Consider the following 144,179-nt stretch of genomic DNA (forward strand, 5'->3'; position numbering starts at 1 on the left):
ATCAGGGCCGTCTCGCCCATTCCTGATCGGGGCCGATCGGGGCTGGTGGACCAGGGGGAGGGACTGCGGAGGTTGGCTGTGGGAGTGCACTGACCACCAGGGGGCAGCTCCTGCATTGAGCATCTGCCCACTGGTGGTCCGTGCACGTTATAGCAACTGGTCGTTTGGTCGACTGGGTCGACTGGTGGTAATGGTCACCTAGGCTTTTATATATATAGATATGATAGGATTACTTAATATACATAAGGTCTGGCTGCTGCTACAATGAAAAACCAGAGTCTTCACATTTTTTATTTGGAGGATTTTTATTTTATCTCTCCTCCCTTCTCCCTCACAACAGACAGCTCATGCTAAAATCCAGACCTTGGAATCCAACCTGGAAAATCTTTTGACCAGAGAGACCAAAATGAAGTCTTTAGTCCGGACGCTGGAGCAAGAGAAGATGGCTTATCAGAAGACAGTGGAGCAGATCCGGAAGCTGCTGCCTGCCGACGCCCTGGCTGACTGCGAGGCGCTGCTCAGAGACCTGACCTGCAACCCCAACCACAAAGCCAAGGCCGGGGGCAAGGCGTAGCCGGGGCTTGGAGGACGCTGCGGACAGTCTGTGAGCTGCGGGCTGTGCTGGGCAAGACACTGAGGGTGGACCGAGTCCTGGCTGAGCCCCAGCCCCAGCCCCAGCCCCAGCCCCTGCCAGTGGGCCTCACTCTCACCAGAGTTTGCCAACCCTAAGCCATTGGGCATAGGTGGACTAATTTCTGTTGTTGTAGACTATGTACATATAGAAAATGGACATCAAGAATTCACACTTCGGGACAAAAGGAGTCCATGTATATTTAGAGCAATTTTTAAAATCAAAACTTCATGAAATCCACACCAAAGGGAAGTTACGGTCAAGTTCCCCTTAGACACATGCGAAATCATCTCATCTTTGTAGTGAAACAAAGCTAGCGAATCTTTGTCTATTGAGATATACTTGAAAAAAATGAATGTATTTTTTTCTCCAAAGAACAGCATGTTTCACTCAGTGGTGTGTGTGTGTGGGGAAACATTTGTGACTTGATATGTGTCTATACCAGGAAGATGACTGATTGTCAGTCACGCTCCTGTGGTTTTTCCCAGGAAAATTTTCGGGGACCTTTCTCCCCAGCCTGCTTTGTGCCAACCGGCATGTTAGTCTACATGCATTTTGAGGCTGCTCGGGCAGCACCTTTGATGTGCCTGAAAAGGCAAGGCTGCGTCTACCCGCCCGGTTCATGGTGGAAGAGAACATTGCTAATTTTCTAGCAAATTAGACCAGCATTGTAACTCAAACTAAAAATATCAGGCCTCCGAGTTTTAACTTAGGACCTGAACAGTTTCCCCCCCTTTTTATTTAAATCACTCCCACATTTGTCTCCCTTTTACTTGGTGCCACAGTGGTGACAGGATTTGCCATTTCTCCACCAAAATGTGGGAGCTGTTACTTCTCTCTACCCTAAATGAAGGACAAGGAAACGCTATCATGGCTGGTTTGCTAAATGACAGGCTATGTTCAGACACTTTATTTGGACAATTGATAGAATGTAATCAGCTCACAATCATCTCTCCGTTCCATGTGAACATGTGTGGGAACCGTAAAACGTATAAAACAAGCTGATGAAGTGTGTTGGAAGGAAAGGGGAAAGCGCAGAAAGCCCATCTGAAACCCATACCCCTGTGTTGGGGTGCCCAGCTTTCTCGGCCACGGACGGTGTATTGGAAGACGTTCTGGTATGGTAGGTGCTTGGAAGGGAAGCGATGTTTAAAGCACACAGGCAGTTCTCCGTTTCAGAGAAGATTCTGTGACGGTGCCTCTGGAAGTAGGTGCGTTTTTGCCTTTCCAAACAGCATTGATCATTACTGCTTTCTGCAGTACTAACATATCACGGATGGTCTGGGATAATTCTCTTCAAAGGGAGTTTGGTATATACACAGGCTACACTGTATCATAGAGTAGAAGAGTCAAGCTCTAAAGGTTTTGGACAACCTTGATGAGCAGATGAAAAGCCCCCTCCACACTGTTCCCCAGTATAATTGTACTGACTCCTGTTACCAATCAGCATAGCATGCTCTCTAATCCAGGCAGTTCCTTACAAGAAAATGAAATCTTATTAGTCAAGGTAATGTAATTTCTAGGTTCTAGGAAATGCTGATTCTATATACCCCATTCAATTGGGGCCACCAACTGATTTGCTGCTCAATTTTCCCCAAAATGTCTCTACTTGTAGGAGATATTTTTTTTTCCTATGAGGAATATGAAAAATATCCTTCTGTTACTCGCTGGTGATGAAAACTGCCTGATGTGTGTGAGAGCCAAGGAATCTTCAAGTTGGGAAGAGAAACTTTTGTTCAGTTTAAAGGAAATTTTATTCTGGATGTTCAGAGGCAGTGACATGAGTTGTATTATGGTGGTCAGAGACTGAGGTGTCTTGGATACACTATTTCTTTTGAAAATGGATTTCCTTTTCTTTTGTGATTTTGTAAACGTTGCATCAATTACGCTTCATGCATTGTTACATCTTCATCGCATCTGCATCGGGTGTATGTAACGTCTAGTTCATTTCCAATAAATACATCGCTTCCGTTTCCTTGGCTTACTTGTTTTACTTTTGTTTGTAATAGGAGAGAATTCTTTTTAATAGAATCAGAGACAACAAAGATAATTTTTAGAAACATTGTGGAAGTACATTGCTGGTTACCAATTTTCAACTTCTTGTCCAATGGAGCCTTTGGCTGATGAAGATAGAAAGAAAAAGTCAACCCACCCTGGCTGATTTGCTTTCTACTCTTTTGTTGTCTATGCTCCTCATAAATAGCAAGGGAGAGAGAGAGAAAGTGCATTTTTTAAAATATTATTTTTATTGATTTTAGAGAAGGTAGAGGGAGAGGGAGAGAGCGTTAGAAACATCAGTGATGAGAGAGAATCATTGATCAGCTGCTTCCTGCATATCCCCTACTGGGATCAAGCCTGCAACCCAGGCATGTGCCCTTGACTGGAATCGAACCTGGGACCCTTCAGTCCGCAGGCCGACGCTCAATCCACTGAGCCAAACCAGCTAGGGCAGTGGGTCGGCAAACTGTGGCTCGGCAAACTGTGGCTCGAGAGCCACATGCGGCTCTTTGGCCCCTTCAGTGTGGCTCTTCCACAAAATACCAGCTCTTCCACAAAATACCGACTTCTGCGCATGGGCCACGAAATTTCAATTGCACTGTACATGTGTGCCCACACGTGGTATTTTGTGGAAGAGCCACACTGAAGGGCCAAAGAGCCGCATGTGGCTCACGAGCCGAGGTTTGCCAACCACGGAGCAAGGGCAAGAAAGTACATTTTTTGATTGCGTTAACTTCCAAATAAGAATTAAGGCACTTATTGATGGATATGATATGAATGTGTTTACATAAAATAAATGGGAGACATCTATAATAGTATCAACAATACAAATTATACATTAAACACAAATATCTTCAGAGTATCCTCAAGTATGTTTGCAATCTAATAAAAGGATACTGTATCTTCTTGCTAATATCAGGACTAAAACTTTTAAATATTTTGCACTACATGTAGTAGTTAAACATTTTAAGTGTCAGCAAGAGAATCAACAGAGAGACAAGTGTGTGTGTGAGAGACTCGAGGGGGAAGGGAGGAGGGAGGAAGTGTGAAAGGCAAGAGAACAGGAACTGTTAGCCAGACTTGGGCATTCTTTGATGAACTATTCTTCAAAACACTCTACCTCGGTGGTGACTGATTCAGTCTATGGCAGCTTGTGAACCTGAGTTTTTCTAACAACAAAACTGGAGTTTTGTATGTACAACGAGGAAGACCACCTAAAACAAGGGGGTGTTTCCCAAAGGACCTTGTCTGAGAGCGATCACCCAGCAGGGACTGGCAGGAGGGCAGCCCCAAAGGCCCTCTCACTCATTTTGGCTTTCTGATGACTACTCATCAGCAGTCACCCCTAATCTCGGCAACAGAGATTTGTACTTGACTTCAAGTCGGGGGCAGCCACAGCATTGAGAGTGTGGCTGTTAAGAAATTAATTAAATCGTTCCAATTCTGTTGGGTTTAGTCTTTAAACTCTATGGAAGTAGTTATAATCGGCCAGTTCCCTCTGGAGGGTTTACTCATGCGTTGGCCCCATGATTTGGGGCTTGTTTTTCCTTACGTGTATGTGCTGAATGATGAATGGGGAAATCTAATCTTGAAAAGGTTTGTGTCTATATTTTAAAAAGATTAATCAGTTTTAATATATAAAGTATATAGGGATTTATTGAATCATAGTTTAGTATATTGCTGAATTTGCCACTAGGTGGCACTATTGTTTCGATTTATCTTTACTTTCTTTGGAATTGGCTTCAAGGGTCAGCAAAGTTACCTGAACAAATGTAGTTCACCATTCTGCTTTCAGGTAAAGTATCTCCAATATAGGAAAACCTGGCTCATTTAGAAATGCCTTTGGGTAAAGTATTTAAATCTCTCTTAGTAACATACTTAAAACTTAATTCTCTTTATTGTCAAGAAACTATTTTTTTAATCAAACCTATATTTTTAATACTGCTGGTTAAACACATTTCTTCTTCCTCTGTTATCAACGGAGATGTAGAAAAACAGACCACCTTCTTATATATAAAAGTCTCTCATATATAGAAAACCCATATAAAATTACATCTTTTTTTCTTTAAGGCAAAAATAATATAGTTTCCTTTAAGTTTTCATCACATTTCTTCACCATTCATTCTGCCTAGTTTTTATTTATTTATTTTTTTATGAGTTCTGGAATCCAAAATACTCCAAGGACTTTGGGTTTTTGTTCATGGCTGATTTGCTTGTTAGAGTTCCAACATTTCATCAATACAATCTAACAATAGCTTCTTGGGTTCTTAGGCAAACACAGAGAATAAAGCTAATATTGGTTGAAGTCACCATGCTTCATCCTGATATTGATCATAGAGCGTAGAGTGGACAGGTGTTCATCAACTCTGACTTGTCCTGGCCAAACTGCCTTTGAAGGCACCATGCCCCTTCCCACCCCCAGACCTTGTTATTTCCTCTAGCAGGGGTGATGGCCACGTGTGCACCCCAAACTCCTTCCTCTTGCCTCGTGTCCACACATCTTCACGTGCAGGTTGAAGGTCATTTCCTCAGGAGTCATTCCATGAGCCTACTGCCCGGCCGCTGCTGCCTGCAGACCATGTCATGTATCCCAGCATAGTCTTCCTCAACACCTTGCACTTCTCTTTTGTAAAACTTTGCACACATGTAGCAATTTAATTATTTGTGAACACTTGCTTAATGTCTGTTCTCCCCCGCCCCCATTAGACTATTATGTTAGTGATAAGGTCCGTTTGTTCCCCCCTCACCCCTCCAAAGAGCCCCAGCACTTGACTGGTTTAAATCAGGCACATGGTGGGAACTCAGTTGGCCTATTTTGACCAATGGACTAATTTCTAACTTATTTTGCATCCTTTCCTTTTCCAGAGATATAATGGTTCTCAGTAGGGCAATTACCAGGAATCAGGAGACAGACAGGAGCATAGCTTATTAAAACATCTGAGAGAAAAGTCAGGGATGTGAATGGGGAGGAAGAGAGTGATACCCACCAGTTTGTTAAGGAAGGAAAAGCCAGATTTTAAAGTTGGTGCCATGGGCAATTCAAACTATTGATGGATCTTTAAAGAGGGAAATGGCATGATCAGATGGTTGCAATTCACCAGGAATGTTGTTTGGTTCAGGAGGACAAAGACCATTTGTGCTGATAATCTTGACTTTAAGCCTGCTCTTCTTGGCTGGCTGTAATTTCATTTCCAGCTGTTAGTTTGAAGGATATTTTACTGTGGTTTAGAAACCTTTCACACAAATGTAGATGACAACAGTGATGTCGATAATAACAACGCACATAAGAATTGCTGAGCACTTACTGTGCACCAGGCACTGGGCTAGATCAGTGATCAAACGTTAGCAAACCTAACAAGCACAGGTGGGTGGGGGGTGAGTGGGTGGCCTCTTGTTAACTGCACTGCTCGTCTGATTGCTCTTCCCTGTACTGTGCTCCACACATGTTGTGTTTTTACAAATTGAAGGCAAGACCCTTCTCTATAAAACAGATTACAACTCACGTTATCCCTACACTGGTGTTGTTGGGGTGGTCGGGAGCTGGGTCCACAGCATCTCCGAGGTGTGCCTGTCCTGGTAGGCTCTGCTCTCAGAGTTTCTGATTCAATAGGTGTGGGGGAGGCTGAGAATTTTTGTGTATCTGACATATCCTCAGTGATACTGACGCTACTGGTTCAGGTGCCACACTTGGACAACCACCGTGCCTCACATCACTTAATCAACAACTGTAAAAGGCAAGCACCACTGTTGGGGGCCAGCCCCAGCAGGTCCAGGGGTTCCCAAAGGTGTGGACGGAGTCGGCGAAGAAGAATGACATGGAGACAGCATTCAGTTGATCATCATAGCCAGGTTCCCTAGTCAGGTTCTCCAGCCAGGTTCTGTCTTTTATTGTCTTGTTACATCTGTATTTATACCAGTTGATTTTAATCCTATCAATTTCTATTCCAAAGGTTAGGGGCATTTCTTATCTCCATTCCAGGGAGTAAGGATTATGTAGCTTAAGCGTGATTGGTCGTAGTTAAAGTAATTAACTACCCGCCTGGCACTTAGTTAAGGGGTTTTATTCCCTCCCTTGCTTCAGGGAAAAATCCCTACCTGGGGAAACAACCTTTCTCGGAGAGGTGACCTTGGTTAAAACACATAGCGCCAAGAAGGGGAGCAAACATATTAAGAACAGTATGCCATATACCAGCCGTGGGCAAACTACAGCCCGCGGGCCGGATCCGGCCCATTTGAAATGAATAAAACTAAAAAAAAAAAAAAAGACCGTACCCTTTTATGTAATGATGTTTACTTTGAATTTATATTAGTTCACACAAACACTCCAACCATGCTTTTGTTCCGGCCCTCCGGTCCAGTTTAAGAACCCATTGTGGCCCTCGAGTCAAAAAGTTTGCCCACCCCTGCCATATACGCCAGGTCCCTTGAAACATATGCTGCGCAGATGTTTCTTCCCTGCAGCGACTGTGTCAAGCAAGGATAGACTGGCTTCTGGAAAATTCCCCCTTTTTTATTTTTTAAATGATCGCATGTAAATCAGTGGCCACCTCTCAGATTGAGTTGTTTAAGACTCGGAAGAAGACTGACAAGCAATGATAGCGAGCATAGCTATAATCGTAGTGGTTGGAGTGCACAAGGAGTCTTGTTCCTGTAGAAGGTTGCTGGCCTCTTCAGTCAAGGGATTTCAGCTGTCCTCAAGTCAGTGGTTTGGTTGTCCTTGTTGATCTGGCTAGCGGGCAGCGTCATTGGTGACGGGCTTCCCGAAGTGTCAGCGAGTTGAAGGGCTGCATCAAAGGGTCCATCAGGGCCGTGCTTGATGGTGGTGTCGGTGTCCGGGGAGGAGTTAGCTGTGCCCTCTGGGTTGGCTGATATGGAAGATACCGGGGAGGAGGAGGATGAGGCAGAGATGGAGGGTAGTAGAGAGAAAAAGAAGAGAAAGCAAAAGAACTACAAGGCATTGGAGTGTTTAGAAAAAAGAGGGAGAAGAAAGGGAAGAAGGCAGCATCCTGACATAGCCCTTTCCTTCAGCTGCCCCTTTCCCTGTGGTCCAAGGTAGAAATGGGAAACAAGCCCTGTTGCAGTGAGAGGGCAACTGCTGTCAGCCAGTCTCTGTCTTTACCTGGGTCCCGATCTGAGCTGGGCGTGGGAAGCAAAGCAGCCAGGAGTGCAGGAGACCTCCCTCAGAAGGGGTGAGGGTTCAGGCCTCTGCAAAGTTGGGGGGGTGAGGGTCTGTCCCACCTCTGTTGTCCCCCAAGTTGTCTCCTGATGGTCCCTCTGCAACTGTGCCTGTCTTAGGTTGTTCCTTCCCTGAGGAATCTTACATGTCTCTGGCTAACCAACCATCCTCCAGGGCCAAGCAGGGTGATGTGAGGTGTGCGAATGAGGGAGGGGCAGCACCCCCCTTCAAGAGATTCAGTTCTGTCCTCTTGGTAGCCTATGCCCCTGTGGCCTTCATGCCCAGCACCTGCTTTGGGCTCCCCTCGCCTGCTGGTGGGGCCCCGGCTCCGGTCACATCTCTTGGGGAACCCAGGTTTCTTCTCCAGGGAGGGCCCAGCTCACACCATTGGGTGAGAGACAGATCCATGGCACCGGCCACCACGAGGCCTCAACCTCAGCGTGAACAGAAAGCCCAGACAACAGCTGTGGGCAAATGGACTGTGAGAAGAGGGTCCCTCTTGACACAGGGCAAGAGGGGCCAATACAGGACAAGGGAGGAACGGCCTGTCAGCATGTAGTCCCGGGACAGGGTTTTCTCAGCCCAGGATGTCAGGCTCTTGGCACAAGACAACTCCATGTATGGGGCATATACCAGACACCCCCAGTCACGGCAGAAAAGGGAGGTACCCTTCCTGGAACAGTAGGGTAGGGAGATTCTAGAAAAGGCTGTGTTCAGGAGAGAAGGAGAAAGGCCAAAGAACCAGCAAACAAGTAGATTAAAAAAAGAAAGAAAGAAAGAAAAAGGAAAGGAGATGTGGGGCAAAGCTGGGACATATGGACAGACAAAAAGGAGGCACATGTGATCCTCCCAATGACAGGTTGTTCCAGCTCAGGGCTGCACATCTGCTGCAGACGGGCACTGGTCAGGTGTGCTAACTCGGCCTCCCAGGGGTGACAGTTCCCAGGAGGGAGGCAGAGGCTGCTCCTTCTGGAAAGATACAAAACACAACCTCTTCCCCACATCATTACTAGATCTGGTAAAACTCTTGTCTGGTTTGTGTATCCTTCTACCAGACTGAGTGAGCAGAGGCTATTGTACAGGAGGCCCTATGCCTTTTCAGATGTTAAGGGCCATTGCTCAATCCATATTGGTTGTGATGATTTCCAGACTATGGGATCAGCAGTCCTAAGGGCAATGGCCCCAATTATAAATCCTGTCGGGGAGTGTGAGGTATTACTTTCTTTTCCTAATCCCTTTTCTGGATTAAATCCCATGTCTAGCATTTGTGATGTTACTCTATCACTGGGGCTATATAATAGAACTCCCATTTGAGACAAGGTATCTCGTCCCCATAATGTAAAGGGAATAGTCGTAATTACATAGGGACAGAATGTTCCTGAATGTTGATCTTCATCAGCCCAAGTTAAAATCTGAGAACTCTTTTTTACATTAGATGCCTTGCCTAGTCCTACTAGGGAAGTGGAGTGGTGTGTGTGGGCCATGAAGAGGGCCAATCCTTCCCTGCTATGCAGGAAACATCTGCTCTTGTATCCAATAGACCTTCAATTGGTTTTCCCTGAATTTGTAAAATTTTTGTAGGTCTAGCAGCATGGATTTCTTGTATCCAAAATGCTGCATCACTAGATCCAAAGCCCTCCAGCCCCTCTGGCTTCCTGGGTAACAGCTGTCCCTATTTTATGTCTTGGTAACAGGAGTAATTGGGCAATTCTCTGGTTGGGCTGAATCTGTATAGTTGTGGTGGGTGGGGAAAGTAAAATCTGTATTTCTCCTGTGTAGTCTGCATCAACAACTCCTGGGATGACTAAGATCCCCTGTAACGAGGTGGAGCTCCGCCCTAATATTAATCCTACAGTTCCCTCAGGCAGCGGCCCAGACACTCCTGTAGGAATGGCTGCTACTGGCGAGTCTGGGGTTAGTATTGCGTGGGTGGTTGAATGGAGGCCCAATCCTGCACTGCCTGGGGTTGCTCTGAAGAGGTCACTGACTGACTGAAATTTGCAGAGGGGTTGAGGGTTGATGCCCCTATTATTGCAGGGGCCTGGGGCTGGCCCCCTCTCAAGTTTCCCAATTGAGATGATGGGATAGAACCTCCTTGGGAGTGGTTTGTAGAATTTAAAAGCCAACCATTTTTATGGTATTTTGATCTACATTCCTTTGCCCAATGGAATCCTTTCTGACATCGGGGACAAACAGTTTTTGGAGGATTAATATTATTCCCTGATGTATTTCCAGGCTGTTGAGGAGCTTGCCATCTGGCCTGAGTATTATTATTTTTATTTGGGCATTCTCTGCTAAAGTGCCCAGGTAAGCTACAAGAGTAGCAGTTCATATTTCTTTTATGAGGCATGTACTGCACGTGCTTTTCCTCTTTTTATTAAAATATATTTTATTGATTTTTCACAGAAAGGAAGGAAGAGGGATAGAGAGTTAGAAACATCAATAAGAGAGAAACATTGATCAGCTGCCTCCTGCACACTCCCTACTGGGTATGTGCCCGCAACCAAGGTACATGCCCTTGACCGGAATCGAACCTGGGACCCTTGAGTCCCCAGGCCGATGCTCTATCCACTGAGCCAAACTGGTTAGGGTCGGGCTTTTCCTTTTTTGAGGACACCTCCCTCTCTGCACACTTGTTTTGAACTTCTTTGTCATCTTTGCTTCTTTTGTCTTTGTTCTCAGGGTATCTTTGGTTTAGGGTATCTTCCTGATCTCACCATCACCTCATTTTTCACCTCAAAAGACAGTCCTTCGTGAAGTGTCCAATTTTCCCACAAATTCGGCAACATCCATCATTTGGGGCCAACTCTCCTTCAGTTAGCACATCTGGATCAAAAAAGTACTCCATATTTGAGGGGTAGTCCTTTGGAAATCCTTTGACTGGAATACCAAATACTCTTCTACCATTAATAAATGCTTTCAATATAAAATTGGTCATTTTCCTTGATAATCCAGCTCCAAGATTACGATTCAAATCAAAGGGATCTTCAATAACAATGTATTTTGAGGTCCACTGTTTCTTAAAAGTCGTAAGCAGACTTTTTCTTCTGATGCTAATAACATGTTCTTTAAAATCAAAGTCCTCTGTGTAGAAACGAAGAAGTCCCAACCAGAGCTGCCCAACAGATTCTGTATTATTTCCATATTCTGGCCAATAGGTGGGCAGTTCATCTATTTGATCAAAAAAATAAATATTCCATCCATCAACAAATATTTCAGGTTTCTTTTCACCTTTGTATATCTCTTGAAGGACAGGAATGACTGGTGGTTTCCTCTGCTGGAGAAAATATAGCACCATAAGTGTGTATGCATATGATGATAAGCTGCCTCTGGATGCATCACCAATATCACATATCTTTGCAAAAACTTTCATGGTATAGCATAAATATTTCACTCTGGGATCAATGGCTGAATAAGCAAATAGAAGCCTTGTGTTATGAAGGGCCAAAGTGTTATACAAACAGATGTCCACTTCCAGACCACTTCTCCAATGATAGGACTTTACAATTGGCACCTTTGCTGTTGTAATAGGCAAGATGTTTCTCAGATCTGAATGTTTTTTGAGGACTCTGGCCAATTCTTCAATAGTTCTTATACAGTCCAACCCCTCAGCAGTTTCAAGTCCATTAATTGTCATACACATGTCAAGATCACTCTGTTTGAACCCAAATCCATTTTTGGAGGAGCCAAACAAGCTCAATTTAGTTCCTGGAAACTCCTGTCTTATGAAACTTTCTAGGTTTTGCCGAATATGTTCACGAGCTCGATCTTCTAAAATAGTTGGAGAAAAATCCTTATAACACTGGATACAAACTTGATCTAGGATACTTGTAAATTTGGGTGTCAATGGTGGCAAAGGTTCCAGCTGGATTCTTTTGAAGTCTTCAGGGCAGTCCTTCTTTAGATGACCCTCTCGTTTGCACAAACTGCACACTACTGTAGGAGACTTGCCTTTGGTGCAGGTGAGCTTACTAAATTCATAGAAGTGAGACGGATCCATGGTTGAATTTTCTTCACATACATTTTCCTCCTTAAGACTGATTTTATTAAGTTCTGTTAGTAGAGCTCCATCCACATCTTTTCCACATTCTTTTGAGTCTTCGTACTTAGACTCGCCTACCTCCTCATCCTCTTCAGATAGGGCACCCTCATCCCCGGATCCGGTGTAGGCATTGTCTGCTGCTTCTTTAGAATGTTCTGAACATGTAACAGTACTCAGAGGCTTCGGAAGGCTAGATTTTGTAATTTTGTGTGGGAGAGCAAAATATTTATATGTTGTTCTTAAACAATGAAGTATGTATTCAAACACAGGTTGACTGTTCAGGGTTCTTGCCACATTCCTTTCAACAGAGTAGGGATCTTCGATGGCAATGTGCTTTTTGGGCCAATCCTTTGATTCACGAGATATCATTTCCTTAACTCGGATACTTATCACTAAATCAGCCAAATTAAATTCTAAAGCATAGAATCGAAGCAATTCCACCCAGAGCTGCCCAACTGGCACTGAAGGCTGGTGTTTTAAATCAAATATTAATGATTCCTGTCCTGTTTTAACAGGTATTTTTTTTAGTGCCTCTTCTTTTGCTGTGTCAGCATCCCCTGTGGCGTTATCAGTGTATTCCCAGACCACGACGTCTTTCTGAATATCTTTTAGGTTGAAGTTGCCCAGTTTATTCAATGAGAATCCTTCAATCCATGATCCTAGATAAACAGGCAGAAGGGGTTCTTTCCTCTGCTGAAGAAAGAAAACTGTCATCAGGGCAAACACATACGGTGGCAAACCTCCTTCTTCAGGGCGATCTATACTGCAAAGCTTTGCCCAGTACCTAAATGCAATCACCAAAGGAACCAGCGTTGGTTCTAGTTTTCCAAGGGCAGTTAAGTGATTTGTTGTCAGACAAGCCTGTTCATTTCCTGCACTCACTTTACAAAAAAGACCACTTTTCTTTTCTTTGCACACCACCATTGGCACCCGAGCATGAAAATCTGCATCAACATCAATAAAAGAATCACTGTTCTTTAAACATTCCTGAACAAGTAGGAACACATCTGGCTGAGACATAATGGCTGGAAATTGAATGTCAATGTTTACATCCGAATTTTTGAAACCCAATTGGCTACAGGATGACCCATATAATCTCAGAGAACAATCTGGTAACTTGTGTTGGAACACATTTTCCATGATACGTTTAATTTCTAGTCTCTGTTCCAAGTTCTCATTGAGTAACCCAAACTCCTGTACAACTTTGTCAATGGCAGTACCAATTGCATTTATCTGGGAGGGCGTAGGCGGGGGTAATGTAGTGAGCAACTCTTCCTCCTGCTTCTTCTTAATGTTTTTCTTGTGCCTCTCCTCTTTCATATGCTCATGGGCAGATGCAATAGATTCAATGAAAACATTACAAAGTTTGCAGGTGTACTTTGCTGTAGGGGAGTTTCTCGGTGGCCTTTCCAGCCTGTCAGTGCCGTCCCTTTTCAATGGCTCCTCAGCCTGCTGTGAACCCAGGACCTCCTTTGCTGAAAGCACAGACTCGTCGATCACAGGGCCTTCCGAGTCCCCGTCCAGTTCACTTTCCCCATTTCTAGTCCTCCGTGGCTTCCTAGGTCTGGACTTCTGCATCTTGTCTTCATGGCTTCCTGTTTCCACTTCTGACATGGTTTCCAGGCTTGTCGGGTCTTTGTGAAATAGTCGCCTTACAGCTCTACAGCCTCTTCCATCTTGCCACTGATATCTGTCTTTTCTTGGTCGGTTCATAACAGGAATGAGTATTCTCATAGTTCCCTGGTGCTATTTTTTTCTTGGGAAGGCCTTTTCCCATGTTATTGCCATGGCCTTTAGTAATCTTGTTGATGGTGACCCCTTGTTGGGGTCCAGCCCCAGCAGGTCTAGGGGTTTCCAAAGGTGTGGACGGAGTCGGCGAAGAAGGAATGACACGGAGACAGCATTCAGTTGATCAGCAGCCTAGCCAGGTTCTGTCCAGGATCTCCAGCCAAGTTCTGTCTTTTATGGTCTTATTACATCTGTATTTATACCAGTTGATTTTAATCCTATCAATTTCTATTCCAAAGGTTAGGGCGTTTCTTATCTCCATTCCAGGGAGTAAAGATTATGTAGCTTAAGTGTGATTGGTCGTAGTTAAAGTGATTAACTACCCGCCTGGCACTTAGTTAAGGGGTTTTATTCCCTCCCTTGCTTCAGGGAAAAATCCCCACCTGGGGAAACAACCTTTCTTGGAGAGGTGACCTTGGTTAAAACACATAGCGCCAAGAAGGGGAGCAAACATATTAAGAACAGTATGCCATATACGCCAGGTCCCTTGAAACATATGCTGTGCAGATGTTTCTTCCCTGCAGCGACTGTGTCAAGCAAGGATGGACCGGCTTCCAGCATACCACTATCATTTCCCTTTCATAGATGAGGAAACTGGACTTGACTGCACATCATTTTGAAACACTTAAAAATGAATTCATTACATAAAAGAGAGGACGAAGGGAGAAAGACACCACAGCAGGTTTTCATTGGGAGGAGCTATGAACGTAGGAGCTCTGGGCTTAGGTTCTATTGTTTACTAACTCTGTTGTAACCTTGTCTGAATCACCAACATTTTCCTAAGTCTCAATTGCCTCATTTGAGAATAGGAATAATGATGTGTGCTCTACCAAGGCATAGCATTCTTGTGACGATGAAGTGAAATGATGTCTTTTAAAGGCTTTATGAACTCTTGGATACTAAGAAAGTGTGAGCTTACTTTTGCCCTCATTCAAAGAGAGACTTCACACCAAAGACACATCCCAGCTGGCAATAAGTGAGACTCGTTTATTTATTTATTTTTCTCTCTACAGCTGCCATAATGCTCAGCTCCTATTCAGGTAGCTATGTATAAACGATTTCCTTAGATTTTTTTTTTCCTGGCAGGCATAAACAGAGACAAAATCTTTTTATATCATCTGTATGCTTTCCTGAAAGCACCAAATTATGGGCAGGACTAATGGGTTGAGAATGCTGAACGCCAGTTTATTGTGGCTTGCTTGTGACATATCACCGTCTGAAAAACCATCACAGAGGGAGGAAAAAAAAATCTCATAGTTTAAATAATAGTTGCATCTCTGCAATGATGACAGACTGTGACAGTTTATAGGTTTTAGATGACGACTCCTTCACGCTGTGAAAACAGATCAGCCGCCAGTGGGCCTACAATTATTGCCACACACATCTGTGGATTTTAAAAGGGAAATTGAGTGGGCAGCTGCCATTACAAGCAGGTGAATTTAGTAGAATGAGCATATCCATCAAGCAGAGGTTAGGTTACTCTCTCTGCTCTGAATGGAGAGGGGAGGTGACAGACGTCTAAAGTTGTACCAGTAATGACTACCATTTGTATAATACTCCCAAAGATTAGCACAGTTTCTTTATTGAATTCTACCAAATGGCACCTTCACTCTGCGTCCCTCACTCACTGAAATGCAAGGATTGCAGTATTTAAATAAAATGTTTTTTGAATGATATGCCAGTGACCTTCTAAGTACAAATCCAAGGCTGTCCTCAGCCTTCATCCAACTTGACCGTTTGACATGCTGAGCCTCCTGCTTCACCTTCTGTCCTTCCGAGGCTTCCCTGCCAGTCGAAGTAGAAAAGAAGGGAGATTGGATACTGGGCAGAGAAAGAGGAAATAAAACCACTTCTATATAATGTTAACCTGGCTTTTATTTCTCAATGATAGCACCTACCAGGCTGTGTGGCAATTTATTGTCCTGGTCTATTAAACTATGAAATCTTAGGGGGCTAGGCAGTGCATTCCTCAATGTAGTACACACAGTGCCTTATACATAGTAAGTGCTTGATAAATGCTTAGTGAATGAATGAATATTTTTTTTAAATTTGTTTTTATTTAAGTATAGTTGGTATACAATGTTATATTGGTTATATTAGTTTCATGTGTGCAACATTGTGATTCAACATTTTTATATCTCAAGATGTGATCATCCACGAATTCTTGTAATCAATTTTCACTGTGCAAACTTACCACAATATTGTTAACTATATTCACCTTCCCCTTTTTACCCATCCCTCCACCCCCTCTCTTCTGATAACAATTTCTTTGGTCTCCGTTTATATGATTCTTCTTTTGTTTTGTTTTTATATTCCACAAATAAGTGAAACCATTTGTCTTTGACTTATTTCACTGAGCATAATACTGTCTAGATCCATCCATGTTGTCACAAAGGGCAAGATTTCATTCTTTTTTATTGCTGTGTGTGTGTGTGTACACACACATCACCATCTGAAAAGCCATCACAGAGAAAAAAAATTATTCAGTTAATTTAAATAATGGTCACATCTTTACAATGATGATAGACTGTGACAGTTTATAGATTATAGATGGTGACTCCTTCACTCTGTAAAAACAGATCAGCTGCTAGTGGATACATCCACACCCCCGACAGCACTATTTCTTTATCTATTCATCTATCAATGGATGCCTAGGTTGCTACCATATCTTGGCTATTGTAAATAAATAATGCTGCAATGAACATGGAGGAACATATATTTTTCAAATTAGTGTTAATTTAAATAATGGTCAACAAAGTAGAAGTACTGGGTTACAATGATGATAGACTGTGACAGTTTATAGATTTTAGATGGTGACTCCTTCACTCTGTAAAAACAGATCAGCTGCCAGTGGATACATCCACACCCCCACACCCCCCACAGCACTATTTCTTTATCTATTCATCTATCAATGGATGCCTAGGTTGCTACCATATCTTGGCTATTGTAAATAATACTTAACCAAGGAGGTGAAAGACCTCTACTCTGTAAATTATGACATTGAAAAAGAAATTGTAAAGAACACAAATAAAAGAAATGCAATGAACATGGGGGAACATATGTTTTTCAAATTAGTGTTTTCATTTTCTTTGGATAAATACACAAAATGGAAGTACTGGGTTGTATGGTATATCCATTTTTAGTTTTTGAAGAATCTCCATACTGTTTTCCATAGGGGCTGCTGCAGTTTGCAATCCCAGCAACAGTGCGTAAGGGTTCCCTTTTCTCCACCTCCTCGCCAAGAAATTATTTGTTGAGGTTCTGATAATAGCCATTCTGACTGGTGTGAGGCGATACCTCATTGTGGTTTTTATTTGCATTTCTTTGATGATTAGTGATGGTGAACATTTTTTCATATACCTATTGGCCATCTTTATGTTTTCTTTGGATAAATAAATGTCTTTTCATGTCCTCTGCCCATTGTTTTGATCAGATTGTTTATTTTTTGTTATTGAGTTGTATGAATTTCTTATATATTTTGGATATCAACTCCTTTTTTGAAATATCATTTGAGAATACGTTCTCCCATTCAGTAGATTGCCTTTGTTTTGTTGGAGTTTTCCTTTGTTGTGCAGAAGCTTTTTAGTTTGATGTAGTCCCATATGTTTATTCTTTTGTTTCCCTTGCTTGAGGGGACGTATTCAAAAAGATATTACTCAAGTGATGTTGGATAGTTTATTTCCTATGTTTTCTTCTAGGAGTTTTATTGTTTCAGGCTTTACATTTAAGTCTTTAAACCATTTTGAGTTTGTTTTTGAATATGATATGAGAGGGTCCAGAGTATTTTTTTGCACATACCTGTCCAGTTTTCCCAACTCCATTTGTTGAAGAAACTATTGCTATGCCAGTATATATTTTTACCTTCTTTGTCATGGGTTAATTGACCGTTTAAGTGAGAGTTTATTTTTGGTATCTCTATTCCATTCCATTGATCTATGTCTGTTTTTGTGCCAGTACCATATAGTTTTGATTATTATAGCTTTGTAATATAGTTTGAGATTAGGGATCATGATACCTTCAACTTTGTTCTTCTTAAGATTGCTTTGGCTGTACTCAAGATGTTTTGTGATTCCATATAAATTTATGAATTATTTGTTTTGGTCTGAGAAGAATGATGTTGATATTTTGATAGTAATTATATTGAATCTTTAAATTGTTTTGGGTAGTATGATCAACTTAACAATATTAATTAATCCTTCCTATACATGAGCATGGTATACCCTTTCTTTTATTTGTGTTCTTTACAATTTCTTTTTCAATGTCATAATTTACAGAGTAGAGGTCTTTCACCTCCTTGGTTAAGTTTATTCCTAGGTATTTTATTCTTTTTGATACAACTTTGAATAAATATTTGTATCCACATATAATAGCCTAAGAGATGTCCAGCAATTTAGAAGAATTTTTATGTTGTATAATGCTCTGTTTTAAAATACACATATATTCATACATGTTACTGCTATAGTCACTTCACCAGCTTGGTTACAAATGAAGTCACATCTCTCTCACCTCTAAAATATTTTGGGATACCAGAGTTTTATTTTAGTTGAAAAATCCACACCTTTCTTGAAAACTATTCCACCTTGATTTGTTAAAAAACCTCAGGGGTTTACTTACTCTAAATGGGTCTGTGAGTATCTGATTGGTTCAATAGTGGGCCGTGGCTTTAGGAGTCACTGCTTCTGTTTGATTGGTCCATATGTGTTCTTGCCTGCCTTCCAACCGTGATCCTTTATTGAGTTTCTTCTCTGCGTCACATATTGTTCTAGGGTTACTATTTCATGTGTCTCTGTTCTCTGCTGTAGTTATAGGCATCAATCTATTGGCTGTTTCAGATACCTACATAGACTACATGCGACTCCATCCTCAGAATTTCAAGGTTACCTCTTTTGCATTTTATTGGACTCACATAACGGGTTGGGTCTCAAGGCTCTTCTAGGCTCAGCCACACACTTGTGCTGGGACTAACCTTTTCCCCAGACCTTAGGCTCTCACTTTAAGAGAATGAAATTAACCCAGAATTTTCCTACCATTCTGGAGCCCTTGTGGTCCTTTCCTATCTCCAGGCCATTTTCGGGAACATCCCAAATATTCTAATAACATTGAACTTCAAAAAGTGAAAATATGATGCTCACCTTCCTTTCCTCCTAGGAGACTCAGAGACACTTATGCAAAATTGTCTAACCTCTCCACAAATGCTGACTCTGCATTTTAAGGGAGATAGGGAGGGTGAGATGTCTGGTTCCAGAAGCTTCTGTTATATCTTTCCCCCAGGCAAAAGGAACCTGCTACCCTTATTTTTGTGTAACTAAGTGATGTCAGTCAAGTGACTCTTCTCTGAAAAAGGAAAATTTACTTCAAGGTGTCCTATGTTCATCTGTAGATGCAAGAGTTTTGAAATAAATGCTATTTTACAATTTCTTCTCAACACGTGCGCACACCCACATGCACAGACTCTTAACACTCCGGTGTGGGGTGAATTTCCCGCCAAAATATAAGATGGCTCTGTCTTTTGGTTTTGTTCCATCCACCAAAAGGGTGGATTACAAACAAATATTTGGTAATACGCAGTTACAATCGGCCCGAGTTTACACGTTTCCCGCACTCCACCGCAAATCTATATGAACCGAGTTAAAGACGGCTCCCGCGGAGTACGCGCAATTCACGCGAGCCGACTTAACTCGTTTCCCCCACTCCAAGTGTTAATTTCCACAGAGAGTGTTAACAGTAACCATCTCAGGGGTCAGGGGCAGACCTGTGCTTTCCCTCCATTGTGTGTGATTGGTTGGCACACGGCACATGTTGGCGGATAGCTTGGTGTCTGCCATCTTTCAGTTGTGTTTACGGCCTCCTCTGTGCTGCCATAGATTTCTAAAGCCAGGGCTGCCTCCAGCTCCCATGCTCCAATTGGAGAAGAGAATAGTAAGGAGGTTTGGATTCCATGGCTCCTACAAATTCAATTACTTGCAAATCCACCAGTGGTAAATCATGGAGGATGCAAATGACTACAAAAGCCGCTTGCAAGACTGCGCCCTCTACTGGACGGGTGAAGAAACCTCATCTTTACAGGCCCGATACTAGTACTCTATAGGTTATCAGAAGTCCACTGACCTGATTTGAAAACTTCCCTTCCAGTGTCCGGTGTGATAAATTGCTCAGGACATCAAAATAGATCTGGGCTCCTAGAATACAGCTATTGGTACTTTGCAGGAGGCACATGAGGCCTATCCGGCTGTCTTTTTGAAGACACCAACCTGTGTGCTATCTATGCCAAACGTGTAACAATTATGCCAAAAGACACCAGCCAGCATGCCATATACTTGGATAAAGTGCTTAAGAATCCACTATGGTGGGAAACATTTCATTCTTTTAAAAAATATTCTCTTCTTCCTGCTATTGGTAGTTCTGAGCATTAGATATTTTTTCCCACGGCGTCAAAAAGTACCTAGTGTATGATTGCAAGTGGAAAATGGGGATAGAAATCAGGTATTGGCAGTCTTTCCATTTTCGTTTGTGTGTGAATTTTTAATATAAATGCAGAAACATAAAGCATTAATGCAAGTCAAATGTTTCAGTGAGCAAGTTTCAGCAGTTCAATTTTATAACAATTTAAGTAAACCTTTAAAATTTTTCTGGACAAGACCAGCATTTGGACTCTTTAAAAATAAATTTCTTATTGATGGCAACTAAAACCAAACCAAAATAAAAAGAAGCCAATAACCATCTCTGGATCATAAGATTGCAAAAATATGACTTTATTTTTTTCTTATTTAACTCGGTAAATACATGTTATTTGAACAATAAAATGTTAAAAGTTAGTAAAATAAAGAGATATAAAGCAAATAAACCCATAACTGTAGAGTAAAAGATATCAACCACATAGGCCAGAACTGGAATGTCTTTGAAAATAAAACATGGCAATGTTAGCTTCCTTTTCACGTCAAACTCAGTTTCAGGTGAGTTTATAATATCAAAGCACCTGTACTACTTGCCTACTTTCTGAAATGCAGGTGATGGTGACACACCATATACATATAGTTCAGTGACATTTGCTGAGCTATTTTTCATAGAACTCTGAATATAAATTTTAACTATACTCTCCATTTTGGAATTTATTATTTTTCTGATAAAGCATATAGATGGACAAGTGATTTCAAAACTTTTATTGCAGAAAGAGAACAAGTTGTTGCCTCCACTTCTGTTTACATACCATTTGATTGCCAATCTAAACTTTTCTAAGGTAGATAGCTCATCCACTGCCATCTTTTCAGGAAGGCTAGCAAAATCTTTCAGGCAATCTCTTTCACATATAATTATTCAGAAATGCAATTTTTTAGCTGTTGATTTAATCTCAAAACCTATCCTCCAAACAAAATAATCCTACAGCGGCACTTTACTCTTCGAATGCGAAGTAGAAGAGACTGATGCCCACACATTTGAGACAGACAACATATGCAGAACGTGCTCTGGATGATCAGAATTGGAAACCCCCTACACCAGTTCAGGTGAGAGAGCAACTCCCTCCTCTGCCACCAGCTGTGGCAGTGGGGCCTGCAGAAACTCGCACTCCCTGCACAGCTGGGAGGGGTTGAGAAAGATGATTTCATTAGGAAGCAGATTCTGAATTGGAAGAGAGTTGCTTTTACAAATTTCATAATAAAAACGGATTATTGTTTTTTCACATGCTTATTCTGCAAATGTTCAGCGTTGTTTCTGTCAGCTAGGTTTAATTTCCTAATTTGGCTCCAGTTTGCATGTGAAACGGATTTGAATAAGTTAAAGGGAGGGTGTTAAGGGTTTTTCTTGGGAGAGGAGCAGTGGGACTGCTCAATCACACGAACTTCATGATCTTCAATGGGCTACTTGCAGTCAGATGTCACGGAACTCAGTGGGCGAGAGATGCTCTGCGTTATTGAATCATGAAATAATCTAACATGTGATTGAGTCATAGAATCAGGGATTGTTTTAGTTGGCTGAAGACCATGGTGGAGGGTGGGGTGCACAAATTGAACAGTGTCTGGGGGCAGCTTGGGAGTTTTTCTCATAAGCCACACACAAACCCCCTCTTCCTGACCACTCCCAACTTCCCTCAGTCATGGCAAGGAACAATTCCTTAGAGATGGAAATGTTTACTCAGAAAAAAATTCTTAGAAGATTCTAATAGGATCCTCTGGCTGAGAATCATAAATTTTATATTCACATGAAAAAAACACACAAAAGAAATTCCAGGGAGGTAAAATAACATCCATCCACTAGAACCTACTTTTTAGACCATTTCTCTTTAAAATCCATTTACAGGTAAATATGCAATCATGCACACTTAACAATAGGAGTATGTTCTGAGCAATGTGTTGTTAGGTGCGTTTGTTGTTGTGCCAGCATCATAGAGAGCACTTACACAAACCTAGATGGGCTAGCCTACCACTGTAATGTAGGTGCTAGACTTTTATCCAACTGGCAACACCTAGGTTTGTTTACACCAGCATCAGCACAAACCAGTGACTAATGTGTTGTGGTACAACAGGTGATAGGAATTTTTCAAGTTCCATTAGATTCTTATGGGATCACTGTCATATATGCAGTCTGTTGTTCACCAAAACATTGTGATGGTGTATGACTCTGTCTTGGTTTGCAACCTCAGGAGTTTGCCAGGTGAAATCTGAAACTGGCCCTATACATGGAGGGCAATGAGACACTGAAGCCAGAGGTAGCCTACTCCTGATTAGCAGGTGACACTTTTACTAAACAAGGGAACTTACTAGGCTTGTGTGGGGTCATCGCTGAGACAGAGATCTGCCTGCCGCCAGAATTTTAAGAGTTTATACAGAAGACTTAATGTGGTACAGACAGTCTCAAAAACACATTGGGCTCTCAAGGCTGCGTTTCTGAAATGGCTCCTAGTGCAAGAACAGTGCACAGACCATACAGTCCAAGGACCGGAGAAGGGTGAGAGCCCCCAGTTGTCCCACCCAGCTCGTGGCTCAACCTGCATCATGTTCTCTTCATGACCTCCTTTAACGTCTATGTTGTAGGTAATCGTTCATGTATTTTTGTGCAGAATTGGTAAATATAGTCCAAGTGTTGATGTCACGATTCTTTCCTGATTTGGGAGGTTGTAGGGCAAGCTGTGTCTCATCCAGATGGAAAGAGGTCTCACGCTGAATTATTTAGAAGGGACTGTTCATTTGTGTTTTCCTGTTACAGCACCAGCCTTTAGTCTTGATAGCGAGAGTCCACTCAGTCCCTGCATCTTTCTATAAATATCCCCTAGATGGGTTGTTTAAATTAGATTTTTGTGAAGATAGTAAAAATGTATGAACTCAGATTATTGAGTGAGATGTCTCTTCCTCTGTTTTTATTTTCTTTTATTGATGATAAATGCACAAAATATGCACCTACTATGAATAGTTTATAGTAAGCTTTAATATTAACTTCCAATTCTTTTTTTTACTAAGTCAATACTGGCAGTACAGCATGGGAAAACGTAGGTATAGAGTTGTTTGTATGGAAAATAATACAGTAAGTCATACATAATAATGCAAGAGTAAACTGTTTTGTGTACTCACAACTGTAAACCTACTTTTGCCTCACCCTCTTCTCAGCCAGTGCACCTAACAGAATCTCTGGTCTGGCCAGTCTCTTTTCCTTTCTGGCTCTGTGATGGATGTCCTTCTGTAGCTTCATCACTGTCTATGCTGGATTAGTTGCTTCAGGACTCATAAAACTTGATCTTTGCTCATGCACTTGTTTAAGGCATAATATTTATATACTAAGTCTAGTTCAAGCATATTGACTTCTGTATGAAATGCTTTGTAAAGGTGGTTTGTACACTTCACTATAAAGCATTGGGGATATGCCGTATATCTTTTTAATTGAGTGCTCAGTATCTGTTCTTTGTCATCTGCAAATTCTCTGCCAAATCTGTGTGTTTAAAATCCATCAGAAAAGTTTGATCTCTTTGGGTGAAAGAACCAATTCCTGCTTAAAGTCTCAACAGAAAATGAATGACTTATTAGATAAAAAAAAGTGACACTTCAGCTATAACACCAGTAAAATATACCCAAGCTTGGAGACGTTCCTAGTTAGACATTTCACATCCAGTACATATTGGTTACATGGCAACGTCTCTCTGAGCCGCGTGCCCCAATGCATGTATATTCATGGCTGCCCAGACCCCACACCAGTACTGTCCATAAAAATATGATGCAAGCCATATGTGTTATTTAAAATTTTCTAGTGGCCACATTAAATAAAAGAGACAGGTAAATTAATTTTAATAATATATTTTATTTAATCCAGAATAGCCAAGATATCATTTCAACATGTAATCAGTATAAATATATTAATGAAATACTTTACATTTGCTTTTTCTTACCAGCTCTTTGACATCTGGTATGGATTTTTACACTTACAGCACATTTCAATTTGGATGCTAAATGCAGAATTTTCATTGGCAATACTTGATCAGCATTCATATTTAATAAAATTTATAGTTGAAATATAGATATATACCCATGTTTTGCCAAACATATAAAGTTTGTGAATAACTAAATTGAGTACTAAAAATTAATTGTCCTCTTAAATTCACATTCACATTGATACAATGAATTCATCTTTGTAGGAATATTAATTTGACTTTGAAGCCAAATATTTTTCAAAACTACATCTGTCCAAGTTAAATAAATTCACTAACTCTTGTGTCAATACAGTATTGTTAACATTGAATTTAAAAGAAGATTGCATAAATTGAAAAGCAACTCTGAATTTATCATTATAAACAGTGTTTTTCAAATTTTTCTTGTAGTTTTCAAAGCCAATTTGTATAACACTGTCAATTATAACGAAAATATTGTGCATATTGATTCATGTGAGGAAAAACTTATAAATTCTTTATTATATGTATCATGAAATTTCAATTTTAATATAAATTTTAGTACTTATCTAGTTTAGTCATAAATAAGCTTTTCCTTAGTGCTTCAGATTCAGCTCATTCATATGCAGAGTGATATCTGTGAGAAATCATAAATCACCCTTTTGTCTTCAATTATTGAGTATTTGGCAAATGTTCAGTTTGTTTCAAGAAGATCTTCAGTAGAAGTTAACAGTACAATACATTTTTTGTAAAGTGTTTCCATGACACAAACAGCATTGACTAAGAATGCAAGATCTTTTAATCTATTTCCTATGATTTGTTTTAACAGTTCTATTAACTAACAATGATTAATCATTTGCACATAATTACTGAATGATTTTAACAACTGTAACTGGGATATTTTTTGTACAGTCTGTTTCAGAAAGCTGAGCACAAATTTATTCAGTATGTATCATACAATAAAACAAAGTGATAAGAAGGAAAATGTCAGTCTCTTGTTTTAAAATTTTAATAAATGCAGAGTTTTGACCTAACCTAGCTGGAGCACCATCTATCATGATAGAAATGAATTTTTTCATATCTAGCTGAGATTCTCCTTTGACAAATATAAAAGATTGAAAAAATATCTATTCTTAGAGTTTAAATTTTAAACTGCAAATTGACAACATTTCTTTATACATTGGAAGTCCTTCAAGACAAAAGGACTCTTGGGGAACTCATAAAGGAACATGGCTTTAAATACCATCCATATGCTGATGACTTCAACAAATATAATATGTTCAGCCCTAACCTCTTTCCTGAATTCTAGTCTTGAATATCCAATGTCTCCTAACATTTCCAAATTCTTGTGTCTCCTGCCAAACTGCCTTTCCCCTAGTCTTCAATAAATGACAACTCAAGACCAAAAAATTGGGAGTTATTTTTGACTTCTCTTTCTCCATCATACCCCATATTCAAATCCACCAGCAAAACCTGTTGACTCTACTTTCCGAATGTATCCTAAAAATAACCATTTCTCACCAACTCCATTGTTACCTCTCTACTCCCATATGATCTCTTGCAAAACCTCCTTGGTAGTCTGCTTGTTTCCATTTGTAACTTTTGTAATCTATTTTAATACATCGGTAAGTCAGATAATTATATGTTTCTCTTCAACAACAACTCTAATGGATTTACATCTCATTAGAATAAAGTCCAAAAGTCTTTCACATGAATATAACTTTGCTCCCATCCACCTCTCCGTCCTTAACTCCTACCATACTCCCATTTGCTCCTTCCCTAGTGGCTTCCTTGCTGTTCTTCAAATGGGCCAAGCCGACTCACACTTCTGGGTTTTTGAACTTACTATTTCCTCTGTCTGGGACACTCTTTCCCCGACAGCCAGTAACTTGTTCCCTCACTTTATTCATGACTTTGCTCCAAAGTCTTCCCTGAATACTCACCTAACATGTTACACTGTGTCCTTTTACCTTGCTCTATATTTCTTTATAGTACCTTTCACATTATATAGTTATTTGCTTATTGGGTTTTCTGTCTCTCCCCTTAGAATATGAACATCAGGAAAGCAGAGTATTAATTCACTTGTTATTACTTTGTCTCCAATGCTTAAACCAGCATCTAGCACAAAAGATGCTCAATGAATGGTTGTTGAACTTATAAATGATTGACACCTCTGATTGAAACTCCGTCAGTAGATTGAAATCTTGGAATAATTGTTTTCTAGATGTCTCTATTTTCTGAAAATAACTCATTTGTTTGTGGGATGGTGGCTAAAATGCATGAGGAAGAAATTATGCTGTGAAAATAACCAGCTATTTTTTAGATTTTACGCTGCCGGCATTTTGTGGTACTTTACAACTATGCAGTGAACATGGGCCAATGTCTCTTACAGTTTTCGGGGATGGCTCAGTTCCTAGAAAGCCAGATTTTTTTTTTACTGTTTTTGTTTATTCTCTTCAGTTCACCACAAGCTTTATGTTTATCTGTAGGAAAACCTCAAATTTCTAGACAGTCTAGGGATGAGCCTTCTTATCCCTGCACTGGTAGACATTTTATAGTCACTACCTTGCGTGTGCAAATATATAACTTTATTGTCTATAACATTTTATTCTGGGGCCCTGATCTCCTGCTCTGAAGGTAGCATAAAACTCAACCCAGTAACCTCCAGGGAATTTTGGTCACATTCATTGATTTCTCAGCCACTTCAGACTTAACCCAGTTACAGTCAGGATATTTCATGTTTTGTTCTCCCTTCCCCATGGGCTCACTGCTACACTCGACAGTGGGAATACAGAGCATAGTGGCAAAGAGGGAAGAGTTGCCTCTTCTCTGTGCTGACTATGTCCTATGCCAGTTCATACCTGTTCCTTTGGGCCTTCAGCACAGACAATATGAGGTGCTTCCTGGAATGCAGGTCCCACCTGGGCTCCCCTTAGTGCTATGGAACCACCAGACATCAGACATACAACGTATTCTAGCTGGTCCTCAGTAGGACTGTCCATGCTGCACCTTTCTGATGGAGCCGCCTCTTGTTTCAGCTACAACCTAGGCCTTCTGGTTCAATCTCCTCTCAATAATGAGGTCCCAATTATGGGCTGAACTTCTAAGTCGTATAAAACTGAAGGGGTTTCTCCCATGCCTACAGAAGTCCTTTGATATTTCTCCTCTCCACTACACAGGTAGGGAACTTTTCTCTGAGGTGCCCTATTTCTCTGAACTGGAGAAATACCTGGGAGCCACAGCTCAGCTTCTCTCTCCTCCTGAATCTTTTTATTTAAAGGAATCCCATTGTCCTTTCCCCCACTCCAGACCTAGTACTTAACTCAAGAGAGCAGAGGTTCAGATATTTCTGACTTTCTCTAAGAACGCTCTCCCCTTCTACAAATTCAGAGTGTTTTTCTAGCCCTTAGAGAGTTGGTGCAAATAATATGGGGAGAAAATTGGTTTTGACTTGTCAGGGAACATTGTCTAAGACTTGTAAGTGGGCAAAGGGACTACTAGATATTCTTTCAATGAAGAGTGGTTCCCATTTGGCAATGTCTAGAGACATTTCCCTCCAGTTTTTATTAAGATGCTAGGAGGCCTGGTGCATGAATTTGTGCATGGGTGGGGTCCGGCCGGCCCACACCCTATGGGGTAGGAGGGCCAATTGGGGGCGGGGCTGGCCAGGGGGAGGGGCTGCAGGTGGTTGAACCCCTGGTTGAACTCCCGGGTTGAGGGGACAATTTGCATATTAGCCTTTTATTATATAAAGGTAATTGACATACATTGCTGTGTAAAGTGTACAACACAATGACTTGACTTTTATACATTGTTGAACAATTATCACAGTAAGTGTAGTTAACATTCATCGTCTCATATACATACAAAAAGAAAATTTATTTATTCCTTGTGATGAGACCTTCTAAAATCTACCTAGAGATAATTTTAATTGTCATAACTGGGCAAGGTGTATGTTACTGGCATCTAGTGGGTAGAGGCCAGGGATTCTACTAAATATCTTACAATTAATGAGACAGGCCCTTACAACAAAGAATTATGTAGCCCAAAATATCAGTGGTGCCAAGGTTGAGAAATCATGGTCTAATGGACTCTATGGGGATTATATGATTTATAGGGGTTGTGTTTCTTTGATTGATTTTACTGTTGACTAGACTGTTTTATATCACTGTAAGGTAGAAAGTTGACTTGTTAAAAACTATTAGTAATGCATGTGATTCTTGTCCTTAGCAAGGCAAATGAATTTTGCCTACTAGAGAGACTTTTTATTTTTACTTATAGAAAATATGACCCCAAACATTATATTTTATTGCCCTGTAAGATAATAACCAGTTTTGCATCTATTAGCAACTTTATTTCAGCATTTTTGATTGCCTTTCACAGAAATGATCAATGAGTTCCACATTATCAAAGGAAGCATGCAAGGAAAAATAAAATCTAACGTTGCTCTTTTCAAAGTCTTTGCTATTTCTTTTGAGAGAATTATCAAGAGCCTTCAGACCCCTCACCTTTATTGTGTGATGGGAAAGGGAGAAATCAGGCATGCATCCATTATATTATTTTTCTTGTCATTTTAAATTACTAGGTGGCAGTTTTGAAATACTGTACATGGCTGAATATGGCTTGAAGTAAATAACATGTCTGATGCTGGCAGACGTAGGTTTCCACAAACCTGAGACACAATTTTTAAAGCTCTCTTTTTCTCCTCTTCTTTCTTGAGGTTGAGGGTATTTTATACATAAAAATAATAAGCTTTAAGAATATGAGCATATCAAGTATATTTAAAAATCCCATCTACATTTAGGGTTTTAGTTTTAGTCATTTATTTTTTTAAATATAATTTCAATCACTATCTTAGCTCATTTGTCTTCTTTAAAATAAAACTCAGTGTTTGAAAAGGAATACTCCATTCTCCAGCATTGCTTTCTCTGGATATCAGGACTTCTAATTTCCTATTTTACATGGGGATTTAGAATGAAATGATGTGCAAGACTAAGATGACTCAATTTTGGTTTATTGCCAGTCTTTTTCACAGACTAGGTACAACTCTTGGGCACAGTAGTCCGATGTTTTTTTCTTATATATTTTACTATTGCTTTTTTTTATTAATTGAATCTATTGGGGTGACATTGGTTCACAGAAACATACTGGTTTCAAGTGTACAACTAAAGAACATCATCTGCACACTGCGTGATGCATCCATCGCCTCAAACAAAGTTTCTTTTCATCCCCACTTCCCCCACCCTTTGCTCACCTTCACTTACCTCCACCCCCCTTTCCCTCTGGCTACCACCACACTGTTGTCTATATATATATCTCCCACTTTCAAAGGCTGTTAAATCGAGTTGTTTACCCATATCTTCAGAAAAAAAATCACTTCTATTGTTGTGGTAAACAACCTGCTTCCCTATTTATAATGGTCTGGTCCTCTAGCAACTTCAGTGTGAAATTATAGCTAATTTGCCTACAAATGTCAGGTGGTCATAATAATCTGGCCACTCAGTGTGTGTATATATATATATATTTTTTTTTTTTTGGTTAATCCCTTCACCTTCTTTCATCCAGTCCTCCACCTACCTCTCCTCTGACAGCTGTCAGTCTGTTCCATGTATCCATGTCCCTTTCTATTTTGTTCATAAGTTTATTTATTCATTAGATTCCACATATAAGTGAGATCATATGGTGTTTGTCTTTCTCTGGCTTAGCATTATAATCGCCAGGTTCATCCATGCTGTTGCAAAAAGTTAAGGTTTCCTTTTTTCTTTTGACATGGCCGAGACGTCTTTTTTTGTGTAAATGCACTACAGTTGTTTTATCCACTTTTTTACTGATGGGCACTTGGCTGTTTCCAGATCTTGGCTATTGTAAATAACACTACAATGAACACAGGGGTGCATATATTCTTTAGAATTAGTGTTTCAGATTTCTTAGGATATATTTCCAGAAGGGGGAATGCTGGGTCCAAAGGCAGTTCCATTTTTTTTTTTTTTGAGAAAACTCGTACTGTTTTCCATAGTGGCTACACCAGTCTGCATTCCCACCAACAGTGAATAAGGAATACTTTTCTCCAAATCCTGAGCAACATCTTGTTGTTTGTTGATGTATTGATGATAGCCATTCTGGCAGGCCTGAGGTGATATCTCATTGTGGTTTTAATTTTAATCTGATGATTAGTGACTGAGCATCTTTTTATATGTCTATTGGCCATCTGTTTGTCCTCTTTGCAGAAGTTATTGGGGTCCAGCCTCAACAGGTCCAGGGGTCCTCAAAGGTGTGGACGGATTCGGCGAAGAAGGAATGACACGGAGACAGCATTCAGTTGATCAGCAGCCTAGCCAGGTTCTCTAGCCAGGTTCTCTAGCCAGGTGCTAGCCAGGTTCTCTATTTATTCTCCTGTTACATCTGTATTTATACCATTTTATTTTAATCCTATCCATTCTATTCCAAAGGTTAGGGCGTTTGTTATCTCCATTCCAAGGTCACTACTCTACTATTCTGTTAAGCTACAAGGAAGTAACTGAAGGAGATTATCCTAAGTAAAGATTATGTAGCTTAAGCATGATTGTTCGTAGTTAAGGTGATTAACTACCCGCCTGACACTTAGTTAAGAGGTTTTACTGATTTATTCCCTTTCTTAGTCCTATTAATCCCTAACTCCAGGGAAAAATCCCCACCTGGGGAAACAACCTTTCTCAGGGAGGTGGTCCTGGTTAAAACACATAGCGCTAAGAAGGGGAGCAAACATATGCCATATATGCCAGGTCCCTTGAAAAATAAGCTGTGCAGATGTTTCTTCCCTACAGCGACTGTGTCAAGCAGCAAGGGTGGACCGGCTTCCGGCAAGAAGTGTCTATTCAGATCCTTTGCACATTTTTTAACTGGATTGTATTTTTTTTTGGTGTTGAGTTTTATAAGTTCTTGACAAATATTGGATATTAACTCCTTATCAGATGTATCATTGACGAATATGTTTTTCCATTCTGTGGGCTGTCTTTTCATTTTGTTGATGGTTTCCTTTGTTGTGCAAACACTTTTCAGTTTGATGTAGTCCCATTTGTTTATTGTTTCCCTTGCCTGAGGAGATATATTGGCAAAAATATTGCTACGAAAGATGTCAGAGATTTTATTGTCTATGTTTTCTTCTAGGATTCTTATGGTTTTAAAACTTTTATCCATTTTGAGTTTATTCTTGTATATGGTGTAAGTTTGTGGTCCAGTTTCATTTTTCCCCATAAACCTGTCTAATTTCCCCAGCACCATTTATTGGAGAGACTAAGACTATCTTTATTCCACTGTATGCTCTTGCCTCATTTGTCAAATATTAACTGACCATAAAGCTGTGGGTTTGTTTCTGGACTCTCTGTTTTATTCCATTGACCTATATGCCTATTCTCATGCCATTTCCAGGCTGTTTTGATTACAATGGCCTTGTGGTATACTAATCTTTCCTATTAAAGGCCTTTTCACGTATTCACTCCCATTAATTGAGACCTTTCCATGGGTCAAGCTTTGGAAACACAGAGTAGAATAAGAGATTCCCAGATAACATGGAAATAAAATTTCCACATCTGCAATTAAATCCGTTACCTTTATCCTTTTGATGTCCTATTTCTCTCAGCATGAAATTGCCCCTTTAACCAAAAACCAGCTGATAAACCTTATCTCCTTTCTTTCCCTTGGTGTCTTTCTAAATTTAGTCAGTAAACAATTTCTGCTAACTTCACAACAATTTTTACCAATTTTCTTTTCCATTCTCACTACAGCCCCCATAGCCTGGATATATATCCCTTTATTTTGATTTCTGCCAAACCTCTATCGATCTTTCTCTCTTCCTTCTCTTCACCAAAACCTGCTTAACTTCAAATTAATTTTCCACTTGTATTAGTTGAGTATGTCACTTTACACTTTCAAACATTTTCAGTTACTAAGGCTTAACTTACAGCTGCATCCCCCGAAGCTTGTTCTCACAGAATGGTTAACTGCCTTTAACCAAAGTGAAGGTTTTGTAGAGTTGAAAGCACTTGGGTGAGCAAAATAAAATAAATTAGTTAAGGGTGGAGGTTTTCACTGTGGACTACTGTGAGCCTCAAATATGCTCCAGACGATATTTGTTATGGTGGTTCCCATTTCCCACAGGCATTTGGCTATCAAATACTTCCATTGTCCCCACTCGTGTGTGTGTGTGTGTGTGTGTGTGTGTTGTGTGTGGTGTGTGTGTGTGTGTGTGTGTGTGGTGTGTGTGGTGTGTGTGTGTGTGTGTGTGTTTGTGTGTGTCCAATGGGTCTTGTGGGATTAGTTCCATGGGGCATCAGTTTGGCAACTGCTGGACTGTGGGGCAAATTCTAAACTCCTTGGACTGGCCTTTAAGTACCTGGACAATCTGACCACCCTCCTTTTTCAGCCTCTCCTCTCCACGTTCCCTCAGCAGTCATCTTCAGTCTGCAGCACAAGGTACGCCCCTTCTCTCTTCACATCTTTGTTCATGCTGCTGCTTTCTCCGACACCATCCACTCTGCCTCTATCTCCTGAGAGCTTCCTCATCATGACAGGGAACTACACAAACCTAAAAGAAACCAACAACAACCAGAGTTGAACTTGTGCTTTGAATCCTATGGGGAATGTGGCTGACTAAAAGGGGAATGAGGAAGGAAGACTTCCGGAGTAGGGAGAAGCTGTTATCGCGAATATCTTAGAAGCTGCCATCCTGGTCCAGGAGGAGGGAGAGGAGGAGGCTCCAAGATGCTTCCTAGCCTGGGAAAGGGTAAGAGAAAAACCCCATGCCCAAGTTTACACCAAGACCCAGGGCGCGTTGCTCTTTGGGAGCTCCCTCTGCCAAGGACCCAAGAGAAGGAAAGGAGCTTAAAAGTTCTTCCTTGGGCTGTGGGAGGAAGATAGGTGAGCTGTCCCATAGGAGCCCTGTCCTGCAGAGATGGTGGGACAATGCTGAAGAGGCTGGGCAGGGGTTATAAAGGTGCTGGTAAATAAAAGTGAGACAGCATGGGGACTTGGGCCTGGAAATGGAGAAATACTGGGTGGCCAGGAAGCCAAGTTGAGACCAGGTGGCCAGAAGAAATGCCAGATAAGCTGACCGCAAGAATGTCACCACGCTTCCACCCTCTACTCAAAAACGCAGAGGTAGTGATTTTATCTCCCTGCTAACTGCCTGCTTCCCTGCAGATGCTGAAACTACTGATCCACATGGGCAGTTGATCAAGGTTTGACCACTCTATGACCTTTCTAGCATGGCAGTAATGCCATCTTGCCCCCACAGCACAGGCACAAATATAGTTACCAGGCAAAGCAGCTGGAAAAAGAAATCACCTGCCCCTGAAATGGAAAACTTCAGCTCATAGAAGCAGCCAAACAGAGCCAGCCCTGAGTCAGTGCAGAGCACTTTCCTTTCCTCTGTGCTGTCTCCCTTGTGCTCGAGCATAAGCTTAATAAAATCTGTCAGAAATTTCTCTGATTTCCATCTTGGGGAATCCAAGGACCTCAAATACTAGTAACAAAAGTACAGCAGTGGTGGCAGCAGCCCTGGAGACTGTCATGAAGGAAGAGGTGCTTATAGTAGCCCACTCTGCTCTTGGAGCTTTTAGCAGCTGATGCATGCATCTGGGATGTTTGTGCACCCTGCTTGGTGATTTTGTTATAGGTGGGGTGCACTCTGTGTACCCACCTGTCACTGGTGGAAGTAGGCTTCTTGGGATGCCACGGGAACAAGAATGTCCTGAGGCCCCCATGGGAGGATAAGGTATCATGGAAAGCTTTATTAAAGATGTAACAGTAAGGTAGCTCCCCTTCAAGATCCTCCCTCCCTCCATTGCACAACAGAAAAAGTCCCATTTTGTCTTCAGTAGGGCTAGAATGAAAGCCATTGCCCGGAGTCTCCCCTCCATATTAGAGCACAGTCCAGTCCAGCATCTGGCTAGCTTAGGTTGTGTTCCCAGCTGTGTTCCCAGCTGCAGTTCATTGCATGTGGAATCCACATGGCCACGGGCCACAGGGCGTCTAGGGCCACATAGCTCACAGAGCAAGCTGGTGCAAGGAAGCTGGAATAAAGCAAGAGGAACAAGAGAGCGAGAACTCTTGTCTTGGGGTTATAACTAGGAGCATAACCAATTAAGCCTTCAGGATTTGTGTGCTTGCACTGGGGTCCACCCTCCTAGCCAAAGATCTTTGTTCTTTAGGTTAGACCAGTGGTCGGCAAACTGCGGCTCACAAGCCACATGCGGCTCTTTGGCCCCTTGAGTGTGGCTCTTCCTAAGCCTTAGGAGTACCCTAATTAAGTTAATAACAATGTACCTACCTATATACTTTAAGTTTAAAAAATTTGGCTCTCAAAAGAAATTTCAGTCGTTGTACTGTTAATATTTGGCTCTGTTGACTAATGAGTTTGCCGACCACTGGGTTAGACTGATAGGCAAACACTTTCCCTATGGCACCCCGACTTCCCTGCACATGCTCCCTTCTTCCTTTTTTGTTGGACCCCTTCCCCAGTGATCTGCAGGGAATGGACTGGTGATTCCCTGGGGAGTGTAAAGTTGCAGCTTCCTGTTGAAGCTACCCAGGTGATCATGCTTATAATGTTTGGCCTCCTTTTGCTTCTTTCCAGTTATTAATAACTAGAAGCCCGATGCATGAATTTTGTGCATTGGGTTCAGTCCTCACGGACCCGGCTGCCTTGGGCCTCATGGCCCTGGCTGCTCTGCGGCCCCACAGCCCCGCCCACTGGTCATTCTGGAAGGTTGTGTTCCACCGCCCTGTCTAATTAGCATATTAGCTCTTTATTATATAAGACTAAGGGCCCGGTGCACAAAAATTTGTGCACTCAGGGGGGTGGGGGGGGGTCCCTCAGCCCGGCCTGTGCCCTCTCGCAGTCTGGGACCCCTCGGGAGATAACGACCTGCTGGCTTAGGCCTGCTCCCGGGTGGCAGAGGGCAGGCCCAATCCCTAGGTGCAGCTCCTGGTCGGGCTCAGAGCAGGGCTGATTGGGGAGTTGGGGCGCCACCCCCTGTCATGCACAGAGCAGGGAGGATCGGGAGGTTGCGATGCCACCCCTAGTCACGCTCAGGATACAGCCGATTGGGGGGTTGGGGCGCTGCCCCCTGTCACTCACAGAGCAGGGCCCATCAGGGGGGTTGGGGCTCCGTACCCTGTCACGCACAGAGCAGGGCCCATCAGGGTGTTGGGGAGCTCCCCTCTGTCACACACAGAGCAGGGTGGATCATGGGGTTGGGGCGCCGCACATTGTCACACTGAGGGCAGGGCCGATGGGGAGGTTATGGCTCTAACCCGTCACACACAGAGCAGGGCCCGTGGGGGGCTGTTGGGGCACCGCCATCTATTACCCACAGAGCAGGGCCGATCAGGGGGTTAGGGCGCCGCCACTGTCACACTCAGGGCAGGGCCGATGGGGAGGTTATGGCTCTACCACGTCACACACAGAGCAGGGCCCATGGGGGGGGGGGTTGGGGCGCTGCACCCTGTCACACACAGAGCAGGACCAATCAGGGGGTTGGGGCGCTGCACCCTGTCACACACAGAGACGCAGGGCGATCAGTGGGTTGGGGAGCTCCCCCCCTATCAGGCACAGAGCAGGGCTGATCAGGGGCTTGGGGTGCCTTCTCTTGTCACGAACAGAGCAGGGCGGATAGGGAGGTTGTGGCCCCGCCCCCTGTCACACACAGAGCCACAGGACGATCAGGGGGTTTGGGCGCTGCCCCCTGTCATGCTGATCCCGGTGCCGGGAGGCATATTACCCTTTTACTATATAGGATAGAGGCCTGGTGCACGGGTGGGGGCCGGCTGATTTGCCCTGAAGGGTGTCCTGGATCAGGGTGGGGGTCCCCACTGGGGTGCCTGGCCAGCCTGGGTGAGGGGATGATGGCTGTTTGCAGCTGGTCACACACCCTTCAGGGTGGGTGTCCCCACTGGGGTGCCTGGCCAGTCTGGGTGTGGGGCTGAGGGCTGTTTTCAGGCTGGCGGGTGACTGAAGCTCCCAACCGCTCCTTTTTTTCTTTTTTCTTTTTATTCTGGGCCTGCTTTAGCTCTGAGGCTTGGCTCCAACTCTTAGGCCTCGGCTGCTGAAAGCAGGTATCTGGTTTGTTTGGGTTCTATAATCGAAACACTGTTTCAACTCCAGCTCTGAGATCCTGGCTGGCTGAAAGCAGGTTTCTGGGGTTTTGTTTAGCTTCTATATTTGTAACAATGTTTCAAACTGCAAGCTCAGAGGCCAGCAGCGGTAGGCGGGGAACGTTGGAGTCCTTGTCACTGAAGCAAGCAAGCCTCATGTTCGCTTCAAGCTGCCTGGCTGGCGGCCGCCATCTTGGCTGGCAGTTAATTTGCATATCGCCCTGATTAGCCAATGGGAAGGGTAGTGGTGTGACACCAATTTGCATGTTTCTCTTTTATTAGTGTAGATAATAACTAGCAAGTTAGGGCAGTAACAGTTTGAGGAAAGTGTTGGTATGAGGGGTGGTAAAGAGAAGGGGAGTTTGGTTCCTTAGCTTTTGAAATACACTGCAGCTGTTTTGCTACAATTAACTTCTTTAAAAAAATATTTTTATTGTTTCAGAGAGGAAGAGGATGAGAGAGATAGAAACATCAATAATGAGACAGAATCACTGATAGGCTGCCTCCTGCACACCCCCTCATGGTGTTCGAGCCTGCAATCCGGGCATGTGCCCTGACCAGGAATTGAACCATGACCTCCTGGTTCATAGGTCGATGCTCGACCACTAAGCAGTATTTACCAGTAAATTGGCAAGGCCCAATTTACTTCTTAATGCACCCCAGGCTGGTATTACCACATAAAACATTTGAGTAGTACTTTACAGTTTGCAAAGTGCAATTCATTTACATAATCTCCTTTCTTGCAGGATTCCTGTAGGTTGACTCTGAGATTTACAAGCAGGCAAGTTAATGGTGGGAGGGAAGGAAGGAAGGAAGGAAGGAAGGAAGGAAGGAAGGAAGGAAGCAAGCCTGAGAAGAGAGAGGAGCTGGGCTGAAATGCAGTTAGGACAAAAACTGATCCCCCCAATCCTCCACAAGCTCTGTAGCTGGGCTGGCTGTGGGGAGTTGGGGCAGGGCCTTGGACTTTAATGCAGTCTCTCCCAATTGGATGCAAATAGCTCACTCCCTCCACCCTGGAGGTTTGTCTTTGGGCCAGGGCAGCTTTCTTCAACCTACCAGCGGTTCTCAACCTGTGGGTCGCGACCCCTGAAAATACATCCTGCATGTCAGATATTTACATTACGACTCATAACAGTAGCAAATTACAGTTATGAAGTAGCAACAAAAATAATTTTATGGTTGGGGGTCATCACAACATGAGGAACTGCATTAAAGGGTCGCGGCATTAGGAAGGTTGAGAACCACTGGGACACTCTCTGGAGTGGGAACTTCAAGTGAGCTGGGAGTCCCCAGCTCTCAGCAGATGAGAGAATGAAGGAGTGCTTCAGTCTTCCTGGGAAGGGGTAGATCTGAGGGCTGCATCACAGCACCCGCTAATCCTGTTATCATCAGAATAATCTTTAGAGGATCCCCATTTTAAAGAGGAGGCAATGGAGGCCCAGGACTATGAGGAGAAATTTGCAATTTTATGTAGCCAATAAATACTCAGTAAGCCAGTACTACTCAGAATTTAAATTCAGGATCACAGAATCCAAATCTAATGCTCATCGCACTGTACCCTGTGGTACATGGTCCATCTCTCCTGTAATACAAGGTACCTTCTCCCTCATGGACTCAGCCTCTGCAGGTGGAAGGGGTTTGCATTCTGGGAACATTCTTATTTGGTACCATGAACTAATATAGTATTTATACTTACGTTTTATACGTTGGGGAGGCTGAAACAGAGGAAGCATCTTTTGGAAATGGGGAAATAAGAGTTTTCCATTTAAGGAGGTGTCAGTTTAACTCTGGAAAAATGTTCTCTTTTTATGTCTTTAAACATTAGGCATTTGATGTCTTGGCTGGGGAGGCTCAGTTGATTGGGCCTCATCCTGAGCACTGAAAGGTGGCTGGTTTGATTCCTGGTCATGGCAGATAACCAAGTTACCTGCTCAATCCTTGGTGGGGGTGTGCAGGAGGCAGCTGATCTAAGTTTCTCTCTCACATTGATGTTTCTCTCTTCCTTCCTCTATTTCTAAAAATCAATAAAATATCTTAAAAAAAGAAAAAGATATACTTTCTTTACCCTCATTGATATGTAGATGCTAGAAACTCTCAGATTTCCCTTTACAAATTGGCTCTTACCTGGTTGATTCTGTACCTAAAGAAGGGCCTATGTCAGTGATGGCGAACCGTTTGAGCTCGGCGTGTCAGCATTTTGAAAAACCCTAACTTAACTCTGGTGCCATGTCACATATAGAAATTTTTTGATATATGCAACCATAGTAAAACAAAGACTTATATTTTTAATGTTTATTTTATATATTTAAATGCCATTTAACAAAGAAAAATCAACCAAAAAAATGAGTTCGAGTGTCACCTCTGACACACGTGTCATAGGTTCGCCATCACTGGCCTATGTCTTGCCCTTGCAGCTGACATGTTCAGTGTTTTGGGCACATATGAAGCATCATAAGATTCCAAAAACTTGCAGAGAAAAGATAAACAAGGAGAAAAGGCTGCAGAAGACGTCACTTCTGAATTTTCAGTGAAGTTTTTAATTTTTATTTTTTAAATAATAACTGCATGATCTCCTGATTCTTTTTAAAAAAATATATTTTATTGATTTTTACAGAGAAGAAGGGAGAAGGATAGAGAGTTAGAAACATTGATGAGAGAGAAACATTGATCAGCTGCCTCCTGCACACTCCCCACTGAGGATGTGCCCGCAACCAAGGTACATGAACTTGACCAGAATCAAACCTGGGACCCTTGAGTCCGCAGGCTGACGCTCTATCCGCTGAGCCAAACCGGTTAGGGCTCAGTGAAGTTTTTTAATCCTCCTATTCTGATAATAGCCTTTCTCCCCAACAATTACAGTGATGCAGAGAGGCCAGATACTGGGAAGCAAGTATGAATTATTGTCTTGGGGATAGAGTTCCTTGTGACACAGTAAGTTTTTGACAATAATGAGTAAGGCCTTCTTCTGTAAGGATAATTAAACTGTCTAAGCTCCCAGCTTGATCTTTGCTTAAATGGCCCCAGGTGACTCCAGAGGCCAAGACTAATGTAATCACAGGGCATCCCAGTACTGGGGGCACATTACCCAGCATTGCTTTACAACCTCCCTGAGGGCAGGACTGTGTCTTTTGCATTTTATATTCTCTCTATATAAATTGCCCTCTTACAGCAGTGTGCATAAAAATTGCTTGAAAATACATTAAAAATGTAGATTCTGGTCTTTTTCTATATCTCTGTTCTTGAGAACATTTTCAAAAAGTACCCAGTCTATTCTTATGTAAGAGCCCCTTGTCATTTCATAGGTATATAGAGTGAGTATGGTTCTTCCTGCTTTTTTCGCCGCTATTTTAAAAGTAGCTAATTTATTGAGATATAATTAACATACCACAAATTCACCCTTGAATGGTGTACACTGTAGTGGTTTATAGTATTTCAAAAAGTTGTGGAGTCATCACCACTATCTAATTCCAGAACATTTTCATAAGCCCCCAAAGAAACTTCGTACTCATTAGCAGTCATTCCCCATTTCTGCTTGTTTTATAGTTTTCAATGTACAGGTCTTGTATTTTTTGTTGTTGAATGTATTCCTAAGTATTTTATCCTTTTTTTGGATGCTATCGTGAATGAAATATTTTTCTCAATTTCATTTTTGGATCGTTCCTTGCTAGTGTTTTTAAGATTGATTTTTTTAATGTTGATCTTATATCCTGTTACCTTGCTGAAATGGTTCATAAGCTGTGAAATAGTATTTTGTGGATTTTCTACCTGTAAGATCATGTTGTATGTGAGTAGAGAGTCTTACTTTTTCCTTGATAATCTTCCTTTACAGAGATAGTTTTATTTCTTTCTTTACAATCTTCCTTTACAATCTAAAGCTTTTACTAGTCATAGATTTGTCATTTTACATTTATTCTTGAGTCAGTTTTGGTTGTTTCTGTTTTTCTAGCAGTAGGCTCATTTCATCTAGGTCATTTGTTGGTGTACAGTTTTCATACTGTTTCCTTAAAGGTCCTTACAAAGGAAAGGAGAGAGGCAGGAAAGTCATAATCAGAAGTCGTGACCATGGACCCAGAGGCCAGGTTGATATGGGGTCCTGAGCAAGGAATGTGGGCAGCCACTCGAAGATGGGAAAGGAAAGGAAGTAGATTCTCCCTAGAACCTCCAGAAAGAACAGAGCTCTGCCAACACTTTGTTTTAGCCCAGGGACACCCATTGCCAACTTCTGATTTCCAGAAATATAAGAAAATAAATTTATTTTGTGAAGCCACTCAGTAATGTGTGACATCAGCAATAGGAAGCAGATTACAGGTGAACCTTCATTGCTCAGCAGTTTACAATCCTGCCGTAGCCCCTACATCCTGCTTATGCAGAGGGGAAGGTCAGCCAGAAGGAGAGATGAGGCCCTTTCAGGTCTTTCTGGTGAACACACAGGCCTATGTGTGGGGCTTCCCGGACCTCCAGGAATCCACCTGAATGATGTAAAGCCCTCTGTGCATACGTCATTCCCCTCATGTTCCTTTTAAATCGTTTAGACTGTCCATTGTTTGTGCCAACTGGTATTGCGGCCTTGGGCAGCTGCAGTTTTAAACAATGGCCCTGTTTTGTTTTTACAAACACCTGGGGAGGAGTGAGCGGTGAGTCAGATGAAATAAAGGCCAGCCCTAGGGACAGCACTTTCCCGGGGACTTCCAGGCAGGTCAGATGTGACAGTTCTTTGGGAATGGGGCTTCTGGGAAGCTCTGAATCCATTTCCACCCACGAAGGCTGCTAGGCTGCTGGTGGTTTTCAAAGCTACCGCAGATCTGGGAGAGTGGGATGCAAATGGAGCAAGTTAAAATGCCACGAAGCCTGCTGTTTGCAATGAGAGTTGGCTGGGTTTTTGGTTTTGTCTTTGAATAATGCTTCTTGGATTGTCGGAAGCCTTTGGTTGATTTCCAAAGTCCTGGAAAGTTACGGTTGACCAGTTTTGCTAGTGTTCTTGTTGCTTTTATGAAGGAGTACATTTTTGGAGTCCTCCTTCTGACATTTCGGAAATGCATTCTCTGTCTCTATTGTGAACTTGTTTTCAAAACAACTCTCTTCTGTCAGCTCAGTTCCCCAAGCGGCTCCTCCCCAAGGCTTTATTTGCGGATCCTCTGGGTAGGAAGAAAGTCAGCTGGACTCAGGTGATATTCCCCTCACCTGAGCAGAGTTGGCCTGGTCAGTCTCCTGTGAACTAGAAAGAACAAGCAGCCTTTGAGGAAGGAGCCACGTTTAGGGCAGCAAGAATGAAGACACCCCAGCTTGCTGTCGGACAGCACTCACTGAGCGAGCCCTGGCTAGTGCCTCCCAGAGACCAGGTGGGGACCATGTCTCTCCCAGTCCCGGGGGCTGCAGAATGGCAGCCCCAGCCCAGCCCCAGCGAATGCCAGCGTGGGCAGGTTCAAAAGCAGCGAGGTGGGTGGGGAAGGTTCTGGAAGATACAGGGGGGCATTTGAAGTGCCCTGGCCCCTGGGTGGGTGGGGGTTGGGGGGGGTGTCTCATTAGCATTTCACCATAAGGCAGTGGTTCTCAACCTTCTGGCCCTTTAAATACAGTTCCTCATGTTGTGACCCAACCATAAAATTATTTTCGTTGCTACTTCATAACTGTAATGCTGCTACTGTTATGAATCGTAATGTAAATATCTGATATGCAGGATGGTCTTAGGCGACCCCTGTGAAAGGGTCGTTCGGCCGCCAAAGGGGTCGCGACCCACAGGTTGAGAACCGCTGCCATAAGGCGTTCTGTTAAAGGGAGAAGTCTGGGTTTAAGTTATGCTCCAGGAACACACAGAAATAGTTCTGCAGGGAGCAGACAGACACCTTTTGTGGAGATTATAGTTCCTTTAATAAAGGATGGGGGCAGAATAAGGAAAAGGTGATTTGTACTGTCATTGTGATCATTTTAAATTCCGGTAGACTGGGGTGTGTGGAGAAGGTCTTCGGCCCCAGCAGGGAAGAGGAGCTGGTGGCCTCCTTTCCTGGCCCCTGGCAGCTTGTGCAGAGACTTTCAATGCCCAGCGAGGGAAGGAGGCTTGAGTTCTCACCTCCTCAAAGTATCTAACGTTATTTACCTTGCATGTCACTCAAATCGTTTGGAATCTTTGCCTAACCTGTTTCTTAAAGTTAGGGGGAAGACTTGTGAATGGCTCACTTAAAGTATCATCAATTTAAAGAAGTGCTTAGTTTCCCTAGAATCTCAGTGGAGTGGAATTTCTTGCTGACAGAGGCTTCTATTAGCCCACGAGTTTCCTCTTTGTGGGTGTGTGTGTGTGCTTTCAGTCCACCTCACCTATACTTTTCAGAGCTCATTATTCGTTCTCAGGTTTAGATTTGAGATCTTTTTACTTTTTTCCCCAGCTAGCTTAAATTGTACAAAGGGTATGTGCTGTGGATTGAATCACGTTTACTTCTAAATTCATATATTGAAGCCCTAACCCAAGTATTGGGGCCCCTAAGGAAGTAATTACAGTTAAATAAGATGCTAAGAATGGTTTTTTTTCCATCCAGTAGAATTGGTGTTCTTGTAATAAGAGACACCGGAGAGCTTGCTCTCTTACACACACACACACACACAAGACCATGTGAGCACACAGCAAAAGGTCAGCCACCTGCAACCCACGAGGAGAGCCCTCATCATACATCAGCCCAGCTGGCTTCTTGGTCTTGAACTTCCAGCCTCCAAACGGTGAGAAAGTAGATTCCTGTTGTTTCAACCACCCAGTGTAGGGAATTTTGTTGTGGCAGCCTACGCAGACTAAAAGTGTGTGAGAACATAAACATTTGGGATTAGCTCCTGAGACTAGGAGAGCAAAAAGTTAAACATTAAAAGGAAAGAAACACTCTCATAGAAGGAAGTATTAACCCAGAGAACTACACACTGAGGGCTGAGGGCCAAATGACTCCGCTGCCAGCAGATTTCTTGTGAATTAGGGGAAGTGCCAGTAACCAGGGCACTCAGAGCCCCCTACGCTCTGGGTGTTTCTTGCCTCTAAACATCTGTCCTATTTAGAACTTACTATCAATTTGATGGCATTTCTTCTTGAACTAATTGCAGAGGCTCCCAGGGCAGCAGACACCATTTCCTGGCTTTGTGGCTCCAGGGTGTCCCGGCCTGCTCATCCCCTGCGTATTTCTCAGTTCCCAGGCCCTCTCTGCTCTGAAGGCTGACACTGATGCTTGGGGAACAGTGGCTTATTTTCATTCTTTTCCAACAAGTAACCATTCAGCATTATATGCCAGGCAACGGGAGGTGCTGAAGTACAGCTGTGAGCATAATGGACAAACATTCCTGCCCTCATGGAGCTCAAATTCTTGGGCTTTGTATATGTTGTGTTTTCTTTACATGATGGCTGTACTTGCACATTGAGCACCTCATTTTTAATTGGAGTGTCAGCGCTGCTTCTAGATGGAATCCTTTTAAAGAAAGGGATTCTAGATGTCTTATTCACTGTAGCATTGCACCTGGTACACAGCATTTGTATTGTAGATTAATTTATGAATCGTATTTACTTCCCATAGGTTTTTTTTTTACACCTCAGCCCTTCATAAAGCAATTCAGAATTTCCAAACACAGGATAGCCCTCAACTGTCTAGAATGATTTACACCATTAATAAGGTTTGCTATTTACCAATAGGCCTTTGATAAAATATTGCTTACTTGCCCTGGTCAGGTGGCTCAGTTGGTTGGAGCGTCGTCCATACATCAAAAGATCGTGGGTTTGATTCTCAGTTGGGGCATATACTTAGGTTGCGGGTTCAATCCCCAGCTGGGGCACATATGGGAGGCAACAGATGGATGTTTTTCTCTCATATTGATGTTTCTCTAAAAATCAATGAAAGCATATCCTCATGTGAGGATTAAAACACACACACCCACATACACACACATTAGTGACTTGCCATGATTCTGTAAAGCTGAGGACTCCCATACTCGGTGCACTGTCCTCCACCAGCAGTGTTCCTCCCTTTACCCTGGGATCTCTGCCCCATAGCCAGCGGTGTACTTGAGCCAGCTCATACAGGCTTGTGAGATCTGATTGTTAAATTTTGGGGAATTTTTCAGACCAGTGAGCATCACATGGGAAGGTGAAAACGAACTATTGTGGAAGTATTTACACCAGGCAAATTGGCGACTGCAGCAAATCAAAATGATACAAACCAGCAGGTGCCCCCACCCTAGCCAGCTGTTAAAATTCATTAGCACCACTTGGGTGGATAGAGAGAAAGGGTGCATGACTGTGTCACGGAGGCACAGAAGCAATCCTGAACTGCCAGCTTCTCGTCATCTTGTTAAATTAATTACAAGTGTCTTGTGGTTTGAGCTCTTGCTACTTAAAAATGTGGTTGTTGAACTAGCAGTACTAGTGTCACCAGGGAGCTTGTTACAAATGCAGACACTACAGCCCCACTCCAGACCTGCTGCATCAGAATCTGCATTTGAACAAGCATTCCGGTTAAATATATGAAAGCTAGTTTTTGAGCTCCGGGTGAAGTCACTACCTTTCAAACATCAGCAGGCATCAGATTCAGCTGAGCACTTGTTTAAACACAGATCTCGGGGCCCAACCTTTGCATTTCTGATTCAGGTCTAAGGCAGTCCAAGAGTCTCTATTTTTAACAAGTTCCCAGAGGACGGCAGTGTTGACATTTTGGGACCATGTTTTGAGAATCTCGGGTGATTTATCTGTCCTTGGCTGCATTTTCCTTTTCTTGTACCTGAATGCCTCCTCATTGACCCAGGCAGAACCAGGTGGGCGGGTGAGTGTTCAACAATCAGCTCACCTGTTTAAGAAAAACACAGCCTTGATTTGTAGTTCTTGCCCATTTTCCATGGTGTAAATGTTCCCCTTGGCCAGTTTCAAGGTATCACCGAATGCAGAGTTGAGCAGAGACATGTACAGGCAACTCTCTGAGGCTGTAGAACCTGCTCCTGCGTGTCCCACAGACAGCCTGGACCTCAGAGCAAGGAGTTAGTTGTTAAACAGCTTTAAGCAAAGTGACCCCTTTAGATTTGGATTCTAGATGAGTCTGCCTCTTCAGGCTCCCTTTACAGGGTCAGGTGGAAGTGGAGAGCCCTTTAGGCTCCCTCTTCAGGCTCCCTTTACAGGGTCAGGTGGAAGTGGAGAGCCCTTTAGAAAGTGATGGCAGTATTTCAGCCAAGAGGCTAGGTCAGTGCAGCAGGGGAGGGGTGGATTTGAAAGCTAGTTAGCAGGTGGATTTGTAGCCCAGTGAGTGTGGGGCTAAGGCAAGGGTAGGGTGTAGGATGGTTCCCATAATTTCCAGTTGGGTGATTGGTAGTGTCATTACTTAAGATTAGGAAGACTGGAAGAGGAGGAGATTCTGGCAGAGTTTGAGTGGATCTGACTTCCCAGTCCTTTATAAAATTATAGTCAGCAGCAGTTTATTTATTAATATACTAAAGACCCAGTGCACGAAACTTGTGCACGGGATTTTGGCCTCTCTTGTGGATACTTATACATTGTAGGGGATTTTTTTTTTCCAGCCCCAAGCTTTCAAAATCTAAACAATTTGGAACTCCTCAGGGTTCCCAGATAAAATATAGGGTACTTGGTTAAATTTGTATTTCAGATTAACCACAAATAATTTTTTTTAGTGTATGTATTTTCAAGTATTGCATGGAACATACTTATACTAAAAAATCTGGTTTATTTGAAATTCAAATCTTGGCTTTCTGTATTTTTATTTGCTGGTTACTCTAGCCTTCGATATATTCATGAGAGACACGCTTCTGACTGGCTGCATTGACATTAGAGTAAATACAGCGTCGGGCCTGCTGACAACAGATTGCAGTGGACATGGTTGCTTATAATGGGAGTGCAGGTATAGACAGCCCATGAGCTCCCTGGGAGGCTGGAGTAGGGAAGGCAAGAGGGAGGATGACTGCAGAGAACTGGATGTGAGTCTGTGGAAATCTGACTAAATGTAAATGTGAAAGTGGGTGTGTAGTTCGTTACCACTGGCCTGAAAAGTCTCTTCTAAGAAAGGGATTATCTGAATTGCCCCTCCTGAGGATGCTTCAGATGCTTCTGGACCGTTCGTCACTTCCCCTCCTTGCCAACCGAGGTCTCCAGGGAGCATCCCATGCATTGCTCTAAGATCAGACCTCGTGATTCCTTCACTCTGGATTCCTTCTCCTGTTTTAAATTATTTTTTTTGGTCACAGTCCTGAATCCCCCTGAGCAGGGCCCAGCTGGCCCCACCCATCCTGGGTGAGGTACAGACCACGTCTATACATGCTTACCACACCTGGGCCCGCCTGGCAGGCATTCCCTTGCCACAGCCTGGTCTCCTGGGGGCTCCGTGGAGATTTGCAGGAATCTGGAGTGCAGATGGGCCTCTGTCTCCCAGAATACCCCAGCCAGAAGTATGACCCTAACACTGAAGGGAAAATCATGCCCATGTGTAAACTTGAAAATGTGAAGTCATGAGCATGTGTGCAGTAGGGTACATTCAATGAAATATTTGGGTGATATTGTGGGCAGAACATTAATCAAGTTCTAGGTAAATGAAAAATTTTATGGGTCTAAAGCAGCGGTTCTCAACCTGTGGATCACGACCCCTTTGGCGGTCAAATGACCCTTTCACAGGGGTCGCCTAAGACCATCCTGAATATCAGATATTTACATTATGATTCATAACAGTAGCAACATTACAGTTATGAAGTAGCAACGAAAATAATTTTATGGTTGGGTCACAACATGAGGAACTGTATTTAAAGGGCCAGAAGGTTGAGAACCACTGGTCTAAAGTGTTTTCAAATTATTTTTGTGATATTGTAGAGGTGCTATTTTTCCATTGTTTGTGCTTCTCGGGAAAAGCATGTCTTAATCATCTATGTGTTTCTTAGCCCATACAAAAGTAAGTCATCACCTCTACTCCTTTCCTTTCAAACCTACTCTTATCCTTACATTCCTAATTTTATTAAACATGCTGTCATTCACCCACACAACAGTACTCAGGCTTTGGGGCCGTCCTAGGCTCTGCTTTTTCTCTTAACTCCTCCACCAGCTGGACATCACATTTTTCCAGTTCTATTTCTCAAAGCCAGCCTGCCCTTCCTCTGCATCCCCACTGCCTTAGTCTGACCTCTCAGCTGAAAGACTGTTGTGGCCTAGTCCCATTTTTAAATTAAATAGTATTTTGTTGAGGGCAGAGAATAGATGGATAGACTAGTCTCACATTTGGTGTTAGTTTGAGTTGTCTCATAATTTGGCTTATGTTAAATTATCGTTGTCTTCTTTCTTGATAGGAAGACTAGAATAGCACAAGGGTGGTTACAGAATAGAGAGTCAGTATAGCATAGAACATAATAACATGGGCTCTGGTGCCAGCCCGCTGAAGTTCAGCGCCCAGCCCTGCCAATGTGTGACCTTGGGCAGGTAACTTAGCATTACTGTCTCAGTTATCTCGTGGATCAAGTGCAATGATAACCATAGAACTATTATAAGGATTAAGTGAATGTCTGTACAAAGTAGTAAGTACTCTGTAGGTGTTGGTTAAATAAAATGGTAGGTCTTAGGGGATGCCACATCTGCACCTGTCTCTCATCACATCTGCCACAACTGGGGGACTCACCAGAGGTCTGGCTGTCTTCTCACGACTGGATGGTATTTCTGAAAGATTGAGATCCTGGCTCCATACCTGCCTGTAGGCTCTGGGTGGGAAGACTTGGAACACTAACTTATCTCTAGATTTGTATCTACAGGAGGAAAACAGGGGCAGGAGACCCTGGGACCAGGCATACTGTGCACCTATTAGGGATGAGGGGTGCTCAAGGGGTGCTGTCAATGGGGTAATACTAGTATCATCCATTTATTAGTTTATTTGTTTGTCTACATTTATTGTACATGTATGTCTTTTATGTGCCTGGCATTTGGGCATGTAACAAAGATGTACAAAGAACCATAGCATTACCAATTAAAATAAGCAAATCATTTACACACATGGAGACCAAGGTGAGACGAAAGTGGCCAAGAGCTGAATGAAAGAGACAATGACATTCAGTGTTTGGCCGTCCAGGCAAGCAGATGGTTGATCATCATTCAGGAACAGAGCTCAGCGATCCAGGAACTCAACATAAGACTTTGTGCTCAGGTGAGATGGAGATATAGGCAGGAATTTCTGGCCAGAATCTAGGGGTGGGCAACCCCTGGCACGCGTGCCAAACATGGCACGCCAGTAACTTTTGCTGGCACGTGAAACCCTCTCTTATAATCTTCCACTTACAATTTTTTCTTAATATCGACTTTTTTATTTTTCAGATAAATTCAGTGTAGGTGCATCTTAGATAAATAAATAATTTTACATAACAAGTTATCTTAAAGACCATAGACATGGATTGATGAGAGAGGGGAAGAGCAATTTCTATGCCTCTGCCTTAACTCTCCCTGCTTTCCTAGATCCGGCCAGTGTTTTGGTTTCATCCACATACGCTTGTGAATCTTTGTTCTCAGTGATGAATTTTGTTAAGTCTCATAATAGGAGTAGCCTGACGGATGAAAGTAGTAGCTTATGCATATCTCTGAAGGTCACGAAATATCAACCTGATGTAAAATCTCTGTCATCAGTGATGCAGCAGCAAAAGTCCCACTGATAATATCAAACAGAGTCATAAAGTTTTCTGTCGGATTATCAGTGTACATGTATACATTAAAAAATAAATGTATTTTTCATCATCATATACTGTGTTTTTGTCGCTCGAATGAATTTTATTATTTCTTCAAGGTTCTTCACACATGTACACCTTAAGAGATATCAAGTAGGCGTAACATGTTCTCAAAAAATTAGGGTTGGCATGTGGAAGAATGTTGAGTCAGAGATTTTGCTGGTTTTGGCATGCACTCACAAAAAGATTGCCCACCCCTGATCTAGGCCCAGGGCCCAGAGCAGGAGCCCACCTATGACAAGGCCAACAATGAGAAGTGGTGGTGGTGGTGGTGGTGGAGGGGACTCTGGGGCCACAGGAGAGACCTCCCTGGAGGTCCCAAATAGGAGCCAAGAGAACACAGGTGGTCTGGGCTTGCCCTTGAGGGACCTGGTCCTGATCCTGAGATGGCCATTTAAGTGTCTGCTGAGCCAGCAGCATTGTTTTTATGCTTCACCCTTAAGTATTGATTTGCTTAAAAACCAGGGCAGGGCCAAGTCGGTGAAACAGACCTTGCTGAGTACTTGTTCTCCATGGAGCACTGTGTTAGGGACCTGAACATGAAACAGGAAGGAAAAGGAAGTCTTTCTCTCCAGGAGGAGTGGATGCTTTAACAAAAGAGGTGTGGGCAACACAAGAACACATATGGACACATACACATCTGGACACATCTCCCTCTTCCCTGCTGGCCCCACTTCCCATTTCAGCAAGAGCACTACACACACATCAACACCTAGGTTTGCTTCACTTAGTGAATCTACAATAGGGTAGCTTCATTTATTAAAAAAGGATCTTACATGTTTCAGAGTTGTTGAAAGGAGGAAGGGACACAGTGTCATATAAAGAATAAGCAGTTTTCACTTTTTTAATGTTATACTAGAACTTTATGTAGTAACCACCATTCTAAGCATAATCTCTGCTTGATGATTTTACACTGAAATTGTTCTTGGGTTATAACTTATAACCCAATTTAAAACATAAGCCCAACCAATTAGTCCCTTCTGCTAAGTTTGGTAAGGCTGAAAAAATACATCAGTAGTGTGTTTCTTTGATTTCTTTCTTAGGATTATTTTTATTAAAGAGTACTTGAGAAAATGAAGACAACCTGGGAAAAATCTAATGCAGGGTCCCTTGTCTCATTTTCAGCAAAAGAGTTATTATATTCTTTCAAAATGTGTGTGTTTCAGTTCTCCATAAAAAGATTCTCATCTTTTTGAGATGGCTGCCCCAGATTAGTGGTGTCAAACATGTGCCAACCTCCAGGACTGGTTCATAGGGATTTTGCTGAGGAGCAGGCTGGCTGATGTGGGCTGGCTTCAGCCCTGCCTGAGGAGGCACAGCCTGAGATGTGGTGAAACAGCCTTGCTCCAGTCCCACTTGCAAATCTGATGCCTCTGTGCTTTATGCTTTATCTGTGTAAGTGAATAACTGGGTTCCCATTTGACAGTCACATCTCAGAAACCCAGAGGAAGGATCTGTTGTACTATTCATTCCCTTGATAGCGAAGCAGTTGTTCCCAATTTGGGTCTTGTAGTATATGTTGGCTTTGCTGATGCCAGCCCGTTGAAATGGAGAATTCTGTGTTCCTTGGAATCCTTGAAAGTGAAGACTTCGTAACGGAGCTGCAGTGGGTAGGAAGGAAGGGGTGTCTGCCAGTGGTGGGGCAGCCCCACCCTGGGTCAGAAACCAAGGAAGGTAGTGAGGATCAGACTCTTTGGGGTCTGAAAATAGGTCCCTGTGTGGAGAGACACCTTATGGGGACTGGTAGGCTGCTGCTGGTTCTGGGTGACACCAGGGCTGTCCGTCAGTCCAGAAGTCTGGGACAGAGAGGAAAGGGGAGCTTTTGTTACACTTGGGAGAGAAAGCATCTGTCTGCAGCTCCTGGCCGGACCTGCCTGCAGCCCTGTCCCACTGTCCCTTTGTTGCAAGTGGCTCCTGAGCCCTCGGTGAACTAGTAATCTCATTAGCTGGCCGAGCTGACTGAGGTGGAGGGGATGGTGCCCAGCATGGGTTTAAGCCTTTTCTAAAGCCTGGCCTCCAGAAGCAAAGCCAGCCCTATTCTCTCCCCTTCCCCAGACAAACCAAATCCTGCCATTCCCTGCTTTTCTAAGGGTATGCTTCCATTTCTTTTCCTCTGCATTTTCTTCCAAAGCATATTTGGGGGTGGGAAGTTATGAAAGGGGTTGACAGGGTATGCAGTTCAACATTTTTTCTTTGGATCCTAACTTTGAGTAGCCAGATTCCAAAAGCCCTATTGATAAAATGACCCAGACACGAGGGGCGCTCCTCACACCTGGTGCCAGTAGGTGGCGCTCTGTCACCACTCAGCTGTGTAGGAAGCCCAGGAAATTGGGGCTGGGCTCTGTGGTCCAAACTGAAAACCGGTGTTACCCATGCAGGCAAGAGGCAAATATTAAACCTAGCATGTTATGCATGTTGAGAAAGAAAGCCTTTCAATTTAGGTTCACTCCAGATTCTCTGGAGATGGGGTTGGAAACCCCCTTGGCCACTGAACTCGGCACTATGGCCTTTTATTCACTTACAAAATGCTTCCCCCAATCCCAGCTCAATTACCTTTTGTCTCCCCTCTGGCCCAATACTCTGGCTGAATGCATGAAAGACAAAGCAGCAAGGTCAGACAACCCCTTTCTCTTTCACAGTGGTTTGTCCTATTTTCCAGAACCAAATGGTCCTGCTGCCCAAATATAAATGCGTGCATGTTTGTATATGAATGTATTCAACAAACATATACTTTTGTTCAAAGGAAAGAAATATATTAGTACATGCAAATAAAATAAAGAAACATATGTCTTTTCTTTGGACAAAAGCAAACGTTTTTGGACAGTATTTTTAACCATGTTTATGTGACATTTCAAAGGTCCACTATCTGAAAAACTATCCTAACTGTTTGATAGTTAATCAATTCAATAGCTGGTTACTGACTCTGATGATGTACAAAGTCTTATAGTCTTGTGTTGTGGGGAATCCTAAGATAAGTAGACTCTCACCCTCAACGACTTTACCACCAGGTCCTAGTAAAATAGCCTTTGGACAATTAGAGCCAAAGCATTGTGTGTATGGACTTGAAAATGTGCATGTAGGCTGCATGTGCGTGTTAGTGTGCATGGTATTCGGTCCATATTGAGGTCTGGGGGCTGTTATTGATTAGAGCAATATATTGGCAATATATTGAGATAAGTAGAATGGTTTGGTTGCTCAAGGCACCATTTCTGGATTGAACTGGTCTTGGACTCAATGGATAAAGAGTGAATTAGGCTCTGGAAGGGACTAAATTTACCTTAGGTTGATAGAACAATTATACCTTTCTTATTTGTTTATTTTTAATCCTCACCTGAGGACATTTTTTCCCCATTGATTTTAGAGAGAATGGAAGATAGAGGCAATTGGTTGCCTCCTGCACGCCCCTGACTAGGGCCAGGAGCCTGCAACTGAGGTATGCGACCTTGACGGAATTGAGTCCCAGACCCTTCAGTCCGCAGGCCGATGCTCTATCCACTGAGCCCAACTGGCTAGGGCAAACAGTTTACCTTTATTAAATCACTTCTACATGTATTATTTCAGAGGTAATGCTTTGCAAATATTTTATGTTGAGACTTAACTTTCAGCAATATATAAGCAAGAGACAAAAAAGTAAAGAGATTAAGTAGCAATACATGACCAGGACCCAGAATGCTGGCCATAGCTTCATCTATTTTGCTTCCTATTGCCTATATTTTCCCCCCAGAAACTGTTAATAGGTTTGGATAAAAAGGGAAAATTCCTCTGGTGGTAAAGCAGGTGAACCTGTGTGTGTGTATGTGTGTGTATATGTGTGTGTATGTGTGTGCGTATGTGTGTATGTGTGTATGTGTATGCATGTGTGTGTATGTGTGTGTAGGCATGCACATGGGCTGTTAAATGTCTTTCTAGAGGTCTTGGTCTATTGTAATAGCCTTGCCAATCCTTCAATTACTGTTTTCTTTCATGAGAAATTGTTACTGGAATGCACTCACCCTTTTAGGGAGCTGTGAATGTGGTTACAATTGCTTGTTTCTAAGATAATTGGCCTGACTGCATAGCCCTGGAAAAGTTACTTGAAAGAGTGGAATGTGGAGAGGAGCCTGTGCTGCTCCTCTGTGTGGCCCCGCCATGACCATGGACCATGGACCTGGAGGAACCGCAGTGCAGAGCAAGAGACAAGAAACAGGAGGTTCTATAAATAAGGCCATCTTGAAGTGCCATGGCCACTCGAGTTTTGGCATTTCCTTGTAGGAAGGATTTTTTTTATGGTAACATTACCCATTCTAGCTTTTGATTTGTTCAAACCCAGTAGCTGTGGAATATTAGACTCTCCAGTGGATGCCACTCCCCTCTTTAGAGAAGGTTCTGGAGAGTAAGGATCTTAAGGCTATCTACGCCTGCAAGAGCAATGGAAGAGATATAGAATGGTGAGAAGTTGATTGATATCAGGCATTAAATCAATGCAAACTTTTGTAACATCTATATTATTGCTATTCTCAACAGCTTTTGATGGCGTTGATAAAAGAGTTGGGCTAATTCATTAGAAGCGGATGTGAAAAGACCATGCTTTTAGCTCCTAGGGCAAAACTAAAATATACTTTCATTTAAAAGTGTAGGATCCCGAGGTGTTACAGGATGCAATTAGTTTTTCTTTCTCTTACACTTCAGGCTCATTTTACTTTCTTAAAAAGGAAAGGAAGATACTATAAAACTCCTCACTGGAAAAAAAACACACAATTCTGTGACAATAACTGAAAGTTGGTCACCTTAGAGCTTAAAGAATCTTTAACTTGCTCAGAGCAAGAGAGTAATAATTCACAGGGGGAAAAAGAGGCCAATGTTGTAATAAGGTGAGTAACCCAATCACAAATCCCCCAATGTAGTGAAAGATTGCCTGACCATCCCAGGATTTATGGAAGCAAGTAAGGACTGACAGGAATATCAGCCAAACCAATCAGTGGTGCTCTTCTATTTCTTGTATTCATTCTCCCTTCCTCCCCCCAACAACCTCCTCTTGGTGTTAAGGACTCACAGGGTTGTGGGGAAGCACAGGTTATATGTAGAGCATTGTCAGGATTGGAAATTATTTGAACTTCATCAGTTTCAAGGAGGTATTGCCAAGAGTTGCTTACCCAGGCAGCACCCCCCCAAGACCAGCCAGATTTCAGGCAGGGTCCATGCCAGGCGGCCTCTGGAAGCAGTGAGCCCTATGGTTCATTTGGTGGAGCATTTTTTTTTCAGTGACTAGCAATTTAAGCATGGCTCTGCAAACTGCCATTAATTTTTCAAAGAGTTACTAGAAAACTAGACGAATCACACACTTCTTTTTCAAAGTTCTTTTGAGCCATGACAATACAACTATAATTTTCTATGTCAAATCACAAGAATGCAGTCAGTAAAGACAATAATATATACTAACATGGAAGGACCTAAACAATGTTAAGTGAAAAAGCAACAAGCAGAAAGATGTTTAGGAAAAATCCGTTATTCACCTCAATATAAAGGAAAGTGGCCAGAAGCATACACCAACTTGGTTATGTTAGAGGAGAAAAATGAGAGTGTGAGAGGTGTAAAAATGGACGTCCATTTTACTCTCTATCCTATATAATAAAAGCCTAATATGCTAAGTGTCCAGTTGGCCATTCAACCAATCAAAGCGTAATATGCTAACAATACGCTAAGGCCGCTCAACCACTCACTATGACGTGCACTGACCACCAGGGGGCAGATGCTTTGACTGGTAGGTTAGCTTGCTGCTGGGTTCTGGCCAATTGGGGCTGAGTAAGATGGACCGGACACGCCCTGGAGCCCTTCCGTGTCCCTCCCTGGCTGGCCAACCTCCCTCGTTCCTCCTGGCCCTGATCATGCACTGGTGGGGTCCCTTGGCTTGGCCTGTGCCCTCTCGCAATCCAAGACCTCTCAGGGGATGTCAGAGAGCTAGTTTCAGCCCAATCCCGCAGGCCAGGCCGAGGGACCCCACTGGTGCATGACTTTGTGCACCAGGCCTCTAGTACTTCTATATTGCTTGAATCTTTTCTTTTGCTGAAATATATTAAGTAATTATTTATGTGATAAAATAATTTTTAAAGAGTGACAATAAATGTGATCAAACACAATGAGAAAAACACCTATTTTATTTTGTTCTTTGTGTCAGAGTAGATGCCCGATTTGTTGTTCTATCACTTATTGTAGCACAGATAAGAAGGGGTTAAGCCATGTAGGCCATTTCTAAACGCCTGGATTCTTGCAATCAAGGCAATCAAAATCCGATTCCCCCTTAGCCCTCTGCCACATTCATCAAATAGGTCCTGCTCTGCTGGGAAGACAATCTTTTTCACAACTAGGAAAATACCCAGCCGCACCTGGTGTGCACCGCGCTGGTGGGAAGAAATCCACGGAGCATGCAGGAGACCAGGCCGTGGTGTTGGCCAGTGTGGGTCGTGGCGTCTGCTTTCTTTTCCTGCAGTTAACCCTCCTTTGAATATCCTGACGTCCCCGAGATGAATGAAATATATCCTGGCATGCAGAGAGGGCATGAGAAATGAGTGTTCAATTAATTCTAATGTGGCAGGAATAACACTCGGGAATTTTCTCTAAAGGAATGGGAACTGGAATGCCAAGGGAGCCAGCCTGGGTGCAAGGCCTTTCTGATTTCTGGTGTGTGGTCAGAGCTCTGCTGTCACACCGTGTGACGCCTCACTTTCCTCAGCGTCTATCACTAATCCACATCTTTAGAAGGGGAGGGAATGGGCTGCTGGCCTCGGTGCAGGTTTCCTTGGTGAGCACAGGAGATGTTTTTTCCTTCTTTATTTCTAGCCCTTCTGGTTTCTCACCTTCCTTCAGTCAAAGCTTTCTGCACAACCTGAAGCAGGCATATTAGGGATATTTCATAAAACAAAGGCATATGGCTCCATGGACCTTTAATATTCCTGGGAAAGAGCAAGCCTGATGATTTTGTCAGTATCTAATTGAATCTTTGGTTGGCTTGTTTGTTTTCCCTCTCTGGGTATTATTCTGAAAGTCATAGTCTTGACCAGATCATTGCCTGGTGCGGGTGGCCTTAAGAATGGGTGGGGGGATTTGGGGAGGTGCTGGAGGGAGTCACTCCTCCACAAAGCCAGCCTCCTTGCTGAAGGGCCTGTGTGTTTCCCCGTTTTGGATTCCTATTGGAGGGCCATGCACTCATCACTGTGGAAATGCTTCGCAAGGTGCTCCTGATATTAGGAATTCAACACAGGCATAAACTATGATGGCTCACCAAGTCACTCTCCAAAGTGCTTATAAAACTATTTCACACCTAAAAGGAGGTTTTAAACTCAGAAAAGGTGTACATGAAAGTTAGGGTCAAAGAGCTGGGATATATAATCCAATGTGGAGAGTTAAGGAGGCAAGGTTATTCAATTCATATAAGAATTGGTGTTATTCTCGAGGCTGAAGAGATGTAGCTGTTGATTCCTTAGGGCAGTGGTCGGCAAACTCATTAGTCAACAGAGCCAAATATCAACAGTACAACGATTGAAATTTTTTTTGAGAGCCAAATTTTTTAAACTTAAAGTATATAGGTAGGTACATTGTTATTAACTTAATTAGGGTACTCCTAAGGCTTAGGAAGAGCCACACTCAAGGGGCCAAAGAGCCCCATGTGGCTCGAGAGCCACAGTTTGCCGACCACAGCCTGCCCGGGCCATATCCACTCTCTCTGAGCACAGATCCCACTCTCCCCACGGCCAGCAGCCAGCCTGTGTGTGTCATACAACCCTGCCGACCTGTCCCTGCCCATGTTGAGTGACCAGAAGAGTGGACACTGGCTCAGGAATGTTCCATCCAGAGACTGGGTTAGGCCAGTAGTGTCTGTAACAGGGATTTAATTTTCAAAATGCATCCTCCTGCATTTTAACCTTTCAGCAATCCTGTTTATTTTTCTCTGAAGTCCTTCGCTATGTTTGCCCAGGAAAAGGGGAGGAGAGTGGAAGCGCCGTTGAGCCTTCCCAGGCTAACAGGTCCAGGTATATGTGATCTGCCCCATAGAGAAGCCCTTTATTCAAGTCACCAGAGCCACAAGGCACTTCTCAGACAGCAGAGTAGAAGGGGTCAAGGCTGATGGTCCTGAGCTGGCTGCTACAAGCTGATAGGATGACTTCGTGAGAATTAGAAAAAGTTACTCTCGCTGCATGGAGGTGGTAGGTATACATTTGGCCATCTGACTAGTTAGTGCCTTTTCTTCTTCTTTTTTTATTGTTTAAAGTATTACAAACAGTAGTACATATATCTCCTTTTTTTCCTCAATTGACCTTCCCCCAGCCTCCCCTACCCCCCGGCACATGCCCTCACCCGCCTCCCAGTGTCTTGCGTCCATTGGGTATGCTTATATGCATGCAAACAAGTCCTTCGGTTGATCTCTTACCTCCCCCCGCCCCCCAACCCTCCCCAGCCTTCCCGCTGTGGTTTGACAATCTGTTCTATGTACCACATGATCTCACTCATTTATGGATAATAAAGAACATTATAAACTGATGAACAAAAAAACAAAACAAAAATAGATACAGAGGCAGAGAAGCATCGAATAGTTAGTGCCTTTTTGCAAAAGTCACCCTTTTCCTCCAGATGGAGGCAGTGCAAAGCCAGGGCACACAGCTTGGTGAGCATGACACAGGTTGGATTCTGAGCCCATTTGCTCCCCTAGCTAGAGGTGTCTGGCAGTGCACACATGGTTCCACTGTACCCAGAAGCCCGTGACCTGGAGCCACTTCCCACAACCTCCATGTTTTCGTGTGGTGTTTAGAAAGCGACTGAGATTTCCCAGGCTGCTGCAGGAGGTGACAAAGTGGTTGACGGATGGTGGAACTAGCCACTCTGCACAAGACACGCGGGGACTAGGCAGGACAGGTTTCACAGAGAACCCATGCAGGTGGCTAGGGCTCCATGAATATCTGTTTGAGAAACACCGTTAGCTGTCACCAGGTTCTCATTATTTCCTGGTCTTTGGCATTTGCATAATTGGAGCTCTGAATGTTCACAGAGGTTGGGTTTCACTAAATAGAAGTTATTTGGCCAACACAGTAGCAACATTAATTCCCACAATTTGCTCTTCCATTTAGATACAAGCTTTTCCCATTTTTCTCTGTAACCAAAATCCTCCTGCAGTGCCCCTTTTATGCGATGATAACCAGTAATCTTCTCGTGCATTCACACCAATGTAGTCAAAGTTACACAGTGTTTTTTGCAAGATCTATACACTCTGATCTTCATCAGGGTTCCGAATTCCTAAACCATCCACTCCATTAACTCAAGGTGTTTCTCATTAAAGGCTGATCATGTTAGACCTGTTGACCCAAAAGAAAAGAGGTAAACTGAGGCAAGCTCAAGTCACCAGAAAGAGAGTATATTTGGGAATAGCAGAGGGATTGCAGTTGGGGACATGCAACTGCAGTGAGCTGTAGGCAAGTCCCATGAGGGTTAAGGGTGGGTTGCTCTTATGGGCCAGGAGTACAAAAGGGGGAGGTCTGGCCAGGGTCCATGCCACAAGCTCACTGGCTCTAAGTTGGGGAGAGATTCTTGGCGGATGCTTGTTGGTCTGGAGGTAAGTTTTGATTTACTGTAAATCAGGGATTTCTGGGAAATCAGTCTCTCAGTCTCTAAGTTTCATTTTTCTGAGGGTGCATGCGTGAGATTCTCCATTTTTTCTATTCCATTTTAGGTTAAAATCCTTTCACAGACCCAAGGCAGGCTTTGAGACAAAAGTAATTCTATTGTCAAGTAAGTTTGAAAAGACTGCATAATATATGTCTCTCTTCAGATTCTCTTCTGTTTCATATCATCATCATCATCATCATCATCATCATCATATTAGAGTTTGTGAAAATTACTCTAACAGCCCATCAAACTCTGTTAAACTCGGAATGGTTTATTTGACTGAAACTCTTTGTTCCTATAGAGCTGTTCTAGGAGAACATTTTGACAAATGCTGTTCTAGACATTGGATTCTGGCACTCACGATAATGAAGGAACATTTTGTGTCGGGCCTTTACAAAAGTAGTCTATATTCAAAAAGGTTTGTTTTCCTATTTGGGAAATGATCTCTCCATGTTTTATAACAACTGACTGTGGGCGTCCATTTCCTCATGTGACCTGTGAAGTCTGGGTTTTGAGTGTAATACTTCCTCTATGTGAATAAGCTATGACTATGTACCGTTCGTTCTATTCTTTCCAAGGAAAAATAATTTTTTGAATATTTTCATCTTTTCACTTATGCGTGGGTAACCCTTTACCACATACAGAGTGTTTTCACATTCATTATCTTATTGATCGTCACTATGAAACAGTCATTTTAAACAACCTTGCAAATAGTATTTAAAAATCATTAGGGCCATTAATATTCCATTTAGTCTGCAAAAAATTTGAAATGGCTGACTCCTCCACATCACAAAGCTAAGAGATATAAAATTTTGCCAGTAGCAAAAATGCTCAGAGCTTTTACTTAAACACAGATTGCTAGACTCCCATGAAAACTGAAGGAAAGCAAGTTAGTGGGAGAGCCATTTATCGTTAGTGTTAGAAATACTGCCTTACTAAAATTTACGCTTCTAGTTTATTTTAAATTCTGGTCATGCCAACAGCTAAGACCGTTACATGTAATATATTATCAAAGATTCTGAAACTCAAGTTATAATATTCTCTAGTAACCCCTAACAAATATATACTAAACACAATATTTTGTTTGCTATCTTTAATTTATTTATAAAAAAGAATACTATTTTTAGAGCTACCTTCTCATTACAAATTCTAGGATTTCTTAGTTGTTTTATTTTCCTTGTTTCTATTAGAAATAAAATGTATTTGTGGAATGATTAAATAATGAAATAATAACTAACAAACTCCTGGAATTTGTTTGTTTTTTATACCTTTCCCATGATATCTTTAATACATAACAGGTTTGTTAAGTCTGAACCAGTTGCATTTGGCTCTTAATTATTCTTATTGAATTTATATCATTTTAACAACTTTAGTAAGGTATAATTGACACACAATAAAATGCATAAATTTGAAGGGTACAATGGATGGTGTTTCACATATGTATACACATATAAAATGTTCATCACATGAAGACAACAAACATTTACTGTATCCCCCCAAGTTATTTTGTGCCCCTTTGCAATCATCTCTCCTTGTCCCCTGTCCACAGGCAACCACTGATGTGTTTTCTGTCATTATAGTTTAGTTTGCATTTTCTAAGACTTTATAAAAATGGAATCATACAGTATATTCTTTTTTTGTGCCTGGCTTTTTTCACTCAACATAAAGATTTTGAGATTCATTATGTTGTGTATCAATTTTTCATTTCTTTTAAAAACATCTTTTGAGAATAAAAGACATTTTTGAGCATATATTGTTACCAAGTAGTATTTTATTATATGAATATTTTACATTGTGTTTGTCTGTTCACCTGTTGCTTTGCAATGGATTGTTTCTAGCTTTTTTTTTCTATTGTAAATAAAATTACGATGATAAATATGGCATAGCAGGAATGCAGGGATGGCTAAGTAGTCTAGTAGGTAGATTTATGTTTGCCTTTTAAAAAATACTTTTTGCAATGGCACTTATGATAACATCTCAATTGCAATCATAAGACCAATAATAAATTTTAAAAATTTATTGGGCATATATTATGTGCTGGGTACTGTGCCAAGAGCTGAGGATACAAGGGTGACAAAAAGAGAACTTGCCTATTTTCATGGAGATTATAGTTATATTAAATAATTATAGTTAATAAAATAGCTATTCTAATAATTGTACATTGACATATGGACTTCAAAGGAAAAGAATGTGATTCTGCAAAAGACTATGCTACCTGGACTCAGGGAAGGCTTCCCAGGGGTAATTAAGGATGACTGGAGATAAACTTGGTGCAGGGCTGGAGGGTGTGGAGTGTGGAAGAATATCTCAGAAAGAGGGAGCATCATGTGCAAAGGCCCTGAGGTGAAAGGAAATGGGTACATTTGAAAACTTAAAAAACTGAGTGGCTGGAATAGGAGGCGGCAGGAATCAGATCAGGGTTAGGGAGATCTTATTCATGACTAGAGGCCCGGTGCACAAAAATTTGTGCACTCGGGGGGTCCCTCAGCCCGACCTGTGCCCTCTCGCAGTCTGGGACCCCTCGGGGGATGACCACCTGCTGGCTTAGGCCCACTCCCTGGGGGATCGGGCCTAAGCTGGCAGTCAGACATCCCTCTGGCGGCCCAGGAGCCCTCGGGGGATGTCCAATTGCCAGAGGGGAGCAGGCCTAAGCTGCAGTCAGACATCCTTAGTGCTGTGAGGAGGCGGGAGAGGCTCCCACCACCACCGCTGTACTGGCAGCCATCAGCCTGGCTTGTGGCTGAGAAGAGCTCCCCCTATGGGAGCGCACTGACCACCAGAGGGCAGCTCCTGCATTGAGCATCTGCCCCCTCGTGGCCAGTGGGTGTCATAGTGACCAGTCATTACCAGTCGATCTGCTGTTAGGGTCAATTTGCATATTACCCTTTTATTATATAGGAGTTCCTGGCCAGCCTGGGTGAGGGACTGATGGCTGTTTGCAGGCTGGCCACAGCCCCTTCAGGGTGGGGGTCCCCCCTGGGTGCCTGGCCAGCCTGGGTGAGGGGCTGATGGCTGTTTTCAGGCTGGCCACAGCCCCTTCAGGGTGGGGGTCCCCCCTGGGGTGCCTGGCCAGCCTGGGTGAGGGGCTGATGGCTGTTTGCAGGCTGGCCACAGCCCCTTCAGGGTGGGGGTCCCCCCTGGGGTGCCTGGCCATCCTGGGTGATGGGCTGAAGGCTGTTTTCAGGCTGGCTAAGCCCCAAAGTGGGGACCCTCACCCCATGAGGGTGTGGCCATCCTGGGTGAGGGGCTGATGGCTGTTTGCAGGCTGGCCACAACCCCCAGCCACCCAAGCTCCCAGTGGAGGCTGGCTGGAAGCAGGTATCTGGGATTTATTTGTCTTCTATAATTGAAACTTTGTTGCCATGAGTGGAGGCCACAGCCAGCTCAGGGCTGGCGGGAAGCTTGGCTTCCTCCATCACCCAGGCAACCAAGCCTCCTGCTTGCTCCAGCTCCATGGCTGCCATCTTGGTTGGGTTAATTTGCATATAGTTGCTCTGATTGGCTGGTGGGCGTGGCTTAGGACATAGTGAAGGTATGGTCAATTAGCATCTTTGTCTTTTATTAGTGTAGATTGGATCTTTTATTTCAAAAGAATGTGGAAAGGTTTTAAGGAGGAAGACAATATATTCTGATTTGGATTTTGAAAAGATTGCTCTGGCTTCAGCATGGTAGGGATTAAAATGGATGTGGAAGACCAGTTTGGAGGCTATTGCAATGTTGCCAACATGAGCTGAGATGGTGTGTGAGGCAATGGGTTTGAGAGCTGTTTAGGAGATAAAATGGACAGGTCTTGGAGACAGGTTAGATGCGGTCTACAGTGCAAACAGGAGTCAAGGTTTTTGGCCTGTACAACAGTGTCATTTGCTGATGTAGAGATTTCTAGAACAGGGCCAGATTTAAGAGAAGAGGCCATATTCAGTTTTGCAAAGTTGTGTTTGAGGTACAGAATGTCCTCTAATAATGTTTTGTTCAATATTGTTTCATCATAACAATGATTTTTAAAAATTGATTCCCTGCAGGGTCCACTGTCTGTGTGGAGTCTGCATGTTCCCCCCGGGTCTAAGGACTCTCTGGCTTCCGCTCACATTCTGAAGATGTGCATGTGAATTGGTGTGTCCAGCTTCTCGGAGTGTGAGCCCCTGGTGGTGTGGTGCACCCTGGGAAGGAAGGGCGTCCTGTGCCTGAGCTTCTGGGATAGGCTCTGATCACCCTGAACTGGAATAAGCAGTTTGGAAAACAAGAGCCTTACTTGTTTTCATTAATCTTTCCTAAACATATGGATAGCTCACATTTAATTCCGGGTTTCATATCAGAAGTGTTTTTGGTCTTTATTTGGAACTTTCGTGGTGTTTTTGTGACCAGAAATCTACTGCAGGAACTTATCTCTTGTTTATATCAATTAGCCTATGGTAACACTGGTTTTGCTATTTGTCCTTTTGCTTATAGTCCCAGTTTCCAAGAGCCAATGGATGATGTTAAGTGAGGATTTCCTGTACATTTGAGTAATCCCAATGGGCATGCCATACGAGACATATCTCTCTGTAGATGAGCTATGAATGCAAAGGCGCTGTTTGGTTTGGGAAATACATTTTTGAGTTACCGATACCTAGATGGTGCATGAAGCTGTGGGTCTGAATGAGATAGGAGTGGGGATTGTATAGAGATGTGATGAGAACCTTCATACACATTGAGGAGCCTTGAAGAACTTTGATAGGTAATGATTAAGTGGGGAAGAAAGAACCTGAGAAGAGAGGGCATGGCCAAAAACTGAGAAAGTGGCGTCATGGAAGTTTAACATGTTACTTACACTAAGAGGGGCAGCCACATTAGGATGCACATAGACAACTGTGCCCTTGTCTCAGACTGTGCTATGGAGGTGAAGGAGCTCCAGGCTGAAGATCAGGAGCCAGGCAGGGACTTAGAGTTCGTGAGCATCTACTATGTGCCGGGTACTTAGGTTGACTTTTGTCTTTCCCACTCTCCTGTGAAGAAGGTTCTATGATCCCTGCACAGATATAGGGAGACGGAAGCAAAGTGGTAAGGTCAAATAAGGAGGGGCTGGCACCAGGCGCTCGAGGGAGCTAAATGCACAACAACTGCTTTTTTGAAGGCTCGTGAATCAGGGAGCAATATTTTTCCTTTGGTCTTCAGAATTTTATTTTTAAATCGAATGACAAATTATCTTCCATTTATTTTTTTCAAAGTGATAAATTCCTGCTAAAAGTGAGGTTAAAAAGACTCGAATGAGGTAGGAAAAAACACTCTAAATGCAACATTTCAAGCCCTTTTCTTCTCAAAAGCTTAGTGACTGTATCTCTCAGATGCAAACTCTGGCATTAGTGTTAAATTCAAAGAACAAATGCTGTGTCTCATGGAGGGCATGGCAGTCCACTGGTGTTGCTATGGGCACACAGGCATTCATGGTAAAGGGACCATATGTGAAAACCTTCAAGGATAGCGTGCGAGGCAGATTTTTGGCTTAAACAAAAGGGCTTGGGCTCGTAGATCCATTTTCTTCCTCCCTGTGCATTTTTATTATTCGCATGTTCCTCCAGCTAATTACCAGAAGTACTTGTACCATTCCCTTCAAACAACCTCATCATCTTTTCCTCCCTGATCCTGCCGTAAAGTTGAAACGCCGGATTTATGACAGTGCAATCATTTTCATGGCAACAGACTGTGGCCTCGTAAAAACAAGATGATGATGACTTCACGGCAGGATCCAGCAGAAGGGGAAGCGGGTTCCATGCAGGAGTCGCTCCTCTCCAGACACAAATTGCTTTGATGACAGCAGGGGAAACACGGGAATCACTGCCGGTGCAGGGAGAGATCCCCGAGCTCGTCATACAAATGTTTCTATCAGCCACGCCCACTTCGGAAGGTCTGAGTCAACCATTTGATGTTTTTGGAAACAGATGTGCAGCCATTGAGACTTGGGTGGATGTTGGAAACTTTAAGGGGTGATTTTTTAAAAGTCGACTTTCCTCAGCTACTGTTAGGCCAATGTTTAAGAAGTGAGCAAAATATGTTCTCATGTTTCTGAGGTCTGCAAATTACAGTATATTTGAAAGTTGAAGTTCCAATACTGTTTGTTGATGTCTTTTATAACTAAGTTTTAGTTCCATTTGAAAAAAAATGCTCCAGGTGAATTATCATGAAAACCATGTAGTAGTGGATACTTATGCTTTGAATCAAATTGTGTCCTCTGTGTTCATAGTGCTACATCAGATATCCTTCTCTCTGTTACAGTATATAACAACCCTTGTTTTTAAAATACTTGAGTCTATTTACTGGCTTTTTATAAAATGTAAAACATTTTTTTTCCTATTGAGAGGAATATTTCACATCCCAACAGTGCTTTTTGACATAATGACCTCTCTATATGTGTTGTGGTTGAATTTAACTCACTGTGTTGACTCTTCCCTATGAGCCAGGCATTGTTCCTACCCTTGGCGAGCTCACTGTTCAATCGTGTATATATTGTCGTGTATTACACTCCCCTGTAAGGATATATCTGTATGTACAAGAGTGACAGAGGGAAGAAAAATACTCCCTTTCCAAGTCTCTTCAGACAGACAGCTAAGAGGCTATTGCCGAATGGCAGTTTCTGAGCTACTGTCAAAGTGGATTTTTAGGCACTGTGATCCAAAAGTACTAGTTCATGTTGACAACCTGCGTCTCCTTAAATGTCAAATTTCTACTATACCTTGAGATTTTGCCAGAATGTGTAGCAGTAGTGGGGCACACATGTAAGGGCTGTATTTATTCTTCTCTCAACTTTGCCTGCTCTTGGAACTTTTATGCAAAGGAGCTTATAACAGACAGAGGTTCAGAAAATAGACCTGGTGGTCTAATAGATCTGCTTTGAGTCCTGGTTTTGGGTTACACATTCTGTACAACATTAGATAAGCATTTTGTCAGGATATTAAGATGGCGATCCAGCTTTCTTTCGGTACGTATTTGCTTATCTTTTCCTTTCGCCTTCTGGGAGACATTCTCAATTTTATCTTACGGCTCACAAATGTGTACTCCGACTGTTTCCATCCTACTGTTGATCCCATCACTCGATTTAAAGATGCCAACTATTTTATTTTTCATACCTAATATTTCCAGTGGGTTCTTTTTTTAATGACTTTCTGATGCTGTTTCATGTGACTAATTACTTCTCTCATCCTCTCAAAGAGACTTAAAGCCAGGCTCCTTTTAAATTCTTTGTCCTCCCAACAATTCTGCTTCACATATTGTTCCTTTTGTTGTCTTTGTAATAATTGTGCTCCCCAGATGTCTAGCTATTTTGCCTTGTAAGTTCGTGTCCTAGCCTTCGATTCCACCTCGCCACTATTGATAACATTTTACCTGACGTGTAGGGTAAGTTTCATCTTTACACACTCAGAGAGAGGCAGCCCTGGGAGCAGGCAGTTTGGTGCCTTGGACGAGGATAGGGTTGAGGAGTGAGGGCTCCAGAGCAGCGGGTCGGCCCCCACGTATGCTTATGAACATCCCAGGCGTGCAAGGTGTTAGCTTCACGCAGATGTTGCCATGAGGCCGGTGCTGAGACCAATTTCTGTTGTAAAGCACAGGGCAATGTTTGCTCCTGGGCAAGCTCAGGAGAGAGAAAAGTGGAATTTAAAAGCTTTCCTCCATGTAGCCTCTGGTCGCTCACTCCTCCTCTACCACTTCAAGTCAATTTCAGTTTTTCTCAGTACTTTCACTTTTAAAAAATAATGGTAGTTTAATAATTGCCCTCCGCTACACGAGTTTCTCTGTGGCTAATTTTGACAAAGGCAGCAAGCACTGTCCTGGCAGCTACTCTCTCTTTTGGAATTTGTAATGCTCCCATAAGAAGGTGGTTGTGGATTCTAGAGTATTTATGCTTCTAGACTGTATGCTCCTTGTCTCACTGCCTATTTTTCTTCACTTGTTTCTACCCTTATCCTTCTTTTGTTCTTTTTTTAAAAAAATATTTTTTATTGATTTTTTACAGAGAGGAAGGGAGAGGGATAGAGAGTTAGAAACACCGATGAGAGAGAAACATCCATCAGCTGTCTCCTGCACACTCCCTACTGGGGATGTGCCCGCAACCAAGGTACATGCCCTTGACTGGAATCGAACCTGGGACCCTTGAGTCCGCAGGCTGATGCTCTATCCACTGAGCCAAACCGGTTAGGGCTATCCTTTTCTCCTTGATTTGTTAAGATATAGGTTTAATGGCGATTCTCCAAGAAGGTAGAAGGTCACTTTCCTCTCATGCAGAAGGCTGGTCTAGGTATAATACAGTGGCGTTGCTTCACAAAGTCCTCAGGGGTCCAGTCTCTTCTCAGTCATCCCTGGGCTGTAACCCAAGCTGCCCACACCACCTTCCATGCAGCAGGATGAAGGATTAGCAAATGAAAGGATATAATCCTGCTGCTGCTTGGATGAAGGCGCCACAAAACTTACCACTACATATTAGCTACAACTCAACTGCATAGTTTTATCTAGCTACGAGGAAGCTAGAAAACCAGTGCTTACTGCGACCAGCCATGTACCCAGTTAAAACTGTATAATTACAGAATAGGGGAAGAATAGGTATGGGGAACAACCAGTAGTTTGTTCCTTTTTTCTTCCTTTCTGCTTTCATTGATCTTGTCTTCCTATTTTCATTTGTGTCTTCCTGGCCTGCATTCCTTCCCCCGATATTACTTGGCACCTAGTGTACACCAGGGGCTGCCTGATTTGGTTACCAACTTCAGTTCTTTATTCTGTGTTGCCATCATTCCTCTGAGGACAAAGATACTTTACTGTAGAATGAGGAAATCCCAGGAAGAAGAGCACAGGTTGGATGCAGAAGCTACATTTGTGCTGTGAAAACACTTTCCTATTTTACACGTAAAGAAACAGACGCTCTGTCAAAAATTTAGGTTAAATTCTCCTGCTGCAACTTACTAAGCAGTTACAGACATTCAACATTTATTCATTTCGCAAATATGGCCAGCACTGTCTCAGGAGGGAACCTTTCCTAGCGGGTGGCTTATGGACATAGTATTTTAGTAAGCCAGGGCCTGGACACATGCAAGTCTGAAGACTGAAATATTGACAATGGAAAGGGACGTGGTAACTGATACATGTGAGGGCTCTTTAGGAAGGAAAGCTGGGGTTGAAGGGCAGCGGTGGTACTCATCAGGGAGAAGCTCTGCTATTTCTTGTTTTTAATGTTTTATTGATTTTTTTAGAGAGGAAAGGAGAGGGAGAGAGAGATAGAAACATTGATGAGAGAGAAACATCGATCAGCTGCTTCCTGCACACCCCCCACTGGGGATCGAGCCCGCAACTTGAACATGTGTCCTGACGGGGAATTGACCTGTTGGTGATGGGACAATGCTCAATCCACTGAGCCACACCGGCCTGGCAGGCTCTGCTATTCCTGAGTGTAACATTTGGTGTATTCCGTGGGGGAGGAAGTGTATGTCCTCCACGAGGACTTTTCAGCAGTTGTTTGGGCTACCAGAAGCTGGAGTGATATTCTGTCCTTCAACTGTGGGTAAGCTTGACTAGTGGGGAAAAGCAGAGTGATCTGAAAAAAGAGACCCTGTACCATCCCAGCTGTGCAGGAAAAATGAGAGGCTAGTCTGGTTTATTTTGGGATCAGATCAGGAAAATATTAATGCTCGTTTGTTACCGGGACATTATATCTAGGAGAGCCCTGACACTGGCGTGTGATGGGAACATCATCATTTAACACCTGGACATACTGTTCTGACAGTAAGTTACTAGTTGACCTACAGAAAAATCTCTTTTTGCTCATTAAATGTATTCAGGTGACATTGGTTAATAAAATTATATGGGTTTTAAGTGTACAGTTCTATGGCACATCATCCCTATATTGCATGGTGTGCCCACAACCCAAAGTCAAATCTTCTATCATCATATATTAGACCCTTTAACTTTTTCTACCCCCATTTCTCTTCCATCTGATAACCGCCATACTGTTGTCTGTGTCTGAGTTTTTATATGTTTGTTTTCCTTGTTTGTTCATTTGTTGCTTTCAGTTTTATATCCCACACTAGAGGCCCGGTGCATGAATTCATGCACAGGTGGGGTCTGGCTGGAGGGGAGGGACCATGGGTGGTTGGCCGGCCCTGCCCTCGATCATGGTGGTGGGGGCAATCGGGGGCGGGGCCAGCCAGGGGAGGGGCCGCAGGCAGTTGGCCGGCCAGCCCTATCCCCTTGTCGAACTTGGTTGAACTCCCAGTCAACTCCCAGTCAAGGGGACAATTTACATATTAGCCTTTTATTATATAGGATATGAGTGAAATCATATGGTTCTTGACTTTTTTCTGTCTGACTTATTTCACTTAGCATGATATTCTCAAGATCCATTCATGTTGTTGCAAATGGCAGTATTTCATCTTTCCTTGTGGCTACGTAATATTCCAATCTCTTGAATATAGTCATTTTTTTAAATGATGCTGTCCATGACAGAACTACCTATAGTTTGGGAAAACACATTTTTAAAAATTGTAATATAATTGAATTACAATTGAAAACTGATATTGTAGACATTAGTTTTAGGTATACAACAAATTATTTGATATATGTATATCAAGAAATGATCACCACAATAAGTTTTTTTAAAAATATATTTTTATTGATTTCAGAGAGGAGAGGAGAGGGAGAGAGAGATGGAAACATCAATGATGGGGGAGAATTGATTGGCTGCCTCCTGCATGCCCCACATTGGGGATGCCCGCAACCTAGCCATGTGCCCTGATCGGGAACCAAACTGTGACCTCCTGGTTCACAGGTTGACATTCAACTACTGAGCCACGCCGGCTGGGCACCACAATAAATTTTGTTAACATCCATTACCACACATAGTTACAATTTGTTTCTTGTGATGAGAACTTTTAAGATCTATTCTCTTAACAACTTTCAAATATATGATATAGTGTTGTTAACTATAGTTGCCACTCTGTACATTACATGCTGTACAGGACTTACTTTATAACTGGAAGTTTGTACCCGAAAATATAGTTTCTTTATCCATTGTCAAGGGAATGAACAAGTGGTTTGAGTGCTTTACTCAAAGATGCAAAAAAACCCAAAACAAAAACCCACAAAAAAAACCAAACTACCTTATAAACAATAGTTCAGAATTAACTGAAAGGATGGCCACTCCTTGTGAAGAAATATTTTCGTCCTAGCTGGTTTGGCTCAGTGGATAGAGCATCGGCCTGTGGACTGGAGGGTTCCAGGTTCGATTCAGGTCAAGGGCACATGCCCAGGTTGCGGGCTCAATTCCCAGTGGGGGTTGTGCAGGAGGCAGCCGATTAATGGTTCTCTCTTATCACTGATGTTTCTTTCTCTCTCTCCCTCCCCCTTCCTCTCTGAAATAAATAAAAATATATTAAAAAAACATTTTCCATCCCAGTTTATTTTGGGTTTTGAATTGTATATCCTAAATCTCAATAAATTAAGATATTATCAAATTTCAATGTGTGTTTTGAGAAACTTTCATTTCAGTCATCTTTAGGCTGGGAGAGTTCAGAGGAAGAACAAATAGCCAACACAGTGTTGGTATTTTTGTGGAGAGCAGAGCATGTCATTAGATTAAAAGATCTTAAAATACTTTCTCCTTTGGATATACCTTGGTTGGTTTTTGCTCCATATTTGTTTTTAAAATTTGATTCATTTGCAAAATATCTTAGATATAAACAAGATCTGTTTAGTATGGAAGAAATGGAAATCTATCTGGATTCACCATCTGTCTTCTTTACCACTTAGGAATTGTGTTCAACTGCAAGTAACAGAGATTTAAAATACTGTAGGTTCAAAACACAAGGGTTTTTTCCTCTTGCAAAAAAGTATTCTTAACCAGGCAGTTTCATAAAGCCCCGAGGGACCCAGACTCCTTTTGGCACCTCCACACTGAGTTTACCTCAGGGTCCAAGGCAGCTTCCAGAGAACCTAGACATCAGCTTCACATTCCATGCAGGAGGGGTAGAGTAGGATGCTCTGAGTCAGCTTCCTTTAAGTATACTCCTTGAGGCTTGCCTATGGTCCTCCCGCCTCTATCTCATTGGCCAGAATTTAGTAATGTGACCACACCTCTCTGAAAGGAAGACTAGGGAATTTAATATTTTATTCTTGGAGGCCTTGTGCCCAGTTAAAATATCAGTAATCTATTACTATTGTGCCCAGTTAAAATATCAGTAATCTATTAAAGAAGGACTCAATATTTGGAAGCCTATGAAGAAAAAAAAGAAGGACTCAATATTTGGAAGGCAACCAGCAATCTCTAACCCATCTTGGAATAACCTAATTAAGGGAACTATGTCCAAAACTCTATGGCTAGAAAAGCAGCAAAGAGGTAAGGGACTTTGTGTCAGCTAAATGTTATAAAAGGAAAAATTGTGTAGTAAGAAGGGAAAAAAAAGACAGAGATTCCAGAGGTTGAGGGTTACAATATTTTCAAAGTGACCAGTCTGGGAAATCTATACTGTCAACAATTGAACATTGGCAATGTGACAAGTTCATGCCAAGGGAGACTGGTAGGGCTGTTACATGCTACCTACTACCAGGGAACGTACGAGTGATATAAAATTACGCAACACAGAACAGCCTTGGCTGCTCTCACTGGGAGTTTCTGACATTGCCACCTGACTGTTCTTTAATTTAAGGGTCATAGCTGAAAAAGGTAGCTGCAAGTGATACACTAAAAGCTCAGTTCAATGTATTCTCCGTTTCTTCAACAAGGATTTGCAAGCACAAGAAAGGGGTGGGGAAGGGAATGGATGGCAACTAGGATTCTGTTTTAAGAGACTGCATGGCTAGGGGTCTTTATTGATTAACTTCATACAGATTAGGGGAGAAAATGAGAATTCCTAGCTAGAATCTTTATTTGAAAATCTTTCCTATAGGCAATTTTTAATCTTTTTAAAAAATATATATTTTATTGATTTTTTACAGAGAGGAAGGAAGAGGGATAGAGAGTTAGAAACATCCATGAGAGAGAAACATGGATCAGCTGCCTCCTGCACACCCCCTACTGGGGATATGCCTGCAATCAAGGTACATGCCCTTGATCGGAATTGAACCTGGGACTCTTCAGTCCATAGGCCAACGCTCTAGCCACTGAGCCAAACTGGTCAGGGCGGCAATTTTTAATCTTAAACTGAGGGGTTTCATAGAGGTTTGGAAGGAAGGGAGGGAGCGAGGGTGGGAAGGAGAAGAAGAAACAACAGTGATGTGGTAGGAAAAAAGTCCATTGAACTTGGAATCATACAACACAGGTTTTAATTCCAACTTTGTTCCTTGCTAGCTGGTTGATCTTGGTTAAGTTATGTAACATTTCTGGCTTTCAATTTTCTTATCTATATAAAGTAATTCTAAAGTAATAATCCCAAGGTTGTTGCAAGGAATAAAGGAGTTAGTGTATAATATACACAAAGGTAGCCGGTATAGAGGTCAAGCCCTTTCTCTTGTGTGTCTTTAAGTTTTTCCTTCCTACTGGCTCTTTCCTAGAAAACTAAAGGGCAAGTATAAAATTCTGACATTTGTGAGAAACTGGATTCAGAACTTCCTGCCAATACTCTCAGGCTCCCTAGTTAATCTTCCATCCCATGAGCTTAGTGGAGCTCCAGCATTGCCTCCCCACTCCTGCATCTGTGTGCTGAGCCGAGCTGGGAAAACTCACACAACTTGAGTATTGTTGCTACAAAATTTTATGGTCACCAACCTCAATACTGCTTACTCTCTTTTGTATTACTTGCTCTCTCTGGTTCTCTAGAGTATCTTTTTAAAAAGTCCTCCATGAACTCCAAATCCCTTTTCCCCTCCTGCCCTGTCTTTCTTTCCCCTGGCCCTTATCAAGTAATTTCACTTCCCACCTCACAATGAAATTAGATGCCATCTTGAGTATCTTCCAGCTCTTAACCTACAAAATTAATGTTTTTCCACATCCATCTCTTCCTCCTTAATTCTTGCTAATTGGAGAAGTGGCCTTCATCCAATAGGCAAGTTGTCTTCATTTGTTTTAGAGGTCAAGCCCTTTCTGCTTTCTCAGGATTCTTGTTTTATCCATGATCCCATCTCTTATGTATCTTTAAGCTTTTCCTTGATACTGGCTCTTTCCTATAAGCATTTATTTATTTGTTTTTTAAAAACTATGTTTTTATTGATTTCAGAGAGAGGAAGGGAGAGGAAGAGAGAGATAGAAACATCCATCAGAGAGAAACATCAATGGGTTGCCTCCTGCACGCCTCTACTGGGGATCGAGTCTGCAGCCTGGGCATGTGCCCTCATGGGGAATCAAACCAGCGCACACTGGCCAGACTTCTATAAGCATTTAAACTCACCTTACTTTTCCCCATCTTAAGAAAATATGTTCTTGGGCCAAATTTCCTATTCCACCTTCGGCCTCCCCACTCTGCTCACATTCCATTGCCCAAAGCCAGCCACATGTCCAAGCTCAGCGTCTATAGGATAGAGAAGTACCCACCTCCTACAGGAAAGCCCTGTAAATTATAAGGTAATGGGTAGGCTGCATCCCCCTATAATAAGGGAAATAAACAATTCACAATGCAGTCTACTCATCTTTTTTTTTAAATCCTCACCCAAGAACATGATCATTGATTTTTAGATAGAGAGGAAGGGAGGAGTGGAGTTGGGGGAGAGAGAGAGAAAAAGAGGGAGATGGAGAGGGAGAGAGAGAGGAGAGATGTGAGAGAGAAACATCAATCTGTTGCCTCCTGTATGTGCCCTGATTGGGTGAGTATCAAACCTGCAACCTAGATATGTGCCTGGACTGGAAATCAAACCCACAACCTTTTGGTGTATCTACCAGATGATGCTCCAACCAACCGAGCCACTTCATCTTCTTTATTGCCAGCTTTTTGAAAGAGTTGTCTAAACTGAAGCATCTCTATTGTTCAATTTAAAAAAACACACCAATCTCTTCAATCTGGTTTCTGCCTTCACCGCTTCAGTCAAACTGCTCTCGCCAAGGCCACTGACTATTTTCTTGTTGCTAAACCCAAAATACATTTTTCAGTTCACATAGTACTTGCCTTTTGCCATCATTTGAAACCATAGACCACTCCTAGAGATTCTCTCCGTGACATCCATGACTCTCCTCCCCGGTTCTTCTCCTATCTCTGACTGCTTATTCTCACTGGCCCAGTGGGCTCTGCCTTGGGAAGCCCCTTAGAGATGGGTGCTGTTTCATCTCCTGTGCACCCCCTTCTCACTTCACACCCCCCAATGATCTCCTCTACTTCCATATCTTCATCACGCTTTACATGCTTGTAATACGTTAGAAGTACAATCTGGATGTGCTAAATGTAGCTTTCTTTATTTTTAATAACTGATACAGTTGTGCTCAATCCTCTTCCTCAATCCTGCCAGTTAAATTTACTCATTCTCTTCCAGTTCTAATGTCTCTTTCAGATAATTATTAAGTTAATCTTCCTTTTATTGCCTCTCAAGGAACCTTCCTTCCTTATCACTGCCCACCTCCCAAGATGAAGTCTGGATGTGGGGAGTATGTGTAACTCTTTTCCTGCTCATGGAAGCATGTACTGGCTTATGGAACAGGTTGGATTCATTAGGGTGAAAGCAGAAAATTTCTTACATACCCCATTTGATTCTACTCTCTCTTCTTCTTATTCTCCATTCACCAGAAGAAATTTTAAACAGAACTCAAGGTTTTTCTGGTTATATTTAGATAAAAAAGTGCAATCTAACTTATTAATCACATAACGACAAACCCCAATCCATTTTGATTCTCCACCCTAGTGGTTTTGTTTTGATCGAACGAGTATTAATAATTTTTATAATAACACACTTCAGAAGAAATCTTCTAAATATGTAGTACCTTATGATCACAGGAAGTAAAAGTTAAATTTAAATCTGTATTTTTATTGAAGGAAAGTATGATGGGAATAAAAGATGGCATCTTCTACTGAATCTTTTAATGAATCTTGGAATCTTTCAGTGGAGGGAGTAGTTTCATTCATTGGCCAGCGGTTTGTGAAGGAAAGGGAAGATTTTACTTCTGGTTCATTTTCTTACTTGGTGTTAATGCTCTCTGGCTGTGAGAGATACCAAGTCGGCTCTTTTCTCACGGCTCTTTTGTGTTTTTGGAGACCTCCCTGTGGCTGGGAATTGCCAAGTTGCCTTTTGTTTCCCTCCAGGCTTACCTGCTGTGGTGGCCACATCTGATCATCACCCTCAATCCCAGACTCTATGTCCCCTGGTTTCTGTGTCATTCTTCCAGGGTTTCTTGGGAGACTTTCCCTCAGGATGACCCAACACAATCCTCTCCTGTGAGGTGTACATCTGGTGAGTGGAGAATTCACATAGCATTAGTCCTGCCAAATTCTGGAAGTGTGACCATTCTCAACACTGCTCTTTTCTTTTTCTCTGCTCTGCTGTAGTTGGGTCCACAACTTTATTTTCTTAATCCTCACCCCAGGGGTGAGGATATATTTTTCATTGATTTTTAGAGAGAGTGAAAGGGAGGGGAGGGAGGGAGAGAGAGAGAGAGAAAGAGAGAGAGAGAGAGAGAGAGAGAGAGAGAGAGAGAGAGAGAGAAGGGGAGGGGAGAGAGGAGAGGAGAGGAGACACATGGATTGGTTGGTTTCCTCCCTCTGGTGCCCTGACTGAGGTCAGGTATTGAACCTGCAACTGAGGTACATGCCCTTGACTGGAAATCGAACCTCCTAGCCTTTGGTCCTTGGGCCATTGCTGAGCAAAACTGGCCAGGGCAGGCCCACAACTTCTTAAGTGTTCAGGTGAGGAAAGTCTTCTACTCTCCCCATGGGGGATGAGGGAAGAGAAGTCCATCCTACTGAAGTCTCACCAAAGAAACCCTCACTCTGTAGTCTCTCTGCTTTCTCTTAGATAGCCTGGCGGATGCTCATGGGCAGGTGTTGGCACAACCGCTCACTACCTTTTAGGGCACTGATCTTCCAGCTCTCTGACTTCCAGTTTAGCTTATTTTGAAATTGAACTGTGTGATCCTTATACATTTTTATGTTGATACCTAAAATTTTATTTATTTATTTATTTTTAAATTTCTTTATTGATTAAGGCATTACATATGTGTCCTTATCCCCCCATTGCCCCCACCTCCCCACCCATGCCCTCACCCCCCTGTTGTCTGTGTCCATTGGTTAGGCTTATGTGCATGCATACTAAACATAAATTTAAATAGTACCAAAGGATGTAATTTTTTACTTATTATAGATATCAATATTTTAAAATAAAATGTTTAAATTACCCTTATAAATATGCTTAATAAAACTTGAATACCATAGAAATTTGATGCCCACTATTATGTTTTAAATAAACACCATAACCCACCACCACCTCCACAACAAGATGAATAACTCTTTTAATAGTCAGAGATTTTACATTGTTCTTTTTCCCATCTTGAACTCTTTTTCCTATTTCATGACATCCAAAGAATTTTTCCTCATGTAATATGTTTTGAAGCTTTCCAGCCTTTTATTTTCATCAAAAATATTTAAATTGAATTATTTTATTTTCTGTGATCATAAGGTACTATTTAGAAAATTTCTTCTGAAGTGTGTTATCATAACAAGTATTGACACTAGGTTAATCAAAGCTTAAAAAATATTATAAGTTTTGACAAATACATCCTAACTGTAAAAGTGAACTTTTATCAGAAATGAGCTTTCTAAAGAGAAATGAGGCCTTCCTCCTGCTCCTTTTCCTCCTCCTCTGCCTCCCCTTCCTCCTGCTTTCAGTTTTAGGGCTGAGTAAGGATTTAATGGAAATCAGTAGCAACAGTGAAAGGAAGTATGGATTTCAAAATATGCATTACAACCCTTAATAACATTATTTGCACTGAAATATAGTATAATGCCTTCCCATTAAGTAAATCCAAATAAAAGAATTACATGGTAACAGGGAATAATTGAGGAGAAAAGAGGTTAATAAATGACAGTAGGCGTAAAAATCAAATAGATATTTAGAGTATTCAGAAATCTTTTGGCAAAGGTTAAAAATATTTATCTTAATAATCTGAATAAATGTTCAAGAAAATATAACATCTCTCTATTTATTTGGCTCAAATATATAATATTAATCTGTTATCAGTAAACTTGGAGTTTTTCTTTATTCTTTTTTTTTAGGATGTAATCATGCAATTTGTTCAGTCAGAGCTAGTGCATTAGGTAATTAAAACATAAGCACACACAAATTTCTATGCATGCATATTCGGTAGGAAAGTAATATATGATAAGCATGCTTTGGTTAGAATTCTTTGGGAGTAGAAATCCTATGTCTACCAATATGCTATAACATTGTATATTATACAGCAAAATGCAAAAATCAAGTATGACTGCTTGGGAGACCTGTGCACATATCACACAGAATAAAAGACACTAGTGTAAAGTAAGAATGTAAGTGGTTTGACACATTTTTGACTATCTAATCAGTCTTGGTTCATATATTTAATCAATGCAGGTTAGTTCTCCATTATCCAAAATGTTAGGAGGCAAGCAGGCCCTCAGTCTTCTGTCTCAGAAGAAGGTAGAAATAACCAAAAGGGTAATGAGATTTAAGATAATTTTCACTAATAAAAATAATGTAACTATTTTAAAAAAATATATTTTATTGATTTTTTACTGAGAGGAAGGGAGAGGGTTAGAGAGTTAGAAACATTGATGAGAGAGAAACATTGATCAGCTGCCTCCTTCAAACCCTTTACTGGGGATGTGCCCACAACCAAGGTACATGCCTTGACCAGAATGGAACCTGGGACCCTTCAGTCTGCCGGCCGACGCTCGATCCACTGAGCCAAACTGGTTAGGGCTGTAACTATTTTTTTAAAATCTCTTTTTAAGAGTGGTGATTACTTTTGAGTCAGAATTGACATATGCATGGGTAATAGTTCTGGTTTTTTTGTTTAGTGAGCATGTATTATTACCTTAGTCAATTTATCCACCTTTATTTCACAGTAACCAGATTTTATGTAAAAACAACTAATGCTTTCTTTATTAGCTGTTTTTAAATTATATTTAATTTTGATAACTGTAATGTTTTTAAAATTATATGAAGCTATTTTTCCTATTTTACCATAATCTATTAATTGCCATCTATGCCCTATGTGTTAGTGGTACTGAGAAAGCAATGAGCATTTATTTATTGTTACCTTTTTCTGTTTGTTTTAAATATTTTTTTTCCAGTTTACTTTCAGTATTAGTTTATATTGGTTTCAGGTGTATAGCATAGTGATTAGACAATTATATACTTTAAAAAGTGCTCCCCCTAATATTTCCAGTACCCACCTAGCCCCATACATAGTTATCACAATATTATTGACTATATTCTCTATGCTGTACCTTACATCCCCATGACTATTCTGTAACTACAAATCTGTTACCCTCTGACAATTAATGTTTGGGCCATAAAAAAGGGGGTGGAGGAGATATGTGCCATGAATTCAAATACCAGCATGAAAACAAAAATACTTATTCATTCATTAGGATTTGTAAAATGCCAATATCTGGAGACATGTAGAAATCTAGAAGGAATGCTTTCCTTTTTCACTTTTCTCTGGATATATGCTCACACATTTTGTGCTCATTCTTCTTAAAATACGAATGTGGAAAGTATACGTACATTTCTTTTGTAAACATTAAGACTTCAGCTGACATATCCTAATCTCCTTTTCCCTCTTCTCCCCCCGCCCCCGCCATTACACCCACATGCCTTCTTTCTCTTACATTCTGAACAGTTTTTCACCTCTTTATTCTTGAAATAAAAAAATGCTGTTGAAACTCAAACCTGGGGCTTGATGAACAACCATTTAACAGACATGGATAAGTGTGCTGTCTCTTTGGGATGATGGAATTGCCCACAACCCAAACGCTACAGCAGAGTTGAGTGAGGGATAGGTGAGACATTTACTTTCTTATGCAGAAAAGGAGAAGGGATTCTGTGGAAAAAAATAAACAATATATTAATATATATAGTTAAATATATAATTTAATAAACTCATCTGTGGCCTTGTACCCCTCTGGAAGTCTTGGTGTACCTCCAGGTATAACTGTACTCCAGGGGAGTGACCTCTCCATTTAGGATGTGGAGGGTGATGGGGGTGGGTCCCTTGATGCCAACTGTATATACTCATCCTTTGTGACTTCTGTGAAAATTCTCAGCAACAGAGAGCGCCATGTCTAACTTTCCACTTCACACATAGATACATTCCCGTGGGAGGGGCATCTCTGGCTCTCCTTGGCTTTATAAGGGTCCACTTTACTCAAGAGTGTTACAAAGCCCTGACTGGCAGATTGACCTCCTTTGACAATCCTATTATTAGGCAACTATGGACGCCACATATGACTCTGGATTGTGTACAGTGCATAACATTTCTGCCTCATCTTGATTCTGCACACCAAATGGTCTGCTTCTGTGACGCTCCCCCCACATCCACTGGGGACTCAGCTGCCATTCCACAGGGCATGGAGTGCAAATTAGTTATTCAGGCTCCACTGGCAAGCAGCGAGAGCACTGTGCAATCTGTTACCCTGTCTAAATATCTGTGGCACAAACAATCACTTAAATGTGATTATAGTTATTTGGTGCTGCAACTTAATTTCAAGATAAAATTGTATATATTTATTATCTCTCTGCCAGTTTTTATGAGATCTTGTCGCACAAAGGACTCGGTTTGTTGGGAATCAGATACCCGTCGTAGTTTGCACAACATGCACACCAAAGGTGGGATGTTTTTGTAGGAAGGTGAAAAGACCAATAAACAGCAAACAATGTTTCATTTTATTTAGAAAAATGCTGCAAAGCCAGGAGTGTTTAAGGAATATCCGTCCGGAGAGCTGCAGTAGTAGCTGGAGAGGGGAAACCCACATGTGAGAAATGCCTTCACCTTGGCTGAGACCTACACAGGTAAAAAGATGACACAAAGGAAGGGAGAAAAGTGCATCCTAATCTAATGGAAGTGAGGGAACCACCAAGCTGTCAATTCACTGAGCTGTAGAGGTAGGAACAGAATGGAGCCTTTCAATTCTGCTGCCTTCTCCCTGGGGTTACAGACCGGTTGCCATGGATATTCTGGATTCCTGCAGCTAATGGGAGGGAGATCTGTAGCCTGGTATCCTGGGGACCCACCAGGGTGATGCATGAAATGGAGGCCTGTGGGGTGTGGTGCTGGAAGGCTGGGAAGCAGGAGGTCATGGGGTCGGTTTCCAGCAGAGTTAAAGCTGATTTTATTTCAAGTCACATTCATTTGGCAATCTGTATTTTCCTGAAGAATTAAACCTTTCCATCCCTCCCCTACAGAGCAAAAGAATCTTCACCTCCTTAAAACGGTTACTATCACAGCACTAAGTACTGTATGCTATAATTAGGTGTGCATCGGTGGTTCCCGGAAGGATTTTTCCCATGCAATTTTTTTTGGGAGGGGGTAGAGGTAAACTAATTTTACTTTGGTTCAGAGATTTTAAGATGTTTAAAAATATCCCCCACACATAGCAAATGGGTGAATGAATAGAAGTTTCTGATTTATGCTATTTCATTTAAAAATATTATTTGTTACCTGGCCCCATCTTTCTTTCTAATAACTCATTGCAAGGTCAGCTCTTTCTCTACTCCTTTTGTCTGGCTTTCATTCAGCCTCGGGTTTTAACCAAGTCACCGTAAAACACTTTCCCTCTCTATAATCACTTGGAGAATTTTCCTCTCTGGCTGGATAATCAAGTAATTTAACGTCAAGTTCTTGGACAGTGTTTGCTAATCCTGATAAGCGGGAAGTGCCTCTGCCCTGACCTTCTGAGCTTTCTTCTCAGCCGAGCACTGAAAAGCAATCCGGTCCTCATTAGATGATTTCAGGGAGCAAAAGATTCCGCAGGAACTCTCTCTGCCTCCTTTATCTGCAAATTCCTTCAGTCTTCACGGAATGAGTTGTTCCAATGCAGATGAAATAAATCTTAATCACCGCTGCTGCCTGGTGAGGTGGAGCGGTGCAGGCCGAAAGTTAGGACTGTTCTTGGCATTTTATGTGGGTCTTGCTTTTAAACCATTACATGGTCTTTGCTTGGCACTCACTGTGTAGCTGGTTGGCAAGGATAACAGAGGAAGGCTGGCACCCACTAATCTCTGAATTCCAAGAATAGAACTGCAGGCTTAATACTATCGGCCTCACGGAAAGCATGAGGACTTGGAAACATTTCCTTGTGGGCCAAACTCAAGGAAGTTCAGTGATTTGGAGTCTGGGAGGAGTGGCTCGCCAGATCCAAAGGAGCATGAGTTGGCCAAGGAAGCACATCGGCATTCTGCCAATCTCTTAAGAACTGTGATTCTTCCATTATAAATCCCCTTCTCCCTATTGACCAGCCCTCGCTTTTTCTTCTGTACTGTCTTAAGCCATTAGACATTAATTTAAATACCTGACGATCATCTACCAGCAAAGTTCTTTTATCCCCCTCTTCTCTCAAATTGAGGAAGCTGCGGTGGTCATTCCCAAACTCCGCATCCACACATCCATAGCTTTCAGCACAACTCAGAGGCCACCGCAAGATGCTATCTCTCTTTAGCTATGGGATGTTTCATGGCATGCTCAGGCCTGTGAATCGGGCACCACCAAGAAGACTGGCAAGCATGGCCTGAATTGGGGTTGACAGCATGGGAAGTGGGCATGGAGACTTTATCTCAATTGTTGACAGCCAAAGCATCTCATTCATGGTCCTTCAGGCAGAAAGGAGATCATTTGTGTGCTTAATTCTCTCATCACTGGGGGAGTAAAGTACTTCAATTCTAGTCTTGGAAATAGAAGAAATTAATGGTGTGGTCATAGCATATTCTCTCAAGAATCTTATTTTTCTTAACTATAGAATGGTAGATTTGAACAATATGATATCTAAGTGCAGTTTCCTATTCCTGATTTTATATAGGAGAATATTTATATAACTTAGAAATGAGGAAAAATTTTTCTCATCCAAGAAGAAATAGAGTAATCTGAAAGACTTGATAGTTCCCAATAGAAAAATATCTGTATGTCCAATAAATATCCAAATGTTAAATATTCATAACAACTGATAAAGGATTAATGGCTTTGTTACATAAAACACTTAGTGATTAAGGACAACTAGTTTAAGGAAACAGAGACAAATCACAAAAGTATTAAAAACCCAATACATATTTGAAAAGAATATTTGTTCAGCTTCATCAATAATTAAAGAAAATAAAAACAATGTATGATTTTTAGCCTGCAAATTGCCAAACCAAAAAGTATATTTAGTGATGGCAAGGTTGCAGGGAAAGTAAGGACAGAGTTATTCACCAACCTGACCTTTTGAAAAATTATTCAAAATATTATAAATTGCTGAATTTTTTCTGGTAGTTATTTTGTCAATAAGTTATAAAGCAATTCCTCTTTCAGGAATTTATGCAAAGGAAATAAATAATGGTGTGGAAATAAATAATGGTGTGTAAAACATTTAGCTCTAGTTCTGCTAATTATAAAAACCTATTGAAAAAACATAATTTTCAATCACTAGGGGTTGGTTAAATAAATTATGATGCATTCACATAATGAAATTATATAAAAAGTCAACGAGACGGTACTCAAATGCTTCTCTTTGTATGGAAATAAATGATCAAATATGAAATTATATGAGACATTATAGTAGTATTATTAAAATAACGATGGACACATGCATATATAGGCATATAAACAATCTTAAGTTAAAGAGACCAATGTGTTAGTTTATGGATTTATTTGCATTTTACTTTTTTACCCATTCTAGGGATGAAAATTTATTGCTTTGGTATTAGAGAACAAAACTTCATTTAATAAAAACCTTAAAATACTACCATTTTAGAGGAATGCCTGGTTAAATAACTAATTTCTAAACTGGCACTCATCTATGTGATAGTAGTGGAAGATTAATCTGTCTGTAGTAATGATATCAATAAAGGCAGTACATTTTGTTCATACGGATGTAATTGAAGACATAGCTGTAATCGATGTTCATTTAGTAATTTCAAAAATACATAAAGGGATATGAGAACAAGCATTCCCCACGTCAAGTGTGAAGACAAATAGGTTCCCAACAGTTGTAAGTGTTCTCAGATCTGCAAGAACAATTGCATAGGTTGGAGGAGTAAAGATGAAAGACATTTTATTGGATTTGATTCTAAATAAATCTTTGAAAATCATGTAGTAAAGTACATTAACATTATTAATATTCACATAGTAAATGCTATGAGAGTTTCAGAAGAATATCCTTCACAACATTTATTTTAGATTTGTCTCTATTTGAGAACAAACATATATTAGAAAGACTTTAACTGATGTAAATGTAATCTTTATCTACAAAAGAAAATGGCAGTTCACTCTCAGTCTAGTAAATTTATCTATGTGGATTGACAACTCACTTTAAAATACTCACTGAAAAGTTAAATTCTCCAGCATGCTTTTCTTTAACACTAACAATTTCTACTTATTTTATAATCTTTTCATTTGAGAGTGTCCAAATGTTGCCCTTTTTAACCATATCTACCTCCCTCCTGCCCCCCTTAACCCCACTCCTACTCCCACCCTTAATCCTTGGCAACCACTAATCCATTCTCCATTTCTAAAATGTTAGCATTTCAAAATGTTATGTAATGGAATCACACAGTATGTAACTTTTTGGGATTAGCTCTTTTCACCTCAGCATAAACCCTGGATATTCATCAGAGTTGTTGCTTATATCAAGTTTGTTCTTTTATTTTTCCTGTGTAGTATTCCATGGAATCTGTATATCCCAGTTTGTTCACCTGCTGAAAAGCAGCTGGGCTATTTCCAACTTTTGGCTATTATGAATAAAGCTGCTATGAACATTTATGTATAGCTTTTTGTGTAATATAGTTTTTCTTTTTTTGGAATACAAGTATAAGATTGCAATTGCTGGGTCATATGGTAATTGTATATTGAGCTTGATGAGAAACTACCCAACTGTTTTCTAGAGTGGCTGTATCATTTTATATTACCATCAGCAATATATGAATAATCTAGTTTCTCTTCATCCTCAATAGCATGTGGTTCTATTGCTTTTTAAAAATATCCTCACCTCAGTATATGCTTTTATTGATTTTTAGAGAGAGGAAGGGGGAGATAGAAAGAAACAGTAATAGGCTGCTCCCCTTATGTGCCCTAACTGGGGATCAGACCCAGAACCTAGGTATGTGCCCTTACTGGGAATCAAGCCATCAGTCGGACATCCTTAGCACTGCCACAGAGGTGGGAGAGGCTCCCGCCACTGCCGCTGCACTTGCCAGCTGTGAACCCGGCTTCTGGCTGAGCTGCCCTGGGAGTGCACTGACCACCAGGAGGCAGCTCCTTCATTGAGTGTCTGCTCCCTGGTGGTTAGTGCGAATCATAGCGACTTGTCGTTCCATTGTCAGGCCAAAATCAGCTCTCTGACATCCCCTGAGGGGTCCTGGATTGTGAGAGTGTGAAGGCCAGGCCAAAGGACACCACCAGTACATGATCGGGGCCAGGGAGGGATGCGGAGATTGGTCAGCCGTTGAGGGACCGCAGGAGGGCTCTAGGGCATGTCCCGCCCATCTTGCCCAGTCCGATTGGCCAGACCCCCAGCAGCAAGCTCACCTACCAGTCAGAGTGCCTGCCCCCTGGTGGTCAGTGCATGTCATAGTGAGCAGTTGAACGGCCTTAGCATATCATTAACATATTATGCTTTGACTAGAAGCCTGTTGCACAAAGATTCGCACAATAGGCCTTCCTTCACCTGGCTGCTGGCACCGGTTTTCCTCCGGCACCCGGGACCCAGGCCTTTGGTCTGGCCGCAGCGGAGAAGCCTCTTCAGTCTTCAGTCTTCAGTCTTCAGTCTTCAGTCCGGCCAGAGCCTTCAGTCTTCGCTCCGTGCCTGTGTATGCAAATTAACCGCCATCTTTGTTGAGTTAATTTGCATAGTCACTCTGACTGGCGGGTGTAGCAAAGTGACACCAATTTGCATGTTTCTCTTTTATTAGTGTAGATTGGTTGAATGGCTGACTGGACGACTGGACACTTAGCATATTAAGCTTTTATTATATAGGATACTAGTCATTTGTTGGATATTTGGTTTGCAAATATACTCTGAGCTTATCTTTTCATCCTTTTTGCATGAGCCATCATGGATCAAAAGTTTGTAATTTTGATGAGATTCAGTTTATCAATTTTATGATTAAAAAAAAGCACATCAGCCCTAGCTGGTTTGGTTCAGTGGATAGAGTGTCGGCCTGCGGACTGAAGGGTCCCAGGTTCGATTCCGGTCAAGGGCATGTACCTTGGTTGTGGGCACATCCCCAGTGGGGAGTGTGCAGGAGGCAGCTGATTGATGTTTCTTGCTCATCGATGTTTATAGCTCTCTATGCCTCTCCCTTCCTCTCAATAAAATATATTTTAAAAAACACACACAAAAAACAACAAAAAAACACATAAATTTATGGGTAGGGTTTTTGATGTCAAGTCTAAGGACTTTCTGCTTAGCCCTAAATTTCAAGTATTTCTCCAATTTATTTTTCTAAATGTTTTATAGTTTATATTTTATCTGTCAGCCCATGATATATTTTTGATTTACTTTTTGTCCATGGTGTAAGTTTAGGTCCAAGGTTCATTTTATTTTTTACATATGGATGTTTTATTTTTCTAGCATCATATATTTTGGGGGCTAATATTCAACCTATAATTAATTAATTCTTCTCACTTTATTCTTCTTTATCAAGATTATAGATTGCTTTAGTTTTTTTAGGGCCTGTGGCTTTTCATGTAAATTTTAGAATAAGCTTGTGGCTATAAAAAGCCTTGCTGGTATTTTGATAGACATTATATTAAGCTTATAGATCAATTTTGGAAGAATTGACAAATTTACTATGTTAAGTTTTCAACTCATGATCATGGTATATATCTATGTATTTCTTTTTCTTTAATTCACATTTTGTAATTTTTTAGCATACAGATTCTGTATAGGTTTAGTTACATGTATATCTAAGTAGTTCAATTTCTTTGGCAATATATAAGTAGTATTATATTTTAATTTTTCTTTCTACATATTCATTGAAAGTACATAGAAATATAATTGACTTTGTGTGTTGATCTTCTATATTATTAGTTACAGGAGTTGTTTTTTGTAACTTTTTTGGGGTTTTCTACATAAACAGTCATGTCGTCTGCAAATAAAAACAGGTTCATTTCTTCCTTTTTTGTCTGTATACCTTTTATTTCTTTTTCTTACCGATTGCAGTGACTAGAATTTTCAATACTACATTGAATAAGAATGATGAGAGTAGACATTCATGCTTTGCTTCCAATCCTATTGGGAAAACATTCAATCTTTTACCATTAAGCATGATGTTATCTTCAGGGTTTTTTTTGTGTGTGAATGGATTTACCAAGTTGAAGGAATGATAACATTATATTTCTAACTGCTGAAAGCTTGATCATGGTGTTAGATTTTGTAAAACGCTTTTCCTCTATAAATTGATATCATGATTTTGCTTCATTTGATTGTTGATATGGATTACATTGACTGATTTTCAAATGCTGAGCCAGTCTTGCAGATCTAGAACAAGCCCCATTTAGTCATGGTGCATAATTTTTTTGTACATTGTGGGACTCAAGCTGCTATTATTTTGTTGGGAATTGCTGCATCTATGTTTATGAGAACTATTGGTCTGTAATTTTCTTCTTTTTTGCTATCTTTGTTTTTGATACAATTTCAATTATTATTGATTTTTGAAAATTTATGTTTTTCAAGGAATTTACCTATTTCTTTGAAGTTACTGAATTTATGAGCATAAAGTTATTCATAATATTTCTAATTATCATTCAATGACTGCAGAATCTGTAATGGTATCCCAATATTGGTCATTTATATCATTTACCTTTTAATTTTTGTCAGTCCTACTAGGGGTTTAACAATTTTATTTAAAAGAACTAGCTTTTTAAAAATTTTATTAACTTTATTGTGGTGACATTGGTGAGTATACATTTAGGATTGTTAATCTTCCTGGTGCATTGATACTTATATCATTATTCAATGCCCTTCATTATCTATATTAATTTTCTTTGCTCTAAAATCTACTTTGTCAAATATTAATATAGCCACTCCTGCTTTTAAAATTTAATGTTTGCATATTTTATATTTTGTATATAACTTTTCCATTTTTTTTTTTACTTTCAATATACATATGTCATTGAATTTGGAGTAAGTTTCTTTCAAACATCATGTGTTGGGTCGTTTTTTTTTTTAATTCATTTTACCAATTACTGTCTTTTGATTGGTGTATTTAGGCCATTTACATATATGGTAATCTTGATATTAGTCCTTAAATCTACCATTTTTGTTTTGCTTGTTCTTTTGTTTCTTTCCCTCTTAGTTTTGTTCTTCTATTTCTCTTTTTGTCTTCCTGTGGATTACTCAAACATTTTTTAGGATATCATTTTGATTTATTTATAGTGCATCTAAGTATATATCTTTTTATAGTTTTCATAGTGGTTGCTTTGGGTATTATGATATGTCAAATGGCTTATTACAACCCATTGGTATGGAAAACAGACTGTTCTCCCCACCCGCAAAAGATGTCCATGTCTGAGTCCTTGAAACCTGTGAATACATTCATTTACGTGGCAAAGGGAACTTTGAAGATGTGAATAAGTAAAGGATCTTGAGGTGGGAAGATCATCCTGTCTTACCTGGATGGGCCCTATATAATCACCAGGGTCTTACCAGAAGGAGGCAGAGAAGCATAGAATGGTATATGATGATGGAAACAGAAGTCAGAGAGTCAGGGAGAGATTTGTAGATGCTATGCTGCTTGCTTCCAAGATGGAGGAAGGGACCGCAAGTCATGGAATGCAGTTATATCTAGAAAATTTTGTCTATTGTGTTAAGAGTCCCTGGGTCCTTATTAAAATTTTTATGTCAGTAGGCTGTCATCCTGTTTTACATGCAGATCCTAGCCTCCTTTTTCTGGCCGTTGTCACAATGACAGCTTAATTTTCAGAGCTGTTGCAGTGTTATTTTGGTCTATTTGACTTGTCTTTGGCTGCTGGGGCTCCCAATAATACTGCTGGTGCTTGCTGAAGGGATGAGGGGTTTCCCTGGCTGGGCTGCAATGTGTCACAGCTGATAAGAGGTGTCTCAGGCCTATGTGGTCAAAAGGGCTTCCTGAACTGTGATGCTCGCTGTGCCTAGCTCCATCTTCCAGCCCTCCTGGGTGGATCTCTCTCTTATCTTTCAGTGGGAAAAGGGTCTTAGTCCCAACAGAAAAGGAGAGTGGTTTCTGAGGCCACTTATTGTTAGTGGGGCTCCTGATGCATCTCTCTTGCCAGTTCTTGTGGGTTTGCCTGATGCTATCAGAGGGGCTCCCATTGTTTCAGGGGGAGGAGGGAGCTTTCTTAGGCTGGCTTTTGTCGCTGGGTTGCAGGTCTGAACGTGCTGGGTTTGAGTGCCTCTCTTCTGGGGAGAGGCACACGACACCCTGCCTCTATGTTGTTCCTCCAGTCCTGGCGTTCCAAACAAGTTTGCTTACTATCTTTCAGAGGTCCCTTTGATTGTCTGTTGCTTTGGTTCTAGGATTTATGGTGTCTAGGGGGAAGAATTAGGGAGAAACAGGTCTATGGCTTCTTGTCTAGACCATAAGTCACCATAAGTCTCGATGGAATGAGAAACCATGTTAAGGTTTTAAGCAATGGAATTACAGAATCTTTTTTTTTTAATTTTAGAAGATCATTTTAGTTTCGACATGGAAAAGAGATGTTAGGGCTTAAGAGTAGAAATGATGAAATATAAAACTATTACCTACTATACTGAGATATGATGGCTACTTGGACAAAGATATGGCTAGAGAACAGATTACAGATAGATTTTGAAGGAATTATGTAAAGATTTTGTGATAAATTTGCTATAGAATATGAATAAAAGGGACATGCCACAAATGCCTCTCAAAGGTCTGGCTTAATGAACTATGTGGGTGAGGAAAGAAGAAGGGGAATAGATTCAAGAGGTATTGAAATAGTTGACTTTGAGATGGGTTTTACATATCCAAATAGAGATGCCACAGAAATGTTTGTAAATATCAGAAGAGAGGAAAGGACTAGAAATACAATGAGGCAGATATCAGATCATAGGTATATGGAAACAGCAAGAGTGAACCAGGTCACTTTGGAGAAAATAAAGTAAGTAGAGTTGAGTGCTCAGTTCAGAGCCCTGAGGCAAACCCACTTTTAGTTGTTAGTGTAGGAGGAATGTGCCAAAGAAAATAAGAAGCATCAGACAGAATGAGATAGGAATAAATCCAAGACATGTTTCCCATCTCTATTATAATTTATTTCAAATTCTCATCATATTAATCACCCTTAAGGATGATAAACAAAGCACAAAGTCACAGAAACACTCCTCCACATAATATAATGAAGCTCCCTAATTATTCAATTATATCATTGCCACGTCACATTTAAGAAATTATCTGTAGGAGAAATTCCTGTATGTACATACTCAAAAATGTGGAAGATAATGTCAGAAAATGTTCACAGATTATATTTAATGATGGAATTATGGATAGTTTTTACTTCTTCCTTTCACTTTTCTAATTTTTAAAAATTTTCTATAACAAACATATTAGAAAAATTGTCTACATTTTATTTATTTTCTATTAGTTAGAGCAGGGGTAAGGAATCTGAGTATTATGGCACCCCATGATTTTATCAAGCATTCCAGCTGGTTTTTTTTTAAGTTAGATATATACAATTTATTTGCTTCTTTGCTATCTTCAGGCTTTTTCACACAGATTAGCATGTAGTTATTTATAAATATTGTGAGACAATGATGCATAGATTAAAGAATGTGAAAATTGAAATTAAATGATCTGTATTTGAATTCTAGCTCTGCCACTTCATAGCTCTGGGATAAAATGGGACTGCTGCACTAGTTGGTTTGGCTCAGTGGATAGAGTGTCGTTCTGCAGACTGAAGGGTTCCAGGTTCGATTCCGGTCAAGGGCATGTGCTGGGGTTGTGGGCTCAATCCCCAGTAGGGAGCATGCAGGAGGCAGCCGATCAGTGATTCTTTTTCATCATTGATGTTTCTATCTCTCTCTCCCTCTCCCTTCCTCTCTAAAATCAATAAAAAAATAAAATAAAACGGGACTGCTAATATATATCTTGAAGTGTTATCTGAGGATCAAAATGAGATAAAACATATGAATGGCACAGCCCACTTCCTGGCACATGGTAGCTAATTGATATACTAGAGGCCCGGTGCACAAAATTCGTGCATGGGGGGGGGGGTGTCCCTCAGCCCAACCTGCACCCTCTCCAATCTGGGACCCCTCAGGGGATGTTCAACTGCCTGTACATTGACCGACTGTCAGACATCCCTCTCACAATCCGGGACTGCTGGCTCCCAACTGCTCGCCTGCCTGCCTACCTGATTGCTCCTAACCGCTTCTGCCTGCCAGTCTGATCACCCCCTAAACACTCCCCTGCCAGCCCAATCGCCCCCAACTGCCCTCCCCTGCTGGCCCGGTTGCCCCTGACTGCCCCTCCCCTGCAGGCCTGGTCACCCCCAACTGCCCTCCCCTCACGGCCCAGTTGCCCCCAACTACTCTGCCCTGCTGGCCCAGTTGCCCCCAACTGCCCTCCCCTGCCGGCCTGGTTGCCCCTGACTGCCCTCCCCTACAGGCCTGGTCGCTCCCAACTGCCCTCCCCTGCTGGCCTGATTGCCCACAACTTTGAGGATGGGGCAGTCAATTAGCATATTCCCTCCTTATTGGCTGTGGGTGCCGCCATCTTTGTGATGGTGTGTGGGTCAATTAGCATATTCCCTCTTTATTAGATAGGATGATGGTGGCTAATAGTGTAGGCTGTGTAGATAAGACTGCCTGGGATTGAAATTTACCCTTCATTTACCAAATGGGTCACTTTCTGCAAATTATTTCACCTCTATGTGCTTCATTTTCCTTGCATGATGAGAGTCTTAATAGTACTTACCTCAAGGATTATTATGAAATAATATATGTTCAACACTTAGAATAGTGTCTGGGAATAATACTCAAGTACTCAAAAGATAGCATTTTGCACATTTCTTTTTTTTTTTTTTTTTTTTTTTTTTTTTTTTTTTTAAATATATTTTATTGATTTTTTACAGAGAGGAAGGGAGAGAGATAGAGAGCTAGAAACATCGATGAGAGAGAAACATCGATCAGCTGCCTCCTGCACACCTCCTACTGGGGATGTGCCCACAACCAAGGTACATGCCCTTGACCGGAATCGAACCTGGGACCTTTCAGTCCGCAGGCCGACGCTCTATCCACTGAGCCAAACCGGTTTCGGCCATTTTGCACATTTCTTTTGTGATTAAGGATCTTTTATTTCAATGACTAGATTTTAAATTCCCCAGGGGGCAGAAACAAGGTCTTGCTCTTTTATAAATATACAGTGATTATGTGCTCAAAACGTTTATAGTTTAGAATTATCATTCCAAATATTAATTCTCATGACATAAGGCTAGAGTAGGAGCTCTCGTAACAGATCTTTGCTGAACTGTCTACTAGGTTGATTGTCCTCTTCTGGCTCAGAAGTACCGATGCCCAGTTGATGCTGATCATTCCTGTACACTACAGGCCATTACTTTTATGCATGTCAGCACGTTTCTGCTCCCAATAGTTGGATTGTTTTCTTACCAAGAGACCAGTGCTTATGTCAAAACCAGTTAATGCCTATTGTACTTACCATGGCACATTTATTTAAATTAATTGTTAAACTTTTGAGTACAAAAAGAAAAAGTTGTGTTTCTTATAAAAATTAAGTTGATTGCTTTAGAAAGATTTGATAAAATGAGTTCCTAAAATTGCTATCAAATTAGGTGTGAGCAGTGCAAAGAAATATATTAAGAAAACCATATATACTCATTGCCTCACAAATATCTTTAGGTTCTCTTTGCTCTTAAGAAATACAAACTAGAAACCAAAGGCAATTAATGATGTATGTAATTTATATGTATGGTTTATGAAGTTACATATCTTCATCAGTGAACACATATTGAAAGAAGAGATCTTAGCCCAATATCTAGAGATTGGTATACACACACCACACACACACACACACACACACACACACACAGACACGGCATATACACACATACATTTAATGGGAAATGTATATACATGTACATATATATATTTCAAGTTAAAATGAAATATTTAAGATTTATATGAGACCATTTTTAATGATTCCCTTCTTTTTAATCAACAACTATTCATCCTGAAAGAATAAGAGGTCTTCCAAAGTACTTAGATGGGTTCAGCAGAAATTAAACTGAATATCTACTGATTTTGAATTCTAGCTTAATCATATGCTAACTTTATGCTTTTGAACAAGTTACTTATCCTCCTGAATCTTGGTCCTTCATTTGTAAAAGGTAATTTTTTTAAATTAATGAGAGCTTTTTCATAAATGAAACCACATATGTAAAGCACATGGCAGAGTTCCTAGAAGGGAATGAGTGCTTAATAAATACAGGTTTTTTTTAATACTCAGATGATTACTCAGTCTTAAGCCATGACCTCTTCTAAGCCTTAAACCACATTTCTAATTGCAGACTGCACATATCCAATGACATTGCCTCAAACCACCTTCACCATTTTCTTATACTGAGTCTTAGACTAATTTTCAAGGCACCATTCTCCTATCTCTTAACTCATTCTCACCAAAAAAATTTGGCCACCAAATATGCTTGCTTTTGAATTTTCAAAATTCTCTTCCTTCTCCCTCCTTTTTCTCCATTGATATACCCCCATTACCTCCCTCCCTCCTTCCTCTCTTTCTTCACAATTACTCTACTTTATTTCGTTTAATACGAGCTATTTATTTCCATTATTCAAAAGTGGGTTTACATAAAGTCTCTATTAAATAACATCCCAAATTATTTGTTTCAATACTTTATTACTTATCATTCTACATTCCCATCTTTCTTCTCCCCATTGTATTCATTGCTATTGTTCTGCCTACCAATGTACACACACACACACACACACACACACACACACTCATGCCTTGCCATTAAATCCAAATTGGGACCCAGCCTTCTTAGTTTCCCATATAAGCTCATCACAGTCCCGCTGGAACCACTCTGTAGATTAAACCCTTTCCTCCCACCCACCAGACCCAACTTTTTGCTGTTCTCAAATACACCTGATTTTTTACAATTCTATATTGTCCTTTTATTTCCTCTTGCAGGTAAATTGCTCCATCATTTGGAGCACCCCCTTTTTTTCTGCTCAGGAATTGACCCCATTCCCAATTATACAGCTCTGAAGATATTTAGGGAATCTGAGAGGCTAAAGCTGTATTTCTGTCACTATCTAGACACACACACACACACACACACATACACACTCGCTGTTTTGCACATCTGTAGGCAGAATGTAATTCTAACAGAGTTCTCTTGGGTTGACTTAGTGTCTTCTCACTAATTACTCCACATAGGGCCTCAAGTGACAATAACAGCTGGTTATGCAATTAAATCCTTTGGGCTGTGAGTGGATAGCTCAGTTAGGATGACTAGAAGGGCACAGTGTATAATGTACTTATTGGTTTAATAAGATGGAAAGTATTCGGCTGCTCAGTTATGCAATTCATTTTAAATGGAATGGAGAAATCAAATTAACTGCAAGCAGGTATTGGAGGAGCTGACAGCTCCAACATCCTCAGTGTTCCATGAAACCAGAGATTGTCCTTGGAGAATCACAGGTGTGCTTCCACCCCTTCTTTTTCTTAGAGCATTTCAACATAAATGTTCAATATATATTTTTGAGCAGCTAAAAGGATATTTTGGTTTGAGCTCTGCCAACTACAGAATTTGAAAAACAGTAATGTGAACCTCAGTAGTAGAGACTCAAATATGTAACCTGTGGAAACAGTGCAGTGATCAGTATTCTAACTCGCTGCGTACCTTGCCACAGAAAGAGCAGAAATATATAGACATGGTATTTCCGTCTCATTTAGACTCATTGGGATAATTTTGATTCATGTTTCACAGAAAAATAGACTGTTCCTGTTTTCCAACATTACTTTGATAAAGGCTCGTGTGGTAGATTTACTTTTCAGTGCTCATAAGAGAAGGAGAGAATAAAGAACAAATTTAACTTCCTTTGGAAATATTCCTTATTTTACCATTTGAGTGATTTAGAATGTTTTCTTAAAGGCTTCCACACATGGCCCAAAGAGAGAAGGCACAAGTTAATAGTATAAATTTATAATAGCAATTTAAATATTCAAAGCTCCTTGAAAACACCAACAACAAATTATTATTATATAGAGATAGCACCATTTCTTAATTTATTTGGTGTATAATTTAAGTGAACAAGTAAGTGGAAATGAGAGAATAACAATTACAGAAAAATTAAACCACTTGGCACATTCATTTTAATTGTTGAAACATTTCATGTTGATATAAATTTACTGAACTGTATAAAATTTAATGGCTTATTAAATCTTTCGTACACATGACTGTTTCCTCATGCATTTGTAGCTGTGCTGTGCAAAACAGAGGGACTTTGTATCTGTTTATTGCTGCTCTCTCTCTGTCTCTCAATATGAGCTGCTTGTGGGCCAGGGTCCTGTGTCTCATTTTTCTAATCTTATCACCTACCAGGATCTAGCTATTAGTATCTGTACTTTTAATGAAGGAATTATTTTTTTAAGCACATAGATAATATCTAGTATTTGCCATGCACTATTTTAAGCACTCTCTCTATTAAAATATTAGCTAACTAGAGGCCTGGTGCACGAAATTCATGTACTCGGTGTGGGGGGGGAGGGGGTCCCCAGCCCAGCTTGTGTCCTCTCACAGTCAGCAGTCCGGGAGCCCTTGGGGGATGTCTGACTGATGGCTCCCCAGAGGGGGAGTGGGCCTAAGCCACCAGTTGGACATCCTTAGCGATGCTGCGGAGGCAGGAGAGACTGCCGCCACCACCGCTGCACTCGCCAGACGTGAGCCCGACTTCTGGCTGAGCAGTGCTCCCACCTGTGGTAACACACTGACCACCAGGGGGCAGCTTCTGCGTTAAGCGGGATTGGGTGAAACCAGCTCTCCGACATCCCCTGAGGGGTCCCGGATTGCAAGAGGGTGCAGGCCAGGTTGAGGGGCCCCACTGGTGCATGATTGGGACAGGGGAGGGACACAGGGGGTTGGCCAGCTGGGGAAGGAGCGTGGGAGGGCTCCAGGGCATGTCCGGCCCATCTCACTCAGTCCTGATCAGCTTCAGCAGCAAGCTAACCTACCAGTCAGAGTGTCTACCCCTAGTGGTCAGTACACATCATAGCGACTGGTCAACTGGTTGACTGTCTGCCTCCTGGTTGTCAGTACATGTCATAGGGCCTTAGCATATCATTTGCATATTACACTTTGATTGGTTGAATGGACAACTGGACAATCAGACACTTAGCATATTAGGCTTTTATTATATAGGATTTTATTCCATAACAACTCTATTAGTTGTCAATTTTTGTGTAACAAATCATCCCCAAACTTAGCAGCTTAAAGCAACAACAGGTATTGATTGTCTCACACAGTTTCTGAGGGTCAGGAATTTGGGAACAACTTAGGGTGGTTTTGTGGTTTCAGGGTCTCTCATGAGGTTATAGTCATGGTGGTTGTAGCTACAGCCATCTGAAGGTCTGACCAGGACTAGAAGAACAACTTCCAACGTGATTCACTCACCGGCCTGACAAGTTAGTGCTGGTTGTTGGTAGGAGGCCTCAGTTCTTACCAGGCCAATCATTAAGTCCCAGTTGTTGTTACCTGTGCTTCTGACTGACTGGCTATAAGGTGGAGGCTCCCACCACCCCTTCTCAAGTTCCATTAATTTCCTAGAGTGGCTCATGGAATTCAGGATAACAGCCATGGAAAAGTTAAATAATTTGGGTTATGCTGAAGCTTAAATGAGAATACACACATGCTGTAGAACATTACCTGGCACATACCAAGCATTCAATAGATATTAACGAATAATTTTTCCTGTAAACCAAAATAATTGCCTTTGGCAGTTGTTTTCACATTTTAATGGGTCAAATTTTGGGTTCAGTTTTATGGAAAAACATTTTGTGGCTATTGAGAGGGACTGCTGGCAACTGGTGTACATTGGTTTTCCATTGCTGCTGGAATGAATTACCGCAAACTTAGTTGCTTAGTACAAACACTAATTTATTATATTTCAGTTCTGTAGGTCAGAAGTTTTATGCAGATCTTACTGGACTTGAGTTGGCAAGTCTGCATTCATTCTGGAGGCTCTAGGGCAGTGATGGCGAACCTATGACACGCGAACTCATTTTTTTGGTTGATTTTTCTTTGTTAAATGGCATTTAAATATATAAAATAAGTATCAAAAATATAAGTCTTTGTTTTACTATGGTTGCAAATATCAAAAAAATTCTATATGTGACACGGCACCAGAGTTAAGTTAGGGTTTTTCAAAATGCTGACACACCAAGCTCAAAAGGTTCGCCATCACTGCTGTAGGGGAATCCATTTTCTTTCCTTTTCCAGGTTCTGGAAGTTGCCTGAATTCCTTGGCCTGTGGCCACCTTCCTTCATTGTCAAAGCCAGCAGAATAGCACCTTCTAATCTCTCTAACATCTTTCTAGCCTCTCCTTCCATGGTTGCATCCCCTCCTCTGCCTTTCCTGATCTTTGTGTCTCCCTCTTGTAAGGAAGGACCCTGTGATTACATTGGATGCACCAGCATCCAGGCCACTCTCCCCATCTCAGTGGTCTTAATCACATCTCCAAAGTCACTTCTGTCATGTAAGGTAACAGTCACAGGATCCAAGGATTAGGATGTGGGTATATTTGGGAGGCAATTATTCAGTCTACCACATGGTAAGTTTATTATTTGAATTAAAACTTGTGTTATTACTACTTAACTCTCTTGGGCAATAGAGAGAAAATTGAGTCCATCTCCCCCCCCCCCCGCCCTCTCTCTGGGGTGCTTTTAAAGTTTATTCTCTCCATTTCCTGAAAATGGTATAAGCCTGCAAAGGATTGTGAGAAGCAAGCCTGTAGCAGAACCACATTGGACCATGTATCATAGCCCGAGTCCTTGCACAAACTCTGCCTCTTTCTGTCTGTGAGGCCCTGGGCAAATCATTTAGCATTAAAAAAACAAAGCTAAATTACCTTGTGACCAAAAGTACTTGTCTTGCCTACCTCACAGGATTGCTGGGTTCATCAATTGAGTAATAGGAAAGGACGTGCTTTGTAAGATATAAAAAGCCAAATAAATATAAGGACCCTTGGTTATCACTGCATGATATTTGAGGGGTTTGCCGTAGTGTAGTGTGGGGAAGGAAGACATATTTCTCTACCATTCTAGTTTCTTCTGGCTAGTCTAATAATGAAATCAACATGAAACAGATTAACAAGAGAAAAGAACCAAATTTAATTATAAACATACATACTGTCACATACACGAGACAATCAGAGACTCCACATACATGAGAAGTTCAGAGGCAGAAAGGGAAAATGAGGTCTACTAGTATATGACATTCTGAGCTAAGGGGGAGGTAGGGTACCTTGGGACTTCAGAGGGGAGGAGCTCCTTCACAGGATGATAATAAGAGCAGATGTTCAATAATTAGAATGTTCAGTAATTCTATGCCCTGTAGATAGGTCATAAAAAGTTACTTCTGGCCAAGTCCCTAATGTTACCTTGTTAAGAGGGGGAAAAGTTCTTCTTGAGCCCACAGGGTCTCGACTGCCTTCAACTCGAAACTATCCACATGCAGAAGTAACACATCCTGGGGAGGCCTCCTCTGAACCCCTTCAGTACAACAGCTGGGAGAGAGCAGGTCACTGGGGCCAATGCAGTCTTTTAAAAAGAGCCCTCTTCACAGTCCCCCTCTCTTGCCCGGGTCCCACACCCGCCTTACTGCCAGTGTCCTCCCAAGCCACTCACAGATGAAGCCAGCACTGCCGTGAACATGGGCCAGGGCAAGTCCAGACATTCAAGGGACTCTGTGAGTGGACAGGACTGTGAGGGGAGTATATTTTATTCCAGGCCTTTAGCTGTTAGATGGAACACTGGAGAGAGAGGCAGATTTTCCAACAAAAAAGGTATTTATATCCCTTAGGACTGCCCATGCTCTAATAAAAACAAAGGCAGGCTTTAACTTGTGAGCTTGGATTTAAATAGCACGGTAATCAAGTTAAAATGTTATTAAATGGCTTTTATATGTCAATCAGAGAGGGACTTAAGTGTTGAATATTTCTCTGAATTTGTTTTTTATTCGCTTGTGTGTATGTCGTGAAAGTAGACATTTTTGGGCCAATGGGGATGTGTTAGATAACTGGATGGTCACAAACATGGAGGGGGAAAGCCTTGATCGTGATGTATACTGTCGGTGCCTTTCTTTCTTTCATAAAAAGGTCTTTGGGCTGCTTGTGTGTGCCTGTGCCAGGGCCCTCAGAGAACACCAGGACTGTCATTTAGTAATCCTCTCAGAGCCCACAGATACAAATAAAAACAGCCTGGGCTCACCCCCGTTTCCTTCCCTAAGCAGTAATTTATACATTAAAGGCCAGGAACCCTGTCATCTGAAATAATGAGGTAATAAGGAGTTAGAGAATGGTCAAGAAATCAAAGCGCTGAAGATAGGGAGGACACCCAAGAGGTCCTAAAGTTAGCCTCTCTATTGCTACTTGGAGACCCAGAGCTTTAAAAGGTACTTTTTACCCCTTTTCAGCCAGGGACTAATTTTTAAAAAAAGCATTATTGATTTGTGTCAACAATCAGTCCATTTTCTATCAGTGCTGATTTTATTACCCATGATCCATCCTGCTCCAAGGGACTGTGGGGTTGGAGCTTAGGGGCTCCGCCCCAGCAGTGTGCCTGTCCTCCAGGCCACCAGCCACACACCACACGGGGACATCAGTCACTCCATGGGAGGTGGCTACAGATGACTGCAGCCTCTACCCAATCAGTATCTTTTAACAAAAGACTCAAACAATGTTGAATTTCTAGGAAACAACCTGGATTTTTGCCTTATTCTCCTTGAAGTATAGATTTCACAAAACGAAACTTTTTTAAAGAAGAGAATTACTGCCTGCCCTGAGAGAGACTGCTACTCTTCTGTTCATTTGTCCCTCTAGACAAAGGCGAGCAAGGGAAGACCCACTCTTCCTAATCCCGAGCAGTCATATAAAGATGTGTGGGGGAAATACTGTTCTTTTCAAAGCCCGCCTTTCATACTGAACATTAACCTCAATTTTTCAGGGAGCAGAAAAATCTTGATGAGAACGATCCTGACCCTTTGACTTCCCCCCTCCTTTTTGCTGCCTAACTTCCAGACAGTTTGGTACTCATTAACATTTCTCTTTCATACAGAACAGAGAAAATAAGAAATTTGACTAGAAACAGACAATTCTACTGTCTTCAAGAGGGTTGATGTATATACCAAAATAAGATGTTCATTTAATCTCTATCCCTCACACATTATGGTTTGCATAAAGATTTTACAAAACCTCATATCAATTTTTTTTGATTCAGCCCTCTGCATATAATTAACTGGTTTGCCTTATTTGCAGGAATTCTAATGTACCTGCTAAGTAATCCATCTCTAATTGTGGCATTCAAGAATTCTGAAGCTTGAGATGCAAACTTCAATTTTTAGGATTAAAAGCCCAGCTTTCTTTGCTAGAAGAAGAAACCTTTTTAGTGGCTGAAATGATTGACCTGTCAGTCATGTCTCAGAATAGTGAATGTGTTAGGTAAGGGATGATCCCTTTGGGTCTGCAGGATAAATGACCTCATTATAGATGTGCTACGATGGAGATATCCTGATATATAAATAAGGTTGGGGGGAGGGTGGCGCAGAGGAATTGGAGTGCTGTGTAGAGCTGGGACCTTCGGAGCACATCTTCCTGGGAGGTTGTAGACAGGACTCAGACAGCACTGAGTGTGCGGCTCCAGTGTGGGGGGCATTCATTCTTATCCTCCCACCCCAGTGAGCTCAGCCTGCACTATTCCCCCCTTGGGGATACTCATTTGATCTTCCCCTCTGCTGTTAAGAGGCATTTCCCTGCAGAGTTTGCTTCTGCAAAGGGGCCAGCTGAACCCTGTGGTGAACTCCCTCCGGGAGCTAGAGTTGGAGACTCAGGCAGGGACTGAGTAGTATGGCTCTGAAGTAGGGGTCACTTTCCCCCCATTGAGTGCTTGACTGTGTTGCCCCCAAGCAGGAGACACACTAGCCTTGTCCTCCCGACCCTGGTCATCCTGCCTATCAATCTCTGCCTTGTGGAAGGTTCTGTGACTTGTGGCCAGCTTAGGCCCACTTTATAGTCTTTCTACTGAAGGCTCTTGAGGAAGACCAGTCAACCTCAGGGGGTAGCTGGGCAGCCGACAGGTGGAGGTGGACCTCAGAGTGCCTTGGACCTTTTACTAATCTGCTCCCTGATTCAGAGCTAGAGGAAGCCAACCACTGTACACAGCTTGGCCCCTCCCATGCACATCCAGGCCCAGTAGAGGCAGCCACAAACAGTGAATTGTGTGGTAGCTCCAGACAGGTAGCCCAAGGTCAGTTGCACGCAATGTCTGATTTTGATTTGCACCAGGACCATGCCCACGTGGACTCAGAATTAACACTAGTGATGGGCTTCAAACAACACAAGAGCTCAACCCAACTAACCACACAAGCAGCACACCTGAAAGGAGATCCCAGCAGGCACCAGACCCTGCTGAGGGGCAGCCCCCTTTCAGCGACTCACACAATGTGATTGAGGTCTATCCTTATATTAATCCAACCTGAGGGTTAGCAGCATCCACGAATGTGCCAAGAGCATTCAAGATTCAACTACAACAGGAGGGCACACATGACTCACACAAGAGACATTCCTAGAGCACCTAGCCCAGGTAAGCTAGAAGATTGCACACCGAGCCCCACAAGACACCTACCACATAAAACTACCACATTTTTTGAGAGTCAGCATATCTACCTCATACACAAAGACAAACACAAAAAAAGCAGACAAAATAGGGAGACAGAAACATGCCTGAAATAAAAGAACAAAAGAAATCCCCAGGAAAAGAATTAAATGAAATTGAAGCAACCAAGATACCAGATACTGAGTTCAAAAAAATGGTTATAAGGATGCTCAAGGATGTTAGCAGAAGAATGGATGATCTAAGTGAGAACTTAAAGAAATAGTAAGCATGAAAAAGGACACAAAAGCCCTAAAAAACAACCAGTCAGCAATGAAGAATACAATATCTGAAATATTGAATACTCTAGAAGGAATCAACCAGGTTAGATGAAACAGAGGATTGAATCACTGATATAGAGGACAAGATAACAGAAAACACCCAAGTACAGCAGCAAAAAGAAAAGAAAATGCTAACAATGAGGAAAGTCTAAGGGACCTCTGGGAAAACATCAAGCATAAGAATATACATATCATAGGGGTACCAGGAGAAGAGAGAGAGAGCAAGGGATCAAAAAACCTGTTTGAAGAAATAATGCCTGAAAACTTCCCTAACCTGGTGAAGGAAAAAAACCCCCACACAAGTCCAGGTAGCACTAAGAGTCCCAAACAAGATGAAACCAAAGAGGCCCACACCAAGACACATCATAATTAAAATGGCAAAGGTTAAAGATAAAGAATCTTAAGAGTAGCAAGAGAAAGACAATAAGTTATGTACAAGGGTGCTCCCATAAGGCTTAGGTGATTTCTCAATAGAAGAAGTTCAGGCCAGAATAGCATGGCACAAAATACTCAAAGCGATGAAAAGAAAGGACATACAAACTATTCTACACAGCAAGGCTATCATGTAAAATTGAGGGAGAAATAAAGAGTTTCCTAGACAAAAAAGTAAAGAAGTTGATTACCAACAGTATTATAAGAAATTATAAAGGGTCTTCTTTAGGAAGAAGAAAGAAAAGAGGAAGAGAGAGAGAGAGAGAGAGAGAGAGAGAGAAAGAAAAAGAAATAGGGGAACATAGGTATAAAAATTAAATGGCAACAAATGAGTTCCTTTCAATAATTACTTTAAATATAAATGGAATCAATGCACTAATAAAATGATATAGGGTAGCAATATTTTTTTCAGATACATTTCCTCTGGCAAGGGAAATAAAAGAAAAAATAAAATGGTACTACATCAAACTAAAGTTTTTGCACAGCAAAGAAACCCATCAACAAAATGAAAAGACAACCCACTGAATGGGAGAACATATTTGCCATTGATACATCTAATAAGGGGTTAATATCCAAAATTTATAAGGAACTCAAATAACTCAACACCAAAAAAATCCAATTAAAAAATGGGCAAAGGACACTTTTCCAAAGAGGGAATACAGATGGCCAATAGACATATGAAAAGATACTCAATGTCACTAATCATCAGAAAAATTCAAATTAAAACCACAATGAGATATCACTTTACACCTTTCAGAATGGCTGTCATCAATAAATTCACAATGACAAGTGTTGGTGAGGATGTGGAGAAAAGGAACCCTGTATACTGTTGGTGGGAATGAAGATTGGTACAGCCACTGTGGAAAAACAGTATGGAGTTTCCTCAAAAAATTAAAAGTGGAACTGCCTCATCACTCAGTGATTTCACTTCTGGGAATATATCCAAAGAATCCTGAAACACCAATTTGAAAGAATATATCACCCCTATGTTTATTGCAGAGCTATTTACAATAGCCAAGATTTGGAAGCAGCCCAAGTGCCCATTAGTAGATGAGTGGATAAAAAAGCTGTGGTACATCTACACAATGGAGTACTACTCAGCTGTAAAAAGGAAACAATACCTTTTGTGACAGCATGAATGGACGTAGAGGGTATTATGCTAAGTGAAATAAGCCAGTCAGAGGAAGACAAATCCCATGTGATTTTACTTATGTGTAGAATCAAATGAACAAAATAAACCAATGTAATAGAAAAGACTCATAACAGCTGTCAGAGGGGAGGATTGGGGCCTGGGGAAAATTGGTGAAGGAATTAAGAAAAAAACTGATAGACACAGACAACAGTATGGTGATTGCTAGAGGGAAAGTGGGCAGGGGCAGGTAGAGAGGGTAAATGGGGGATAATGGTGACAGGAGACTAGACTTTGGATGGTGAACACACAATACAATATACAGATGATGTGTTATAGAAAAAGAATCTATATAATTGAAACCTATATAAACATTTGACACCTATATAATTTTATTAATCAACGTAACCCCAAGAAATTCAATTTAAAAAAGTCTGGGGACGTTTAAAGTAAAACCAGAATTAACTAGCAGTATGGCAGGCTACCTACTGTACTCATTGGCTGGGTTACTTTCATTTTTGTGCTTTACAATTCCCCAGAGTCAGTTTTAAGTTTTAAAATCAAAGTATGTGAAGGACTTGCCTAAAATAAAGCAACTAGGAAGTATGTATGCATGTATGCACTCACACATATAAGAGGAGTCAGGGCCGTTAAAGGGTTAGGGTTGGGCATGGCCAGAGAAGGCAGGGGAGTTATTAATGTGGGCACTGAACCTGTTTGAGTCCCAAAGCAGGTCTTTGAGCAAACCCAGCTCAAGGTCAGAAAATGAGAGATAGTAGCTAAGGTCTGGGGTAAAGAGGAGATACATTTTCAGGATTATGGAGTACAGCAAGCCACATGCATTTAACTTACAATATTATGTATCCTTGCCAAGAATTCAAACTGTTACCTGGAAATTTGACACTATATTTGACAAGGTGAGTTGGATGTGCTTGTTAACATTCCATTATGTAGAATAGCAAAGTGAAATGAACTTTCATCTCAGAGTCGGCTCAGAAGAAGTTAGGAGCATTTGCTTGATTACCATGCACCTGTCTCTCAAAGACTGGGTGATCCCGGGAAGAGTATAAAGCAATATTTTCCTGATAATGTTTGGGAGCGTGGTATCTTCCTCATGGGTTTATCTCAAGGATTAAATTATGAGATGGACAGAATTCATTTAATCTTCGTTTCCTCCGTTCAACAAATATTTACCCTACCCTTACTAGTCCCAGCAAAGCACCAAGAACTAGGGTTATTGAGAGCAATTCGTGTAAATTTACCACTGCCCTCAAGGAATGCCTAAATTAAATAAATGTATAGATTCTAGACAATTGCTTGGCAAATAAGAGGCTCAACAAATACCATTTCTTTACTTTCTCAGTTAAAAAAATATAGAGTGTGTCTCTTACATCAAGCTTTTTAAAATTGCAAAACTGTAAATGAGCCTTGATGTGTGAAATGAAATGTATTCTTTTATTCACCCACTAAATAATTATTGAATGCCTGTGAAGTGAATATCGCATTATTACTAGCAGCTATGTGAAATACAGTAGTATTCTTTGTTTAAAATTCACAGTGTCTACACATAACTGGCACAATTGAGTGATTCGGGGGATGAAAAGCTATTTGAAATAGTTTCTGGTTTTAAAATAATCCATTCTGGTATTGTACACAATTTTGTGGAGTTGTCAAGAATTTTGTGTTTTGACTTCACAAGAGCACTCATGATCTGTTCCTTGTCTTTTATCTTTGTTGTCAGTGCTCCCTCCCTAGTTCTGTGTCACCGTCCGATGATGGACTTGTTGGCTGGATCTTTGGGCTGGAAGAAGCTTCCTGGTGAGAGGCCTTAAAACGTTCTCCAGACCAGGTGAGCACTTGCCAATCAATGAGACTTCTAAAGGAAATACCCAGAGGCAAATCCTGACTCCAAGGTAACTCATTGCATTTCCTTATAAATACTTCTCTAATGTGCATCTTTCTGGTTTGAGGAGAAACCGGGCAATGTGACTTGGATTGCTTTTATATGCCTAGTACCTGTGTATCCAAACAAAGAGTTTGTCCACCCGATGCTAGCAGAGTCAAGCCTGAACACCAAGAATTGCAGCGAAGGAATTAGATTGGTTTTATGGGTAGCGATGCACAAAGAGAACAGGAATGCAAGTGCTTAAAGGCTTGAACTCCCTGTCCAATTACTGGCAATGGGTGTTAGAGGGTGAAGTTGGGTGTAGGAATCTTCAGTCCATGATCAGCTCATGGGTATCTTGTGATTGGTTGGAGCTGGAGTTACAGAGGTATTTTAGGAGTTATGATCATCAGTCCCCCCAGCTAGACTGGAGATTTAGGTGATGGCAGTCAGTGAGAGTAACTGGTGGAGGTTTTGTAAAAACAACTCAAGGTATGTGTCAAAGTGTTATCTGTGATTCCACAGGCAGAACTAGTGCCCCACGACCCTGATTTATGTCTGAGAAAGTTGACTCAGGTAAATGTAAAGAAAAGGGTCTGGTTTCTTGCAAGCAAGAAACTTGGGGTTTGGGGAGGTGCTATGCTGAGAAGGGATTCTGGCTTGGTTTCACCGGGCACTATGCTGGGGTTAGTAGTGTTACATGGAGTTGGGTTTCGCAGATTATCCTTGTGGGTTCTTGCCCTACAATGTTTGAAGAATAAACTCTCGGACTAAAAGGCTTCTTTAGTAAAAATGTGGAAGTTTACTGGAAGCATATACAAACTCCCCCTGGGGAGAGGTCCCCAAATGGGAAAAGCCTGCTCTCTCGCTCTCTAACGGGGAAAAATCTAAATCTGTTCTGAGTTTTTTTTAAATATATTTTATTGATTTCAGAGAGGAAGGGAGAGGGAGAGAGAGATAGAAACATTACCGATGAGGGAATCGTTGATTGGCTGCCTCCTGCACACCCCCTACTGGAGATGGAGCCCGCAACCCGGGCATGTGCCCCTGACTGGAATTGAACCTGGGACCCTTCAGTCTGCAGGCTGACACTCTATCCACTGAGCCAAACCAGATAGGGCTGTCCTGAGTTTCTTATCTCTGGTTTATGTATGCTGGTAGCTCTTTGTCTGAACATGACCCTTTCTAATTGGACCCTTCCTTAATTTAGGCCCCCTGTGCTTTCCTCATAGGCCAGTCTCCTGCATAGTATCAGTTTCAAAAGTCAAAACACACATGGTGCCCCCCTCTTCTTCTCCCCCTTATCTTGCAACATTTCTCTATCCTCTGTAAAAGTATGCCTTCCTCTTGTAACACTTCTCTATCCTCCGTGAAAGTAAGACAAGCATTCCCCCCTGCACCCCTTATTCCTAAAACTGATTTATGTCTGTCTCTAAAATTCCTTTCAGTAGAGACATGGTTAATATTTGTTGAATGGAGGAAAAGAAGAATAAATGAATTCTGCCTATCTTAAAATACATGCGGTTCTGACAACCACAAAAAATAAAAGGAATGGAGGACATTTGTCCTCTTTTGTGCAGCCCACACTGGCTTCCCTAGGCCAGTGTTGGCAAACTGCGGCTCACAAGCCACATGCAGCTCTTTGGCCCCTTGAGTGTGGCTCTTCCACAAAATACTGGCTCTTCCACAAAATACTGACTTCTGCGCATGGGCCATGAAGTTTCAGTCGCACTGTACGTGCGCGCCCGCACGTGGCATTTTGTGGAAGAGCCACACTCAAGGGGACAAAGAACCGCATGTGGCTCATGAGCCGCGGTTTGCCGACCACAGCTAGGCTCTCAAGCTCTTTTGATGACTGATTTTGCCTTGCTGTATTATGATGATCCTTTTTCTTGGAGCAAGTTACACAACATACAGGTTGCAATGTAGCTGAATTAAATTGAAATTCTGTTCTCTTTAAGTTTGGGAAATACAGGGTTAAACCATGTTAAAGTGGTTGCTTTTAACTAGGATTTTTCAGGGGCATTACTGCTGACTGTGCATGGTGAATCTCTAAGGATGTACAGCATCTTGAAACTTATTTGACTTTTGGTTCTTTTCTTTTTTGGAGTATTTTGTGAAACTTGAGGTCTGTAACACACTCTTTGTTAAGCCCTGTATTTGGCTGTCGTAAGGAAGAAACAATTCTCCCAACAGTAATAAGAGATCATTGAATTCAGTTTTACTTTTTGCTAAGTTCCTGCTAAGGAGAACTCAAATGTCTACTATTATCTTCAAAGAAAGAAAATCTAATCAAATGTTATCTGTGGTAAATGGTAGGAAATGAGCTCCCAAGTGTTAAGAATAGCCAGACAGCCTCCCAACAGCCTCCTCCCCACATGGCCGACCTCCCGGCCAATCTGAAGCTGCCAACCAAATGCCTGGGGAGATTCCCATGGAAGCAGATGGTGCTGCCTGGAGACAGTTGTCCACAGCTTGGCATCTGGGCTTGTGAGTGCTGCCCAGCTGAGGACTGTTCAGGCAGAATGCTGGGTGATAGGCTTCCCGCTGAAATCCATTAGCACTCCAGCACAGCCCATTCTTCTTTTCCTTAAAAAGGGATTTGTACTTTCTGAAATCATGTGAGAAATACCTGCCCATGAAGATGTGCAAAGAAAGTGTCGCCTTTCAAAGAACAAACTTAAGGATAGAAAAGTATTAATAAAGATGGGGGTCACCCATTTAGTGAAAGCTGATACTACAACCTAGCTCCTAGATAGCACATGGGGAAGAGCGTTCTCTGTGTTGCTTCCCTACAGTAATTATCTTCTTAGTGACAAGGACTGTGTACTTGACCAAGTTTTAGTGAGGCTCCTCTAAGCCTTCTTCTTGAGTGGACCTTGACTTTGGGCTTCTGTCTGTCCTTGCCAAGCCAAGTTTCAGCAGGTATAAGAATAGTTTTTTTAAAATTTATCATTAGACATGCTTTTTCCCTATTGCAGCAGTCCTGAATAAAGTCTTCATTACCATTTTAACAGGTATAAGAATAGTTTTTAAACTTTATCATTAGACATGCTTTTTTCCCCCCACTATGAAGCTCTCTGCTTGGGATCCTTTGTGCTTAGTTAGAATTAGCAAAGGTGAAAAAGTGAATGATTTAAAACTAGCATTTAGAGATGCTAGCTGTCTCTTTGGCTGGTTCATAAACAGCTAGAACTTCAGTATAATGAGAGCTAAGAGAGAGAATCACCAGGTGAGAAAAGGGACAGCTCCTGAATTATGCCCACAGCAAGAAGAAATATTTATATCCTTCTGAATAGAAAGGCCAAGAATGTCAATAAATACATAATATTATAAATATGGCCTATCATTTCCATAATTTTATTTGCCTAATGATTATTTTTCAAAATTAAGCTCAATATTAAAGTAAAATGTAAAACTATAGAAAAATTGATAAATATTTACGCAAAAATTCTTTCCTATGCCTCATCCACTCAGACATTGAATTTTTATGGAGCTCTTCTAGCTATACCTAATGAGATCAGATATCCTCGTTTGTCTAGAGCACTGTTCAGACTAAGTGTTCTAGTTGGGAGAGTTGTCCCAGAGGACAGCTGTCTGAGAGCGCAGTGTGTCTTAGCATATGTCCTAGACAGGAATCTCAGTTCGCTTGTGAATTATGTGACTCCTCTAACCCAGTGGTTCTCAACCTTGGCTGCACATTAGAATCACCTGGGAATCTTTTTAAAATCCTGATTTCTGGGCCTCATCCTCCAGAAATTGTTTCTTTGTTACTAATGTTGTGGCCCCACCCCATAACAAAGAAACAGAATTTCGGGAGGATGAGGCTCAGAAATCAGGATTTTAAAAAGATTCCCAGGTGATTCTAATGCAGCCAAGGTTGAGAACCACTGCTCTAACCCTACCTGATGTTGGGTACAACTAAATGTTGTAGTGCATACACCTGTGTGAACCCCCACTCCTTGTCATTGACTATATCAGATGCTTCTCACGACCCAGTTCTGTTCTCTTGGTTTCAACTGTTTTCAGAGCCTCTGGCCACTTGGTTATCCAGCTGAATGTAAAGCCAAATATGTGTGGCTCTCTCCAGCCACATGTGAGCAATTGGTTTCTCTCATGCCTGCACCACCCACCTCTCCCCTCCTGCCCTGAGTTTCCCCTGTTGCAGCTGTGGAATGGGAATTTGCAAAGGGCCCCATACATAGGCCATGTGGAATGTGGGGTGTTTATACCTATGTGCCCAATATTGACCAATGTGGGGACAAAAGAAAGCAGATAAATTCTCCTTTTTTTCCTCCTAAGACCCAGTAGTTTATAAACTTCTTGGCAGATAATTTCAGGAGATGGAGCAACCAACTGCACACGATATCTAGTGGTGCCCAGCTTGATAATACACTGCTTTTTACTCTCCCTCTTCCTGCCTCATTCTGCTTTTCCTTCACTCTTGTTTTCCTGGGTTTGAAAATTCTAAGAAAATAGCAACATATAAGATTTTTCTTTGGGCTTAGGTTTCTGAGGGACCTATGCTAATAAATATACTCATAAATCTTTCAGCTCCATATCTCCCTTTTTCTTCCCAAGATTCTGGGGCTGGGACTCTGCAAATTACATTTCCCAGACTCCTTTGCCAGTTTGTGTACAGGTTCTGCCAATAGGAAGCCTGGAGGGCAATTGGAAGTTGAAAGAAAAGAAGCAGGGAGAAGGGATCTCTTTCCCCCTGTTTTTGACAGTGTGGCCACAGCAGTGGCAGTTACTCCAACAGGGTTGAAGACCCCAGGCTCCACTTTCTCTTGCCATTCCCCAAACCAGCCTCAGGGAAGTAGAGCCAGCAGAAGCAGCTGGGGGACAGCCCCTTCTGAGCACCTCCTCCAAGCTCTTAGGTCCAGGCTCCAGTAATTGCTCCTCTTCCTTTACCTAAGTGCAGCCCTTAGGGAGGTATTTCCTCCAGTTTTTATCTCAGTTTTGTTTCCGAGGATTTGTGTGAGGATTAAATGAGTCAATACACAAACATCTGATTCTCATTATTTGCAGGAGATTCTATAAAATCCTGGGAACATTAAATTAGTGAATACTGAACCATTATCCCTAGAGGAAATATGTACACACACACATACACACATACATACTCTTCTCACATCATCATAATAAAAGACCAGAGGCCTCATGACCAAAACGACCAAATGACCAGTCACCAGGAGGTGCATGGAGCACCTCTCGGTCTGTGGGTCCCCGCAGGCTCCCATCCCTGGATGGCCAAGGGGGAACCAAGGGGAACTGGGCCGGGTGGCAGTGGAGCAGGACTGGGGACTGGTGAGCAGGGGCAAGGCAGACCTCCTGGTTAGGGGGGCACTCACCAGTGTGAGGCTCTGGAGCAGAGACTTCACTAAGGACTTCAGTGCCTGCAGCGACCCTCAGCCTTCACTGCTGGAGGTGGACGGAGAGCATCAGCTTTAAAGCACAGACACCCTCCTCGGAAAAACCACCACTTCCCTACTCCACAGCTGCTTCTGTGTCTGCAAGAAATGGCACATGCTCCTCCTTGTGGGATGGGTGGGGCCAGAGCCTGAGTTGAGCAGTTCCCCGTTCCTGATAGGGGAGAGGCCAAGCCAGGCAGCTGGGCCAGTGCAGGGATGGAGGGAGGGAGGGCCGGGCAGGAGCAAGGGGCAGCCCTGGTTCCCTGCACCTCCTCCCACAGGCATAGCCTTTCCTGGTGTTATGATAAAAGGAGTTGTGTTTTTCTAACTGTCCGGGTAAAGGAAAAAAGTGTCTGTTGACTTCCGATCTTACTCTCCGAGCTGCCAGTTAATCCCTCTGGATGCATCATATCCAACGTCCAAAGGATCAGAGGAGCAGGTTCAACCTTCGTTCCATAGTTGAGGAAACTGACCAATAAACCATGTGTCTCATGCCTCAGTGTCAACTCCCACGGAAATGTCCAAGTAATAACTCAGATTGTATATCTAAGGGTATGTTTTCTTCTGTTTTCGTGTTTAATTCAACCCCAGGAATCAAATAATACAATAAAGAATAAATGAGTTCAGAGGGCTCAGCATTGTATTCCCAGGGCCTTTGGTCCCACACAAACCGCAGAGCTCAGTTATCCTGAGATGAAAGAAAAGGAAAGAGAAACGTGAAAAGTTTCCCAGCTCAGTCACAGAGACATCTCATAGCCACATACTAAGGACACGGCATTAACTTAAGGGTGGAAAGGACACAAATGGAATAGAAGATGGAACCATTTCCGTTCAGATTTAAACCAAGTTAAGGAGGCAGAAGAAACACTGGACGCCATGGAAGAATAAGGTGAAACGGTCTGGTAGGGAGTGTCACAGACGTCGCAGGGACAGCACCTGGGGCTCCGGACATGACAGAAGAGGGAAGGGCCTGGGTGAGAGGAAGTGCCTGGAAAGGCCTGGGAGGAGGAACAAGAGGGTGATATGCGGAAGGTGGGCCCCACAGGGTGGTGACAGGGGGCAAGCCTGCGGGAGGTGGCCACGTGCCCCACCTCTGCTGAGGGGTGCATGCATCTGTCCTGGGAGCTGTGGCTGATGGAGAGGGAAGCTATGGCTCTATGTGGATGAGTTGCCAATGAGAGCCTCCCTGCAGCCACAGTACTCGGTGTTCTCAAAACGGTGGGAGCACAGGATCATGCACACAACATCACGAAAGCATCCTATTCCCAACTTATTCACAGACTTCTATTTCTGGTATCTATATTCCCAATGTGCCCACAAGTACATTTGGAAAAAGAAAAAGATTTGTACGTGATATGACGGCATTTTTAGAAAACCCAAGTGATCACAACCAGAGCACTTTTAATACTTAATGAGCCAAATACACTGATGAACAAAAATAGACCCAGAGACACAGACGCATGAACAGACTGTGGAACCTCAGAGGGAAGGCGGGTGGGAAGAGATCAACCAATGGCCTTGTGTGCATATATGCATCCCCCTGGACACAGACAATGGGGTGGTGAGGGCCCGGGGTGGGTACTTGGCTGGAAAAGGTTAATGGGGAGAAAGGGGACCTATGTGAATCATTCAACAATAAAGATTTAATAAAAAGAGTAAAAAATAAAATAAAAAAGTAAAAGAAAAGAAAAGCTAAAAATAACTGCCCTGGATGGGTGGCTCCATTGGTTGGAGCTTCGTCCTATACATTGAAGGTTGTGGGTTTGAACCCGAGTTGGGGTGTATGCAAGAAGCCACTGAGCAAGTGGTGCCTGGAGGAGGAGGCTCCTTGGACCTAAACACAGTCCAGGCCTCACCCATGATCCAAGGCCCATCCTTTGCTGAGTGAGACCAGACCTCCCAGCTTCCTGTCGAGTCCCTGGTCTCTGAGTCATAGGGCCACTTCCCCATGTTCCCCAGAATGCACTGCTCAGTAACCATCTATACCAGTGATGGCGAACCTTTTGAACTCGGTGTGTCAGCATTTTGAAAAACCCTAACTTAACTCTGGTGCTGTGTCACATATAGAAATTTTTTGATATTTGCAACCATAGTCAAACAAAGACTTATATTTTTGATATTTATTTTATATATTTAAATGCCATTTAACAAAGAAAAATCAACCAAAAAATGAGTTCGCGTGTCACCTCTGACATGCATGTCATAGGTTTGCCATCACTGATCTATACTAATAAAAGGGGAATATGCTAATTAGACCAGATGTCTTCTGGACCTCTTTCCGGACAAAGCCACGGTGGTGGGGGCCAAGGCAGAGGTGGTTAGGGGTGATCAGGCAGGCAGGGAAGCAGTTTGGGGCATTAGGCAGGCAGGCAGAATGATTAGAGGCAATCAGGCAGGCAGGCAGAGTGGTTAGGGGCGATCAGGCAGGCAGGCAGGTGAGCGATTAGGAGCCAGTGGTCCCAGATTGTAAGGGGGATGTTTGACTACCGGTCTAGGCCCGATCCCGCAGATCGTAGAGGTCAGTGTGAGGCAGCTCCAACTCTGGGGACAACTGCAAGCTGGGCTGAGGGAACCCTCCCCCGCCCCCCCCCCCCCCGCATGAATTTCGTGCACCAGGCCTCTAATCCTATAAAATAAAAGCCCAATATGCTAAGTGTCTGACTGTTCTACCAGTCGCTATGATGTGCACTGACCACCAGGGGCAGGCACTCTGACTGGTAGGTTAGCTTGCTGCTGTGGACTGGCTGATCAGGACTGGGCGAGAGGGGCCGGACCCACCTTGGAGCCCTCCAGTGTTCCCTCCCCGGCCCGGTCATGCACTGGTGGGGTCCCTAGGCCTGGCCTGTGCCCTCTTGCAATCTGGGACCCCTTGGGGGATGTCGGAGAGCCGGTTTCAGCCTGATCCCCCAGGAATCCGTGCACTGGACCTCTAGTAGATTATAATCTTAAACTGTAAAAATAACTCATCCTAGTAGAGTCTGGTTTGTTGAACAAAAGAGAAAATGAAGAGAAAATCTAAGGGGCTTGCCTTGACTTACCTAAGGTCACCCCACTGAGCAGTTGCTACATCTGTGACTCAAACTCCCTTCCATTGTCCCCAGACTTGGAGCTGCTGGAGCTGCTTCGCACTGACCTCTACTGTCTCCATCCTCTTCTTCATTCCATTTGAGAGCTGAACAGGAATGCTGAGCTGAAAATGTTAGGCTTCTTACATGTACATGTCTGTACATGTCTCCAAATGGCCTTAAAGGCACCAGGAGTATTGAATTTGGGGTTACAAATAAATGTTATTGAATAGGTAGAGAATCCCCGGATAATGAGGATCAGTTATAGCAAATTTAGAACCTTACTTGCCACACAACCAGTACTCAATTAATGTTCAGTGTTATCCGGTTACCTACCTTTTTCAGTTGAGAAAGCTTAGTTCACATAATTTGTGTGTGGCAGAGACAGAGTTAAATTCTTGCCTTGGTTCATCTGATTTTAATACTTGTGTTTTCAACCATTATGCTGTATTGTTTTCAACTGTCTCAGAAATTCTTAATTATAACCGTTAGTGGCCATATAACATTTTATCATTCTGATATATAATAATTTTCTTAAACTATTCACATAATATTAAGGATGTAGGCAAATTCCTAATTTTTATATATAACATTTCTGCAATGAACTCCCGTATACTTCTACCATTTTGCTTCTACTGAAATTCTCAGTAATACTAATCTGATTGTGAGTGCTATAACATCTTTAGGGTTTCTGCTACATGCTGTAATTTTGTTTTCCACTAAGTTCTTGTTTAATTCTCTTCACCAGAATTTATTTAGTGTATCAATTTCCCCCAAATCACACCAGGTATTCTAAAGTTGTTACTGTTAACAGCAGAAAATTATTTCTCAAAGTTGTTTTAACTTTAATTTCTTCATCTTGAGGAAACGTCTTTCCCTATTTTTTTTCTATTTGTATTTGAATTAGCTGTGATATCTTTCTCTCCTTTAATGTTTAAAGCCTTACTACTTGTCATATACATTTGTGTTTTCTATATATTAAAGAGAAACTTTAATATGTTATGTTTAATGCAATTTTTAGTCTGTAATTACTCTTTTAAATTGGTTATATTTTATTGCAGAAGTCATTATACAGTTTAGTTTTTAACTGAATTTTGGATTTTTGTTGCTCATGTCATGGAGAAAAGCTGAGTCTGGGTTAAACCAGCAGCATCAAGGGGGTTTGGTGGTGACTTGAGGAATAATAATTTGATTTGCCTTTTTAATAATTTCATTTTAAATATTAACGTTCCTCATTTGTAAAATTAATGGATTTGAAAGATGATCTTTAAGGCTTATTTTGCTGTTAAAACCTTTTGTTTCTAAGTGAACCAAGTATGACTCTGGATAAATATGGGGGAAAACTACTTTGTAAAATTTGTTTGAGATATGGTAACTCTATTAGTATGCTCGGGCTGCCATAAGAGGATACCATAGACTGGATAGCTTCCACAACTGAAATGTAATTTCTCACTGTTCTGGAGGCTGGAAGTACATGAGCAGGTGCCTGGTTTCTAGTGAGGTCTCTCTCTCTCTCTCTCTCTCTCTCTCTCTCTCTCTCTCTCTTTCTTATTATTTAAAGTATTACATATGTCTCCTTTTTCTCCCATTGACCTCTCCCTGGCCACTCCCATCCCCCAGGACAAGCCCCTACCTCCACAGTGTCTGGGTCCATTGGTTAGGCTTCTATGCATGCATACAAGTCCTTTGGACCCCACTCTCCCCTGCCTTCCCTCTGAGGTTTGATGGTCTGTTCAGTGTTTTTCTGTCTCTGTATCTACTTTTGTTCATCAGTTTAATGTTGTTCATTATATTCCACAAATGAATGAGATCATGTGATATTTATCTTTCTCTGCCTGGCTTATTTCGCTTAGCATAATGCTCTCCAGAGCCATCCATGCTGGTGTGAATGGTAAAAGTTCCTTCTTTTTTACAGCAGTGTAGTATTTCATTGTGTAGATGTACCCCAGTTTTTTAATCCACTTATCTGCTGATGGGCACTTAGGCTATTTCTAAATCTTAGCTATGGTGAATTGTGCTGCTATGAACATATGGGTGCATATATCCTTTGTGATTGGTGTTTCTGGTTTCTTGGGATATATTCCTAGAAGTGGGATCACAGGGTCAAATGGGAGTTCCATTTTTAACTTTTTGAGGAAACTCCATACTGTTTTTCATAGTGGCTGCACCAGTCTGCATTCCCACCAGCAGTGCAGGAGGGTTCCCTTTTCTCCGAATCCTCTCCAGCACTTGTCATTTGTTGATTTGTTGATGATAGCCATTCTGACAGGTGTGAGATGGTACCTCATTGTTGTTTTGATTTGCATCTCTCAGATGATTAGTGACTTTGAACAAGTTTTCATATGTCTCTCGGCCTTCTGTATGTCCTCTTTCGAAAAGTGTCTACTTAGGTTCCTTGCCCATTTTTTGATTGGATAGTTTATCTTCATTTTGTTAAGTTGTATGAGTTCCCTGTAAATTTTGGAGATTAAACCAATTATAGGAGATAACATTGGCAAATATGTTCTCCCATGCAGTGGGCTTTCTTGTTGTTTTGTTGGTTTCTTTTGCAGTGCAAAAGCTTTTTATTTTGATGTGGTCTCATTTGTTTATTTTCTCCTTAGTTTCCATTGCCCTAGGAGCTGTATTTGTAAAGATATTACTACGACATATGTCTGATATTATGCTGCCTGTGGTTTGCTCTAAGATTTTTATGGTTTCTCGTCTTATGTTTAAGTACTTTATCCATTTTGAGTTTATTTTTGTGTATGGTGTTACTTGGTGGTCCAGTTTCATTTTTTTTTGCATGTATCTGTCCAATTTTCCCAACACCATTTATTGAAGAGACTACTGTTATTTTTCCGTGTATAAGATGCCCCCATGTATAAGATCCCCCCCTCCACTTTTCCAAACCACAATTAAGTAATCAATATTTTAAACATTTTGCTGGTTCTCCTTGTAAGGCCTTCTTCTTTTTTGGCATCTTAAGGAGTTGTTGTTCCTGTAGTTGTTCTTCCTGTTTTCTCCACTGTCTGATCATACACTCAGTGGGAGGAGGTCCAAATTGTCTCTCTGCAGCTCTATGTCCATGCTCTTTTGCATAGCTGATTACATTCAGATTGAATTTTGCGGAGTAAGACAATTGCTTACTGGTATTTATCTTTTTATTTTTTGACATCGTTATGGGCTCAGAACGCTCTGGTCCCTGTTGCATCTGTGCACTCTCCACCTCCACCTCCACCTCCAATTATGGCATTGGCTGGCGTCAGTAACAATAAGGTTTGTGATTGGAGGAAGCCTGTTTGACAAGGTATGGACAGCTATGCTCCTGTGCAGCCCCCTACTCAGCTGAATTCTGTGTATAAGATGCCCCTCGATTTTCAGTCTAACGATTTTAGAAAAAAGTAGCTTCTTATACATGGAAAAATACAGTATCTTGACTCCATTGTGATCTTGCCTCCTTTGTCAAATATTAATTGAGCATAATGGCTTGGGTCGATTTCTGGGTTCTCTGTTCTGTTCCATTGGTCTATATGTCTGTTCTTGTGCCAGTACCAGGCAGTTTTGAGAATAGTGGCTTTGAAATATAGCTTGACAATTGGTATTGTGATTCCTCCAACTTTGTTTTTCTTTCTCAGGATTGCTGTGGCTATTCAGGGTCTTTTTTATTCCATATGAATTTTTGGAGAGTTTGTTCTAGTTCTGCATATTCTTCCATTTGTTTATGTCTTCCTCTGTCTCTTTTTAACAATGTCCTGTAGTTTTCTGAGTACAGGTCTTTTACCTCCTTAAGTTTATTCCTAGGTACTTAATTTTTTAAATGAAATCTTTATTGTTCAGATTATTACAGTTGTTCCTCTTTTTCCCCCCATAGCTCCCCTCCACCGAGTTCCCACCCCACCCTCTGCCCTTACCACCCCCCCAACTGTCCTCATCCATAGGTGTACGATTTTTGTCCAGTCTCTTCCCGCACCCCCTAAACCCCTATCCCCCTGAAAATTCTCAGTCCACTCCCTTTCTATGCCCCTGATTCTATTATATTCACCAGTTTATTCTGTTCATCAGATTTTTTATTCACTTGATTTTTAGATTCACTTGTTGATAGATATGTATTTGTTGTTCATAATTTTTATCTTTATCTTTTTCTTCTTCTTCCTCTTCTTAAAGGACACCTTTCAGCATTTCATATAATACTGGTTTGGTGGTGATGAACTCCTTTAGCTTGTTCTTATCAGTGAAGCTCTTTATCTGACCTTCAATTCTGAAGGATAGCTTTGCTGGGTAAAGTAATCTTGGTTGTACGTTCTTGCTATTCATCACTTTGAATATTTCTTGCCACTCCCGTCTGGTCTGCATAGTTTCTGTTGAGAAATCAGCTGTCAATCATATGGGTACTCCCTTGTAGGTAACTAACTGTTTTTCTCTTGCTGCTTTTAAGATTCTCTCTTTGTCTTTTGCTTTTGGAATTTTAATTATGATGTGTCTTGGTGTGGTCCTCTTTGGATTCCTTTTGTTTGGGGTTCTCTGCACTTCCTGGACTTGTAAGTCTATTTTTTCCACCATATAGGGGAAGTTTTCTGTCATTATTTCTTCAAATAGGTTTTCAATATCTTGCTCTCTCTCTTCTTCTGGCACCCCCATAATTCGGATGTTGGTTCGCTTGAACCAGAGGCTCCTTACACTATTGTCATATTTTTGGATTCTTTTTTTCTTTTCCGGATGGGTGTTTTTTGCTTCTCATATCTCAAATCTTTGACTTGATTCCTGGGTCCTCTAGTCTGCTGTTGGATCTCTGTATATTATTCTTTATTTCAGTCAGTGTATGCTTAATTTCTAGTTGGCCCCTTTTCATATCCTCCAGGGTCTCACTAGATTTATCAAGGGTCTCACTAAATTTATCATTGGTTTCTAGAAATTTCTTGAAAAACCTTATAACTGTGGTTTTGAACTCTATATCCAGTAGTTTGCTTTCCTCCATTTCTGTCATTTGTGTCCTGTTTCTTTGTCTTCGCATTTTTTATGCTTCCCTGTGTTGATAGAGTGGCCTTGTGTGCTAGGTGTCCTATAGGGCCCCGTGGCTCAGCCTCCCCAATTACCTGACGTGGACACTCTTGGTGCACCCCTATGTGGGCTGTGTGCACAGTCTTGTTGTAGTTAAGCCTTGATTGTAGTTGGTATCACTGGGTGGAATTGACCTCCAGGCCAATTGGCTGTGAGAATCAGCTGTGTCTATGGTGGGAGAACTTCTGTGCTGGAGGCACCCTTCTGAGGCACCCTTCTTGCTTCAGTGGGGCCTTGGTGCTCACTGAGTCTGCCCCCTGAGTGTGTCCCTTATGCATCTGAGGAGTTGTAATCTGGATGGTCCCACTCTGACCACTGGGTACACTGGCTCTTGGATCTCTAAGGAGGTGCTAATTTAGCCTCTGCCTGAGGCTACCCAGCAGGAGCTACAGAGAGATCTGCAGATTCCTCTTCTTTGTTTGGGGTTTGGAGGTGCCCAGATGAGGCCAAGGTGTGATGCAATGCAAGCTGCTATGGGGCCTTGGCCCTTCTTTTGGATGTTCTGGGTCTCTCTGACCCATCTGCAGTTTGTTAGGTAATTTTAGATTGCAAATGGCCAGGTCATTCATATGCAAAAGCCTCTGCACACAGCTTGGTTGGGGCTGGGTCTCAGGGAATCAACAGGGCGGAGCAAACAGCTATGGCTGATCCTCAGCCCTTCCCCAAGAGGCCCCGGGTCTCAGTGTCCCGAGGTAATTGCTGCAAGCACCTCTGAGAGAAAGCCACCTTAGAGTTCTGGCGCTTTCAGACAGTCCAGTTTCTCTCTGTATGAGTCTGGGTCCCCAGAGACTCGCCCGGAACTGGAGTTCAGGGCTGTCAGGAGCTTGTGTCTCCCTCCCGATTGAAAATGACAACTGCGTTCTCAGTTGCCAGACCTTTCTGCGTGCACCTCCATACCTGTGCACTTTACTTTCGCAACTCTTCTGAGTCTCAGTGTGCTTTTCTCTTTCCTTCTAGTTGTAGAATTTCCACTCAGCCAGCCTTCCTGTGGTTCTGGATGATGTCCATTTTGTCTTTTAGTTGTATTTTTGAAGTGGTTGTGCGAGGCAGCAATTTCAGGTGTTTACCTATGCCACCATATTGGTTTCTCTCGTTTCTTAATTTTTTTTTGGTGTCCTGATAAATGGGATTTTTTTTTATAGTTTCTCTTTCTGTGAATTAATTATCTACACTAATAAAAGAGAAAGATGCAAATTGATTGTACCTTTCTGAGACCTCACAGCTAATCATGAGTGAGTATGTAAATTAACTCAACAAAGAAGGTGGGTTAATTTGCATATGCAGGTGGTGAGCGGCTGTGTGTGGGGCAGCCGCTTGCGTGCACGCTGGTGCCAAGCGGCCTGAGTCCCGGGGATGGGCATCCTCCAGAGTCAGGCTTCTATGATTCTGTAGGCCCCCTTGCAGGCCCAGAGTCCCCGGGGTTCAAGAACGCCCCCGGCCACTCCGGGCCTATGTGAGCAGGTGCCCAGAAGCTGGGGGCAGGGCAGGAACATCCCTGGGACCCAGGCGTTCCGAGCTGGTGCACATGCAAGCGGCTGTGGTTGGGAACATCCCCCGCAGTGATTGAGCAGACAGCAGGGCCCTTCTTGCCCCTTGCCCTGGTGGCTAAGGGCAAGCAGGCCCCCATAGAGAGCAGACACCAGGGCCTGTGGTGGCATCAAGCATGCAGGTCCACAGAGAGCAGAGAACCATGGGGAGCAGGCCTAAGCCATCAGAAGGACATTCCCTAAGGGCTCCCAGATTGGAGAGGGTGTAGGTCTGGTTGAGGGACACTGCCCCCCCCCCCGCCCTGTGCATGAATTTTGTGCACCAGGCCCCTAGTCCTATATAATAAAAGGCTAATAAGCAAATCAACCGAATGGCTGAATGTCTGGTTGCTGTGATACACACTAATCACAAGGGGCCAGACGCTCAATGCAGGAGCTGCCCATGGTGGTCAGTGGGCTCCCACAGGGGGAGTACTGCTCAGCCAGAAGCCAGGCTCATGGCTGGTGAGTGCAGCAGCGGTAGTGGGAACCTCTCTCACCTCCGTGGCAGTGCTAAGGATGTCCAACTGACAGCTCCCAGACTGTTTTTGTATCCTGTTACATTGCCAAATTCATTTATTAAACCTAGTAGTTTTTTGATGGAGTCTTTAAGGTATTCTATGTACAATATCATGTCATATGCAAATAATGACAATTTTACTGCTTCTTTTCCAATTTAGATACCTTTTATTGGTTCTTGTCTGATCGCTATGGCTAGCACTTCCAGTACTATGTCAACAGGAGTGGTAAAAGTGGGCATCCTTGTCTTGTTCCTGTTCTTAGGGGAAATGGTTTTAGTTTTTGCCCATTGAGTATGATGTTGGCTGTAGATTTGTCATATAAGGTTTTTATTATGTTGAGGTATGATCCCTCTATTCCCACTAGTGAGGCCTTTCTTTCTGGCTTGCAGACAGATGCCTTTTAGCTTCCCACTCACACTGCCTTTTCTCTCTTTGAATGCAGAAAAAGTGACATCTCTCTCTCTCTCGTCTCCTTCTCTTATATAAGGGCAACAACTGTGTCAGATTAGGGCCCACACATAGGACCTCATTTAAGTTTAGTTACCTACTTAAAGATCCTATCTCTAAAGAGTCACAGAGGGGTTAAGACTTCAACCTAGGAAATTTTTTTCGGGGGTGGGGGGGTTGGGGTACATGATTAAGTTCATAGCAGCAACCAGCTGCATTCATTGACTGCTGCCACACCAGTAACGTGCTATTAGAATTCTTACTTCAGTGGAGCTGGGGATTGAAGAAAAGTATGTAATCTTGGGGCCTGTCCTATCTCCTGTCTTACCGTTTCCACCATGTTCCTGGCTCACCAACCTTCCTTCCCTCTTACCTCCAGCAGACCACCCCATTCGCACCTCTGGGCCTTTCCATCCACTGTCCTCCAATGTCAGCTACTGTCACTCTTGGCCTTCACTAGGCCAGCTCCTTCATCATTCAGGTCTTAGCTCTGCAGCTCAGCCTATAAAGCACTTCTTCTAGCTCTTCTCTTCTACCCACTTCGTTCTCGGCATAGCTCTTTCCATTTCCTGAAATTGGTTTTCTGATTTATTTGTTTACTTGTTTATTGCTTGTTTCCCTCTCCCTGGACTGGGATCTCTGGAAGAGCAACAGCCTTCTCTGGTGTGTTTCTTCAGCTCCTGCTACATTACCTGCTACTACTAGGCTCTTAAGATTATTTGTTGAATAATGGAGGCCATTCCAAAAATTTCAAGTTGTTTCAAATACAAAATGGAAAGGAGTAACTTTGCCACAAACGTAACAGATGTTGAGGTGATCATTTATACCAAAACGAGAGATCCTCCTTCCCCCGATTTTTGGTGATTACAGCCAGACAACATGCAAGAAAGAAAGACTTAAGTTAATCCTTAGGAATTCTCCTTCACTTTCTGAGCAGTCAAGGCATTACACCTGATTTAGTCTTTGACTGTCATCTTGGACAATAAGAAGGAATTAACTTCTGAGGTTAAGATTTAAGAAAATGAAACCTAATCAGATCACAGATCTTGCCATGCCAAGATTTCACATGATTTAAATTCTGCAGCAAGCTTTACTATACAACCAAGAGTTCTAGCATGCAGGTGCCACTCACTGGCGTATTATTCCTAAGGAATTATTTAGCCCTGGAAATGCAATTGATCCTATACAAAAGGTAAAGAGAGACTTGCCTCTGTATGATGGCTGTTCCTTCCTGATGGAAAACATAAAACAATTAAGGTGGCGAAATGCAGCCCCTGACAGAAGGAAACAATTTAAAGGTACATGACTTATGAGTTGGCAGTTCTCTTATTTGTATCAAACATCTAAACAATTGACCCTATTTACTTTTTCATATATGTACAGAATTGGATTGCCCCTTCTTCTAATCTCATCAATATTTCAATGGCTGACTTGGTTTTGTATTGTAATTTATATATATTAAAATAAGTATGTTTTGAGGACTAAGTCATGTGTGTACATGCAAAAAATTAATAAACTTTGTAGCCCAAATTCTTTGGGTTATATTATATTTAATTGCATCTATGCATTTTTTAAACTTTTGTACACAGGAGATACAGGAAATAAACATATATGCAATATACAGAACCATTCCAAGTAAGATATTTAATTTCAGCTATATTTCTTATGGTGGTTATAAGCTTTTACTAAGCTAAATTAGATTCATAAGCAAACAAATATATATCTTATTTTATGAAAATAAACTAGGCTTAATTATAAATGATAGGAAACACGAAGTCTTCCCTAATGGATTTTTGGGTGATAAGATGGGAGCATAAATTAAATATCTTTATTTTGTTACCTTCAGATGCATGTGGTGTTGAGGGGGAAAATGAGGTGACAAATGTAAAAAAATCCAGTGAAATACTAACCTTTCATTTGACTCTCACCAGGACAGTTTTTCTTGGATACAGGTTCAGACTTAGGGTTCTCTCTTTAACAGTGACTAGTTGGGAAATCAAAAATAGTCATTTCACCAGTTTTCTTTAAATTCCTATCATGTATCAAGAAATGATAGCAATATGGCAGCTGAAAGAGTTAATGGCTTAGGGGAAAAACATCTTCCCCTGGTGTGTGAGGGATTTGAAAAGTCTGAGGACCATTCAGAAGCCTATGAGGTGTCCTCCCTTATGATTCTTGGTCCTCACAGGCTGAATCTAGACAAATATGAAAGAGCCAGTTAATACAGTAAGTGTAAGTAAACAGTAGGTCAGTGTAACCGGAAAAGAAAGATTAACTTGTAGCTTGACCAAATTGAATCATCTGGTTGAACTGGTCCAAGCAGCAGTTCAATTATTTACCATCTTAGGAGCTCACCAGTGGTGCCCAGTGTTCCTTGGCTTCAGCCTACATATCTTGCTTCCTCACTGCTGCTGCCTCTGCTCAGAGGGGCCTCGGCTGCTGCAGTCACTCTGGCTCTGTGTGTGTGTGTGTGTGTGTGTGTGTATGTGTGTGTACGTGTGTGGTGTGTGTGAGAGAGAGACTGCTCTGAACTTAGAAAGCCCCTTCCAAGTGTAAGGTAAGCTCTTCCTTATCCTCTAGTGGGCAGTAGAGGTCAGGCTGTAACTTTACCCAGCCCTTCAAAGTTGTGGAGAAAGAGGAAGAGAAAGTGTATGTAGAGAATATTTAAACAATGATGCAGATTTAGACACTGTTTCTGGCTGGCCCCTGCCTGATTCCATGTGGTGGAGGCCAGCATGCCATTTCTACTTGCTTCTCCTTCCACCAGACATACCAGGTGTCTTGAACTTCCCAACCATACTGACTTCCACCCTTGGATAAAGGGAAATGGAATTTCCTTATTCTAATCCAAGCTCCGCTGAGTTCTCATTTCTGTCCTATGATTGACTTCTTCCCAGGAAAACTGACAGGAATTTTTTTCCCCAGAGAAAATTCTTCCCTCACCCTTAAAAGGTTGGTTTGACTTCCAACAACACAATTACTCAAAGTCTATAGCAACACATCTTGCAAAATCTATTTTAATCATATTTGAATGATATTATGTATGGGCCCATTACCCTTCTATATGATCTTGGTTGTAGTTCAGATTTTAAAATATCTCACAAAGTTTTCAAAAAAAATCTTGGTGTACAATTTCACTGACATAGTTATGGCTGTTTGAAGTACAATAGGTCCTCAAATAATGTCATTTCATTCAACATTGTTTCATTATAAGATTGATGAGAACTTAATTCCAAGAACCTACCAATGATGTGAGGACTTACTATATATTTTACCCAATATTCCACCCACATCATTTATTTTCAATGTTTCACTATGCTCTTCATCAAAAGGTTCTCAACGAACTTTCATGTATTCATTCATATTTTTATTATGATTCTTTTTAAATGGGTTACTCTTCTAACTTAGTGCATGATGCCTAAAAAAGCCTGTGCTTTGATCCAATGTGGCACGGAAGATAATTCAATAATTATGATTTTAACCTTTGTATTTACAATCAAGATTACTTTTCACTTTAGAAAAACGGATGGTGATGAATCTTTCTTACCCAAATATACTAATACTGCTTTATTAAAAGAATTGGGAAATGATTATTGGAACAAAAAAATAGAACAGAATCACACAAATAGCGAAAGTATAGCAGGACATGCTGTCACCTTGTATCCAGTCAGGGGATTATGTCACACAAAGAAGCTGAAGCCTGAGCTCAGTGCTCTTTGCAGCCTACTAAACAGGATGCGAAATCAGAATCCCAGATTGTGGTGGGAGAGAACAATGTCACTGGTTGAATTCATAATCAAGAAAGGGCCTCACTAGATCCAGATTCCTTTAAAGTGGAGTAAAGGGGATTCACCAGGGCATATCCATCAGTTACAAAAACTCAATTATAAAGCTGAATGAAAGCTAACGAAATAAACACCTTTCCAAGTCTTTTGTCTCTACCTTATTCAGTGTTCAAAGAGCATATTACTGACCCAGCTTAAGAAACTGCAGAATAAAATATATTCTGAGGTTTAAAGATGTTTGCAGCAATGCCAGGTCCTGGAGGAGGACAGGGCAGGGCACATGCATGTTTGCATCCTCACATCCAAGGCCAGTGAATAGAAGCCACTTGGAAAGATAAAGAACCTCGGTTGGAAGAGCAAACCTCAACCAAAGTGCTGGCATGTTGGCGCGCAGGTGGTTGGTCAGGGTTTGTAAAGGAGGTTGGTGCCCTCTGGAGAGGGATGAAGAGGCGACGGTGTGAGCAATCTGTTTAATCATGATGTGTGTTTATCAGGGAGTAGAAATTTCTTCCTGCCTCTGCTTCCTGGCCAGCAGGAGAGAGACGTGGAACCCAGTGTGAGTGGGGCGTGAGCCTCCTGAAACGTCTCCATCAGGGAATTTAGCTCCTAATCTTTTCCTACAGGACATTTGGAGGAGACCAGTGAATGGGGTGGGGATTGGCAAATGTTTAATTGAACAGCTTAAATAACAATAACTAACAGGCGCTGAACGTTTACTAATAAGTATTTTACAGACATTATTTAATTTAACTTTCATAACCTCTGAGGTTGGTTGGATGATCCCCATTTTAAAGACGGAGAACATTTGGGTTCCAGAGGTTAGACCATGTATCCTTAATAAGATATCGGGTTGAGATTCAAACCTAGATCTTGATCCCAAATCCTTCGTTCTTTTTAAAAAATGTATATATTTTTATTGATTTCATAGAGGAAGGGAGAGGGGGAGAGAGGTAGAAACATCAATGATGAGAGAGAATCATTGATGGGCTGCCTCCGCACCCCCTCCCCCCAGGGATCGAGCCTGCAGGGATCGACACTCAACTATTGAGCCATACTGACCGGGCCCAAATCCTTTGTTCTTAACAACCATGATGTATTGCCTTTCAGTGTAGCAACTAGACAAGTTAATGAACTCAACTGCTTATCTGATCCCAAAGTGAACTTCTTCTCCCAGAAGCCTTTCAGTTGCAACATAGGTTTCTGGAAACCCATTCTGTTCTTTTGTTTGAACCAGGTACAAGTTTTGGCAATTAAGAGCATATAATCAAAGGGAAGGTAATTCTTCTGTCATCTACATGTCCTAGGAAAATACACATTTCAAAATTGATTATGATGTTATGGTGAATTTTTATAAATCCACTAATATCGTGTATGAAAATAATTATATTTAAGATCATAACATTGTCCCATATACAAGACCTGAATGACTAAGAAAAGAACTGATGGTCCTGTGACTATAGTTGCAAAGTTTAAGATTGTTGAAAGGTAGACAATTTTTGTAAATGGATAGTTTTAATCCTACTTTGTAAGTCTTTTATCATAATCCCAAACCACTCAAGGTGACAATAATTGTCTCTTTTTTGCTGAATCTGTGTGAACACCAATTATGTGGTTTTTGTGACCAATTATGTGCTACTTTGTCATCTTTTGTCCACGTAAACAAACATCTCCCTTCTTCCTTGCTGGTGAAACCGGATTTTCTCCAGGCACCCGACCCTTCCCTAGCAGTGATGGTTATCTTAATTCCCTTATCAGGATTTTATTTAGGATATGTTACACCACCCAATTTTGTTCACTGAGATGCAAAGGGGAATCTATTGGGTGCATCCGGGAATGGGTTCTTTGATGGTAAAAAAGAGTCACACAGGAAGAGATGCTTTTCTCCCACTGGATATTCTTATTTCTGGTTATGTATCTATTAAACTAGTGGAAGCTACCTTGTAACCATGAGGGAGCTATTCTGAGACTAGCAGAGTAGAAATATTCAGAAATACTGGGTCCTTGGTGACCAATTTAAATTTCAATCCTGAAGCCAACAGCCTTATTAATGTAAGAAATAAATGCATCCTTGCTATGAATCAGTTTTCATTTTTCTGTTATTTGCAGCTCCAAGCATCCTAAGTGACACAGATGACATTCTACTCCTTTTATCATTTAAACATATTTATATCATAGAAGAAACTTAAATTTGTTTGATATCAACCTTCAAAAATGAATTCAAGTTTGTTATTATTTATCACTCTGTGAATTATATTTCCTTAGATAAGTAGATAAGATATATGAACACATCTTTGTTAAGAGCAAAAGAAGACAAGCCAATGAGTAGAGAAATAGGCAATATTCAGACCATAGGGTCTGACATTAAAAGACAGCATAAACCTTATATGTAATTCATGTGTTTAGAAAATGTTAAATGACAATTACTCACTACAACAATTGGGAAAATTGCCTTAATAAAGTCATTTATTCAGTCACTCTGCCAATTAGCCTTTATTCACACTAGAGGCCCAGTGTGCGAAATTCATGCACTGGAGGGGGGGGATCCCCCAACTTGGCTTGTACCCTCTCACAATGCGGGAGCCCCACAATCGATCACCCCAAAGAGGTAGACCCACCCACCCACCCACCTGGGGCTCCTTGATGGATTGCCCCAAAGAGATAGGCCGGAGCCGTGGGACCCCCAGGACTCACCATGCAGAGCTGCGGGACCTGCCACCTACGCAGTGTCAAGCTCCCACCCACCCACCCGCGCATGCAAGCAGCCCCGCCCACCCATATGCGCCTGATGCTCATGCAGCCTCTTGGTGATCGCTCATTGCGTGTGAAGGCATCACAGTGTGAGGGCGTGATGTCCACATAGGCTTTTATTAATAGGACTAGAGGCCCGATGCATGAAATTCGTGCAAGAGTAGGCCTTCCTTCCCCCAGCTGCCAGCACCAGCTTCCCTCTGCCACCCGGGACCCGGGCTCCACTCTGGCCACTGGCAGGCACCCGGGATTCGGACTCCCCTCTGGCCATTGGCAGGCACCCAGGACTTGGGCTTCTGTCTGGCCACCAGCAGGCACCCGGGACCCAGGCTTCCCTTGCAGCTCTGGCTTCATTCGGAAGGCCATCTGGAAGGATGGCTGGTCTAATTAGCATATTATGCTTTTATTATTATAGATTAGCATTTATTGTTTGTTAATATTTACACTGAGTACTGTGTTCACACCTAGTTTTACTATTCAGTTTCTGCCTGATAAAGGCTATAGTTGAACAGGTGAGACAAGATACATGTATTTTATTTATTTCTGTGCAACAAAATGCTCCTAAACTTAGCAGCGTAAAGCAGTTATCTCACAGTTTCTGTGGGTCAGGAGTCCAGGCATGGTTTAGCTGGGTCCTGTGCTTTAGGGTCTCCCACAAGGCTGAAATCAAGGTGTCAGCGAAAGCCTGGTCTCATCTGAAGGCTTAACTGGGGAAGGGTCCACTTCCAAGCTCACTCACATAGTTGGCAGAATTCAGTTACTCCAGGGCAGAATTGTGGATTGAGGACTTTAGTTCCTTATTGGAGTTTAGCCTCAGGCAACCTGCAGTGCCTCACCAGGTGGTCCTCTTCAACATGACACCTCATTTTATCAAAGTGTACAAGCTGGGAAGGCAATAGAGAGAGTCTGCTAGCTGGACAAAGTTATAGTCTTTCATAATTAAATCAAGAAATGACCTCCAATTGCTTTTGCTGTATTCTGTGATTTGACGCAAGTCACTACATCTAGCCCACAGTCAACAGAAGAAGATTATGCAAGGTCATGAATATCAGGAAGCAGGAATCATTGCAGGCTATTGTCTAAATCTGCTTGCCACAATACGTAAATAAATATTGTCCACATGCAGCAATGGGTGATGTGTTCCAAGTGAGTAAAATAAAATAGGAGTGCATAGGGGGAGGAACCAGTTCTGGCTGGAGGCACTGAGAAAATATGGAATGTACAGAGCTGGGTACTGGAGTCAGACTATGTATCTTATTTATGCTCTAGCTTGTATAGTGCACTCATATGTCACAGTGGCAAAACAACTGGAAAATTGTTGTTCTTGGCAAGAGAGACCCGTTGAAGCGTTATAAATAGTGGAGGGACCCCTCACAAAAGATCTGTGTGGGATTTGTAAGGCAGAATGGAGGGGACGTCTGGAGGTAGAGAGGCCAAGTGAAAGAGGACAAGAGTATTGAGGATGAACGGGGAATAATGACTGAACTTGTCTTTGGGTTGTGGGAGTGCAAAGAAATGGATGGTGAAAGAGACAATGCAAGAAAGAACTGGTCTTGGTGGTAACTGAATTGGTCAACTTCAAGATGACTCATTTTGACCACAGAAGCCCGGGCTAATGTTAGTCCTGTTAATGAAAAAGGGAAACCAGGAAGTTGAATTTCTTTTTTTTTTTGGCGGGGGGTGGGGGAAGGGCAGGAAGTAATTATAGTTTGAGCTCCTGCTAGAGACCCTATTATATTTCTACTCAGAATAGGTTTGCCTCTTGACCAAACTAATATTAGTAAAAGTCTTGTTTTTGGCAAATGTGCAAAGACAAAGCTTAGTGCAAAGACTAATATCTGCTATTCTAGAAGACTGTGAAATGTATTACCATCATCATTGAAGTGCTGAGATTTTGTTTCTCAAATTCCCCAGATGGAATTTCTGCCTAAATAAATAGCCATCAGATGACATTATGGGTCAATTTATCATAGGGTATTATAGGTAATCAATTTACAAAGCATTTGGGAAAATTTTCCTGTAGCTGTTTTATTGGCTACTATTAGTGTCACATGTCAACCATCTATTATTTTGGATTTGCAATGGCAGCTAGTTTTTTTATTTTTATTTTTTACAAGAAATCTAATCAATTTGGTGCACAGGGGCCTGTGATTTCGGTAAAATTCTCACAACGAGGAAAGCTTCTTTTGTTCCAATGAGACTACACCCTGGTTTTAGGTTCCATTATTGTAGCAATATACAGTTACAATTGTACATAAGTAGGCAGAGCGATTCTGATCGATCAACTATGATGGTTTAATTCAAGAGCGTGTTAGAAAATGAGAAAAATGGAGTGTTGGAAAACTGCATTTCTGTTTTTACAATTGTAATACTCTACATGGAAACAATCATCTCAGCTTTTTATGAAAGGCAGCACTAGCCGCCAAACTACACAAACTCCCGGTGAGCAGGACTGCGCCAGGGCTAATGTTGAGAGCAAATGTATCCATTTTGTTCCCAGGCTGGTGGCAGAGTCCGCCTGTTTATTGGAAGGTTGCCTCAGTCAAAGCCAGGAGTCTCTGGAATATGTAACATGGGCAGTTCTTAAAAGGAGCTTTGCAAAATGAAATAAAATGAAACGAATAGATGACATTTTATTTGTAGTTCTTGTCTTGCTTTTAGTTAATGTGAATTAATTGGCATGCACATAACAAAAGGCGGCCAAAAAACCTAGAAATGGTCTGGGAAAGGCTCAATCAAGATCTTGGATATAGATGAAGATGTGGCTGAAGCTGTGTGTGTGTGTGTGTGTGTGTGTGTGTGTGTTTAAAACTTCCTAGGTAGGGAGTCCTCACCACAGCAGGCACTTGAAGGGCTGAAGGAAGTCAGCAGGAGACTATGTGCCTGGTCGGTTGTGAGGAGACAGGAATTGAGGTGCTGGGTATGCGGGCTTACTCACTAGGGGGGTATGCGGGCTTACTCACTAGGGGTGCAGGGGAGGTACTGAATAGCGGAGGGTGCTGTGAACACTTGAAGAGTAGAATAGCCCACAGAGCAGAGGGGGCTCTGAATACCCACAGGTGGGTGTTGCTGCCTGGGTTCTAGTGTTGACATACTTGCTAAAGCAGTATTCGCCACTTTTGTTCTTGGTTCTCATTGGACCACCCTGGCTTTGCCCAGTTCCTGTGAAATTGTCTCAAAGTTGGAAGAATTAGTATTCACTATTTCCTAAAACTTTTTTCCCTAGAACACTTAACAAAATGTGTGACAACTGGTAGATTCATATTTTCATGAGAGTTTTGCTAAAAGAGGAATATATTATCTTACAGGTGGAGATGTCTCACTGATTATTTTTCCCTTCAAAAATTTCCAACTTATAACAATTTAAACTGTTGAAAGAAATGTAGAACAAATGTGTCAAATGGATTTGCTGACTAGAGTCTTATGTGAGGAAAGCCACATATTGAAGTGGCTGGACTTCATGCAATATTTTTGCCAAGATTCAGTCCCTTCCCGCTACCCCCTCCATGACATGTTAAAAATACAGCTTCCAAAAATCAAGGGCATGTTAAGTCCCAATTGTAAATTGAGATGAAATCCTTAATCCATTAAAAATATTTGTACATTTTCAAATTAAAAAGAGAAAAAGTAACCTTAATTTCCTAAAAGATTGCTTTCATCTTTAATGATATTTTTTATTTATTTTTAATAGTTCTAAAGAAAATGCAGTTTCACTGGTAGAATATCTGAAAAATACAGAGTACTAAAAAAAGAGCATTTAATTATCTCTCTATTACATCAAGTTTGTGAATAGTTTAAAAAGTTAGCTTCAAATTTTATAAATATTTATGTGTCCTACTTGTTTTTACTGAACATGAGCACTTTCTAATGTCATTACAAAGCTTTAGAATAACCTATTGTATGGGTGTAATATAACTTATTAATATTCTTCTTTTGTGGAACATTATTTTCTAAATTTTCACACTTAAAAAGTAAAGCTGCCTATTTTTCTCCCATTGCCAATATTTCTGATCACATATTTGAGACCACATCATTTCTTAAGAGATATTTCTAGAAGTAGATTACTATATCAAAAGATGGAATCATTTTTAAGGCTCTAGACACCTATGGCAAATTGCATGAGAATTTTCATTTCATTGAACTCTTCCCAGAACTTATCATTAAAATATTGGAATAAAATTAAATTTATTTTGGTTAAATTTATATTTCTTTAATGAGAAGTAAAATTAAATATATTTTCCCACTCCTATTTCTTCTTTAGCAACTTGTTAGTCTTGTATGCTTACAAAGGCTCTTTCAATCTCCATTTTACCCTTTTCCTTTCAGAGTGGTTGGGAAACTAAAATTTGCTTTTTGCCCAGTCGATACATAGCACACGTTTTGCCCCCTTCCTGTAGTGGGGCTGGTGGACTAGTGGCCTCCAGTGTGTGTGGTGGTTGACATTGCCCAGAATTTACATGTGATTGTCTAGTCACCAGCTTCATGGATGTGGTGCTTGTGATGTCAGCAGCAAGTTCCCAGGAGAGAAAAATTTATATCCTGGCCTCACCAGTATGACCTTCAGGGCAAAGCTCCCTGAATCCATTTCCCCAGCCATTCCAAAGACGTTGAAAGAACTCAATATCCTCTCTCATATTCCTTTCTGCTAGAAATATCTGAAGTGGTTTTTGTTCCTGCCCTGAAACATGGCTGGTACATTGCCTGTTCCTTACATCTTCAGTATTCTTTCCTGGTGGTCTATGTAGCATACTGTACTGAAGAATTTACTAACTTATTTTTGCATAGCAATGCAAAACAATTAAAAGTATTCAATAACCCTCTTCATAAAGAGTTTTTACCTTAGTATTAATATATCTATTATTATTCTTTATTCATTCGAAGATTCTTTATTTCTATCTCATCTCTAGGTTACTCATTAAGTAACTTTATCATTATTATTTTTAAAATGATGAAATCTATTTTAGCTTTTAACACATTTAGAAAACATAAAGGTTATAGTAATTTTTATTTTAAATATTGTTATTATTAACATGTTTTTATATCTGTTAGGAAAGAGCTGTCTTATTTTGCTTTAAAAGTACTATTTTGGGATTCATATCATTTACTTTTTTCAGATGAGCTTAAGAAATATGTTGTTATGTTCTATAAAGTAAGTCACAAGGTAGTTTTGGAATTACTGACTTCTTAATATTGCTGATTCTTTTCTAGCTATGAACATGGTTCACTCATTTATTCAAATTATTTTCATGTCTTTCAATAAAATATCATAGTGACAATTTTCTAACATATTTACATTTATTATTTTTTATTTATATTTTCACCTGAGGAAATGCTTATTGATTTTAGAGAGAGGAGGAGGGGAAGAAAGAGAGAGAGAAACATTGACTATTTGCCTTCCTGTAAGTGCCCCAACCTGGAATTGAACCCACAACCTTTCTGTGTAAGGGATGACGTTCCAAACAACTGAGCCATACCAGCTGTTACATTTCTTGTTAATTAAATGAAATTTTTGGACTGGAACCCAGATTCTTTGTCCACCAGAGTCGAAGAATGAATTCACGGACAGAAAGTGGTATAGCAAAGGTGGAGATTTATTGAAGAACAAGTACAGACTCCCACATGGGGAGAGGGAAAGAGTCCCACAGAATGGACTCCCAGGTAGGGAGGGGGAAAGGGTCCCACTGAGCTCCTTTTCCTATGGCTTATAAAGGCTGCAGATCCTGGTGCCTTGATATCCCTTCTGATTGGTCACTTTTCCCTTAGACTGGTTACTATAGTAACTCCTGGGCTTACGATAGAAGGCCAGTGGGACATGTGAGGTTTCCCCCACCCCTTCCCTATTGTTTTCCTATTCCCTTTGGGCTTTCTTGTTCTCCTTCTGGATGAAGGACTTCCTTCTCTTTATTCTGTAAATATAGACCTTTTGCTGTTCCCAGCTCTCTCATTCTATGGAAATGTACCTGTTGCAGCTTTCCAGCTTTCCTATTCTATGGAAATATACCTTCTGCTGCTCTGCAGCCCTGTGCTTCCTCTATGGTCCCCTTAATTTCCAAAATTTCCTAAACCTGTCCTATTTTACCCCTAAAATTCTTGTTTCATTAAGATTATTCATAATCTTTTTTACATTTATATTTTGAATCAATTTATTTCTGGCCTCTGAAAAAGATATTAGCTTTAGTGTATTTATTTATACCTGACTACACTTATTTTTCATTTGATTCTCTGTGGTAGAATTACTGTTCTTTATCTTTAACAACCTTTTTCTGTCTTAGACTGAAAAACCAATTCTTCATTTCAAGATGTGGTATTTCAGTTGTCCTAAAGAAAAAAGAAAGATGATGCCATGCTTATTTAAACAAAACTAGCACTTACTTGCTACGGCCTATGTGCACACAGTTCTTTCTCTATTAGATGCTAACGGGAATATAAGGAGAAGTTTCCCATCTATATGGGGAAGCAAGGCACAGGTGCATGGACTTTTGAACAACAGTGAGATACTTTAAAATAGCTGAAGAAGACATTTGAAAAAGACAAAACTATGGAGACAGTAAAAAGATCAGTGGCTGCAGGGGTTGAGGGGAAGGGTGGGCAGGGATGAACATGTGAAGTGTAGGGATTATTAGGGCAGTGAAACACTTCTGTATGACACTGTCATGGTAGATACATGACATTATGCTTTAGTCAAAATTCATAGAAGCGGACAATACAAGGAATGAGCTTGATGCAAACCATGGACTTTAGTTAATGGTTATGGATCAATATTGGTTCATCCATTGTAACAAATGTACCACACAACTGCAAGATGTTAATAATAAAAGAAATTGAGGGTAGAGGAGACAGGGAGTATATAATAACTCTGTAATTTCTGCTTAATTTTCGTGTAAGCCTAAAACTGCTCTTAAGAAAAAGTCTCTTGGTTAAAAATAAAATAGCTAAAGAACACAATAGAAAAGATTTCACAGAATAGTATGGCCAAATGCATAATTTAGACAGGGAGGTATTATTTCAAACAAATAGGGTCAGAAAGGTTTGTGCAAAATACTCTAAGCAAGATTGTTCAAGATTGATTTAGATTTGCTGATTAGGCAGTGCTGTGAGGCTGGCTGGTAAGAGAAGAGCATGGAGATAGAAAGGTGCCAAATGTAAGGGAGGGCTAACAGTTTTCCTTGAATGTAACATTTTTCTAAGTTGTTGAAGGTAGGCTTTCAATGGAGTTGAGGATAAAATTTTTGAAGGCTCTGAATATCAGGCTAAAGTGTTTGGACTTGAATCTCTAAGCCACAGGGAGCCACAACTGGGAAATAAAATAATCAAGGTGGAATTTGAGTATGATATTTTAAAAGTAGATTACTATAAAGTAATTGCAAAAGCTCTCTGAAGGTTCAAAAGGGGAAAATATCATTACAAAGCTTTAGAATAACCTAATGTATGGCTATTCTATTGTGATAGGATGACACTGTGGATTTAAACAGAATGCCTAGAGCAGACACCGGTGATGCTCGGCCCAGATGCTCCTGTGCGTGTTAGTTTCTAACAAACTGCCCCTTCAGAAGACTGGAGCGGCCTTGCAGGCACCCATACAGAGACCCAGCGGCTCTGGGAGATTCCATTCTTCCTGCCCCTCAACAGCCAGACCTTAGTCACTGACCTCACCAACTTCTCCTGGGAACATTCTTTATTATTTGCACACGAATCCTTGTCTCAGAATCAGTTTCTGAGGTCTCTGACCCAAGAAAATTCCCCCGTATCAACTTCTGTGAGAATTTAGTTTTAAAATTCTGGAAAAATCCATCTTTCGGGCTATCCATCTTGTTATCCACATGATGAGGTGGGTGTTCCGTGACAGTCATTTCTAAATTTCCCTCTGGCTTTAATATTCTAAGACTCCAACCCTAACTCTTCTGCTGCGCTCAGGGTGGGAACTGTAGTTCTGAGAAAATAAATCTCTGTTCTGTTCCAGGGTTGGCTCCAATTCCCCCACCTAAATTTTTTAAAGGAATCATCTCTCTTACCAGCTGAGATGAGAGTAGTCAATATACCAGCAATGAAGAATGCATTAGCTTTATTAAAAACATTTGGTTATAGTACAGCACAGGGAATTTGTAAAAAAAAAAAAAAGGAGAAAAATACAAGTGAATGAAAAATTGGTAAATTAGAGAAGAAAAGAAAGTGAAGATAGAGAATTTTAATCACAAGGTAAAGACAATATTGAGCAATAAGTGGAACTTTAGATTTAAAGACCAAAAGAGAGGAGGAAGGAGACATTTAAAATTGAAATACTAAACATTTAAATGCAAAAGGATAATTAGGAGCCAATTTAAGTCAACAAAAATAACCTACCTTACTGTCAATTTATTTTCATAAAGATAAAAAGACATTACAAAGTTTTTTAGGGATGCAGTTTCTATCAGAGTTTAATCTTCTTAGAGCTTAAAAATATAACAATAACCTTGAGAGGCAAAAATAGAAGGCCAAATATCTTAAAAGCAGTCTCTTGGGCAAAAGTGTGAAGAAAGCTGAGAGACTTGGAGATATATATATTTAAATTTATCTTTATTGTTGAAAGTTTTACAGATGACCCATTTCTTCCCTGCCCCCCCCCAATTAACCCCCTCTACCTTGCTCCTGTCTTCAACACACTATTGTCTATGTCCATGGGTTATGCATATATGCATATGAATTCTTTGCTTAATCTCTTCCTGCCCCCCACTCTCCCTCCACCATCCCTTTATGGTGTCTGTTCCTCAGATGCCATGGCCAGCCAAACCCTCTTTAAGTGACAATCTACCCTTTGCTTCCCAACATGGCATCATCCCATTAGGGTTCTTTCTTTTTCCTAAACTGTTTTTACTTCCTCTGGACCCCACTCTCTGATATGTCTTAATGGGTGGCAATGGCTTATTAAATAACTTAAGAAATCTCTGTTAATACGTTGGCTAGGTCATTGATTATCTTCTTAGACAGCAATATTTTAACCCTTAAAGATGAATGCTTAGCAAGTTAGTTATTTATAGGCCTGGTTTAGGGAGGGGAATATTTTTAAACAAAAGTGGTATTTTTTTTCTGGCCCTTTCCCTAAAGAGGGACAATGACACAAATCTGTTCAAATAAATTAATGTTGCCTTTTTGATGACTGCCCCATAAGGCAGGAAGAGGTTTACATGCCAAAATATAGCCTGATTGATGTGCTCCACCAATCCCTTCATTGTATATTTGCACTAATGGGCATGGAATGGAGTACATTCATTTTTCTGTTCTTCAGGGTGATATTCATTGACCTATATACTTGATAATCTGTGTAATATGTTTGTGCAGAAAAATTGCAATTGTAAAAAGACCTTGCATGATGGGAAGAGGATATTCTCAATTTATCAAGATGGGTTGTAGGTTTTGCAGTTTTCCTCAAGTCACACAGATGGCTTCTTTATTGGTAATGATAATTCCCAAAGCTTTGGATAATATGATAGGACACATAAGTGACAGTAGGCTTAAGAGCAGACAGAAGAATTCAGGCAATGATTTTGACAGCTCATTGGAGGAATTCTGCTGTAAAGGGGAGGGAGGAAGTGAGAAATAGCTGGAAGGTAAAGTGGGATCATGAGAAGGCTGTTAAGGGGGAGAAATTAGTGTTTTGTATGTTAGTGGGAAAGTCAGCAAGAATGATAAATTGATGATGCAAGAGAAAGAGGGGAGACTACTTTCAGTGGTAATATTGGTTGAATCAAAATGGGATCTAGCACATAAAGTTGTTAGGTGGTTGGCTGAATTTAGGAGTATAAAGAAAGCACAGAAAGAGAAGCGAGGGCAGAGGTTCTGGGCCCAAATGCAGGAGAGTGATTGGATGTGATGTGGGAGCTTGTGGAGTTCTCTTCATATTGTTTCAATTAACAGTGAAGTCAAGGTCATTGCGGAGAATGAGGATGAGAAGAAGAAAGGTAGAAAAGAGCCCAGTGTTTACTAGACTTGGGGATGAAGGATGGCCTGGGTATCCTGAACTTTGTGGGGTCTGGTATGACATGGCTATCCTGATGGTCAGTTAATAGAACCCAGGCAGTTAAGTGTGGCCAGGATATGATGATGAGCATGAGAGTTTTCCAGAGTTCTGAGTGTCCCTCTTGATCTTTGTTGACGGAGGCTTAAGGCTGTCAGGTGGATGAATTACGTTCAGTGCACAGACTCCCTCTTGATTTATGATGACATGTTACACACAGTGTCATTTCCCACTACATTAAGATTGAGATGAAACTGTTTTCTGCTGACCTCATGATTTTGGTGAGACTTGCACTCTTTTTTTTTTAAAATATATTTTATTGATTTTTTACAGAGAGGAAGGGAGAGAGATAGAGAGCTAGAAACATCGATGAGAGAGAAACATCGATCAGCTGCCTCCTGCACATCTCCTACTGGGGATGTGCCCGCAACCCAGGTACATGCCCTTGACCGGAATCGAACCTGGGACCTTTCAGTCCGCAGGCCGACGCTCTATCCACTGAGACAAACCGGTTTCGGCAAGACTTGCACTCTTTCTAGGATGGTTGTCCTGTGGCTCTTAGAATAGTGATGCAAGTGGAATTAAATTAAAAATTTAAAAGACCTTTTCTATTAAATAATGAGGTAGCCACTAAACGCAATGCACTTTTATTAGTTTCACAAAGCTATTAATACAGATAATTATTACAATTAATAACAAAGATACATTTTACCATCCCAATGAGGGCATATTTGCTGGTGCCATAGGCAGTTCTCCAAGTCTTACGTACTCATTGATTTATGTCCTGAAGCATGTCTCTGATGAAAATGTTTCTGCAGTTCCTTGCCATGTATTGGAAGTACTCTCAGGTGGAGGCTGGATGGTTCTTCAAATTACACACTTGGGGACTGAAAAGAGTCCTGGGAAGAACAATTTGAGAAAGCTCTTTGATTGGAGAGGAGAATCAGACCCAGGAACAAATGTAGGTAACAGTTTCCTCCTAAAAGGAGAGCATCACTTGTTTTGTTTTTAAACTGTTAATATCAATCCAGGATGACTGTTTGGTTGTCCGAGAGATGTCAGTAGCCACTGACTTCAGAGTGTTGAGAAAACTCTGTTGGTCTTTGGCGAGAGTAGATGTGAAAGAAGCATGAGGACAAATGCCTTTAGGATTTTTTCCCCCAACATGTGCAGAATTCTTCAAGTGAAGCTGATACTATTAAACCATCTGCTATCGGTCATATAACACATAATCCATCTACTAAGAGAAAGCAGTGCCATTCCAAGCCAAAATCAGGGAGAAAATATGTGTTCTTAAGACCAGTTCAACGTAATGCTGGCTGCTCCTATCACATTGAGTATAAGACAGGATCTAAAATGCCCAAACATGCAAATGCCTCAAAGAGGAAATTTCCCTAGTTCTCCTGAAAGTCTGGGGAGAGAAGAAGACATTAAGGAGAAGAAACGAAGTATTTTTACTCCTTTTGAAACATGTTTGGTCTCTGAGAGCACTTTTGTCCTGTTTGTAGGTGAAGGGACATTGGCAGTGAGCCCGGGCTGGGTCTCCAGCTGCCTGACTTACTGGAGCACACAGCCAGGGATGCACACACTGTGAGTCTAAAAATATTCTGTGCTTCTGGGGAAGGATCTTCTCATTCTATTTGAATGGGGCTACCAGTATTAATTTTTACCTTTCTGATTTTGAAACAAAGCATTACTAGGTGAAAATTTCCAGATATGCAATACAATGTTCAAGAAATAACTCATTAGAAAATACTGAGTAGTTGCAACTTACTCTTCACTTATGGTTCATTCTGAAGCATACTTAAAAAATTAAATAAGTGGAAAATTTAGCCTAAAATGAGTTATATCCATCCAAATTTAACTTCAAAATGCTAGTTTCAAGTTGGTACAGAGGAAAGTGAATGTAAACCTAAGTTGACCTTTGAACAATGGGGGTGAGGGGTGTCAATGCTCCCCCAATAGTTGAAAATTCATGTATAAATTTTGTTTCCCCAAAATTAACAACTGTCTTCCCTCAGTATTTGGAGAAATTGGTTCCAGGTTGAGTCTCCCTTCTCCTCAGAGATGCCAAAGTCTGGAGGTGCTCAAGTCCCTTATACAAAGTAGTGTATATCAATGCATACAGTCAGCCCTCTGCATCTGTGGACTTTCAATCAGGGATAGAAAATACTGATGTCCATCTGCAGTTGGCTGAATCCCCAGATATGAAACCTGTAGACATAGAGGGCCGAGTGTATTTATTGAAAAAAAAATCTGCATCATTATAAGTGGAACTGCTCAGTTCAAGCCTGTTGTTCAAGGGTCAGCTGTATACATGGCATTAAGATTTATTCATCACAATAGTAGATTAGTGTCTTACATTTATTTTACCTGATGGGATAGGGGTGTTAAAATCAGCTTATGAAGGATGATTGTGTCAGTTCAATGGCATATTGTTTATTTATATCTCCTCAAAATCAAGTGATCATAGTAAAATAAAAATTTGGTTCAAGCACTCTGAATATCTGTGATAACGATGAGCTCATTCATAGTTTCATTCATTTATTCACGAAATAGTATTGTGCTTGTGCCTTTTTTCAGGAAGTATGCAGAGCCCCAGGCAACCAAGCAGCAACCAAGGCAGACATGGTCAGCATGCTCAAAGGCCATAATGCAGTGATGGCGAACTAAGCAGTTACCACAAAGTACAATAGATCCCGTGATAAGACAAGTTGAGTTGTTATACATGCATATAAGCCTAACCTATGGACAAAGACAACGGGGGGTAGGGGTGAGGGCATGAGTGGCGAGGGACAATGGGTGATAAGGACACATATGTAATACCTTAATCAATAAAGAAGAAAAATTTACAAAAAGATTTGTATGAACACATGGTCATATGAACAGTGATTCAGAACTCTCAGAAATTTCAAGTCACATTTAAAGCAACTAAATCCAAAACATCTTGACCTCTTCCTTCTGCCTGGGAGTGTTAATAAGCCAATCTGGGCCTCAATTTTCTCATCTGTAAGATGAAGTGTTTGAAATGGTTGATGGTAGTCAAAAGGTACAAACCTCTAGTTATAAAATAAGTCCTGGGATGTAATGTACAGCACAGTGAGTACAGTTAATAATATTGGACACATATTGTAAATTTGAAAGTTGATAAGAGAGTAATCTTCAAAGTTCTCATCACAAGAACGAAAAGTTTGTAGCCATGAGTGGTGATGGGTGGTCACTAGACTTACTGTGGTGGTTGTTTCACAATATCTAATCATTTTGTTGTACAACTGAAATGAATATAATGATATACGTCAATTATATCTCAAGTTTAAAAAGAAAAAAAAAGAACACACAGGAAGAAACATATAAGAACATGTAAAGAACAGTCCAGGGATATGGATGGTCAAGAAGCCCTCACCAGGGAATAATCCTAAGAGACTAAACTAAGTCCACCAACATGCACAATGGACTGCAGCCCACACTCTCTCCTTGTCTTACTGGGGGCATTTCTACTCAGAGGCTGTCAGTGAACAGCACCACCCAGGGACCCAAGTTCTAAAACTCACTGTCCTTTAACTTAGAGACTTTTACCAGAGCTCATTTTCCTTATCTTTGTGCATATTTGGTTGTATGGCACTTAGCAGACAGACACCATAAGGCTTTTGTTCTCTGTCCTGCCAAGTAGAGGGAGAGGTTGGGGTCAGTAGTCACTATGCCATCAGCTTGTATTAATGACAGTTGAAGGAAATGAATTATTATACTGCCCACTATGCATATGAATTACACCAGCTCTTTTGCATATTACAACCTTTATAAATTCATCTGTGAAATCAAGCATTATCTTCATCTGGCTGCTATTTCTGACATTCTGCTCTTTGGTGATAGTGTGCCTAAATCAGGTGTCTGGAGTAGTGGCTTTCTGAGGGATGGTGTGATAATCTTGGTGAGGTCAATGGGAGCCCTTGATAATGATGCGAAGGTAAGTCGTTTGAAAACAACTTGAAGGTTTTTCTCCACAGACACAAACAGAGCTTGGGAAGAATCAGGAAGAGTTGTTCCTGATTCACAGGATTTGTACACTCATCCAGTAGAAAAATATTCTAAAGCCGGAACAGATGTGTAGGGTTAAAGGAGCAAGATCATGAGATGTGGGAATTTGGCTATGAGCCCAGAACAGGAGAGGCGGAAGAACTTCATGAGGGATATTTGGAGAATACTGCAGTTTGGGGGTTTGATTAGCTACAGGGGAAGTTTCAAGTTAAATCTATAGTGTGAATCTGGGCCTGGGTAGCAAAGAGCCTCAAGTCTCTAGAATGAAATGGCTGGAAGACACAGGTCAGACTTTGGCTAATGGTATAATTTTAAGGGAACTTGCAAGTTAGTCCCAAAGACCCAAACGTTGCTACAATTACAGTAGAGAAATTTTACCAGTTGCATGAGGAAGAGTGGCTGAACGAGGCGATTTTTTTCAACTTCAACTAAGCTGAGTACTGATGTGAATGGGAAATGCCTGAAATCCTGTCTATGGAGGAGAAGTTATTTATGAAACTCTGGATAGTGGCACCAAATTGTTACCCATATGAACAGTGTCTGTCCCTGCCATGTTCTAGGGCCATGTTTAATTGCATGGGTGTGTTACATCATTTTGTGCCATGTGAGGAGGCTCTTTGAATGGAGACTTAGTAATCTACACTCAGTCATCAAGGCTTGTCCTTTTTCACTAGTAGACATCAGGACAGTATGAAGTATAACTTTAGATAGCAGGAGACTTTTCCAGGAAGGGATCAAGAGTAGGCCCAGAGGTATGTGTTGCTTGTGTCTTCCTGAATTTGAAAGAGTGAATCTGTGTCATACAAATTCAAGAAGATGTAAACTTTTCACTTAATTGGACTTAATTAGGAATGAATTCTCAGAAAGATGTTTTCAGCCCATCAGTTCACCTCCTAGGGTAATCTTATTAATTGAGAAGTTCTCTGGGGTCATGGTATCCTTTCTTTGGGGGTGTGAGATGTGCCCCCTTGGCTAAGTGCTACCTTCTAGTCTCAGCCAAGTGAAAGGGTCTTGAACAGGATCTCTTTTAAGTGTTGGAAGCCATGACTTGTGGTTGGGAGACACAAAGAACTAGTGCCAGGCTTAGGACCAAGTCTGGTGTTTTGATATCTTGGACTAGACATTCTTATTATTGCATCTATTACCATATTAGCTTAAGTAACCAGAATTTACCAATTCTCTAAGAATCAGTGATAATGCCTTGTACCAAAGTTTAGAAGCGAAGGAGGATAATGTGCACTGAATGCAGTTAAAAGGGATCTGGGTATAAAAAATAAAGTTGTATAATGCCTGTAGAACAAAGTGGCTGTGGAAATTAGGCTGTTGGTATCCTGATGAGAACACACACAGTAGATAATACAGAAAATGCCAGGCCCATTCTGAGACAGCTAGGCCCAAGCATGTCAGTATGTATCAGATGTCCTGGATATCAAGCATGCTCTGCTTTAGCTTTTTGTTTCCATTTCGGATGAATCCAGAGTTGGTGTCTTTGTGCATTGCTATCTGGGATCCTTACACATTGAGAAAATTTGATAATTTCAAGGCCACACACTTCCCACCAATCTGTAGGCTTTCACTTGCCATGGGAGCAAATATGCAGGCATCTGGGAGATCCATACTGCAGGAATTGTTAAAAAGCTTCTCTTTCCCAAAGAAGAGTCCAGACCATTTATCACAGCCAGAAGCAATGCATGGGATGACTGTAACAAACAAATGAATGAGTGCCCAATAAATCACAGTAGCTTGATTAATCAATAAATATATTGATTTTTTTTAGTGATATTTCACATTCCTCCCTCCTCCCTTAGCCAGGGGATTTACACAGGCCACTGAAAGATAAATTTCTCTTCCATTCTTTGGGGCTTGTATTTGACCCATTATAATAGGAATTGATCATTATCAAAATGTTGTTTTGGCTGGGATGTTGTAGTTTGCTATGTTACAATGCCTAGAGTTGCTTGTACAGGTACCATTATCTCTAATTACATATTTAAATAATACCAATAATAATAATTCTCCAAATAGAAGGGGCCATATCAGTGAATTCTACTGTTTAGCAGTGGCTGGAGCCCTAGGAATCTTATGGGAATGAACAGATCAGAAGCTGTGTTAGGAGGAGCAGTGCTTTATCTTCTTCCTGAGCAGAAAGGTTCCCAGGTCCATAGTGGAAGCATGGATTCCTTCTTACACCCTTGGAGCTGGGGGTCATGGTTAGGTAGAATGTGTGCGTGCTTCTCTTGGAGGAGAATAAAATGGGAGGGAAGTTTACCATCACTGGCACCTTCCAAGCATAGTCCTAGTCTCCATCCACACTGGCCTCCCTATGAAGAGTGCTTAGCCTGCATCATGGGGCTGGGGCAGCCTCCTCATTCGCTCCTTGGTCAAAGGAAACCTTGAAGGACTCAGTACTAATTTATCCAAAGTTTGAAGTATTAAAATGTAAAAGATGAACAACTTAACCACATGATGTGTGTGAATACTGAGCCTTTATAATGCTGGTTTATATACTTTAAAAACATTTTTTAATTAAAAAATTCTTTGTCAGCTGGTCTTTTATCTTTGCCTATACCTTTATATTCGTCTCTCTCTCTCTCTCTCTCTCTCTCTCTCTCTCTCTCTCTCTCTCTCTTACTTAAAAACATTTCTAAACCTCTTCTCAATGTATACTCTTTACCTGCATGGTCCTATTCAATCATAAGATTTAAATACCATCCAAATGTTGAGGACTCCCAAATACTTATCCCCTTTTTATCTGAGCCACAGACTTTCACATCCATCTGCTAATGTTGCATTAGATGTTTCGTGAGCATCTCTACCTTCACACGTATAAAATGGAACCCCTGAGACTTGTCTCCCCTCAAACCTATTCTCACCCAGGCTTCTCCATTTCAGTGAATGGATCTCTATGTACTCAGCTTTCTAAGCCAGGAATTACTCAACTAATCTTTACAGAATTAACAGTGAGACTTTTACAGGGTAAATCTAACTGTATCATATTTAAAGTCCTTCAATGTCTTCCCATGGAACTTATAAGATAATCCATAGTCTTTTATTGTGGTTTTCAAGGCTGTTTGTGGTCTGGTTTGTACCTGGCTCTCAGGCCTCTTTTCATTCTGCTGCACCTTAGTTATCCTGACAACCCTTCTCCCCTGGACACACTAATTAGTCCTCTGCCTTGAAATCTTGCCCTTTCTATTCCCTCTGCCTGGAACCTACTAGTATTTTTAGCCCATATTTCATCTCAGGTTGCATATCACTTCTTCAGAGATTCTATTTCTAAGTCTATTATCTATAGTAGGTCCTCTTCCTATTGTTCTCAAAATATTTTTATTTCCTACAGACCACTAATCTCAATAGGTAATTATTTTCTTTCTTTATTTATTTGTTAACTTAGTGTCTTCCCACTCCTCTCAAAAA

The 144,179-nt window shown here is 41.5% G+C and overlaps 2 protein-coding genes across 2 annotated transcripts in view; one reads left to right on the top strand and one right to left on the bottom strand.

The window, feature by feature from the left end:
* The window catches only part of TBC1D4 (TBC1 domain family member 4), a 77,715-nt gene extending 75,104 nt beyond the window's left edge, over positions 1–2,611 (top strand). Inside the window, 1 exon segment of the mRNA XM_023751728.1 lies at positions 341–2,611. Within this exon segment, the coding sequence (XP_023607496.1) occupies positions 341–574 (234 nt within the window). The 3' untranslated portion in view covers positions 575–2,611.
* Positions 2,612–3,974: 1,363 nt separating this feature from the next.
* Positions 3,975–45,053, bottom strand: LOC102423253 (terminal uridylyltransferase 7-like). Its single transcript, XM_023751733.1, is given in 5 exon segments — positions 3,975–4,041; positions 10,388–13,570; positions 13,572–13,665; positions 40,811–40,938; positions 44,941–45,053. Coding segments are annotated over 5 exon segments (3,585 nt in total).
* Positions 45,054–144,179: the final 99,126 nt, after the last annotated feature.

Source organism: Myotis lucifugus, unplaced genomic scaffold (genome assembly GCF_000147115.1).
Source record: "Myotis lucifugus unplaced genomic scaffold, Myoluc2.0 scaffold_24, whole genome shotgun sequence".
Classification (NCBI taxonomy): domain Eukaryota; kingdom Metazoa; phylum Chordata; class Mammalia; order Chiroptera; family Vespertilionidae; genus Myotis; species Myotis lucifugus.